This window comes from Anguilla rostrata, chromosome 6 (assembly GCF_018555375.3).
Source record: "Anguilla rostrata isolate EN2019 chromosome 6, ASM1855537v3, whole genome shotgun sequence".
Classification (NCBI taxonomy): domain Eukaryota; kingdom Metazoa; phylum Chordata; class Actinopteri; order Anguilliformes; family Anguillidae; genus Anguilla; species Anguilla rostrata.
The window spans coordinates 27,438,564-27,560,459 of record NC_057938.1 but is presented as its reverse complement, the minus strand read 5'-3'; the positions used below and the strand labels follow the sequence as shown (position 1 = coordinate 27,560,459).

The 121,896-nt window shown below is 39.3% G+C and overlaps 3 protein-coding genes across 5 annotated transcripts; 1 reads left to right on the top strand and 2 right to left on the bottom strand.

Annotated features, from left to right (window-relative positions):
* The first annotated feature begins 1,208 nt into the window (after positions 1-1,208).
* On the top strand, positions 1,209-25,911 carry efhc1 (EF-hand domain (C-terminal) containing 1). The gene is made up of 10 exons (XM_064341017.1): positions 1,209-1,456; positions 2,024-2,245; positions 7,099-7,386; positions 8,740-8,889; positions 9,436-9,628; positions 13,672-13,889; positions 14,911-15,051; positions 17,526-17,739; positions 20,208-20,351; positions 25,720-25,911. Exons 1-10 carry the CDS (start codon positions 1,394-1,396, stop codon positions 25,752-25,754), a joined length of 1,668 nt encoding a protein of 555 aa, XP_064197087.1. The 5' UTR covers positions 1,209-1,393; the 3' UTR covers positions 25,755-25,911.
* A 132-nt stretch (positions 25,912-26,043) lies between these two features.
* On the bottom strand, positions 26,044-73,169 carry tram2 (translocation associated membrane protein 2). Its single transcript, XM_064341018.1, has 11 exons — positions 72,923-73,169; positions 58,659-58,722; positions 45,892-46,001; positions 38,826-38,942; positions 38,151-38,209; positions 37,714-37,798; positions 37,311-37,381; positions 33,080-33,184; positions 28,613-28,756; positions 28,328-28,485; positions 26,044-28,241 (listed from the first exon to the last, which is right to left on the bottom strand). The coding sequence occupies exons 1-11, from the start codon at positions 73,040-73,042 to the stop codon at positions 28,168-28,170; spliced, it is 1,107 nt and encodes a 368-aa protein (XP_064197088.1). The 5' UTR covers positions 73,043-73,169; the 3' UTR covers positions 26,044-28,167.
* An 11,435-nt stretch (positions 73,170-84,604) lies between these two features.
* xkr5a (XK related 5a) lies at positions 84,605-100,402 on the bottom strand. 3 transcript variants are annotated; one of them, XM_064339281.1, is made up of 7 exons: positions 100,322-100,402; positions 97,682-97,865; positions 96,799-96,983; positions 95,442-95,654; positions 93,801-93,970; positions 90,465-90,576; positions 84,605-86,919 (listed from the first exon to the last, which is right to left on the bottom strand). In XM_064339281.1, the coding sequence occupies exons 2-7, from the start codon at positions 97,825-97,827 to the stop codon at positions 85,967-85,969; spliced, it is 1,779 nt and encodes a 592-aa protein (XP_064195351.1). In that variant the 5' UTR covers positions 97,828-97,865; positions 100,322-100,402; the 3' UTR covers positions 84,605-85,966. The 3 variants fall into 3 exon arrangements, with proteins under 3 accessions (XP_064195351.1, XP_064195350.1, XP_064195349.1); XM_064339280.1 differs by lacking the exon at positions 100,322-100,402 and adding an exon at positions 98,986-99,850 and having other exon boundaries at positions 97,682-97,781; XM_064339279.1 differs by lacking the exon at positions 100,322-100,402 and adding an exon at positions 98,986-99,842.
* Positions 100,403-121,896: the final 21,494 nt, after the last annotated feature.

The window sequence follows — 121,896 nt, the reverse complement described above, 5'->3', positions numbered from 1 at the left end:
GGTTTACGGGGCGTGGAAAGGGGAGTGGTTACTGTGTTCGTGAGGCACCAAGTTGAGAACTTTCTCAACCGGTTGAAAATAGGACGATAAATTGAAAACGCGTATTTCTCCAAAAATACAGAACGGACATATTTAAGACTTTACTCATTGTGTTTCTTCAATGCCTCTTGTGCAAATAGCACATAAAACCGAGAAAGTGTGAGAATCACCATGGTACTCCTTTAAAGAAAGGTGTTCCTAGCTGGGCTTGAACCCACGACCCTGTGTTCCCAAGACTGTAACCTTGCCCACTAGGCCACAGGTGGACTAGCTGTTTAAACTGGAAATGTTTCAGAGTAAAAAGGTTTGGGTATTTTGCGTGTGTATGCGCGTTTTTGATTGGGTCGTGTAGGTGAAGATTTGGCTGGTGTCAGTGAAATGTCCAATGGGGAGACATGTTGTTAGTGGGATAGGCGGCAGGAGAAATAAGAATGAGAAGAAGAAGAAGAAGAAGAAAGAGAAGAAGAAGAAGAAGAAGAAGGAGAAAACGCAAAATTCCCTTAGTTTAGGGCTTTATTGTGTGGGCATGTGAAGTTGTTTATGAATTCTGTCTGTTGAAATGGGGTCAGAATGTACAGAATTTAATGTTTTTAAGGGCTGAGTGTCTGTGGCTGTTGTGGTTACTTCTGTGGGGAACCCTGAAAAGTGCCAAACTCTCGGTGCTGTATAGGTATGGGGCATGCCCCCGCCAAGGCGTAACTTGGCGGGATGGCATACCTGCCATCCCAATCTCGATGCAGCAACACCATCTAGCTTTGAAAAGGATCATTAAGATTTAAAAAAAAAAAAAATATCTATCCCGATTTACGACTCCCGCATGATCGATCCTTCGCATCATACCGGATTGTAGCTCATGCTATAGCCTATGGAGCCACAAGTTATAATGGAAGTGAGGGAGGAAACCTGCATGCAGCCCCAAAACCACTCAAATATATCCTACTCCTAGAGCTCACCTTCACCAAACAGAATTCCTCGTAATTGTGTCGTTATCCTATGTATGAAGTGTAGATTTTTCTACTTGTATTGTGTGTATTTTTACGGGACTTACATTTTAATATTACATTTTTACGTTCAGCCCTGTGCAATATTAAATAATTCTGTTGGCGTTTGAGGTGGTCGACAGGCCCCCCTCCCAACTCGGTCCGGTCGTCTTGTGCATGTTTATATTATCCATGACAACGACGTTCATTCCGTGGTTGCTAGGATACCTAATATACAATGTAGCAAGGACGGTAAAATGACTGCAGATGCTACGAACAAAGTCTAACCACGATTCAGTGGTTTTAATTCCCGAGCCTGCACTATCACTAGAAATATATTAACTGGTAAACTTAGTAACTAAGTGTTCTGTGCCATGGCTGACTACACAGGACACGGACTGCCCTTTTTACCGGGGAACACTTTCAGAGATATCACGGTAAGACTAGTTAACGTTAAAATGCAGTGAGCTAGTTGTATCAGTGATGCAGAGTTTGCCTTTCCAGCTTAGTTATCTGAAACCTTTCTGTCATCAACACGGGAGTTAACGCTAAATCGGCGTTTGACACCGTATTTCTCAAGAAAGTTTTTAAAAAATCAGTTCGTCGTTGTGCTCCAAGATTGGGTTTAGCCTACTAACTGAACGCGAAAGGTGTTGCAGAAAATATGCTACGTTCGATTGAACTGAGTCGTTATAATGACGGAGTTATCGAGTGGTTTGTATGAGGCATGGGGTGTCTTCATATGATAACAGAACATCCCAAAAGCACGAAACAACTCGAAATATTTTATAAGAACATTACAAAAGAATATTCTGTTAACCTGAATAGCTTACATTACATTATTAATTATTAAATACGAAATAATTATTTAATCTTCATTAGCTACTATACAGTATAATTCCATGCACTGCACTGCTTTAGATTGTTATAAACACACGGGAATGTACACTGCAACGAACTAACTTCTTTATCCTTTCTGGTTTTGTTCTTTTTCACTCCATTAGAAGTCGGCTCAACATAGACCCCAGACTTTGACTTACAAGAATGGCTATGTATTAGCAAAACGCCCCATTGTAGGCATTGGGCAGGCAGCCTTCCTTTCAGACCATCTGAACCAAAGTGAGGTTAACCAGTTGGCTATCCAGAATCTTGCACAGACCCATGAACAATCTCCAGCTGGCCCTTCTACGGAATTCATTCCTGCTCATGTCTTCTTTGACAAGAAGGTATGTTTTACTTCTGTATTTCTCAGTAGGCTAAGGATGTTGTTCATTTGTGATTCATTGCTTAAAACTGAATGACATCACATTATGGAACTGATTAGGCAAATGCCATTGTATGTATAACAATTAATACATTGATCTACAGTGCCCTCTGAAAGTATGTTAATAGTAGAGTGAAATTTATTATTACTGCTATATACTTAAGTATTTGGATTTGAGATCAAAAGATCAATATGAGACAAAGGTACAGACAATCTGCTTTTATTTCATATGGTATGCATATACAGTCCCCTCCAAAAGTATTGGAACAGCAAGGCCAATTCCTTTGTTTTTGCAATACACTGAATACATTTGGGGTTGAGATAAAAAGATGAACATGAGACAAGAGTTCAGAATTTCAGCTTTTATTTCCTGGTATTTACACCTAGATGTGTTAAACTACTTAGAACATAGCACCTTTGGTATCAGACCACCCAATTTTTAGGTGAGCAAAAGTATTGGAACAGAGAGTATTTAAGTAAATGAAAGCAAATAACACTTAATGTTTGGTAGCATATCTCTTGCTTGCAATAACTGCATCAAGCCTGCGACCCATTGACATCACCAAACTGTTGCATTCTTCTTTTGTGATGCTTTTCCGGGGGGGGGGGGGGGGGTTCCCTTCAATCTCCTGTTCAGGAGGTGAAATGCATGCTCAATTGGGTTAAGGTCTGGTGATTGACTTGGCCAGTCTAAAACCTTCCACTTTTCTCCCTAATGAAATCCTTTGTTGTGTTGGCAGTGTGTTTTGGGTCATTGTCTTGCTGCATGATGAAGATCCTCCAAATTAGTTTGGACGCATTTCTCCGTGAGTTGGCAGACAGAATGTTTTTGTAGACTTCTGAATTCATCCTGCTGCTACCATCATGAGTTACATCATCAATAAAGATTAGTGAGCCCACTCCAGAAGCAGCCATGCAAGCCCAAGCCATGACACTTCCTCCACTGTGCTTCACAGATGAGCTTATATGTTTTGGATCATGAGCAGATCCCTTCTTTCTCCACACTTTGGCCTTTCCATCACTTTGGTAGAGGTTAATCTTGGACTCATCAGTCCATAAAACTTTGTTCCAGAACTTTTGTGGCTCATCTCTGTACTTCTTTGCAAATTGTAATCTCGTCTTCCGATTCTTACTACTGATGAGTGGTTTGCATCTTGTGGTATAGCCTCTATATTGCTGCTCTCTAAGTCTTCTTCGAACAGTTGATTGAGATACCTTCACCCCTGTCCTGTGGAGATTGTTTGTGATGTCACTGACTGATGTTTTGAGGTTTTTCTTCACAGCTTTCACAATGTTTCTGTCATCAACTGCTGTTGTTTTCCTTGGTCGACCTGTTTGATATCTGTTGCTCAGTACGTCAGCGGTTTCTTTCTTTTTCAGGACATTCCAGGTTGTCGTACAAGCTATCCCCAATGCTTGTGCAATGGCTCTGATCGATTTCCCCTCTTTTCTAAGCTTGCTTTTCTCCCAAAGACAGCTCTCTGGTCTTCATGTTAGTTTATCTTTTATAACACAAATGCAGTTTTCACAGGCAAAACCCAAGGCTAAAACCAAGAGTAGACATTCAGAACTATTTATTGTTTAACCAATCAATCTAACAGGACACATCTGGGCAACAAGAAACACCTGTCAGTCACATGTTCCAATACTTTTGCTCACCTAAAAATTGGGTTGTCTGATACAAAAGGTGATATGTTCTAAGTTGTTTAACAAATCTAGATAAAAATACCAGGAAATAAAAGCTGAAATTCGGATCTGTCATCCCATGTACATCTTTTGACCTCAAACTCAATTGTCTTCAGTGTATAGCAAAAACAAAGGAATTGACCTTGCTGTTCCAATACTTTTGGAGGGGACTGTATGTTGTACCATTTTACAGAAACGGTTGTCGTTGTGTTGAGTTTCAGCTGTCCAAAATGAAGTTAACGGATGAACTTAAAAGTATATCAAAGCAACAAAGTCTAATATTTGGTTGCATAGCCTTTAAATGAAATTACTATATGATGTCTACGACCTACTGACATCATGCTTTCACTGCAGCCGCTTTCAGTTGATACTTGTTTTAGGGGGTTTCTATCTCTAGTCTCCTCTTCAACAAGTGAAATGCATTCTCAATTGGATTTAAATTTGGCAACAGGCTTAGGCAGTCCAAAACTTTCTTTTCCCAAAGATGAATGCTTTCTAACTGCAGGATGAAGTGTTGGCCAATGAGGTTGGAGGAATACATAGCCAGACAAAATTTGTCTGTACACTTCCAAATTCATCCTACTGCCACCATCCTCTGTTGCCATGTCAATAAAGATGAGTGAACCTGTTCCAGAAGCAGCCATACATGCCTAAGCTGTAGCACTACCTCCTCCATATTTCATAGATACGGTGGTATGCTTGGGATCATGGGCTATTCCTTCCTTTCTTCACATTTGAGCTTTCCATCATTTTAGTAAAGGTTTATTTTGATCTCATGTGTCCATATAACTTAGTTCCAGTACTCTTTATTCTACCATTACCATACTTTTGGAGGGCACTGTATATCACAGGTGCGTAAGACAGGTACGGTACTTTTAATCAGGGCTGCCCAACCATGTTCGTGCAGATCTACTGTCCTGTAGGTTCTCTTTTCATTCCTAATTTTGTGCACTTGATTGTACTAATTAGCAGCTCGAACAAGATCTCTAGCTGTTGACTGAGGTGTGCTTTTTAGGGTTGGAGTCAAAACCCTACAGGACAGTAGATCTCCAAGAACAGAGTTGGGCAGTCCTGCTTTAAACCAACATAAGCAACTTTTTTTGGTCTCAGTTATTATTTTTAGAAATCAAACATTAACACAGCTTTGGGAAATTACTTTACAATTATGTTTTAATTTAAATCCAAGAAATGTTTTTATAAATAAGGCCCCTGGTGCGACCACACACAATAGCACAAGAAATTCCCTAAACCCTACAGCCTGATATTTCCGATTAATACAACTGAGGAAAATCTACACTGCAATAAAAGTTTACATAAATGTTATGAATAGCTGTGTTAGTATAGAATGTTGTGTTGGGGGTTCTGGGACCATCTGGGCAGTTTTAGAATGGGGGTATTCTGGAGAAACTGGTGGGTGAGGACCAAATGGATTCTGTTTTTCCTTGTGATCACAGGCAGGGTGCTACAATGCGTTGTTAAAAACAGCCACTTGTGTATGTAATCTTGGTGATTACACTGAGTAAATATGAAATGTATATTCTTCAAGTGGAATAATTTGTAATTTTCTTCAAGACACAAAAGAACAAAATAATATGAAAGACAGAGCTACTGTATGTAATGTCACAAAGAAAGTAATAAGGTCTGTCCAGTAGAGTCCAATAATGACAACAATGCAGGATGAAAACCTTCTAGCAATTGTAGAATTGTTATGTACTGTAGCTATAATTGTGACATTTGGAAGTCATAGAAAATGAATTAAATACTGAAATTTTAACAAAGATTTTAATAATTGCCACAGAGACGGGACTGTTTGAAAAACAGGATAAAAAAATGAAATTGGAAATGGGCATTTTAGAAGGATTCACCTGCTTTAAGTATTAAACAAAGGTGCCACGATCGTTCACAGAGCTTGTATACTGCTTCCTTTTCATGATGTTTTATGTAACATAGTTCCACTGGCCCTGAGTGCGGTCTTTTTGGATAAATAAACAGATTGTTAATAAATAAATCATAGGATAGTGTCTTTGCATATGAGGGGCAGAAGTCACAAAAATGATTAATTGAATGCTGAATCAATTAAAATGCAATTAAATTAAACTTTGAATAAGTGCAGTCAAATACAAAATTGCATCAAATAAAATACAATTTAATTAAATATTGCATCAAATAAAATCCAATTAAATTAAATAGTGTATTTGATCACCTTGACATTCATTTATTCACTAATAGTTTAATCATTTCACTGCGCTGCAATTCCAATTGCCAACACTTTTATCAATTCACTGCTGCTTTCACTACCATGTTTATCAATTCAATGCAGCTTTCGACACCACTTTTATCAATTCAATAGCAGTTTCACATTTTCACCCAGTGCCAATAACTTTATTCCACCCACCAACGTAGCCTATGTATGCACTCAATGATCAGCTGTTGTCGGACTCACCGGCCGTGGGATTTTGCACTCACCTTAGGAGGGGCCAGGCGGTGAAGCCATAGGACATGCATATTTAACTAGACAGGCAAGCATGCCTTCAGATAACCTAAGCTTGTGAAGTCCTAGAAGTAAGCCCGTCCTGTGCCTGCTGAGGGAAAACATTGGAGCTCCCATGAAATATAAATAAATACTTTCCCAAGACTTCTGAACCAAAACAACCATTGTTTCACAAACTGCTGTACACAATGAAATCTGTGATCACAAAAAATGGATTGATGAGGATTTCTTTGGTTGTTAAATCACCTTGGATTGCACACACTTTGTTAATCCAATTATACAATTAGACTTCTGAAATTTTATTTTCAAATGGTTTTCAAGCTGTTTAGGATCTGTTACAGACATTAGCAAGTAAAACTAAGAACAGTCTTTGCCACTGAAACAACAGGGGTAAGTTTGGGTCCTAAGAGAGCTACAATCCAGATTGTTTTGCACTGGTACTCCTTACCCAATCAGGAGATGCTGTATTTGTCAAGGGTAATCTGTCCATCGTGCTTGGTAAAATATTTACTTTACCCATTTTAGTAGTCTTTTAATCACTCTGTATTAAGGGTATGGGCGTGTATTCAGGGTGACTGTGTTGAACAAATTAATTATCCACCTCTCTTCTCCTTACACACCCTTTACTTGCCACACAGGTGCTACGTTTCTATGGATACTTTAAGCAGGTGATACTCCTGTCACCTTTGGAGCAGTACAGAGTGCGCCCTGTGATCATCAGCTACTTCCTGGAGGATGACAGCTTCTGTGTGATTGAGCCAGAAGTGGAGAACTCTGGGATGCCACAGGGAAAGCTGATCAAAAGACAGCGTCTGCCGAAAGACAAGCAGGGAGATTTTTACCACTGGAAGGACCTGAATGTGGGCATTGACATTTCTGTGTTTGGAGTCACCTATCACATAACTAGCTGTGATCAGTGCACAAAGGTAAAGATGAGTCATTATATCATTAGATCTGGCATCATAACCAACCCCAAAACACATTTAAACAGGCATACAGGTAAACCGGTTAAATTCAGTTTACCTGTAAACATTGAGCAGCCAATTGTCCAATTACGTTTGGTCACCCAATATGGGAGAATTATACATAAAAAGGGTTGCAATTCCGACATGGATCACTGGATATGGATGTAAATACCCTTGAGTTAAAGCTGACAGTCTTCACTTTATTCTCACATCCATTACTTCATGTAAAATCCATTGTGATGGCGTACAGGCCAAAACAACAAAAATTGTGTCACTGTCCAAATACTTATGGAATGCACTGTAAATCAAACGTTTTGGGACATATATAAACACTCACACAGCGAAGTCCAGAATTAATGGCATGCTTCATGAAAATGAGGGGAAAATCTGTATAATTTACAAAATAGAGAACATAGATAATTAGATATATTTTATACTCAAACATATGAGAAACTATGTTTCATTGAGTAATGACATTTGTTCCTCAAAAACAGGTGTCAAAATAATTGGTACCCCTTAACATTCTTTCAAATGAAATCAGAGTTAAATGAGAAATAAAATTGTACTTGTTTAAGTTAATCTCAATCTTAAAGAATTGTAATGTGGCCTTCAAGGCATAGGTAATATAAGAAATGTAAAAATGCATTGCGTCCATGATAGTCGGTGAAATCACATCGCAACGTGCCGGGAGCACGTCAACAGAGGGATGCATACAAGGAAAAGCATCTCCTATCTACTTGCACATATGATAGTGGATCATTGATGCCTTGGAGCTGTTTTGCTGCCAGTGGTCCATGGGCACTGGGTAAAGATCAATGGCATAATGAAGTCCATCCATTACAATGACCCCAAACCTCTGAATCAACACAGAAATGGTTCTGTGAAAACACAACCAATGTTTTGCAATGGCCATCTCTGGACTCTGGAAAAGTGGTTCAAGATCCCTCCAAACTAATCAAACCTTAGAAAAGGCTCAGTACTGTTATCCTTGCTGGGGAAGCCTGCACCACGTACTAATCCCAGGAGTGGAAATAATGTGAAACCTATATTTTTGGGGAAATAGAATTTTAAAAATGTTTTATTTTGGTTGGTTCCTTTGAATTATAAATTAAGGCTGCTTATTTATGTGTGGATTATGTCTGTGCTACCTGCAAAGCAGCCTACAGTACAAGCATTTATATAGTAGTTTCCTGATACATTTCTGGGAGGTGTTAACAAGATACTCTAGATAGAATTTTTGCTCATCCAGGAAAAAGGGGTTTATTGTTTGTAGTGCAGTTTTTACAGCTAATTCCATGTTTGGTTGTGATATAGGAGTTTTTGGAGAGTGAAGGGATATTACTGAACGAGCCTGAAAAGATTCCCCCTGACCCCTACACCCAGCGGCGGACACAGCCCCAGCAGGCCTACATCACCCCCTCCGATTTTGACAGCCTAAAGCAGTTCCTTTCCATGGACCGCAAGGTGACTGGAGCCTGAAATATATCACTCACATAGTGATTGAATTCTGTCATTCTCTTAGCAAATCTCCAATAGGTAAGGGGTAAATTATATAAAAGATGATGCATTGCACAATCCTCTTTCTTCATGTTGGGATCTTTGCGCAAACTGTCATCTCAAACACACTTTGATATACATGTTTGATGGGTTACATTTTATGGTTATGGATATTTTGTGGTTCACAAAACATGCTACAAATCTGTCTTGAAGTGATTCAGACCTATTTATCGTTGTCAGTCTAGGTTATTTTCAAAAATCATTATTCTTGCAGCATGAACACTGCCATTCAAATTAATCAGTGATTTTCTGTTTTTTAGTGTCATAGACTGAATTTGGCAAGGTTATTTTGCTCTCGGTTTTCCAAGGTACCAGACCCTCTGAATGACTGGAAGTGAGGTCAATTCCATGATACATGCAGTACCTGGGGCATACAGAAATGCAAGTCAATCCTCAGGCAAATGTTTTTCTCTGCAAAGTGAGAGGAGAACTGACTCTTGATCTTCCGCCCAGGTGCTGCGTTTCTTTGCCCTGTGGGAACACTCAGACTCTGTCCACCGGGAGACCCGGCCTGTCATCATTCACTATTACCTGGGGGACAACTCTGTAGAGATCCGGGAGACACATGAGCACAACAGTGGGCGGGACCCCTACCCCGTCCTGCTGAGGAGGCAGAAGGTGCCAAAGGATGTAAAGCCCAAAACAGGTGAGCAGACCTCCATTACCCTTATCCAGACACATGCCTCTGTCCCACTCACCTAAAAGGAGAGCTGCCCAAAAATCACCCATTGACTCTCCATGGGCTTAGTGAAAAGCATTTTGAAGCCTGGTAAGTGTAGTTTGTGGCTCCATATTGCACAAATTGGAGCCAGAGACTACAGTAGGGACATGAAGCCTGGTTGTCCACTAAGCACATGAGATACAGTGACCAGGTAGTGACGCAAACTGTCCCTGATTTGTCCACAAAATGTTACCGTCTTGTCCAAATAGCACAATAACTTTAGACGAAGAGAGCTATAAGAATTGTAAATTGATCGGATTATTACGAATCAACCAACGCACTATTTATTAACTAACATGCTTTAAAATTTTGTGATCTAGTTGATCTTAAAACTGCACATGTAATGTGCAAAGCACAAAATAATTTGCTTCCTAAGTGTATTCAGGGCTTGTCTGAAATTAGAGAGAGCCAGTATGAATTTAGGGGAATAGGTATGTTTAAAAAAGCAAGGGTAAGGACAAATATGAAAAATAGATGTATATCTGTAAAAGGGGTTAACTTGTGGAATAGTTGTGACAAGGAATTAAGAATGTGTAGTTCACTTTGCAAATTTTAAAAAATGTTCAAAAATAATGTGGTAAACAAACTGAAGTATGATCATTATTGTGTATGAAAGTTTGGAACTTTTGTTTTTTTTCTGTTTTGTTTTGTTTTTGTATAGCCTAAACCTAGTAGTGAATGGGTTGCCTATTAGAATGTGTTATGTAAAAAGGGTAGGTATAATAAGTTAAAGCTTCAGCCTACACCTTTTCGGTCAATATTTTTTGTTTTCCTTGTAATTTAATGCCTTATTGTTATTTATTTATTTCTATGTGCATTCTTTTTGGAAAATTGTTAATCAGGACCGAAATAAATTACTACTACTACTACTACTACAAAGAAAAAACACCTATTGCGACTACATTTTCTTGTGGAAAAAAATGATTGACTTCATATTTTGACTGAATACTTACCATTGACTTACATTAAAACGAGTGGCTGAAACACCTATACTAGAGCCAACCGCGCTGGTACTAGTGAGCAACATTTCTCAACAATATAAGGAAGTGAGGTTCAAAAATGCAGTCCGGTTTTGGCCCTGTGGTTGGGACCGGTTCAGACTGTAGGACATCATCAGCTGCAGGGGCCAGAATTCAGCTGCTAGAGGGCTAAAAGGCATTATGACATCACAAGGGTCAACATTCTGCCATTCATTTTCAATGGGATATTTTTTTCCCCCAAAAATTGGAGTATCTCAAAGATCCAGGAAACTGAAATCTGTTGTGTTGTTTTAATACTTTTTTTGTATTCACAAATGGCCATGGGATATTTTAAAATGATTCTTGAAAAAAAATATGTATAAAAGCCTGTGCCAAAATGAGCTTGCTTTTCCCCTTGGTCAAACACCAGGTTTTCAATGAGAGGGGTTACACCTTTGTGTTAGTTACGTAACAAAGGTAACCTTTTCTACATGTAATATATAAATGAGGCGCTTGCCACTTTTGTGTGGCTAAGGCAAGATAGTTTGAAAATTCCTAAGCATTGCTCCTTCTCTGGATGAGGAGAAAACAATAATGCCTTTTTCTTTTCACAAAAATGAAGAGACCTACAAAAAATGGTTTTATTTCTGGAGCCCATGGGCACTGCAGTATTACAATAACCTGTACAGTTAGTATTTACAAGGCCCATTTTCACCTGGAACTTGTCACAGAACACGGTGGATCGGTTAGTAGGCATGCTGTTAGCTAGCGACAATTAAATAGCTTTCAAGCGTATACATGTGGAATCAAAGAGTTTCTTTATTTGGGTGTAATGTCTGGAGTTTGAGACTGCTATTGAGTCTAATGTTAGCGTACAGTATGTCAGTGTTACCACGTTATTACACATTGAATGATCTTCAGGTTTAATTGTACGATGGTACAGTTTATATTGCTTTCTTTTGTTTTTTCTGGTTGTATAAGGCTACTAACTGGCTCTAACTGACTCTAACCTAGCTAGCGATGAGGAATGGTTTACGTATGACGTGTCTTATGGATATGAATGTTAATGAGCGCAGGATACACGCCCACCCTGTCCTTGTCTACTGAACAGGTCACAATAATCTAATGGTGTTTATTACAATTTAATGGTTATAAGCTTTTCTGCAGCAATGGAAGTGAATTAAGCCTTGAAAGTTGATGCAAAAAATTCCTACAGGTGTCCCATCTTTTGTTGATAACTTACAAACCCTCTGGCTGTATAAAATCAGTGTTCGAACTGATTGTATTACTATACCCTCCGAAGCATTATTTAGAAAATATTGCACTGCAGAAAGTAGTATATTGCTATCAACTACAATTAACAAACGAAGACAGACAGATCATTATAACCCTTAAAAGTGTAGGTCTTTCCTTTAGAGAAATTGCAAAGCAAGCCAAGGTGTCAGTGAGTAAAGTTTCCTACACCATCGAAAGGCACTTGGAAACTGGAGGAAACTCTGACAGGAAGAGGTCTGGCAGACCCAAAGCCACAACAGAATCAGAAGACAAGTTTCTGAGAGTCAACAGCTTGCGTGTTGCACAGGACAACAGCTTCAAGCACAGCTTAACAGTGGTCGAAGTAAAAAAAGTCTCAGTTTCAACTGTGAAGAGAAGACTTCCAGCTGCAGGTTTGACAGGTCGAGTCAAATGCCATTGCTAAAATGGAAAAATAAGAAAAAGAGGCTTGCTTGGACCATGAAGCACTGGCAGTGGACTACTGAAGACTGGAAGAAGGTCTTATGGACCGATGAATCAAAATTTTAAATCTTCGGTTCATCACGCAGGGTTTTCGTACGCCATCGAGTAGGTGAAAGGATAGTTCCTTAGTGTGTGACACAAACTGTCAAACATGGAGGAGGAAGCGTGAATGTCTGGGGCTCTTTTGCTAGATCCAGAGGTGGCAACTTGCACAGACTGACTGGCACCCTGAACCAAAAGCATCAGAACCAACAGCATTTTGCAGCGCCATGCAATACCCTCTAGTCAACGCCTAGTTGGTCTGGGGTTCATCCTACAGCAAAATAACGACCCAGAACATACTCCAGGCTATGTCAAAACTATCTTAGAAAAAAAGAACAAGATGGTAGGCTTCAAATAATGGAATAGCCAGCACAGTCTCTGGACTTAAGCCTCATCGAGCTGGTTTGGGTTGAACTGGACAGAAAGGTGAAAGCAGAGCAACCTACAAGTGAAACACATTTGTGGGAACTTCTGCAACAGTGTTGGGAAGATCTTTCTGAACAATATTTGATTTCCATTGCAGAACGAATGCCACGAGTGTGTTCAGCTGTTATATCTGCAAAAGGTGGCTACTTTGATGAGTCAAAAATTAGAATAAATTGTGTTAAACAGAACGATTCCATGATTTCTTTTTTAAAATCTCCAATTGTTTATTTGTTCTATGCTTTAATTTCAGAGTACATTGAGACAAGCGTGTGAATTTCAATAAAAACTGGAAAAATGGAGGTGTTCTAAAACTTTTTACCAGTAGTGCATGATATGTATAAGTAGTGTGAAACCTTTAGGAGTGTAGGAGGAGATAGGTGTACAAAAACTGTCAATAATAATAATAATAATCATAAGCCAGAGGAATAACAATAGTGTGCTTTTGCATAAGTGCAAGTACACTAATAATAATAATAATAATAATAAGCCCAAGGAACAAAAATAGTGTGCTTTTGCATGAATGTAAGCACACTAATTGTAATAATAATAAGCCCAAGGAATAACAATAGTCTGTTTTTTCATGACTACAAGCACACTAATAAGCCCGAGGAATAACAATTGTGTGCTTTTGCATGAATGCTTATTAGTATGGACAATAACAATTTTGCTTCGCTAAAGCAAGCAAACTCATAATAAGTATAAGTATGCAAGAGAACAGGCAGTGGGTTGTTGAAACAAACACACTAAGGTTTCCTGCACCTCACTGCAATGTATGGTAAACTGTCCGGCTGACCTGTTTTTCAGAGCCATTCCCCAGCTGTGTCCTGGAGGTATCACCCCAGGAAGTGCAGGAGTATTACTCCCCAAAAGATTTCTCTGTGGGGGAACCTGTTAGCATCATGGGAAGACAATTCCTGCTGTACGACTGTGATGAGTTCACCCGAAACTACTACAAGGAGAACTTTAGCGACACCCTGAAGCCCCTCCCGGTCATATCCAAGCCAATCCCAGACATTAAGAGGGTATGTACTGCTGACTTTGACCATTTTGCCATATTCATCCCTACAAAGTGTCAAGGAGACCAGACATTGCCATAAATGTCCTTTTTTAACTTAGTTGCTTATAAATATCAAGCAGAAAGCATGGCTTTCCGGTAGCTTAGCCTGTAAAGGTGTTACAGTTGCAGAGGAATTCTGTAGTATTTCATAATGTAGATATTTCTAAAACAAGCCTGGCGACGAAATAATTACAGTACATTGTTTGACCTGGGGGTGTGCTGTGGTAGGACTCAACTGGCCTCATCTTGCCAGAGTAACGTCAACCAGGGTGCCTTCCATAAGTAATAGACAGCTATTTAGAGTGATTATGGGGTGACATTAAACCTCTTGATTGCTGGTGGTCATTTTTTTTGGATACAAACTGACACAAAAATATGATTTATACTGCTATGTATATGCCTGATCTCATTTGATGAGGCAATGGAATAGCATGTCAGAGGCTTGCACTGTGGCTAGTTGTGCATACACATGGGCTGTGTCCCAATACAAAGTCAACTGCTTTCGTATTGAGAGACAGCCATGGTCTAAAGTTTGTGTGGAGTTATGCAGTTTTCCTTGTCAAGTTAAAATACAATTTGTTTGTGTGTAAATAAGTGAATGCACAATTGATATAAGGCCCCAGGTGTCTGTATGTTGTCATGGAAAGAATAGTACAATTTGCCATTCTAAATGGGAGAAAAGGGGCAAGCTGATATCCTGAGTATACCTAGAGTACTATGCTGGACCAGAGTGCACTACTTGGAAATTAAGCATCTGTCCTTGCAATATGGTGTATATCCTGTTTTATCATGTAATTGATTAAACATATTTTGAAATAAAACTCTAAAGACTTAAAAGAAGTTGCAGAAACTAAACTGTTTCCTTCAGAGCCAACTTAGTGGCCACTCTGGGAGTATGACAAGAGAATGCCTTATCCCCACTAATGCCAAGCCCAGGCCTTCGGCTAATTAATAAGTCAGACTGATTCCCAGATTGATATCTACAGGGGATCCCCCCATACAATGGCTTTGGTTCTCTGGAAGATTCCCTTCAAAACTGCAAGTCTCTTATCCCTGAGCCACCCAAGAAGGATCTCTTGAAGATGCTGGAGAAGGACGGCAAAGTGCTCAGATACACAGCCAGACTGGTGAGCTGCTTGTTCTTGGCTGAGTCCCCAAATTTTTTTTTGCCTTTTTAGGGTACATGTACATTTTAGCTGCGACTGTGGCCTCACGGCTTAAAAGAGAATCACTTGAGGACCCTGCCCCCTGGTGGTACCAAGTATGCATTTGAGTCACTTTTCCCTCAAATTATGTGTTCTGAAGCTGGGATTTGAAACTAATTCCATATGATCTTGAGCAGAGTCACAGGTTAAAATGTAGTTTACATTATATTTTACTTAGAGATGGGCTGTAGTTCAAATAACTAATTTGAAGTATGTATTTCAATAACATTTATACATTTGTATTTGAATTAATCAAACAATACCATATATTTTGTGTCAGGATACTTTTATATGTTTATGTTTATAAATACTCCTAATACATACTGGTAATTAACTTTTGTGCTTGTCCTTGGAATCTGCCATTTCACATGAAATTAAAGTAACCCACAACCTTTTATTTTAGAGCTGATTAGGAATTACAACCTGCACTTAATTTTTTTAGGTTTGTTAAAATTATTTCATTTAAGACAATGCAAATCATATAAAAAATGAGGACACAAGAAATTTGATTTCCCAGCTAGTGATATATAGTAATGCAGTCCTAAATTTAAGAGCATTTCATCAGTACCGGTCACATCCCCATGTCTTCCCCTTCTACAAAGTGAAGTATGCAAACTAGGGATGTAAACAACACACATTTCTGATCATATATTAAGCATTAATATATTTTTTCCCTAATGACTATATGCTATTTCACTCACTGCGCAGGTTAATACATGACCCACTCTTCAATTAAGTAGCATGTTTTGGTCACAAAAGACTCAGTAGTTAGTGTTGTCCACACATAGATGGTTATCACAACATTGTTGGATGTGGATAGGATGGTACTGAGACAGGTGACTGTTTTACTACATTCAAGTCGAGTGGCGATGGTTATTCGCACAACAGTACATCGAGCAGGAGTATAATCGGTTTTAACAAATGCCAGTAGGTCCCAAAACCCTTCGCCCTCTACCATACTTACGGGGAGCATGTCTTTCGTTACCATTTTACCATTTAAATCTGTTGTGGTTTCTGCTGGACAGCCGTCACACTGATGAGGTCTTACTATGAAGTTGGGTGCTTGTTCTCTGTGATCCCTTGGTCTCGGATATATGGTTCTTAGGTGGGTTAACATCATAGACGTCAACATGTGGAATGCAAATTTGGCAGCACATATTTTGCACTGAACAGTGTTTTCGTTGAGCTTTTCAAAATCATTCCGCATGGCACTCTTTTACAAGCTGGCCATCTTTTCAACTGACGGCAAGTAAAGCGAATGACAACAAACCCTGCTCGCACCCTCTATTAACCATTTAAAGCAGTAGCCTAGGTAACATTTTTGTGATCTTTTATTTGAACATTTTGAGAAAAAAAACTATTTTTGATTAATCTGACATGCAGGCCATGACTGACACGACGAATCAACAAACTTCACATCCCTAATGCAAATCTTTCAATCGATCAATTCGATCAATCAACAAAAAGTACTTAGTTCCACATTTGCTTATATAGCCAGCAAGTAAATGTGTCTACAAATGATTAACAGTATGAAGTTGTATTTAATGTACTTAAGGAACTACAGTTTATGAAAAATCAAGCCTGAATTTCCAACAATGGTGAATTGCAAAAAAAATGCTTCTACCACCCTGCTATTAATCGAAGGGCATCTGCTCTTCATTTTGGGTCTGTTGTCATCATTAGATGTCTACTTGCCTGCAGATTATGGATTCAAACAAGTAGACAATTGTCAGTTTCTTAATTTTTCTGGTTCGACAGTAATTTGTTGACAGCTTCCAAACCTTTTGTTCTTCTCCGTGCAAGCAAGAATGTTCACACAAAATTATTTATTTAATACACAAGAACCTTGGTTCTTCAAAGATAAAAAAAAAGACACTTTCTACCTTGTACTTATTTCTTGCATTTCACCCTTCAAGCTTATGGGAGAGCCATTCATTACTGTCCCATGTTCTTGTTGAAGGTCGCAGTTATGACTCCACTCTGGGTTGGAAACGCCTTGCACTTTAGGTGAAGTTAAGAGTGTGGTGTTATTTGAGAAAATATTCATCCTTTCACAGGGAAACACAGTAGGTGGCAGAGTTGCACAGGGCAGGTTCTGTTCCAACAGTTGGTGTGATGGTGTGTACTTCAATAACTTCATTCACATTTATTTTTTTTGTGATGGGGACGGGGGGTTATTGTTTATGTGTTGAATTCTTTCTGACCTGCTCCGGAATAAAATTAATGGTGATGGCAGGGGTGGCCAACCCCTGGTCATGGAGAGCCATGTCTTTTTTTTGCAGGTTTTGGTTTTCACCATATGCATAAGCAACAATGGACCCACATGAGGACTCCCAAGATCAGAATATACCATCACTGGGTTATAGCGGGTATCGCATTGTTTGTTTCTTTCACAGGACTCCCTAAATCCTGATGACAGTGGCCGCCGCTTCATCCTGTCCTACTTCTTGTCCAATGACACAATAAGCATCTTTGAGACAAACATGCGAAATTCTGGGATCATAGGAGGGAAGTTTCTGGAGAGGACCCAAGTCCACAAACCAGGCAGCACTCCAGAAAACCCCCAGTACTACGGCCCTGCAGACTTCGCCATTGGGGCCACTTTGGAGGGTACATTCCAGTTTGATCTTCACTTGCGATCAAGAGACCAAAGCAGCACTCTAATATATTTCCTCAGTTTATAACATTGATTCCTAGTCTGAAAAACCTTGCTCAAAACTACATTATAAATAGAGACTTTAAAAGAACAAAACCTTAAATTAAGAAATTAAGTAGGTTTCATTTGCGCAGCAGTTTTCATTCCTGCCTTTGGAATGCTGCCAGAAATTTTATTGTTTTCACCTTAAAATCCGAAAGCAATTCAGATCCCAAAAACTATTTGAGATGAGGTAACGGTGTAGTCATCTGCCTTAATTGATCTTTTCTGTGCTGAAAAACAACAGATTGAACATCAATAGATGATCAAACATCAATAGATTAACATAAAGCCATCTGACAATACATTATTTCCACAGTGCCTATTGGAATTCTTGTCTAATTTGGTTATTAGATTCTCATTTCTAATAACCTGTAACTATTTTATGCACACACCCTTCGGAAAGTATTCAGACCCCTTCATTTTTTCCACATTTTATGTTACAGCCATATTCTACAATTGATTAAATTAATTTTTATTCTTTTAATATTTTATTCAATCATATAAAAACAATACCCCATAATGACAAAGTGATAACAGGTTTTTAGAATTTTTTGCAAATTTATTAAAAATAAAAAAAAAACGAAATATCACATTAACGAAAGTATTCAGACCCTTTACTCGGTACTTTGTTGAGGCACCTTTGGCAGCAATAGAGCCTCCTTGGGTATGACGCTACAAGCTTGGCACACCTGTATTTGGGATATTTATTCCATTCTTCTCTGCAGGTCCTCTCAAGCTCTGTCAGGTTGGATGGGGAGCTCTGGTTAGGACACTCAAGGACATTCAGACTTGTCCCAAAGCCACTCCTGCATTGTCTTGGCTGTGTGCTTAGGGTCGTTGTCCTGTTGGAAGGTGAACCTTCAGCCCAGTCTGAGGTCCTGAGCGCTGTGGCGCAGGTTTTCATCAAGGGTTTACCTGTACTTTGTCCCGTTCATCTTTCCCTCGATCCTGACTATTCTCACAGTTCCTGCCGCTGAAAAACATCCCCACAGCATGATGCTGCCACCACCATTCCTTTACCATAGGGATGGTAATGGCCAGGTGATGAGTGGTGCCTCGTTTCCTCCAGACGTGACGCTTGGCATTGTGGCCAAAGTGTTCAATCTTGGTTTCATTAGACCAGTGAATCTTGTTTCTCATGGTATGAGAGTCGTTTAGGTGCCTTTTGGCGAACTCCAGGCGGGCAGTCTTGTGCCTTTTACTGAGGAGTGGCTTCCGTCTGGCCACTCTACCATAAAGGCCTGATTGGTGGAGTCCCGCAGAGATGGTTGTCCTTCTGGAAGGTTCTCTCAGAGTGGCCATTGGGTTCCCCACAGCATGATGCTGCCACCACTAGCTCTGTTTGGCTGGGCAGCCAGCTCTAGGAAGAGTTTTGGTGGTTCCAAACTTCTTCCATTTATAAATGATGGGAGCCTTCAATGCTGCAGAAATTTTTTTGTACCCTTCCCCAGATCTGTACCTCGACACAATCTTGTCTCTGAGGACTACAAACTATTCTTTCGATTTCATGGCTTGGTTTTTCCTCTGACATGCACTGTCAACTGTGGAACCTTATATAGACAGGTGTGTGCCTTTATAAATCGTGTCCAATCAATTTAATTTACCACAGGTGGACTCCAATCAAGTTGTAGAAACGGGTCTGAAAAGGGTCTGAATACTTATGTAAGTGTGATATTTCAGTTTATTTTTCATAAACTTGCAAAAATGTCATTATGGGGTATTGTGTGTAGATTGATGAGAATAAAAATGAATTTAATCAATTTTAGAATAAGGTTGTAACGTCACAAAATGTGGAAAAAGTGAAGGGGTTTGAATACTTTCTGAAGGCACTGTATATACATACACATGCTATATATATATATATATATATATATATATAGTGCAGTCTTAAGTATTTGCACAGTGACACACTGCAGCAAAGGGCTGTAATTCCTATACAGTTCAACCGATCTGGATGTAAATACCCTCAAGCTTCAAATTGTGTCACTGTCCAAATACTTAAGGACTGGTACATCAGGTAATTGGACAAATTAACATATTAGTCATACTTGGTTCTTTGTCGCAAATCCTTTGCATTCAATGACTGTCTTAAGTCTGCGACACATAGACATATGCTGGGTATCTTCCCTGGTGATGCCCTGCCAGGCCTGTACTGCATCCATCTCTACCTTTAAATCAGGGGATTTAAAGGTAGAGATGGGGATAAATTTAAGTATTTATCCCCAAGAATCCAGGTGAGTTAACTATGCAGTCTTCTTCAAATGATGGATTAAGTATTCAGTAACAATAAAATGAACAGATTCTGTTTCCAGGACTAAGTTTTGCCACCCTGGTAAACCATTTCCATGTAAAACCCTGTATGTCACTGTCCCCCAATCAGTGTTTGGACGCCGTTTTGTCCTGTTGGATGCTGATCTCTACGTCCTGAATTACCTGGAGACCATTGCTGATCAGATCCCATCTGAAACCCTTGACTCCCTGTACCAGCGCCTGCGTCCAGAGCCCAATAAGACCCAAGCAACAGGTAAGCCCAGCTCCATCTCAGGCTTGAACTACAGGTAAACCCAGCTCCATCTCAGGCTTGAACTACAGGTAAGCCCAGCTCCATCTCAGGCTTGAACTACAGGTAAGCCCAGCTCCATCTCAGGCTTGAACTACAGGTTAGCCCAGCTCCATCTAAGGCTTGAACTACAGGTAAGCCCAGCTCCATCTCAGGCTTGAACTACAGGTTAGCCCAGCTCCATCTCAGGCTTGAACTACAGGTTAGCCCAACTTTATCACAAACCCTGTTCCATTGCTGGCCTTAACCACAGGTAAACCCTGCTCCAGCTTTCCTAGACTGTGTAAGGAATAGAGAAATCTTCAAAGCAAGAGTCAACAGCTTTAGTCCTGGAGAGCCAGGGGAGCTACATGTGCAGTCAAATACTTCAATTGGGGAATTAAGTGATAAGTAACAAAAAAAAACTTAAACCTTGAGGCCCTCCAGAAATAGGTTTGTGGATGCTTGCTCTATTTGAATATCTGTCTGAACTGTTGTACTGAAATGCACGATGACATATGCAAGACAGCATTCACTCAGCATGCCAGTTCATTTGAAGAAGTTCAAACAGAAATGAAAAGAATCCATATTACTGCAATAAGTGACCCACAGGACCTTGAGTAAACTATTTTTCTGGGACTTGTGGTTAGAACGACCAGTGGGGTCCTCAGAGACCAAATCTAACACAGAGTAAGGTTGTACACCACCTTACTTGGTTGTACATTCATTCTCACCAGTAAGGTTGTAAACGAGGATGGCTGTTCAGTAAACTTCAAAATTTTCAATAGAAATTTTCCAAGGGAATTTTGTCTTTGTGAATTTATCTTTTCAGTTTTCCTGAACACAGGAGCACACTGATGTCACAGTTTGAATAAAAATTTAAAATGGATAGATGATTAGTAATCTTTAAACAATTTCCTAATCTCTCTGTTTTTATGTATAATTAAAATTGTTTTTAAAGGCATACTATGCAGGATTTTTTATTTGAAAATATAAAATAACTATGCGAAGGCATATTTATGATGCACTGGCAATCTCAGTCTTTACACACTTTAGCCAAATGTATGCACCTTTTACCTGTTTGTTATTCTAAAATGTGTTTGGGCTGTTTCTATGTGTGGTGCTCTTTTCTGTGTGGGGAGGGGTGGGTGTGGCTACAGAGGCTGTGGCTTGGGATCAGATTCCAATGAAGTGTTTATTTCTAGTTTGCTGCAATGGCAGATGCTATATATACAGCAAAGCAAAAATAAAAAAAAAACAGACAGGGCTCGTTCAAAAACCAGAGTCAACCTTGGAATTACTTTGGTGCCATCAGCTGAAGTTTGCCAAGAGGATGAAAACGCTGAGTTGGCCTGTATGTAACGTACATTGCTTTTAGCTATTTGCCTTACACAGCTAGATGCCCAAGGTTGGGTAGCTTTTGCATCAAATTCTGTTTTATCAAGATGTCTTCACTCCCTATGGAAACTGCTGTTACTGTTTATAGTAGCAACCTGGCTATTTGGTAATTCACCTGCACTTATTTCAATCAGGGGAAATTAATTTAATACAGCTTGCATGCCATCTATCTAATGTTGCATGTAGCTAACTTCACTAACAAAGCAAACAAAGTCGCTAACTAACTTTGAAAAGGCTACGAATAACATCATCAAAAAAGTCATTTACTTTACAAATATATTAGCTAGCATTGATAGACCCATGGCCTACTAATATTACTTATTCCACACGCGTTTCCATGTTTACATGCCAATTCTAGCCAAATGTCCAGGGGGGTATTTCAGAAAGCAGGATTACCGAGTTAGCTGGATAGCTACGCAAAGTAAAACCCAGAACAGCTCTTTTTTCAGTTCATATTACAGATGTGGGGGGGTTCCGAGTTTTATTCAGTGCAGTTATCCAGCTAATTCTGTAATCTTGCTTTGTGAAACAAGGCCTAGAATAGCTACAGTTGAGGCCAAAAGTTTACATATCTAGGCTAAAGATATTCAAACTCAGTTTTTCACAACTTTGCACATTTCATGTGACCATACATTTCTTTTGGCAAGTCAGTTGCCAAAGGGCATCTACTTTGTTCACATCAGAAGTAATTTTAAAACAATCGATTAGAGATAGATTTATTTCAGCTTTAATTCACTATATCAGAATTCCAGTCGGTCAAAAGTTTACATACCCCAAGTTGAGTGTCTTTAAACAGTCTGGAAGAATCCAGAAATTGATGTAATGACTTTAGAAGCTTCTGATTGGCCAATTGTCATAATTAGGAGTTAATTGTGGCTGTATTTAAGGGCCTACCTTTAGAGCCACTGCCTTATTGCCCTTGATACCATGGGAAAATCCAAGCAACTTAGCCAAGACCTCAGGAAAAACTAGAAATACCGCCTCGTGGTTGTATGCCTCTGCCAACCAGTAGCCAGTTTCGATATAAAATGTCATCACTTCATCAAGGCTTCATGCATGTGATAATTCACTCCTTCCCTGGTTCCTTTTCCTGGCTAGATTGACCATTTGGATATAAAATGTCATCACTTCATTTTATCCTATTAGACATTTGTGTAAAACTGTGTCATAATTAGAGTATGAATTCTTGAGTTATGGCCAAAAACGTGTTTTGTGAGGTCACAGTGACCTTGACCTTTGACCACCAAAATCTAATCAGTTCATCCTTGAGTCCAAGTGGACGTGTGTGCCAAATGTGAGGGAATTCCCTAAAGGCAAAAACGTGTTTTGTGAGGTCACAGTGACCTTGACCTTTGACCACCAAAATCGAATCAGTTCATCCTTGAGTCCAAGTGGACGTTTGTGCTAAATTTGAAGAAATTCCCTCAAGGCGTTCCTGAGATATCGCATTCACGAGAATTGGGACAGATGGACGGAAGGGCGGACAGATGGATGGATGGATGGACAACCCGAAAACATAATGCCTCCGGCCACGGCTGTGCTGTCGCAGAGACATAAAAATGGTGGCGCTCCACAAGTCTGGTTCCTCCATAGGAGCAATTTTCAAACAACTGAAGGTACCAGGAGCATCTGTACAAACAATTGTATACAAATATAAAAATCTTGGGACCACATAGACACTGCATTTTTCAGGAAGGAGGTACAAATGAACTCCCAGGGCTGAATGAACTTTGGTCCAAAAGGTTCAAATGAACCCCAAGACAACAACAAAGGAACTGATGAAGGAGTTGGAGGCATCAGGTACCAAAGTATCTACCATCCACCATTAAGAGAATCCTACATCGCCATGGCCTGAAAGGTTGGAAGAAGCCCCTACTCCAAGACCGGCATTAAAGAAGCCAGAATGAAGTTTACAGGTGATCACCAGGACAAAGACCTAGCCTTTTGGAGGAGTGTTCTCTGGTCAGATGAAACAAAAACTGAACTGTTATAATGATATATATGCGCTATATATGGAGGGAAAAGGGTGAGGCTTTTCTGAAGAACACTACCCCAACTGTGAAGCATGGGGCAGCAGCATCATATTGTGAGGGTGTTTTGCTGGAATAGGGACTGGTGCACTTCAGAAAATAGATGGCATCATGAGGAAGGAGGATTATCTAGAAATAATGAAGCAACACCTCAAACCATCAGCTAGAAAGTTAAAACTTGGTCGCAACTGGCTTTTCCAGCAGGACAACGAACCTAAGCAATAAGCATACCTCCACAGTTATAACAAAATAGCTTGAAGACAACAAAGTGAAAGCATTGGAGTGGCCATTACAAAGCCCTGACCTGAATCCCATAGAAAATGTGTGGACTTAACTAAAAAAGCATGTCTGAGCAAGGAGGCCCACTGAGTTACACCAGTTCTGTCAGGAGGAACGGGCAAAGATTCCAGCAAAGTACTGAGAGAAGCTTGTGGAAAGCAACCCCAAGCGTTTGATTCAAGTTACGCAATTAAAAGGCAATGCCACCAAATACTAACAAAGTGTATGTAAACTTTTGACCCTCTGAAAATGATATGATACATAACAGCTGAAATAAATCTGTCTCTTAGCTATTATTTTGAAATGACCTCTTATGGAAATAAAGTAGATACCCTGAAATATTGAGTTTGAATGTCTTTAGCCTAGGTGTATGTAAACTTTCAGCCTGAACTGTAAATACCAAATTAGGAAAAATACAAAATAGCTGCACCGGCACTATGGAGTAGCTACCATATGATGTTCCCACGCACTAAGGGGTACACTCAGTGTAAAGATAGTTAGAACACTGCATAATTACTGTTACCATCTATATGGAATCATTAATTTAGCTAAAAATGCTATTTGCAATATCTCTGACCACCTCACATCTTCGCTTGACATTTTGTTTGTAGCGATCGAGGGTGTGTCATCATTGGAGGTGTAGGTGGAGTTGAGGACTAAAGTGGTGTGAGTGGCATTTACAGACACAGTCTACAAAAAGGCTGCAAAATCCTACATATCATACCTTTAAAGTGCCATGAACAAAGATGTCCTGTGATCTGACATTTTGGTTGAGCAATTAGGAACCCTATAACAGTGACAGACAATCAATGCACAGATCACACTTTAATCACAGGCACACTGGGAAAGCAAAAGCTTTCAGTCATCTTTCAACAGCTATTCAACTTGGCAAATTGAGGGCACGTGGTAATAACATGCAAAACAATCTAAAAATACTATTGATGTCTCAAGTCTACAGAGTTAAGCTATATAATGCCTAATCAGTATATGGCTAGATGTTCACATTTGCTAATCAGTGCTAATCAATGCAAGTTCACACATATTCATGTATGAATAAACCGCAGATGCCAAAACGTGCTCTTTATTTCAGTTTTGACCTTGTTAACCTTCTTTCATTTTCATTTTGTTGTACAATTCACATACCATTCTAACAAATATATATACAATAACAAAGGCAAGAGGCAAAGGATACATAAAGTGAATCAAAATCAAATAAATAAATTTTACTTAATTCAGCTCACACCTCTAACTTCAAAAAAAAAAAAAAAAGCATTTTTGGCTGGACCGCAACAGCGGGGCCAGCCCTACAAACCCAAATGTCTGTGACTGAGTCACTGAGTGATGAAGTTACACCATTGGTCGGCTGGTCCAGCCATATACTAGGTTTTGACCTGGTCTTGTTTGTAGTACATTTATACTGAGGGCGTAGAGAATGAAATATTTATGAATTCCCAAAAATTCCTATTTCCTTGGAAAATTTCCCATATTGAAAATTCCCAGAATTTTGCAACCATACTCACCAGATCATAGTTTATAGACCAACAACTAGCGAAAGAAAAAATGGACTGAATAGCCGGTTACAATTTCATTTTATTTGCACTCGGCTCCTTACACCTCCAAATGTTTTTTTTTTTATTCTCCAACAGATGAAACTGTGGAAACCATTGAAAACACTTTGTGATGAGTTGCACCTGGCAGCAAACTCCCTCCCTACTCTCATTCATGACCACACGTTGCTTGCCACTTCTCTGATACAGCTGCACAGAAGCCACAACGACTACGGGAATTAAACAGTCATGTTTGACGGAGCAAATAAATGCTATGTTGAGGCGAAAAAAGTTCAGCTTTCTGTTGCTCTTGTACTTCACTGCTGCACGATACAGATGATCATAGGGATGTTTGGATATGTATGAATTGATGAGTAGAATCTCACACCTGAACACCACTTTGAAATGAAAAAATGACAAGTCTTAGAATATTTCACTGGCCTGAACTCACAGTTTATTAAAAAGATAAGACATTGTAACTTTAACTCCAAAGTGCACTGTAGTTTGAAGATTGAATCTGTAGTCTAGTTTATAAAAAATATTTCATACATTGGTCGAACCAGAGCATAATTAAGTCAAATAAATAATCCCCCAATTATATATCATCTCTGAAAACTTCTTCCCAGGCAGGCAGGCATATTGATTAATTTGTGTTATACATGTTATTACGTAGACATTGGGCCGGAAAATTCCAAGAGCAGATGTGGTGCTCATACCTGTCTTCTGTGCATACCTGCAAGTGACACTAACTGGTCCTACAGTGGGCAGGTACACATTTGGGCTGCAGCTGCAGCTGAAGCCCTGCACTTTCAAGAGTCGCACGGTCACCCATTTGTACCAATCCCTGTCATTTCCAACCTTGCTCAATACTCCATCCGGAACATGTCAACATACACCCAATTCAGTATGTTTTAATTTATTCCTAGGTGGCTCATTTCTTATCTTGATGTTAAGTAGAAATGGATTCACTTATGAAAGGGCAATTCCATCTCAAATACAGAGTTGCATCAGATTCACAGTTGTACAAATATCAACATTTAGTCTGGTCCCTGTTCTGTGCAGGCTTCTGCGGCTCTGTCTGTCAAATCGACAGAAATTTGATGAGCATTTATTTCCTGATATGCTGACCATGGAAAGCAACAGAGAGCCCCACAAGACACTAGAAACATGGTGTAAGCTGTATGTGATTACTCTACCAACTTTCTGGGATGTAAACATTATGTGAACACAGAAATTTAAACCGGAAAACAAAAAAACTTCCATGAACTATCCAATCTAACAATATTACCAAAATCTAACCTGGCATATAACTATCATATCCCTGTAACTATCATTATTTGAAATAAAATATATTTTATATAGTGAAGTAACTGAACTGTGTGGGGAAAAAAATATAGCCTACAAAGTATGAAACCAGCTTCTGAAAATGAACACAATTATGAAACTGAGGAAAAAATGTCCACACAAAATTTCTTTCCATTTTTTTTTACTTAAAACTTCCGACTGATGACCCCATCTCATTAAGGTAAAGAAAAAAAAATCAGCTGTTTTTATATTTTTCACAGTCAACTTACTGTTTTCAATCACTTTGTGTCAATAGCTTGGCACTGAACTGCTACAGGTAAATACTTAATAAATGATATTAAGCTCTGACATGTTTGATTCCATTGTGATTTTTACACAATTCATGAGTTTAAAAGTAGAAGCAATCCACATATCATGTTTTTCTTGGACTAAAGACTCCAAAAAGGGGATTATTTTCTGATGCAATGAATTCTAAATCAAGCACGTCAACTCTTAAACATTTCCAAAGCAACTTTTATGTGTCTCCAAGTGAGACTGAACTCTGTGATACTGTCCCATATCCTGGCTGAAATGGTGTGTAGCCTGAGCCCAGTTCATAACTGGAAGAACATGGTCTTATATGCATGAAGGAGGTGCGTTGGAATGGTAAAGAAGTCTGCAGGAGTGTGGGGTGATTGTGCAATCCACTCTGTTGTGACAAGTTCTGCTCCATTTCTGAGCTGACACCTGCTTTTCTGTATGCCATCCCTTAAGAGGTTGCAGCGGTCTGTGAACTGACGGGGCATCGTTTCAGGGGCCACTGACAATCCCAGCAGCAGCTGCACTCACAGTTCACCTTCCCCAGTAATACTGAGCCAAGAAAGCAAAGCCACTTCAATACGTCAGAGCCAATGTTGAGATATGAAGCAGGGGGAATTTGGGGGTCGGGGAGAGACATGCGTGTATGCAGAATAACACAGTAACACAGGAGCAAGGCCCCCAGTATATTAGAGGAACAGCTCAGCCATCCTGAAAGCACTGAGGGAGATTTAGGTGAGAGACAGTTAGTGTGAGTTTCAGAAAAAAATAAAAATAAAAATACTGATATATATCCGTCAAGGACATTGGCCGTCGCTCCCAACGTGATGCCCTGGTTCCCATGACCTGGGCACCGATGGCATCGCCTCGGGGCGCCAGCTTCAGAAGGCACAACCAATAACCTGCTGATTTCCCATTTCATACCGGTCAGATCAGAGGGCAGGGTTAAGGAGCTTTGATCTTCTTGGGTCGTGGCGAGGCACCATTCTCCGCTTTGATTGTGCCGTTCTCGTGCCCACCTGGCAAATGAAAGTACAGTGTTGGAGGTTGATTTCTTGTGGCTGGTAGGTCTGGGTCTTTGGGATATTTGAGGCGTGGAACTCACCGCTGTCTCTCTTGGTGGTGCGGGGTGGCTGCTTAGCTGCCACTCTCTTGCGGGCGGCCTGCTCCTGCCTGAACTGGCGCCAGCGTCTCAGCTGGAAGCGAATCAGCTTCCAGAGCAGCCAGGCCTGCGTCAGGCACCCCATCAGCAGCACGACCATCCTGCAGGGGGTGACAGAGAGCAGACTGTGTCAGCTTGTGTGCACGTGTGTGTGTGTGTGTGTGTACGTACGTGTATGTGTGTGTGTACGTACGTGTATGTGTACATCAGGGGTACTTTAGGCATCACCTGATGAGAAGTGTGTTAAAGTTTCCAGCCTCCCAATCCAGACCTTGGCTCTCCACTCGAGCCAATCCAAATCCCACTGCCAGGAACAGCAGTGTGAGGCTCACCATGCGTGTGAATACAAAGCCCACCGCCCACACATCGAACCTGCGAACACAAGTGCAGTTAAGACACCGTTAGAGCTGCCTAGAGCAGACTGCTCCACCGTGCCTTCACCATACATGCATCAGAGATGTGAGTTATCCTGAATAATCACGAGATACTGATTTTAAGACCCTAAATGTCCCAACCAGAGTCATTAGGTACATACACTACATTTCCAAAAATATGCGGACACCCCTTCTTATTAGTGCTTTTGGCTATTTCAGCCACACCCATTGCTAACAGGTGTATAAAAATCAAGCATACAGCCAAGCAGACTCCATTTTCAAACATTAGCAGTAGAATGGGTCATACTAAAGAGCTCAGTGGCACTGCCATAGGATGCCACCTTTCCAACAAGTCAGTTCAAATAAGTGCTGTTATTGTGAAGTGGAAATGTATAGGAGCAACAGCAGCTCAGTCGCGAAGCGGTCAGCCACACAAGCTCGCAGAACTGGACCGCAGAGTGCTGAAGCATACAGCACGTAAAAATCATCTATACTTGGTTGCAGCACTCACTACGGAGTTACAAACTACCTCTGGAAACAACATCAGCACAAGAACTGTTTCTAACTGTTCAAGTTTCCAAGGCCTAACTATTTTTATTATTATTATTTTTTAATGACGTGCCGCATTTTGGACTGCTTATAGCAGGAACTCAGCAGTAAATGCAAACATTTTGTAAACAAACAATAAATGTAAACAAGTAATGCACAATTAAAACTGTGGGGCAGAGGGCAACCAAAAAGAAGTAAATGCTTCATCCTAAAAGGTACAACATAATAAAGGCATCAGATGGCAATCTAAAAGCAAAGACAGTCTTATAATAGGTCTAAGCAACTATCATACAAACAGACTTAAATTATATTACATAAATGTCCACTTCTCACATTCAAAGTGCTTTTCATTTTGTTTATTTTGAATAATTAAAAGTATTACTTATATATATATATTTTTATTATTACTACGATTTATTCCTTGAATCTACCAATATGAATGTGTATAGGCCTATGTTACATTGTTATTGCCTGAGGAAAAGGCAACAATTTAGTCCAGCTGATGGGTAGTTATAAGCTATTTAATGATTCACATGACAGATTGTTCAATAGATATTTTACTTAAAATATTACAAAACTATTTAGCACTTGACTATCTTATTCACTGGTTCATTGACCTGCTTGTCATATCTCTATCGACCTATAGTTAGGCAGTGCCATCTTAAGGCCTTTGGATCAGCTGAATTATGCGATTTCGGATCAGTCGCTAAGTCACATCGTCATTGGCAGCAGGCTTCCTTTGTTATCCCACTTCAGCATCTTATAACACTGGCGCTTCCATCAGAAGAGGTACTCTTTTTAACATATATGTTGTCATATATGTTGTCATATATGTTGTGCAGAACAGCCGTGGCGCTAACAACAGTGCGGAACCTTTCAGACTCAATTCCCATCTCTCTGTGCAAACAGTGAAACCTTGAAAAATTAGAAACTGAATTTAGTATGTGGTATGGCACTGATTGTGCAAGAGGTCTGTAGTTCTTGCACTTTTATTTGCAACTCACAAGCGATGAATTTTAGTGAACAAAGGTATTATGATCTGCCAGGGAAAATCCTCGCAAATCACTTTCGTGAAACAAGCTCTAAATAGAATTGATCACTTAAAATCCCCGCTTGAGGACTCCTATGCAGCACTCAATGCTGCATCGTGTTCTTGTGTGCACGTTATTGTAATGTTACTCCTGGTCTGTCCTAGGTAATATACACCACCGGTCAAAAGTTTTAGAACACCTCCATTTTTCAAGTTTTATTGAAATTTAAGCATTTCAAGTCCAGTGAATGACCTGAGATGGTAAGTGGTAAACTGCCAGAGGTATTAAAAAAAAGTTTAGGCTACCAAAAACGGAAAAATAATGTAAATATAATATATATATATATATATATATATTATAATATATATTATAAAAAAAGGCCTTTTTCAGGGAACAAGTAACGGGTTAACAACTTACAGCTTTTCTGAGCAATGGAAGTAAATTAAACCTTGAAAGCTGATGCAAACAATTCCTACACGTGTCCCAACTTTTGTCGATTACTTACAAACCCTATGGCTGTATAAAATCAGTGTTCGAACTGACTGTATTACTATACCCTCCGAAGCATTATTTGGACAATATTGCACTGCAGGAAGTAGTATATTGCTATCATAATGGCGAGAAAAAGGCAATTAACAAAGAAAGTCTTAAAGGTGTAGGTCTTTCCTTTTGAGAAATTGCAAAGCAAGCCACAGTGTCAGCGAGTACATTTTCCTACACCATCGAAAGGAACTTGGAAAGTGGAGGAAACTCTGACAGGAAGAGGTCCGGCAGACCCAAAGCCACAACAGAATCAGAAGACAAGTTTCTGAGAGTCAACAGCTTGTGTGAAAGGCGGCTGACAGGACAACAGCTTCAAGCACAGCTTAACAGTGGTCGAAGTAAGCAAGACTCGGTTTCAACTGTGAAGAGAAGACTTCAAGCTGCAGGGTTGACAGGTCGAGTGGCAGTACAAAAGCCATTGGTAAAATGGCTAAATAAGAAAAAGGCTTGTCTGGGCCATGAAGCACCGGCAGTGGACTAGTGAAGACTGGAAGAAGGTCTTATGGACCGATTAATCAAAATTTGAAATCTTTGTTTCATCACACAGGGTTTGTATGCCGTCGAGTAGGTCAAAGGATGGTTCCTCAGTGTGTGACACAAACTGTCAAACATGGAGGAGGAAGCATGATGGTCTGGGGCTCTTTTGCTAGATCCAGAGGTGGCAACTTGCACAGAGTGACTGGCACCCTGAACCAAATGGGCTACCACAGCATTTTGCAGCGCCATGCAATACCCTCTAGTCAACGCCTAGTTGGTCTGGGGTCCTACAGTAAGATAATGACCCAGGACATACCTCCAGTCTATGTCAGAACTACCTTAGAAGAAAAGAACAAGACGGTAGGCTTCAAATTATGGAATAGCCAGCATAGTCTCCGGACTTAAACCCCATCAAGCTGCTATGTAGTTATCGCCGTTACTATTAGTTATCACTGTCCAGTCTGAATAAAACTCATTTTTGCAGTAACCTAGCTCTGAAAAATGTTAATAAGCTGCCTAGCTAGGCTGTCTAATGTCTAGCTAGTGAGTGACAACCAACAACAAAAAAAAAAAAAAAATTCTTCCTAATGTAGTTGTTAGTTGTTCGTTTCTAACAGCCACCTAGCTAGCTAACCAGATATAACTTCAAAGACATTAGCTGGCTAATTAGCCAGACAATGTTTTTGTTGTTGGTTGTTACTCACTAGTTAGACATTAGACAGCCTAACTAGGCAGCTGACTAATATCTTTCAGATCTAGGTTACTGCAAAAACCTTTATTCAGACAGGACAATGAATATGAAACACAACATTTAATCCGGTCAACATTTAACGAACACAACTGTCTGTCAAAAATAGGGGAGACGCCCACAAACAGCCGATTGTGGGGACGTGACGCGGTGCCAGGCGGCCGTCGCCACGTATAGTGTGGCTTCACCGTAAGTCATGGGCAGATCCATACCACTGTGCCACCATGTCAATTATCTCCAGACAACCTGCATGTTTAATGAATGGACACCTTTTCTATTCATATACAGAGATTCATCATTCATAGAAAAATGCCAGGTATCCCAGATGCTCTCCGAAAAGTCTCCTTAGTGCGTGCAACTGCTTGCTGGGTAGGAAAATGGACGTGGTGTGGCAAGCAAGCCTTCAATACCAAGCCTCAATGGATTGCCATGCAATCAGATGATTTGTTGGATCATATCCCCTAAAGTATTCTGAAAAGCACCACTTGCATAAAATCTTATACTGTGCTGGTAGCAACTGCAATGCCGAAGACAGTGCACCATTAGATATGTGCTCCAAGTGAGGTGAGAGGTCATCAATGAATTAAAACAGCTCAACCTTGCTGAAACGAAAGTGTTCAATTAACTCACTATAGGCATGCATGTCGAGAGGATTTGTCTGATGTCTTAATATTCTCTTGTGTCTGAAAGTGCGCTGGTTGTGCAGTCTATAAATGTGTCATTCAGAGGTTGTCTTTAATTTTGCAAAAAAGGTACCCAGGCAAATAGTCCAAAAGTTTCACGTATGCCTACCTCGTAGTAGGCACAGAATTTGCACCCATATGTAGCGCTATGCCCAGTTGGTGCGAGTTGTATTTTTTGCATCTGACCTTACACACATTCCAAGTTGGACGTAACCATAAGACCAGGTGTACGTCCAGTTGGTACAACCAGCCCCAGGACTTAAAACAATTCAACGGCCTCAGTTACTCACAGCTTGTGGTGGCTCTCATCAGTGAAGTAGAAGAGCCGAGAAACATGGAATCCCAGCTCAGACATGTACTGCAGGAAGAGCAGCACCAGCCCAACTCGAGTCAAACTGTGAGGCAGAGCAAAAGGATAAATGTGAGTGAGGGAACTCAAATGATGACAGAAAGGGAGAGCAACACAGAAGGGTGTGAAAAACAAGGAGGAAGAATGTATAAGAATGTCAAAGTGGTACCGAAAGTCACCGCAATGTAACAAGCTTTATAACAACCAAGGAAATGTATGTATTCATGACATCCTATATACTCAGACGATAAAATGCTAATAAAATCCCATAATTCCCATTTAATGAACTCCAAGAAGAAATATTGCTGACATAAGCATAGCTCGAAAATGCCAGCTATTCTGAAATGTTTCAATATTCACACCAGTTAACAGTTGACAATCCAAAGAAGGTTCAATTATCCTCTCAGGCTTGCATAACTTTAGATGGAATTATATTTTCAAAATCAGTCTCAATCATATATCAGCCCTGTACCTAAAGCTATGCATGCATTAGACATTGAAGATTAGACCACCTGTTTGATTTCTTTTTTTTCCATAGGAGATTGAGAACACTGATCATTGGCTATGAATTAGGATTTTGATCTGCAAGACAACTTTATTAATATTTCCCATTTTCCATTATTTTTAAGATGAAACATAAAAAATAAAAAAAAACATTTTTAATAGAAGGAAGCTCCACAAAACCAAGCAACCTTGAAGATGAAAACTGGAGGAAACTGTATGTTCATCTCATTTCAGTCAAAATAGCTGGTGCCAGTGCCCACACATACATCCTGCTGCTTCTGACAGCAAAAGTGTCACCAGTGACTGGACAACAGCATTAAAAGCAAGGCAGAAAAGCAGTTTAGCAGTAACATGAGAATGTAGATGTTGATAGACTTGCTCATAAGTTATACAACTTGCTGGTCAGTGAAAAAAAACTGATGCATTTCACAGTAAAAACTAAATTTTTAAATAATTAACCCCTTCGTTCAAGCCCCCTAGTGGCACTGGCATGCCTAGATTGCAAGATTGCTCAATTCGAACATTCACTGCTCCTGCAAGTAAACTATGAGTAGAAACAACAAACTGTGTTTTAGCTTTATTAGTACATGTTACACTACAACAATGGTAAATACAGAGTTTCTAAGTACAACCATTGTACCCACCCCCAGATAGGGTATGGCTCAACTCATACCGGTCTGACAGGCAGCAATACGAATCTATGAAGAATCACAGATCTGATTTTGCTTCTGTCACTAAGGATGTTCCACAGAGTTCGGTGCTGGGTCCTCTCCTCTTCATTATTTATCTGCAACCACTGGGTCAGATCATGCGTTGTCATGGTGTTAGTTTTCACTGCTATGCTGATGACACACAGCTTTGCATAAGTTCCAAACCCTCCCCCATCTCTCATCAACTGTTTGCAGGACATTAGAATTTATTTGGATGACCCATAATTTCTTCAAACTTAACGGTGACAAATCTGAAGTCATGCTTATAGGGTCTAAATCCACACAATCCAAAACCCCAAACTTTTCCATTACTATTGACGGTTTCCCCATCCCACTTTCCACTCATGTGAAGAGCCTTGGGGCCATTCTTGACTCCACTCTCATTTGAACCTCATGTAAAACACATCACCAGATCTGCCTTTTTCCATCTCTGAAACATATCAAAACTCAGGCCCACCCTGTCCTACTCCACTGAAACTCTAATCCATGCTTTTGTAACATCTCAGTTGGATTATTGTAACACTATTCTCACTGGCATCCCAATAAGATCAATACGCAAACTTCAATTAGTTCAAAATGCTGCAGCACGAATACTGACCCACACAAAAACACCCTGTACAAACTTCATTTGCTGCCAGTAAAATTGTGAATACAATTAAAAACCCTCCTGCTAACCTACAGTGCACTTCATGGTTTAGCTCTGGCCTCTCTCACTGATCTTCTCCTGGACCACACACCCACTCGCTTGCTTTGCTTCCTCTGCAAGACTAACTGTCCCCACTCCACTCTTGGTGATCAGACTTTCTTCTGTGCAGCACCCAAACTCTGGAACACACTCCCTCCCCACATACGTAATGCTGAGACTCTCCACTTTAAAGAAACGTTTAAAAACTCACCTCTTCACACTAGCTTTTGACTGAACAGGACATAGCTATCCACATCCTCATGGCACTTTTATTTATTTATTACTATTATTTATTGTACTTTGTTTTTTAAATACCATGTCCTGGAAGTGCAGTGTCTGTCTTTTCTAACCGTTTTTAATACCATGTACGTATCTGTAGTGTCCTGTCATTCTTCTATCCATTTTAATACCATGTAAGGTGACCTTGAGTGTTCAGAAAGATGCCTGATAAATAAAATGTAATATTATTATTATTATAGTGTCTATCTAGGAGTTCATAAAGCGACTAGAGCGAAAATATAAAGCCAACAATAGCCCGAAAGTATGCCAATACAGTGGTGAAAAACTGTATTGGTGGAAAAGTGATGGAATAGCGAAATAAACAAGGGATTTTTGTGGAATTATACCACATTATTCTACTATCAATATTTTCAACTAAATATAATGTATAATACACAATTATACATTGGTTTTACATGTAAAGATGTCCCTTTCAAGATTCAGTGGTCATTTGTCCTGAACAATCCATCTGAGAAATAAATATGCAAATAGAAAGCAGGAGCAGGTATTTACAACAACCACAAGAAAAACCCACTTGCATTTTTTATGCAGGTGTAAATCCTTTTAGATGTCTATCCTCTAGAGGACAGTACAAGCTTTCCAACCGTATATGGCATGTTTCATTTGAATTTTTATTACAAAGAATGAGAGCCCCACGTATCTGCATGAGTGGTTGCTTCAGCACAGCATTGTGCATAACATAACATTACGCAGTAATATACAAGCACCAGTTAAAACGCACTTGTTTTTTCCTTCAGTTTCTGGAAAAATTGACTATTTCTGCCAACTCATCAGCATAGCTAATGCAAATTCTCTGGGAGTGGGTCAGAAGAAAAAGAAGCATGAAGTATAGCTAGGATATACACAAACATGTACATGTTACTGCTTGTAACATTTCAATTAATTTTAATTAATCAAGTAATATTTTTGATATTGCTCTATTCACATTGGTCACAAGACACAACTGTTAGCCTTTGCCAATAATGCTCAGCACATTTGTACTGGGGGCTTACCAACAGCCCTAGCTGTTAGTATGGAATGGAAATGGCATGGAAAATACTCATTAAAATTTATTGTGCTGATTTGTGCTAGATGAATGTGAAATCTCTCTTGGAGTGATCATAATAGTAACATGTCATCCCATCCCCATGAAACAAAAGATTACATACTGTAGAGAACAGAAAACCATACAAATTATTACATATTTAGGTATGTGTACCACAGTGTGTTTTGCATTGTCTTAAACCATCATAAAGGGGCAAATGGATGTTCTGTATAATGCACAAAAAGGATTTCATTCATTTTTGGAGACATTTTGGATATGTTTTTGGACCCTTATATATCTAAGACCCATATACTGATGAAAAGACTTGAGAAATATGCAAAAGTGAGTTTCATCAGTCAAAACAGTTGATTTATACCATTACATCATGTTATGATTCACAACAATGCAAAATGTAGATATTTTGGATAGATTTGGAGACTCCAGGGTACACCCCTTACTTTTTTCTTCATAGACCTTTAGTAGTTCTGTATATCACCATCATTTTTTGCATACTCGTGGTCAAGGAGTTTATGATCCAGCACAAGGTGTAGTTTTACCAGCTGTGTGTGTGTGTGTATATATATATATATATATATATATATATATAATATCTCAGTATTTCATTTCAACCCAAAGGAGAATAACTTCATTTTTGCGAAGATAATTATTCTGGTGGCACTTTTTACCTAAATTATGAATATAATCTAAGTTAGTACTGTAAATGTACTGTACAACTGTCTACAACAGCTTAAGTCAAAGAGTCTTTGAAGCTAAAATTTGGAGGTATAAAGCCTTAAATAGATCACTCCCTAAATTGGTGAGGATTGTCCAGATTTGGCATCTGCGCAGAGGGGTTAAAATACATGTTATATTTCCCACGATTTTTGAAGAACAGCGGGATATTTCACTTTAATAACTGTGGATTAGTAGCTCTGCTCAATGTGCTTACTTTAATAGATAGGCCACTGCAATGTGTAGCAGGTATAGACTGATGTACTTCAGCTGACGAGGGATCTCTTCCTGAAATGGACAAATCAAATAAATACAACTTTTTCAAATGCAACAAATCAAAAACAACTGTTTACAACAATGTTCACAAAACACAATGGCTGTGTGTGCATGCAAAAACCCCCACCCCACCCAGAATGTTTTCAAAACTGCATTTTCTACTGTGATTTCTAATAAACATCCCACAAACAAAAACACAACACACCAGAAATCACGAAAGCAACAAAATAAAAAAAAAATGTCAAAATAACAAAAGTGTCTTTCACATTAGAAACTGTTTTGCACATTTCAGGTTGTCAAGTCAGTATATGTTACTGTGCGACATTCTGGCTCTCCTCACTCACCTTCCTCACTTTCTGGAAGTAAAGTTCAGGCAGGGAGTGAAGCCAATAAGCCAGCTGGAAGAGGTAGAAAAACTTCACCTGGAATCTGGGACAACAAAAACTTTGTTCAACTGGTTAAACAGGATGAAATGTCCAACTTAACAGGTGGATGAAATCCCATCCACTATAGCACTACCACAGCAAGGGCCCTTTTAGTTTATACTAGACTCTACTAGATCCATCCTCAACATAACTACAAAAGCTGATTTAGACTTGCAAACATGCATGCAGAGCAAAATACACTTTGTCCTCAACTCTGAGAAACAAGTTTACATGCTCTTCCGCAAGTCTTACATAAATTTATTTTGCTGACTTCAGTCTTAACTAATTTTGTATGACAAACAAATACTGTATATGGTTATTATTCCGAATGGCTGAAGAGATCCATGTAACCGCACCTAAGATGAACGTGAGGGTAATTCTCCCATAGGCTGCTGAGATTTAGAAGATATCCTTCCTGGATGTAAAGGGTGGTGGGGAACAAGAAAGAGAATTAGAAGACTGCCATAAACAATAAAGGGTGGTCCTGCTAGCCAGTTCAAATAATCAATCCATGTATGCTTCTATCCATATATATATATATATATATATATATATATATATATATATATATATATATATATATATATTATATATATATATATATATATATATATATATATATATATATATATATATATACACACACACACAGTTAAAAAAAAGTTTGCAGCTGTGTACTTGAGCACATTTGATTTGAAATGAAACAATGAATATGAGGATAAACTACAGATTCTCAGCTTTATCAATTAAACAATTTTATCAAGTGATCCATGTAGGAATTACTACCCTCTTTATACATAGGCCCTGATTTTAGGGGAGGAAAAAGTAATTTGGACAATTGGCTCCATCTTGCATAATTAATGCACAAGAAAGCTAGAAATTATACGTTTTTCTGAAATTAGCTGGACTGAAGATACTCTATTTACCATAAACATTAAATCATTTATGCTTCATCAAGGACACTTCAATGCAAGCTGTATGAAATATGACTTGATGGGTTTGTTTTCCCAAGATGGGTCCAGCCATCTCACCGAGAGAAGAAGGTAAAAACTCCACACAGAGGACACCAGGTAGAATACACACAGTTGTCCAGACTCGTTGAACTTGGTGTTCTTGCTCTTTGAAAGATGGAGTCTCCTGTTTATTTTCTGAACAGAAAAATCAAAGAGGGTGTGATGCATCTGCAACTTGAACATACACAAATAATAGCACTTGCACAAGATGGCTAGGCAACCACAAGGACATTTTCTGACTGTGTCTTGGTATTACAGCATTCTGAATACATCGACAGCACTAGACTACAAAAAATACATTGGGGTCTGATGCATTTTTATAATTGGTCTCACAGGCAGCAATTTGTAAATGTACTATTGTGGCTCAGGGACATTTAAAATGGTGATTTTAATTTTCACTTAAATCTCCATAAATACAAATAAAGGTCTTGTATTGAATAATTGACTGTGGTTTGCAGTCCTGCAGGGCACATAACTGGACGTAACACTGTCCGTGTAGAGAGGGATTCAGTCCGTCCACAAGTCTCACTGCTCAGCAGTGATCACCGTTGGTCATTCTGGCACCTACAAGTCTGCCTGCATGACTTGCACATGAAGTGCCGTCATCCAACTGAAGGAGTGGCCTGACTTCACATGTCTGTGGAGGACAACTTATAGCTTTCTGTCCTCTCCTGATCTTCAGACAGTCAAGAGTAAAGTAATGAACATGGCTGGAGAATGATTATGCATTTCACATTAGGAGAAAAGGGGAAACAAGCATCAGGAACATGCATGCAATTGGAACAGGTATGTTGTCTAATGTACATTTACCACAATTGCATTCTAGTTTATTTCAGTGGCACACATGAAAGCACATGTAATTTACACAAGCATAGTTCACTCTGGCTTAAAGTGTCTGAGAATAACTACAATTTAGTCAAACATGAATCAGTTATTTTAAATATGATAAAAGCTGCTCATCAAATTAATCTAGCGCCATAATAGGCATAGGTCCAGAGCATCACATCCACAGAATAACCCTCTGAAATCAGCACCTCCGCCTTTGCCAAAGCAGCTAGTTACACAGCTCATTCATAGTCCTGTAGGAAACGACATTGATTTACTATAAAATTTGTGAATATTGAAAACCAAAGTTAACAAATACATTCTGGTCATTACATTACAGTCACTTAGCAGATGCATTAATCCAGAGTGAGGAACAGAACTGGAAAACCGCATACCTCTCAGGAATACAAAAATGCAATACCACCACTAAGGCACAGTTTTAGAATGATAAAATATGCTTCAAGGGGAAATCCAAAGAAAGACTGAGGAAAAAGTAAGGTTGTCTAGAAGGGGTTAGGGGAGCTTTGGAGCAATCTAAAGAAGTGATTCTTCAGTCTGCTTCAGAACATGAACAGGGTTTGTACCGTACACTGAGACGTGACCTGGACATGCAGGTACACCTGAATTTTATGCCAGATGACAAGAGATAGCAGAACACAAGGGTCTGTGAAACAGGTAGTTGAATAGGGTCCAAATCTTTTGAAGACATACAACTATTCGTTAGCGCAAATAGTCTGCTCCTCCAAACAGCGAATCATGTGCCTGCAGCTTAATATATATAGCATGCAGAAAAGCTCAAGAGGTTTAGTTGTTGTTTGATCAAACATTAGAAATGAACAAAACACTTAATGCAAGTGACTTTGACCATGGTATGTCTGTGTTGGTGCCAGAAGTGGTGGTTCCAGAATCTCAGAAACAGCTGCCCACAGGGATTTTCATGCACTACCGTCTCAGGAGTTTACAGAGAATGCTGCAGTAAACAAAAAATATCCAGTGAGTGGCTGTTCTGTGGAGAAGCAAGGTCAGAAGGGAATGGGCAGACTCGTTCAAGCTAACAAAGGCCACAAATTCTCAAATAACAGCTGTTTACAACACTGGTGTGCGGAAGGGCATTTAACATTGAATTGGATGGGCTACAGCTGCAGAACATCACACCAGGTCAATCCTGTCAGCTAAGATCAGACTATGGTGAGCACCAGTAGGGTCGGAATTGGGCGTAAACAGTAATGTAATGGTGTGGGAAATGATTTCTTGCCATACATTAGGGCCCTTAAAAGTGCAGCATGTACATTAAGAACACTTTTGTTCATATTTGGTTTAAATTTCCTTGACATCGACAGATATCAATACATTATAAACTTTAAGAAAAAAAACGGACTCTGATTGCCCCAGGTTCTGAAATCAGCTATTTCCAAATTTCACCGCACCTGAATCAACTAATCAGAAAAGCTCTCTGCAAGGAGGCCAATCAGACTTTGTAGAAAAGATTATGACCAAAAAGAAATAGAAACAAGTGAGAGACAAGACAAGAGCAAACATAGGTTTAGCTTTTCAGCAAGACCTCAGGAATAGAAGGGCTCCAAAAGTGACATTGAGCTTGCAGTATTTCTGCTGGACAGGTAAATTTCTTGCTTGTTTCATTTTTGTCGGAATTTATCATCACCCCAAACTGTGTAGTCAGAAAGCTAGAAAATGTTGGCTAGTTTGCTGATGTATTTAGCTCACTGTTATAGCTATGCTGTATATAACGTATCATATTGTAGCTTATCTGTAGCTAGCTAGCTATGTTTATAGTTGCCTATGCTGTTCAGGTGAGGAGGAAGAAAAATATATAATTGCACACTCCAGTTCGAGATGCGTTTGGTTATGTTAATTTGACCAATGTTTCGCTCATAACTTTGTCTGGGTCTCATACAAGTAAAAACACCAGTGTCTGCATTTATTAACTGTCATTAGCCCATAGCTGTAAATAAATACTATAGCTATGTTAATGGTTTATGTTAAGTATGACATTATGCATTTTATTTTCTACCTGTGAATGAGCATAGGCGGTTTTACCATTGGTCATAGGTAGGCAACTGCTTGGGGCCTCGTCTGCGAAAAAGGCCTCGTGAATTTGTTTCCTTTTTTTTTTTAATGTATAAAACATTTTTCCTTTCTTGTCACTCCAAACGAATGATAATGTGTAATAGATAAAAATAAATCTATCTACATGTAAATGTGGGCCTATCCAATTAAATATCTATATTTGCCAATATTTATTATCACCCACATTTCACATTGAATGGACTATTCCACCTTGACCTCCCTGCATTTGCGCCTAATCAATGACGTTGAAATTCGAGTGGCTCAGAGGCAGAGAGTCACTATGTTACCATGAAGCGTTTTCAAAGTGGATTTGAGAAGAGAAAGAGGAAGAAGGAAGATGCCCAGTTAAAGGAAAGTTTGCCTAAACTGACAAAATTCTTTAATAAAACAGCCAGAGACTCCACGACAGAGGAGCAACAAGTAGAGTGAGAGCACCTATTATCAACCACCCTAACCGCTAGTGTATTTACTTCTTATAGAACTGGACATTGTTTTGTTACCTATTTAAATGTAGGCCTAAGTCCTGTAAAAATACACATAATAAATAGTCTAAATGTAAAAAAAAAACCAATTTCATACATACACATTTAGTAACATTAATACAGCCTTATTTACTATATCAACTTTAAGACAAGCAACACGCTTGGAATTCTCATCGCGACCCATTAAATCCAATGGCGCAGACGTTGCTTCATAATTTCAAACTGCTTTCCTAAGGGATATTTTGCATCCTGCGACTTGAGTTACAACAGTGAATATGTACGGATTCCTAGACATGCTGATAGCGACCACCCTCTCTCATATTAACCTCAAATACGCAAGACAGGACACTTATTCCATTCGTTTATATGGGGTGGTCGATGCACATCCCCTTAGCAACCAAAAGCTAGCGCTGGACCACCTCTGAGTTAGGCTAGCTATTTGCCGGCACATAAAAAAATTGCGATAGTACTTTAAAAAATAACCACTGGAGGATAACGAGGACATTTTTCCTACATACCTAGGTACAAGTTGTTACCGATATTTCGCCTATTTTTTCATATATAGTTGCAAATCAGTTTACGTTTTACTGTCCGTCGAACGAAGTTGGTTGATAATAGGTGCTCGCACTCTAGCTGACGTTACAACAGGTGTAATGTTAGTTGAAGAAGCTGAGCTAGCTAACGTTAGCAGCCTTACTGCTGCCTCAGCCTGTTGTGCACCCACCGCACCTACTACAACTTCTAGCGCTGTGTCTGCTGGTTGCGGTGAACCAGCTACAGTGTAGGAGGAAAGTGTCAGAGGCGACACAGACAGACAGCAGCAGCCCACCACAAACCAGTCACCCGCTCGGACCGGGAATTTTACCCCTAGAGAATAGTGGATGTTCAAATGCTTTATCAAAAAGCATGTACTATACTTTTGTCTAGGAAGAATTAAAGATTATATACTTATCTTTTTGTTGCCATATTGTCTTCTTCTAACTAACTGAAGATCATTTGAAGTTCTTCAGTTAGAATTCTCATTTGGTCTGTCCTTTAGTTCTGTGGCTTTGTTAACAGAAAAGAGCTGTCTCCAAATAGTTTTCGTTCACTAGCTATGGTTGCATTAAGCAAAATGGAGAAGGGGCTCACATTGGTCTTTGCCTGAGGCCTCCAAATCACTAAAACCGCCCCTGTGAATGAGGCATGATGAGCTTCACTCTTCCTACTTTACAAAGCTCTTGTCCTCTCTACAGTACTCAGATGACAGTCAGCATGCATGCGTTTGGAGGGAGAACGTTTTTTCCAAACCCTAGGTCTCTCCCTCGTTTCTGCAAACCGACATACTGCACCTTTAATACCAACAGAGCATCACTTGAAGACCACAACATAGCTACGCATTGCTGCTGACTACGTGCATTCCACAATCTACCTTTTTTCAAATGGATACTTCCAGCAAAATAATGTGCAATGTCACAAAGAATGCATCATCTTAAGCTGGTTCCACAAACATGACAGTAACTTCAGTCAGCTACAATATCCTACATAGTCCACTCTCCAGATCCAAATCCAATACAGCACATTTGGGATGAAGTGGAATGGGATGTACACAGCATGAATGTGTGGTCCAAAAATCTACAGAAACTATGTGATGCAATTGAGTCAGCATGGACTAAAATCCCTAAAGAAACACCTTGTTAAATTCATGCCTCATAGACTTCAGGCTGTTCTGGAGGCAAATGGCAGTCCTACCCTAGTAGACAGGTGTACCTAGAGTTGCCAATGTGTGCCTGTGGTGGTACATGAAAAGGGGAGTGACATGGCAGAGTCTGGGGAGGTTGTAGATCAAATCAGCACAAGCAGTAGCATTTTGAATGAGCTGTAGGGGACTGATGAAAGAGGCAGGTAGACCAGCAAGGAGGGAGTAGTAGTAGTCAAGGGGGGAGATGATCAGTGCCTGGCCTAACAGCTGGTTTGAGAAGGTGATGAAGAAGTGGAATATTCAATCTACAAGGCAAAGCAACTGCCATGATGTTTGCAGAGAGGAACAGTTTGTCATTGATTTCAGTCAAGTGGGGCTTCAAACTGATAATCTGACATCCAACTTGAAATGTCTTGTAGGCAGGCTAAGATGTATGCCAAGACCAGTGTATTGGATGTGCAAAAGGAGAGAGAGTGCCACATTGGCAGCATATGAATGATAAGATAGGGCATGGGAGAAGATGACACCAGGTAGGAGTTCCTGAAGCTGTGAAATTGCACCCCTTCATGCAACCTGGAAGGAGTGACAGTCAAGGTAAGAAGCAAACCAGTTGAGAGCTGTGCTGCACATCACCAAGGTAGACAGGGAAGACAACAGGAGTTGGTAGTGAACAGTGTTATATGCTGCAGGGATGTCAAGGAGAGCAAAACAGGAGAGAGAAGCTGCCTTTCTGTTGTGGATCTCCTTGCTGACTGCAAGGAGGGCACAGAATGGTGAGGGTCTAGAAAGCTGTTCTGTTATAGAAATGGACAGAGTTGGTTGAAAACAGCATGCTGAAGAGTTTTAGGAGACAGGGAAGGAGAGAGTCAGGCCGTAGTTCTCAATGAGAGAGGGGACGAGGGTGGGTTTTTGAGCAGGGGGTAATACAAGCCTGTTTGAAGACTGCAGGGTCACATTCAGTGGACAGAGAGGAGTTCACCAGAGAGCAGATGAATGGGAGGATGTCAGAAGGGACAGACTGGAGGGGTGCAGGGATAGGATCTAGGGAGTAGGTAGTAGGATGGTGAGATAGCAGGAGTTGAGCAGAGAGAAGGCAGAGAGGGAGGGTGGGGGTATTGAGTAGGGAGAGTGGGGTGGTTTGCCTGGAAAGAAGGTTGACTTATGTCGGAACACTCCAATTTAAAAGAATGACAGGACGGTTACCGACATCTGCAAAAGAAGGTTAGAAAGGTCATCAGCATCAAGGGTTGAAGGAGTTGGATTTAGTAAGAAGAAAGTAGAGGCCAGTTTGCATGGGTTATGAGATGAGTTTTCAATTTTTGTTTGATAGAAGTTTGTCTTGCTCCCCTGTCAGCTGTGACAGAGGATGAAAATGCAGAGAGAAGCAAGTAGTAAATGGATCAGCAGGGTCTCTGGTTGTGCATCATTTTTCTTCTGCAGGTAAGGTTATCCCAATAGCATGGATGGTATCAGTAAGCCAGGGGCTAGGAGAGGATAGACTTGCAGGTCTGCTGACAAGTGGACAGAGAGAATCAAATGCTGACAAGTTAAAGTAGAAGAATGTGGCTGCAGCAGTATCGGTGGAGATTTTGGAAAAAGATTCCAGAGAGGAAAGGGATGTAGTAACAGCAGAGGAGAAGGTAGAGGGAGAGCGGCTATGGAGGTTGCTAGTAAGCACAGTGACAGGATCAGGTAGAGGAGAGAGGGGCTCAGACAAGTGTCAAGGAGAAGATGAGACAATGGCAATTGGAGCTCTGCAGGGGGTGACTGCCTGGTTGGGTGCAGAGCAGTTTCTCAGTGTGACCAGGTCCTGATTTCATGTTTTGTTAGTAGAGGTAGAGTGCAACTATCATGATATTCTGTCATGTTTTTCACCATCATGCAATGAGATGAAAAGAAATACAATCAGTTAATGCAAACTGACAAGCAATATTCACAATTACAACTAAGCACTACTACATGTGCCAATACCAGCACTACCCATACTGCTAAAGGATCACATACTCACATCTAGCACATACTCCTGTACCACAGCATGGATGATGATGGCAATGAGGAAGTAGAAGAGGATGGTGACACAGTCCCTCCATCCATAGTGATATAAGGACATTTCCCCCTCTACAGACAGCAAGCAAAAGGAAAGGGTAACAGGTCAGCAACAACTCGAGCAGAGGAAGCTGGGCACTTTATTCAGTCCCCCTTCTTTTCCTGGCCATGTTCTGAAGAAATCTTCTGGGCTTTCAAAACAAATTTCTGGCAAGACATTAAGGGCAGCTCTCAAGGACTCAACTATCTAGATACATTACATCAGCAAATATATATTGGATGACAGACAAACAAACCCTCAGGACGCTCTAGTTAATATGCATTAATAATCTATCACTGTTCAAAGAGTAAACACTGGCCACGACAAGCCATAGTCCAGACTATGCAGTTCTAAACTTGAACACCTACTCTTAAGCATCTTGAAAGTGAAGGTAATTTTTCTGATTGGTTTCATGCAATCAGACAGGTTCACAACAGTTTTAGCCAGCATTAGTGTTATGGGTCAATGGCTTGACTCCCCTAAATTTCTCTAGTTGGGAGTCCCACCTACACATTATGCCCGAGATTGAAACAAAAGCAATTAGGCTGCTTAAACACATAAGCAATTCATACCAACCACATTTCAGTTGTTTTGTATTCAATCCAAAATAACCTTAAAGCTCTTTAAGACTGAAAAATCCAAGAAACAGGAAGAAATATGGCCTGAAAATTATTGTGTTTGGGCTGGAGGGCTTTTTTAAAGAGCAAGTGAATTCAATCTTACCAAATAATCTGTTTGCCTGTCTCCATCTTCGAATTCTCAATGTTTTAATAGAATTAATAAAATATAACTAAAGAAAGAAGTTAAAATAATTTCATAAGTAGGGGAATACCATACTTGATTAATGTAACACTTTCAGAAAGATAGCCATTAAATAATGTATTTCCCAGTGTAAACTTCTATATTTTGGGCATATGGTATGCATTGCCAGCACCCATACCACCACGCACTCTGCTCCTGCCGACTGGCTGAAGCTAAGTAGGTGTGGGCTTGTTTAGTACTTGGATGGGAGACCACCAGGGAATACTGAGTTGCTGCTGGAAGTGGTGTTGGTGGCCCAGCAGGGGGCAATATTCTCTCAGGTCAAATAAACCCCAATGCCCCAGTGCAGTGACAGGGACAATGTGCTGTAGGAGATGGCGTCTTTCGGATGCGACGTTAAACCGAGGTCCTGACTCACTGCGGTCATTAAAGATCCCATGACAGTATTCGCAAAGAATAGGGGGTTCCCCGGTGTCCTGGCTAAAATCCCAGACCTGGCTCTCGCAAAAACTTGCCACCTAATCATCTTGATTTAATTAGCTAAAAAATGTTCTCTCCCTCCAGTGGAGCTGCTCAGTGGCCAACAATAGAGGATTGTGGTTGTACTGGGCAGCTCCCAGGTGTGAATGTGTGAGTGAGAAGCAGGGCGTTCCTGCAAAATAGCATCCGTGCTCAGTGAACCTACCCTGGGTAAATAAAGGTTAAATAAAAATAAATAAAAAATCACTTCTATGCAATAATGAAGTGAAACAAACATTGAGAAGTCAGTTCTCTTTCAGAGAAAAACAATTTCAATGACAGCATTCCATGAAATAAATTGACCAAGTTCAACTTTTTAGTAGACATAAACGGTATATGCGCCAAGTTAAAACTGCTGGCCACTAACAATACCCCTTCTCCTTGTACACCAGATCCCTTGGCCCTGTAATATCTGCCCATGGCTTGTCCTATCACTCCTATGCCGACGACACGCAACTCTAGGGGACACCTTAGTGACATCATCACCGTGTGCCAAGAATCTCGGAGTGGTGATGGACAACAGGCTGTCCCTCTCCAAGAACATCGCAGCAGTAAGCCGGGCATGCAGATTTTTCCTGTATAACATCCGCAGAATTCGCCCCTTTCTCACCACCTACTCAACCCAGCTCCTGGTCCAAGCAATGGTTCTATCCCGCCTGGCCTACTGCAACTCTCTTCTGGCTGGACTACCGGCATCTGCCACCAGACCCCTGCAACTCATTCAGAATGCTGCGGCTCGTCTGGTCTTCAACCTCCCCAGACACTCCCACGTCACTCCCCTGCTCACTACCCTCCACTGGCTGCCTGTTATAGCTTGCATCAAATTTAAAACATTGGTCCTAGCATACCAGGCAGTCAAGGGATCAGCCCCAGCATACCTCCACAAGATATTCAAACCCTACATGCCAGCCAGATCCCTCCGTTCTGCTACCTCAGGACGCCTAGCACCTCCCCCTCTTCGCACCTGCACTTCCAGAACACGTCTCTTGTCTGTTCTGGCCCCACGATGGTGGAATGACCTCCCTGTGGAGGTCAGAACAGCTGAGACACTGACCCATTTCGAACGACGACTGAAGACTCACCTCTTCAGGCTGCACCTCTCCCCATCCCTCCCTTCCCGCCTGTAAATGACTAAGCTTAGGGTTGTAACTAGGCAGCTGTTTCGTAGGTGACTTAGGTGCATTAACTGTCTTAACTACTGCTTGTATTTTTTCCATAGACTGCGTTGTTGCCGTTCTCGTTGTTTAGTGTTAATCAGTTTAACCTTCAGGGTCCAAGTTGAACCATGCGGTTGTTCCCTGCACTTGGACCGGTACTTCTCTCTAGGGGTTTCATCACACTTGTTCCTGGTTATGGTTATACACTTTGTTGTACGTCGCTCTGGATAAGAGCGTCTGCCAAATGCCTGTAATGTAATGTAAAAGACCACACCAGTCAAAATGTACACTGGTTTCTCACTTCAATTCTATACAGCAATTAATTAGTCCCGCCAGGATTTCAGAGTTCTTCTGTGATTGTTGCGATCAAAAATGCTTGATTTTGCAGCGGCTTTTCTCAAAAGTTGCAAAGCAATTTGCGAAGCTTTATGTGATTTTTTTGCAGAAAAATTGCGGGAATTGGCAAAAATTGCAAGTCGAGGAAAAAATTAATTTTTGGTAGCCTAATTCTCATAAGACCACATTTCCCAAAAACCCTGTCATTTCCTGTTTTGCCATTTGTTTTGATAATGAGAGGACAGGTTGAAGAGCCTTGCTAACTGTAAATGAGGAGTCATTTTAATACAAAGTTTCCGAACTGACTTTTTGAGTAAACCAAGTTGTATGCAGTGATGAACGGTCTTTCCTAGCGGAGCAACAAGTAACGTTACACAGGTCGAGCTACGCTATGCTTGCTAATTATGCTAGATAGCAGTGCTGATAACGGAGATTGTCCGAAGGAGCCGTCTGCCAACAAAGATATCAGAGAACAAATTTATTCACAAAATGGATCACCATTCAACGTTACTGAAGACTCCTGTGACAGATAGGTACTTATTACTTTCCCTAACCATTTTGTCATGCATTTCTTTACGACCGCAGTCCCTATAGACACATTTTGCTACATATTTTTTTGTATGCATTAACGCATATATACGGCTCTTTATACGGCTCTGAATTTGGACATTTAATGCGAAGAAATCGTGGGAATTTTGCTAAATTGCAAGCCCCCACAAATATTGCGGGGTTTGGTTGAATTTGCATTCATTTTTGTGATCGCAAGATCGCAATTTCCTGGAGGGACTAATTAACGCAAAGAAAGTTACAACTTCAATATTAGTTTCTCTACTGTACTGCAATGATATAACACCGTGAGTATGCAATTTGTTCTGTAAAGTTAACTTTGTTGGAACAAAACGGTGACCTCAGCATACAGGTTCATCTATATAAAGACTAAAGATTGTTTAACCCCCTAATGGTCGGCACGCCAGCGTGCCTAGACAGTTCAACTCAGACATTCATGGCTCCTGCAGCCAAAATATGAGTTGAAAACAGAAACGCTTTGTTTTAGTTTCATTAGTAGACAATACACGACAACTATGCCGAATATGGAGTTCAGCAGCACCACCACTGTCGCTCTGATCATTCATTTAACAAGCACCCCCTCCCTACAGTCTCACCTGCAACTACACCCCCGGCCCATGACATAATGGACAATACTGCCTATCTGGGCATTCATAAAAACATTCTTTCACCACTCAAAAATCGTATTCCGTCATAGCAACAAGATAAACCCAACAATAGCCCTAAGATATGCCAATACAGCAGTGAAAACGCTACTCACTGAATAATGAAATAAACAAGACAAAGTTTTCAAAAATTATACCATGTCATTCAGTCAATATCTGGGACTAAATATTGAATAAATATACAACCTTACCATTGGTTTTACACATAGAGATGTCCCTTTTGAGACCGAGTAGGCATATATTGTCTTGGACAATCCGTTTGTGAAATATACGCGCATTTGTGATGCCCGACTACCTTCCAAAAATAGCTGTGCGTAATACCACACATGTTGTTTACGGCGTTGTCACCTTTTTAGTACAGTCTGGCTTGACTGACAATTAATTTATTCAGTAGGTGACCAAGAAGCTTTCTAACGATGTAGGCTATAACATGTCTAATTTTGTTTTGGGAATAGCATTTCATAGCTCAGCGTAACGGAAAGTTCTCATCATCGTATTTGCTTACGCATTTACTCTGTAGTAGCAATGAAAGACACTGAACCTGACAATACGTTACCAATGATTTTCATAATTTCTTGGAAAATATCATTATTGAGGACTTCTGAGCATAGCTAAGACATTTGTTTGCTGATAGACCTAGCTGACATTGTTTTCTGGAGGAAGACAGAAAAGGAGAGATCTACAGCATTGATTTACTGTCTCTGTCTACTGAATACAGATAACATTTCATCATCGCTATGTAAATATTACTGCTCAAAATATTCCGGTTATACAAGTTATTTTTGAAATTGAGTGTCTTTAAATAGGTTAGTTGTATTTTATAATTATGATATTTCACACTAATCTAAGTGTTCGTTAGTAGATTAGTAGTTTTTGTGTTTCATACACCAGATATGACGTGAAAGTTGGAACATTGCCAAAATGTGGTGGACATGTCGTCCCATCCCCATACAAGAAAACCTTACTGTCCAGTACAGAAATACATAGTTATATGTGAATATGATTTACAGCAATGCATAATTTAGACATTTTGGATCGATTTGGAGACGTTGGGTACACTGCTTAGTTTTTGCTTCATAGATCTTTAGTAGTTCTACATATCCACCCTTAGATTTTATGAACTTGTGGTCAAGAAGTTTTTGAACCAGAACATGTTTAGTTTAACCTGCTGTATATATGGGATCTTTCAGTATTTCATTGTAGTTCATTTTTGCTTTTTTGCCTGAACAATTGCCTTTGTGGCACTTTATTTCTTCCTAAATTATGAATATAAACTAATCTAAGTTAGTATTGTAAATGGTACAAATGTCTTGCTTCATTTAAGCCATTTTTTAAGTATCTGTGATGCTCACATCTGGAGCTATAAAGTTTTAAATAGGGTACCCCCCAAATGGGCAAGAATTGGCCAGATTTGGCATGTGCGCAAAGGGGTTAAGAAAAAAATGGCAGTCACTGCAACAAGAAAAATGCATGTAACCAAATGATCTATATGGTGTTTTGGATTGTTTTCATAATACATAATGTCATCTGAAGAAAAAAATGGTTATCAACGTACAAAAATGCAAGGTTACTCACACATACAAAGCACTACAAATCATTAATTCAAACTTGCTAAACCTAGGCCTGCCATTAAAAGTACTGATATAAAAACAAGGCCAAGTTACAAGAAGCAATATTGGCAATATTATCACACACAAATTAAACAAGCAGTATTCCAAAGAAGTGCTACCCGATGTTTCCTATTTTAGTAACTTGGTCCTCTGTTATTTTATTTTTTATTTTTGATATCAGTACTTTTAATTCAGATATCATTTCTTTTTGTACTGTGTTTGTTATGAGTAAGTGATAGGCTAATACTAATGCGTAGGCGATAAGAGAGACATGCATAGACAAATACATGCTAACACACATACATTCTAGCTGAAAGAAACACATAGGCATGGATTCAGACATTTTTCATTTACCATGAATGACAAAAAAATTAAAGCATGTGTTATTTTTAAATGGAAGTGTTTTTAATGGGGTATTTTGTACACGACAGACCTACTAATTGTTTTTATATGTTGGTACAGGATCTATAGCACTAGCAAACATTAATTTCAAAGTGTGACATTTGCAGGGTAGCTACAGTAGCCGTAGTAAAAAGCAGTTAACAGCAAAAATGGCACAGCTGCTAATTTGACTGTTCTCACTAAGAAAATCGATCTACCTGCTGTGAAGACATCCATAGCCTACGGCTTCCCCTTTGTGACTTATTGTCAAAATGCGAACAATACCCATTCCTAGTCATGAAACAATATTATGTGGAGTTTGCATGTGAAATGATGGAGAATGGATTCCACAAATATCAATGAGTTTCCCTCACAGATTATATAGTTGCAAAAGCGACAGTTTTAATTCTGCAGGAATTTATTAGTAAGCAAGCAGGCCAGTGTCTTAGGGGGGATTTGAACCCATTCTTCCAAAGATCCCACAGGCAAACGCGTTACAAGTGAGCCGCTTTACTGGCTGATTGAGCTGAATGTCCAACAGGGAGACATATTCTTTGTGGGCCTGGAACATTTAAGATGATGTAATTGGCGGGAAAAAGAAGGAAGAAGAAAGAAGTATAAAAAAGAATAAAAAAGGGGAAAATTTTTTTATTGTGGACATGAGCTCTTTGTGTTGACATGAGCTCAGAAAGTACAGAAATGAATGTTTTTAAGGGCTGAGTGTTGGATCATTTGTGGTTATTTCTGTAGGAAACCCGGACATGTGCCAAACTCTGTGCTGTATGAGTATGGGGCATGCCGCCCCACCAAGGCGTAACAACATCTTCAAATCAACATCCTCACTTGGGTCCATGTACAGGTCTGCTATTAACAAAAGAGCTAGATGGAAGTAGGCCTAAATTATACCATTTATAAAGCTGCACAAGCAATGTAAACCAAATACAAAGATTTGTGTCTTTAAACCAAGATAGTTACAAATATAACCAAACATTTTAATCTAACTTAATCAGCGCTGGGCTTGTCCCGGTGATTTTTCTTTTTTATTTAATCAAATGAAACAAAAAATACACTCCTTGTTTCTGAATGCTGAACTGGTACTTAGTCATCTTGAAGTTGCAACTGTCCATTTCCATGGTTTGATATCATTCTGTGCTACTGAGACCACCAAACTAAATTTAGCATGCTTGAACATGTTTGATGCAAACAAAAGTTTTAGGCAGGTTTTTTAAGGTATAACGTTTCTCACTTCTCGTCACGTTGTCTCAATATGCCAAGCAAAGTACTGTTTATGGTGATAAGACCACTGATTAAATCAGAGCGTTTGAGTGAACTACAAATGCCCTTAAAGTAATAATCTCTAAGATTTTCATTAAAATAAATGTCTGTTAAGTCACTATCTATCGCCGAATTAGGTAACACTACGGTGATTGAGCCTATTATATTAATTTATATTATTATTAATATAATAATTTATGATTAACCTCTTAAGGCACAAGCCAAATTTTGCCAATCCTTGCCCATTTAGGGGGTACCCTATTTAAAGCTTTATAACTCCAGACGTGAACACCACAGAGACTTGGAAAATGGCTTAAATGAAGCAAGACATTTGTACAATTTACAATACTAACACAGATTAGTTTATATTCATAATTTTGGAAGAAATAAAGTGCCACAAATGCAATTGTTTTGACAAAAAATCCAAAATAAATTTGCACTTTTTAAGTTCGCAATGAAATACTGCGAGATTGAATATATGCAGGAGGTTAAACTATACATGTGCTAGGTCAAAAACTTCTTGACCACAAGTTCATAAAATCTAAGGGTGGATATGTAGAACTACTATAGATGTATGAAGCAAAAACTAAGCAGTGTACCCAGCATCTCCAAATCTATCCAAAATGTCTAAATTATGCATTGCTGTAAATCATAACATATCCATGTATTTCACTACAAATCAACTGTTTTGACTCAAGAAAATCACTGTTGCATAATTTTCAAATGGGAATTACAAGCTTTCAGTCAGTACAGTGGTCTAAAATAGCTAGGTGTCCAGAAACATATCCAAAATCTCTCCAAAATTGAATAAAATGTTTTTTGTCCATTATAAAGCATATAAATGAGCCCCTTATGAGGGTTTAAGATGAAACATTGCTATCAGATTAAAAAAATAATGCAAAAACATTGTCACACAATGCGGTACAGTACCTAAATGTGTAATAATTAACTTGTGTGTATTTCTATACTCTGTACTCTCGTATGTTTTATTGTATGGGGATGAGACAACATAAAAACAATTTTCACCCGTCCACCACGTTTTGGCAATGTTCCAGCTCTGACGTCATCACTGTTGCATGCTTCACAAAAACTTACACTTCCGTCTAACGCTTACATTACAGTGTGAAATATTTACATTATATAACACCACTAACCTATTTAAAAATACTCAATTTCAAAAAGAACGTATATAACCGAAATATTTTGAACGATAATACTTACATAGCAATGGTGAAATCTCCTCTATGTTCAGTAGATAGAGACAGAGAGACAGTATCAATTATATTGTTCTATTCGCTTCTGTTTTGCTCCAGAAAACGATGTCAGCTAGGTCTATCAGCAAACATATGGCTTAGCTATGTTCAGAAGTCCTCAATAATAATAGTATTTTCCAAGAAATTACGAAATATCCTTGAACATATTTCGTTAGGTGCATCGTATTTCTCTGCTAACAGAGTGTGATTGCGTAAGTGAATGCTATGCTAAGAATATTTTCTGTTACGCTGACCTATAAAACGCTATTCCGAAAGCAGAATTAGACATGTTATACATCGTTAGAAAGCTTATACTCTCGCCTACCGAATAAATGAATTGTAAATCTAGTCAGACTGTACTAGAAAGGGCGACGACGCCGTAAACAACAGGTGTGGTGTTACGCACAGCTATTTTGGAAGATACCCAGGCGTCACAGATGCGCCTATATTTCCCAAACGGATTGTCCAAGACAATATATGACCACGCAGTCTCAAAATGGACATCTCTACACGTAAAACCAACAGTAAGGTTTTATATTTATTCAATATTTAGTCCCAGATATTGACTGTAGAATGACATGGTATCATTTTTAAAAACTTTTTCTCGTTTATTTCGTTATTCAGTGAGCAGCGTTTTCACTGCTGTATAGGCATATCTTAGGGCTATTGTCGGGTTTATCTTGTTGCTATGACGGAATACGATTTTTTAGTGGTGAAAGAATATTTTTATGAATGCCAAGATAGACAATATTGTCCATTATGTCAAGGGTGGGGGGTGTTTTTTAGATGAGACTGCAGGGAGGGGGTGTGTGTTAAATGAACGACGGGAGCGACAATGGTGGGGCTGCGAAACTCCGTTTTCGGCATAGTTGTCATGTAGCGTCTACTAATGAAACGGAAACAACGCGTTTCTGTTTTCATCTCACACTTTGGTTGCAGTAGCACCGAATGTTTGAGTTTAGTAATTTAGGCACGCGGGCGTGCCCACCACTAGGGGCTGTGCGCTAAGAGGTTAAACAACTGAGTGTCTGGCGACATTCCTGGGAAAAAATCACAAGCGGCGCATAGTTAGTGATGTGTTTTCCATCACCCATCAGTGGTTGGTCCGCCAGAAAGGGCAGACGGAGCTAACGCAACAGGCTTGCTCTTCAACTCACTTGTGTGTGAGCGGTGTACTGGTTTTTCCGGTGTATGCTAGCGTTACAATAACAGAGAAAGGGGTAGGTGTTTTTGTGTAACATGGTCATATTTGTTGATGTAGATTTCGTATTACATTTGATGACAATGTAACGTTACTAAATTACATAGCCTAGCTATTTGCACAGCTAACGCTAGCTACCGGACCATGGCAAGAAAGGCAACATTAGTTTAGACAACGTTGCGCACAGTATCCATCTCTCATATCAGGTAACGTTGCGTTAGCTAGCTAATGTAATTAACACAATTTAATGTCAGCTAACAATTAGAAAAAACGTTAGCTAATGCTACCGACTGGTACCGACCTCGCAAAACGTCTCTTGAATGCAATGCTACCTTGTTGCAACGTTGCAATGTAGCTAACAAAAGCCCAATTCAGATCAATGATTCGCTACGAGACTGGATGCAACTTCCAAGACGTCTGATTGTAAACGTTCTAACTGCACTTGGCGATTTGACAAGGTGGGTCTTTTGAGACCCCATGCAACGGCTTCAGACACTCTGCAACTAACCAGTTCACACCGCTGCAATTTTCTCTGCAACATTCTAAAACCATTTTGTCTCGTTGCGAATTATTGATCTGAATTGGCCTTAGCGTTACCGTTATTTACATTGCCATCAAGTTCATCAATATATTATAATGATCGGAATAAAGCCGTCTTTACACAGAGCATTAACCAGGGGTATAGGTGGAGCAGAGCCACGTCTGATTTCAGTGTAAAGATGTCAAACCGGAGAAAACTAAATAAAAGAATACAGCAGTATGGATTAGCATTATTATTTTATTACGCTTCCTCATATGGTCCTTCAGCCTTGCCCTTTTTTGATGAAATCTCCTTTGTTTTTGCTTTATTATTCTTGTTCTGATTGCTAATTTAACACCCAGCTCCGCTTTATTCTCGAACAGTTTGCTAGCAAAACCAGAAACACCAGCGGTAACATTTGCAAGGCAGTTTCAAAAATATCATACAACAATCATTCACGAGAAAGACTGTTTAGTGTGCACGAGATACATAATTGTACGAGCCACAGCGAATCCCGCAAATTCTTCTCTGCAGTGTAAAGATGTTCACACCGTGGATAAAGAACGTCTGTGGAAATTGATCATCACTAATTCTACCCCAGGTCTGCTACAGCATTTTAACCCAGCTCGGCAGTGTAAAGGCAGCTTAAGTTAGCCTAATGTTAGACAATGAATGAGTGTGTACATAACGTTACTTTTATAACAACCATTTTTTATTCAATAAATAGTAAGTGTTATAGTTGGCGTGGCCCAGGTGCCAACTGACTGACGTCACACAGGCGACACTGGTTGGGTCCGGTTGGATCTCTGGGAAGGGAGGTCCAAAAACACACCTGCAATTACTGCTTTTCGCCATTGGTACCGCCAAATAGAACGAAACAGAAATCTTCGAGATTGTAACTTTAAAGGAGTAACATGGTGGTTTTCACACTTTCTCGGTTTTATGTGCTATTTGCACAAGAGGCATTGAAGAAACAGGATGAGTAAAGTATTAAATATGTCCGCTCTTCATTTTTGGAGAAATATGCGTTTTAAATTTATCGTCCTATTTTCAACCGGTTGAGAATGTTATCGACTTAGTGCGTCACAAGTACAGTAACCACTCCCCTTTCCACGCCCCGTAAAGAAATCTGACTGGACACACCGCCCTGATACAAGTGTGCTGTGAAGTTTAGGTAGCAAACAACAAGGCTGAATCCTTCTGATGTAATTTACATAGAAACTATACGCTCAGATCGCCTAGTTTCACTCACTGTGGCCAAGCGGAATCAATATCGTTTCAGAAAATATATAACTTTAATAGGTTTAATTCAATCTTCTACTGGGACTTTTTCCGTTTATTAAGGGTGTGAAAGAAAATTTCGGTGCCACTGACTATAATCGAATGCTTTTCAGATTTACCGTTCGATTGAGCAAATACCATTCAAAGTACAATTTTATGCGTTAGTGCTGTCCGATTGTGCTAGCTACTTCACGTTAACCTTGTACGGCGATCAGTAAAGGCTACCAGCACAGTACCACTTAATTCTTGTCACTTCTATCACCACTGTAATGAACTAAAAAAAAGGCGACAAACTACCTTTTCTGTGAGAAATGTATTGTCGAGCTCACGCGCATACACTGCTGGTGACATTCTAAAGCTCTGTTTTGCCCTCCCTACTGTCAGTCAGATTGCTGTGATAGCTCATACTAAATCATATTTAGGGACCCATGGATAACTCATGACCCATAGTTTGTGCCGCTGGCTTACAGGCAAGACAATGCAAATATTTGACTAACGTTAGGTTCACTTATTAGAGTCCTTTTAAGGACTATTAGACTATCTGTGGTTATATTAATTTATAGCTAGCTAGCTAACATTAGCTAGCTATGTAGTTTGCTTTCATAATATAATGTTATCGATAACGTTAGCTAGTTTGCTTTCATAAGGACGTTATAGTGGTGGTTTTATCTTAACTTGGCTAGCTAGCTAGCAAAAATTATTATTGGATATAAGTCAACGTCCTTAGTTATCGATACTTGATATACTAAGTTAGCTAGCTTGTGAAAATTCAGTCTCCCAAGATGAGCATGTATCATGGAGGAAGCTATGGTAATGGTTACCATGCCCAGACAGTTTTAAAGTGAACTTTTAAAGTGGGAAATTTATGCTTAGAAAAATATGTTTTAAAATACATTTAAATGACTGAATAATAAAAAAATTATGCACATTTGTTTTGTTGTTGCCTAAAGACAACTGGCAAATGTCACATTCAACCACCATGTCACTCCTTTAAACATTAAGTGTGTTTGAATCCAGCATGATGATTAATCACAAGCAGTAAATAAACATCATATTTGGAAAGAACAACCACAGAACTTGACTGGACTCATCTCACATCATCACCAACCTGGTCCAGCACATAGGTTATGTGCCAGACAAGCAAGGCATGTGCATTACTTACCAGGTGGTAATGTGCTGGTGTTGTATTGTGGAAGGATAAAGAGGAATGCAGTTTTTGCAGTTGCCTGAAAGAATAAAACAGAAACATAGAAACTGATGTTTCAATCCTGATTGCTATTATACAACAAAGGCTACAAAAGAAAGGCACAGAAAAAAAACATTTTTCATGAGCATTTAAAAACATTTAAGCTGACAGCTGACAGGCTTCACACTTTTAATTACTACCATTTTCAAAAGAGAGGAGAGTGCACGGCTATATTTACACCACCTACAGGAGACACAAATTCATACTATGCCTCAACTGAAATCGTATTTTAACGACTGGTATGACATGAACTATAGAAAACTGCTACGATGCTTGAGCGGAGTAGATAAAGTAATGATAATTCATAGGAGGTATTTTTGTAGCAAAACAATAGAATGGATTGTAGAATGGATTCACAAATCTGTAGAATGGACTCACAAATCTTTATTCAAAGTTGAAATACTGAAGATTGGAAAAATGTTGCCTGGCCTAATGAATATCAATTTCTGTTGTGACATGCAGGCGGTAGGGGCAGAATTTGGCGTAAAACAGCATAAATCCATGGATCCATCCGACCTGGTGTCAATGGTGCAGGCTGGTGGTGTGGAAAATGTTTTCTTGGCATACACTAAAGGCGCGTTTCCACCCAAAGTACCCGAAACTTTTAGCCCCAGGAACTACTTTTCAAGGAACTAAAAGGTTCCTTCAGCCCACTGTTGTCTGCGTTTCCACCGCGGTCTAAAGACCCGCGAAGATTAGGCAAATTAGTCCGCTGACATGAAAAAGCGACGTCGTCGTGGGTCCATCTGTCATATGATTTCTTCTGTAACTCCATACTACAACCGTAGTAGTACATTATTTTCCAATAACGGGACGACCCGGAGGGGTTTTACCGTTGTCAAGGAAAACTCTGGTAGTTCGACTTGGACCGTTGTTATGCAACAAACAGGATATAACAGGCCAATATACAAATCGTAACTGTTTTATATATCCTCTCAAACACATTCATAATGTTTTTATGCGAACATTCACTTTCATGTCTTGACATCCAAGGCGACAGAATGCATTCACATTCCACAAATAACTGGTAACAACATTCATAGCAGAAAACATGCACACATCGTAAAAAATTTGCTGTTGAATTGATTCATTCGACTCTCGTCGTCATTTCCATATAATCGCAAAATTACAAGAATAAATAAAATGAAAACTCGGACTTGCGTGAAAATTTAAATTAATATTGCAGTGGTACAGGCACCGTTTGCTTTCATCTTTTAGATTCCTTCAAAGTTACTGCTAGTGAAGCAGTTAAATACTTGAAGTCTGCCCTCCAGATGCGAACCATGCACCATAAGTCCATGTCTAGTCTTCCTGGTCTTTTTGTGGAAGTGAAGAATCACAGAATAAAATTATGGCAGTTTGAAAAAGCAAAAGGGACGATTACTACAATTATCCTGTTATTTCACCCTGACAAAAAGTGTGGAAGGCACTTTTTTCCAGTTTGTTTTTACTGTAGGCTATCCCCAATGTAAATTACGCAGAACTACCGCATACCTCAACTGTGTCAAACTTTTTGAGTCAATTATAACGAGCTAACATATATGATGAAAATATTCAGCAACCGAATTAAACCATGTAAATGTTTTGGTACGTAATATGCTGTCCCAGCACAAATGCTTAATATTTTATAAAACAGACTTAATGCTAAAGCAAGAAAAGAACAGAAGAGCACACGTTATAATCCTCAATCTTAATGTCTCATCTGTTCCAAGACGTTGGCAGGCTATAATCAAAAGTAGGCTACTGCGCCGCATAACATGTTTGAAATAAAGTTATTATGAAAATAATAAATCAGTTTGTGGCTGCAGATTTTAAAAAATGGCAGTTGAAATAAAATGCTGCGAGTACTCGACCAATCAGAAATTTTCAGCGCTTGCGCCCCACCCCCACAGTTCCTGTACTTTTGGAAAGTACTACCCCCCGTGCAGGGACTTTTTGGGGGGTAAAATAATGTCCTCGGAACTTAATTTAGACCCTGGTCCCTGCGGTGGAAATGCACCGAGTTCCTCAAAAGGTTACTAGTTTCTGGGGAAAGTTCCTGCAGTGGAAAAGCGGCTTAAGTTCCTTGATACAACTGAGCATCACTTGAAGAGCACAGCATAGCTATCCATTGCTGCTGACCATGTGCATCTCTTTATGGCCACAATCCTCCTTTTTTCAAATGGATACTTCCAGCATAATAATGTGCCATGACAAAGTATGCATCATCTCAAGCTGTTCTGGAGGCAAATGGCGGTCCTACCCTAGTATATAGATGTATCTAATAAAGTTGATGACTGTAGGTAGCCTGTGGAGGTACATGAAGAGGGGAGTGACATGGCTGAGTCTGGGGAGGTTGTAGATTGGATCAGCAGGAAATTTGCAGTGCTTGGAATAACAGCTGGGTTACGTAGGTGGTGAAGAAGGGGCACATTCTTCAGATATTACACAGGAAGAATCTGCACACCAGACAAACTGCCATGATGTTCTCAGAAAGGGACAGTTTGTCATTAAGTACCTCCAGGAGATTCCTGGAAGATGCAGAGGGTGACACTACGGAGTAATCTAGGGAAGTAGAGAATCAGTAGGGCCAAGTGGAGCTCCAGCTGATAATTTGACATCCAACATGAAATGTCTTTTAAGCAGGCTAAGATGTATGCCAAGACCAGTGTACTGGATGTGGGACAGGAGAGAAACAATTGCATATCAGCAGCATAGTAATGAAAGGACAGGCTATGGGAGGAGATGACAGGGCCAATAGACTCGGTACAGAGAGAAAAGAGGAGAGGGCCAAGGACTCTGCCCAGTGTGACACCAGGTAGGAGTTCCTGAAGCTGTGAAACTGCACCCCTTCATGCAACCTGGAAGGAGTGACAGTCAAGGTAAGAAGCAAACCAGTTGAGAGCTGTGCTGTACATCACCTAGGTAGACAGGGAAGACAACAGGAGTTGGTAGTGAACAGTATTATATGCTGTAGAGAGGTCAAGGAGAGTAGAAACAGGAGAGAGAAACTGCCTTTCCGTTGTGGATGTCCTTGGTGGCTGCAAGCAGGGCAGTCTCAGTTGAGTGGTGAGCCTTTAAGTCAGACTGGTGAGGGTTATTTTGTTACAGAAATGGACAGACTTGAAAAGAGTTGAAACAGCATCCTGAAGAGTTTTAGGAGAAAGGGAAGGACAGAGACAGGCCGTAGTTCTCGATGACAGAGGGGGCGAGGGTGGGTTTTTGAGTAGTGGGTAAAACAAGCCTGTTTGAAGACTGCAGGGACATATTCAGTGGACAGAGAGGAGTTCACCAGAGAGCAGATGAATGAGAGGATGTCAGGAGAGACTAACTAGAGGAGTGCAGGGATGGGATCTACGGAGCAGGCAGTAGCATAGAGAGAGAGCAGGAACAGAGAAAAGAGAAAGCAGAGAGAGAAGGGTGGGGGTAGATGTCAGTAACCAGGGGAATGTCAACGTGGTGGCCAGGGGTGGCACCCGCCCCCACTGAAATCTGATTGGCCACCACGGGTGCTCCCCCCTACTGGATCTGGCACTTGATAGGTTTTTAGGTTGTCAATCATGTCTTTTTAAAACTCTCGACTTCCAGCATGTTAGCCTACTGCAGCCATGTGTGACAGTCTCGTTCAGGCAATGTGCCAGTGAGTGAATCGGAGAAAGCCGCCAAAATCGTGAACCAAGCTGTTCTGACTGGACTGGATCACCAGCACCACATCTGATGGTCTATGGACGGGTCACTTGAACAGCCTGGTAACGTTACCTTTGTTAAATCGTCATGTTTGTTTAGTTTGATGAAATAAAACTAGTTAAGTAACAAAAAGAAAGATGATAGCTGAAGTTGATATATCGTTAACATTAGTACCAGACACCTAGACTAGTTAGCTACTGCTAGCTGAAATGGGCTAGCGGTTAACATTAGGTTAGCTGGACAGAAAAACGTTCTAGCACTCAGTTGTGTTTTATTCTGTAACGTTAACGTTAAATTAAGCAGCTTGAATGTAATGTCCTTTTAATTAAAATCAGTTAACCTCTTAGCGCAAAGCCCCTAGTGGTCGGCATGCCGGCGTGCCGAGATCACTGAACTCAAACATTCAGTTTTACTGCAACCAAAGTATGGGTTAAAACAGAAACGCATTGTTTTAGTTTCATTAGTAGACGATACACAACAACTATGCTGAATACGGAGATTCGCACTGCCACCATTGTCGCTCTGGTCGTTCATTTAACATGCGCCCCGTCCCCGCAGTCTCATGTACAACTACACCCCCCACCCATGACATAATGGACAACATTGTCTATCTTGGCATTCATAAAAATATTCTTTCACCACTAAAAAATCGTATTCCGTCATAGCAACATAGATAAACCCGACAATAGCCCTAAGATATGCCAATACAGCAGTGAAAACGCTGCTCACAGAATAACGAAATAAACAAGAAAAAGTTTTAAAAAATGATACCATGTCATTCTACAGTCAATATCTGGGACTAAATATTGAATAAATATACAACCTTCCCGTTGGTTTTACGAGTAGAGATGTCTCCTTTGAGACTGAGTGGTCATATATTGTCTTGGACAATCTGTTTGAAATATACGCACATTTGTGATGCCTGGGTACCTTCCAAAATACCTGTGCGTAATACCACACGTGTTGTTTACGGCGTTGTCGCCCTTTTTACTACAGTCTGGCTTGATTGACAATTCATTTATTTAGTAGGTGAGAGTATAAGCTTTCCAATGGTGTATAGCATGTCTAATTTTGCTTTTGGAATAGCGTTTTTAGGTCAGCATAACCAAAATTGTTCTTATCATCGCATTCACTTACGCATTCACTCTGTGGTAGCAGAAAAATACGCTGCACCTAACAAAACGTGGTCAACGATTTTTAGTAATTTCTTTGAAAATACTATTATTATTAAGGACTTCTGGGCATAGCTAAGCCATATGTTTGCTGATACACCTAGCTGACATCGTTTTCTGGAGCAAAACAGAAGAGAATAGAACAGTATCATTGATTTACTGTCTCTGTCTCCATCTATTGAACATGGATAAGATTTCATCATTGCTATGTAATTATTACTGCTCAAAATACTTTGGTTATATAGGCCTACATTATTTTTGAAATTGAGTGTTGTTAAATAGGTTTGTGGTATTATATAGTGTGGATATATTACACTGCAATGTAAGCGTTAGTAGTGTAATAGTTTTTGTGAAGCATGCAACAGCGATGATGTGAAAGCTGGAACATTGCCAAAACGTGGTGGACGGCTGAAAATTGTTTTCATATCATCCCATCCCCATAGAAGAAAACATAAGAGAGTACAGAGTATAGAAATGCATACAAGAGTTAATTATTACACATTTAGGTACTGTACCGCATTGTGTGACAATGTTTGCATTATTTTTTAATCGATAGCAATGTTTCATCTTAAAATTACAATCTCGAAGATTTCCATTTCGTTCTCTTTGGCGGTACCAATGGTGAGAAGCGGTAATTGCAGGTGTGTTTTTGGACCTCACTTCCCAGAGATCCAACCAGTGTCGCCTGTGTGACGTCAGTCAGTTGGCACCTGGGCCACGCCAACTATAACACTTACTATTTACTGAATAAAAAATGGTTGTTATAAAAGTAATGTTATATACATACTCATTCATTGTCTAACATTAGGCTGTCTTTACACTGCTGAGCCGAGTTAAAATGCGGTAGCAGACCTGGGGTAGAATTAGTGATGATCAATTTCTACAAACGTTCTTTATCCACCTTTTGCCCACACTGCAGAGAAGAATTCGCGTGATTCGCTGTGGCTCGTGCAATTATGCATCTCGTGCACAATAAACAGTCTTTTTCGTGAATGATTGCTGTGTGATATTTTTCAAACTGCCTTGAAAAATGTGTGATATTTTTCAAACTGCCTTGAAAAATGTTACGCCTGGTTTTTCTGGTTTTGCTAGCTAAACTATTCGAGGATAAAGCTGAGCTGTGTGTTAAATTAGCAATCAGAACAAGAAGAATAAAACAAAAACAAAGGAGATTTCATCAAAAAAGGGCATCAAGGTTGAAGGAACATATGAGGAAGTGTAATAAAATAATAACAACGCTAATCCATACTGCCGTATTCTTTTATTTAGTTTTCTCCGGCTTGACATCTTTACACAGAAATCAGACGGCTCTGCTCCACCTATACCCCGGCTTTATTCCGATCATTATAATATATTGATGAACTTGATGGCAATGTAAATAACGGTAACGTTAAGGCCAGTTCAGATCAATGATTCGCAACGAGACAAAACAGTTTTAGAATGTTGCAGCGGTGCGAACAGGTTAGTTGCAGAGCATCTGAAGCCGTTGCCTGGGGTCTCAAAAGACCCACCTTGTCAAAAAGTTTTAGAACGTTTACAATCAGACGTCTTGGAAATTTGCAAGTTGCATCCAGTCTCTTTGCGAATCATTGATCTGAACTGGACTTTAGTTAGCTACGTTGCAACGTTGCAACAAGGTAGCATTGCATTCGAGAGACGGTTTGTGAGGTCGGTATCGGTCGATAGTGTTAGCTAGCGTTTTTTATAATTGTTAGCTGACATTAGATTGTGTTAATTACATTAGCTAGCTAGCTAACGCAACGTTACCTGATATGAGAGATGGATACTGTGCGCAACGGTGTCTAAACTAATGTTTGCCTTTCTTGACATGGTCTGGTAGCGACGTTACCTGTGCAAATGGTTATGCAATTTAGTAACGTTACATTGTCATCAAATGTAATACAAAATGTAGGCTACATCAACAAATAATGACCTCATGTTACACAAAAACTTTTTAGGGTTCCATAATACACCTCCCCCCCTTCTCTGTTATTGTAACGCTAGAAGACACTGGAAAAAACAGCACGCCGCTCACACACAAGTGAGTTGAAGAGTGAGCCTGTTGCGTTAGCTCCGTCTGCCCTTTCTGGCGGACCAACCACTGATGGGTGATGGAAAACGCGTCACTAACTATGCGCCAATTGTGATTTGTTTCCGGGAATGTCGCCACAGACACCTAGTTCTTTAATCCTAAATTATTATAATAATAATAATATAAATTAATATAATAGTCTCAATCACCATTCTGTTACCTAATTCGACGATAGATAGTGACTTAACAGACATTAAATCTTCGAGATTATTACTTTAAACCTTCATAAGGGGCTCATTTATATGCTTTATAATGGACAAAAAGCATTTTATTCATTTTTGGAGAGATTTTGGATGTTATAGATATTTTAGACCACTGTACTGATGGAAAGCTTGTAATTCCCACTTGAAAATGATGCAACAGTGAGTTTCTTGAGTCAAAACAGTTGATTTGTAGTGAAATATGTGAATATGTTGTGATTTACAGCAATGCACAATTTAGACATTTTGGATAGATTTGGAGATGCTGAGTACACTGCTTATGTTTTGCTTCATAAATCTATAGTAGTTCTACATATCCTCCCTTAGATTTTATGAATTTGTGGTCAAGAAGTTTTTGACCCAGCACATGTATAGTTTAACCTGCTGTATATATGCAATCTCTCAGTATTTCATTGCAAACTAAAAAAGTCCAAATTCATTTTTGATTTTTTTGTCTAGACAATTGCATTTGTGGCACTTTATTTCTTCCAAAATTATGAATATTAACTAATCTGCATTAGTATTGTAAATTGTACAAATGTCTTGCTTCATTTAAGCCATTTTTCAAGACTGTGGTGTTCACATCTGGAGTTATAAAGCATTAAATAGGGTACCCCCTAAATGGGCAAGGATTGGCAAGATCTGGTATGTGCGCTAAGGGGTTAACTGTTTTGCATGTGTGAATGCATAACGTTAACGTTACAGAAAATATGACTGATTCTGTAGCAAAATGACGAAAGCTAACGTAGCTAGTCAAATTTATTATTGTTTTCATGTCCACCTCTGTTTGGTTCTGTGCCCCACTTGTGCCCCCACTACTAAATTTGTCTGGACACGCCACTGTCAGTAACCTTCCTGTCAAAGAATGTGGAAAAGTTGTCTGCAGTAACCTTCCTGTCAAAGAATGTGGAAAAGTTGTCTGCAGTCAGGGTTGAAGGGGTTGGGTAATGGAGTAACGAGAAAGTAGAGAACACTTCACATGGGTTATGGGATGAGTTTTAGTTTTAGTTTGATAAATGTTGGTCTTAGCAGCTGTGACAGAGGACGAAAATGCAGTAGTAAATGGATAGGTCAGCAGGGTCTCTGTTCGTGCATCATCTTTCTGTTGCACATAAGGTTTTCCCAATAGCACAGATGCTATCAGTCAGCCAGGGACTAGGAGAGGATAGCCTTGCAGGTCTGCTGACAAGGGGACAGAGAGAATCAAGTGCTAACAAGAGAAAGGAGAAGAGCGTGGCTGCAGCAGTATCGGTGGAGAGTTCGGAAAAAGATTCCAGAGAGTGAAGGATTGTAGTAACACCAGAGAAGAAGGTGGAGGGAGAGTAGTTGTGGAGGTTGCAATGCACAGAGACCGGTAAGTAATGTGAATTCTATGGAGGTATTTTTGTAGATCACCAATCTGTTGAATGGATTCACAAATGTGTAATTGGTTTCACAAATCTGTAAAATTAGGGTCTTGTTACCCAGTGCAATCTCCAGGCAACGTTTGTTGGATGCAACTGAATTGCCCTAGGATTGCTTTGTGAAACATCACTGCAATTTACTTGCAACTGGGAGGCAATTTACTTGCAATCGGTTTCGAGCAGGTCAACTTCATGCAACCGATTTCATGCAATAACCAATCATATAGGCCTACATGAGTCATGAGTACAGATACAGGTTGCATGCGCACTGAAGCACCTAGGTTTTAGTCTATAACATTAATTTAACTAATATGGTGTTTCGGGGATTCGTCCTCGTTTTCAAGGAGATCAAAAATTTGGAATGCACATAAAGTTTTGGATTTCCTTGTTGAAAGCAGAGCCAGTGACATAGGACAAAACACAGAGACTAAATTCCCTACAAATAAACCAAAATAAACACCATTAGAATGTATCGGCACAATATTGAACAAGATTACGTAACACATTTTATTCTGATTGGGGATTGACTACAATTTATATTTCTTGCGAATTGCCTCGTGTGATGTTATTGCTTGAAATAACAGAGACAACACATTTCAAGCAACAAAAGTGGCGTGGAAATTGCATTGACAAGAGCCTAATGTGAGAATACATTTAAAAAAAACAGCTGCAAACTTGCACAACCACAGCAAAGACAAGTAATTACAACCTCTCAAATCTGCCATTGCAACCTCCCAAATGCTACCCTGCATATCATTTGGTGTAAATGTGATTTGTACGCTTGTGTCTCCAACTTTCTTCAATCAGAGCCTAGCGGGAGGAACGACCAACATTTCCCTGAACTACATTGTTCTCCTTGCTTCGATCATAAGTTAATAATAATAATAATAATCATAATATTACCTTATTCATACATTTTAGTTATATAGCACCTTTCTCAGACCCTAGGTCACTTCACAAAACATAAAACAGGTCAAACGATATACAGAGAAAAAACATAAAAGTAAGAATAAAATAAATAAAATACATGCACTGTCAATAAAATGACATGGAATCATAAAGCACCAAAGACTAAAGAGATAAGAGGCAGAAGTGGGAGTAAATTTGAGAGGATTGTTAAGAGGGGGAATGAGTACAGTATTGCTGGCGTGATAGGTATGCAAGTTTAGTTTTGAAGGAGGAGAGACTACTGCATTTACATGTATGGTGGTAAGGTATTCCAAGGTCTGGGGGCAGTGGCACAAAATTATCTAGCTCCCATATTGTCACCATCAATACTGAATTTGGTTAATGTCTGCTCAAATTTGGAAAGCTAGCCCACTGGCTAACCAATGTTACATCCATCAACATGGAATGTTAGCGAGCCAGTGAGTTCGGATAATGTAAATAAAAAATGTAGGTTTTGCTAGCTAGCTAATGTCATTACTTGCTAATTCTGTCATGAATGTTAAAGTCGGACTAAAATTGCTTTGCTTATATTTTGTACTACCCTTGGTGGTAAAATAGGCAGTGTCAGCTGTATTATGAAATCATTTACAATTTATATTTTTTTGTTTTGAATTATAGAAACTGGTGTTTTAAAAATAACTGCGCTACCTACTGTGCTTTTCTCCACATTTTTTAAATTGCTGCTTCTTGACGTCAGGAAGCGGTCTCATTTGCATGCAGCCTATCACAGCGTGTATTTGCTTATGATTGACATTGAGGGCTAGGCTGCATTTTCCACTGTCAAGTCTGGCAAACACGGCACCTTGCAACACTGCTATGTTGAAGGATACACTGACTGAAGGATACGGACTCACTACACGCAATCCCGAAGGACACAAATGTAAAAAACAAGTGGGTAGAATTTTATCAGGTTCATTAGTGTCAAACAACACAAGTCTGCATTTTAAACCAGACGACTTTTTGAATTGGGCGCAAAAACAGAGTGGATTTTGCAAAGAACTGCGACTGAACCCTGGAGCAGTCCCCACAATTCGATCAAACACAGTACGGAGCAGTACGGAGGATAACCACAATAATATATTATAAAATTTTGGATGTATAATTACTGAGTGTATGAATTACCTTCGCCTGGTTTACAAGGAGGATAGCTAACAGCTACATTCACTAACGTTAGCTGGCATAACTGAAAAGCAATCTTAGCATCAACATAATTATCACACAAAATATAAAGCAACAATTCAGGAAAGCTGAATATTATTTATCTAGCTAGCTACGGAGATTTGTTGACTTTGTGCAATATGACAACTCATTTAGCTTTACCTATCTACTGAAATGTAGCCTGTCACCCTATTGTTTTATCTTGATGGCTGTCACAGTCAACATTTTCCCACCATCTGCACTTTTATTTTTTTTCCTGCCATCGTAATTTGAGTTCGCCCGAGTTCATTGTACTAGCCTACTGGGAGGGAATGCTGACTTCAGCTGTCTACTTTTCTGTCATTTTAAAATGTATTTTTTAAATAGCTTTGCAGTTCATTGGTAAACAAAGTGATGTCGCTTGCCAGACCGAGAAACGCACCTGTGACGTGGGTTGTCAAACGGAACCAAGACGGGGTTTCAGAACAGTGGGCACTCAGCTCGCAGAACACACACGGTTAAACAGGGAAAGCAAGGGTATGCCTAGCTTTTTTATTACCAACAGCGTACTGTAAGGTAGGGCATTACTGACGTTACTTACAACTGCTTCATTCCTCAGAGAATCAGCAGCATCAACTTGCTAAGTAACAACAAGGTTTAGCCTACATCCTGCCGGTCACTCTAGCTGTAGTCTCAGCCTCAGACGGTCCGCCCACTAGCTGTCACTCAAAACGCAAGGAGTACGCCTTCGACCCTGCCCACACAATATCCGACCTCCATAGTAACATGATAGTAACATTTTTATGATGTCCAAAAGTATTAATTTTTATCATTTAAAAAAAATAATAATTTCAAAACCATTTAAAAACAATTTTGCAATGATATAGAATATAAATAATGATGCAGTATTTCACATTTCAGTCCGGCTTTAAAAGGTCCAGGAAACTGAAATTCTTTCCTGATCATGTGTTGTCTTAATACTTTTTTTTATTCACAAAGGCCAAGAAATATTTTTTAAATGATTCTTGCAAAAAAAAAAAAAAAAAAAAAAAAAAAACTTGCTTGCTTTCCCCCTTAGACAAACACCAGGTTTTCAGTGGGCGGTGTTATCTGGGTGCTAGTTACAAAACAAAAACCTTAAGTCCAGTGAAATCTTTTACACATGTAATATGCAAATGACGGTCTTACCACTTTTGTGCGGGTAAGGCAAGCTAAGTGGAAAATGCCTAAGCATTGCCCCTCCTCTGGATGTGGAGAAAGCAACACCCTTTTTTCTTTTAACAAAAATGGAGAGACCTACAAGAAATGGGTTTTAATTCTGGAGCCCACAGGCACAGCAATATCACAATAACCTGTAATATTTCATTTAGTCTGGTAGTGTAAGGTTACTGCTCTAACTGACTCTAACCTAACTAGCGATGAGGAATGGTTTACATACGTGTCTTACAAATATGAATGTTAATGAGCGCAGGATACACAGCCACCCTGTCCTAGTCCACTGACCAGGTCACAATAATCCAATATTTTAATTGAATGGTTATAACTGGGTTAAAATCATGAAAGAAATATTAAGTCTATCAATTGTTACCATGTCTGGGGAATATAACCACAATTTGAATGAAGTCGCCTGGACCTTTAACAAGCTTGATTGCTAAATCAAAGCAGATTTAGATGGAATACCCTGTCCTAAATTCTGAATTATTGATCCAGCTAACGCTACAAACTCTTGGTAAATTATTTCGATGCAACATAAATTAAATCATTAAATATTAGCTAGCCATTACAAGTGTTGCACACATTGATGTTGGTACCCATTACACTGACCTCCCTGTACAAATATGACAGAACATGATGGTTCTCCTTGCATTTTTTTAAGTTTTTATTTAAGGAATTGGTTATAGATGACAGGTTCATTAATAGGTTCATATTATTATTATTATTATAAATACATAAATAAATATTGTGTATTTTTAACAGATCAAATTAAATACTGAAGTGAACCAATAGGCTTCAAACTGGTCAGTGTAGACACCTGGCCACTAAATCTAACCATCTGGAAGATAATGAAGAATTCAAAGACAAACCAAATGATAACGAGCCAAACCCGGATTGTGTTAACAACCGCTTTTATTTTATTGTTTGTAATATATCACAATAAACTCATGGGGATATTATTCTTCATTGCACGCATAGGTATTTCTTAGATAATGTGTTTTAAGGGGCTAAATAATCCCTCTAAATATGAAAAACACCCAATTAAGAAAAATTAACTTACTCCAGGACCGAAATTTGGAATCACTACCGTACTCAATATGACCAAGTTTCCATGCAGATCCGATTAGTGAACTGTTAGAAAATAGCTTGAAGGTTAGCTTATATTTTTGCAATATTATTTCCCAAATTAAAATAATGTCCCAAATATCCGGAGGTAACTCAGAAAAAATGGCAAGCCGGCTACTAGCTAGCAGGTCGTCTAAATACCTTTACGTAACGTTAGCAAAGTCAGCGAGTGCAGGTACTCTTTGTAGATAAGCAAGTTAGAATACGTTACAATACGAGTGAGACTTAGTCAGATAGCTATGTTACCGCCCCGTTTGAAGTTTTTCACAGAATCTCCATTGTCAATGTAAGTGCCGTGATGGCTTGGCTAAATTACAGCTAGCACTTCTGAACGAACACCTGGCATTAGGGAAATAGTCGGATAGCTAGCCAGCTTTAGATCTGATAAAACACAAGTACAACGAGCGATCACAGTTCGTGACCGTGCTGAGTCGAACCGCTCTACTCTTCATTTCCATTCCAGAAAAAGGGGACCCCAGTCCAGTTAGAGAGACGTGGCACTATCTGAGTACCAGTTCAGTGGAGTTCAAAACTTCGGGCGAGGCGCTCGCTGGTTAACAGCGTATTGTTCGCACATTTAACTGGGTGCACCTTGACTAAAGCCGAAATACTAGCCTTAATCATACACTTAAATAATTCAAAAAAACATCCAATGCAAATAATGTAACGTTAGACTAGCAATCTACGTGGAAGCTATGTCTCCCTGCCTGTCTCTATCGTGGAAAATCGATAGTAAGGCTAATTATCCAACGTTGGCTTAAGAAGATTATGTATAGCGATTCCCAACGGCTCAGTACGGCACAAAAACGTTAATATGTTAAACTGGATAAGAAAACTCTGGGTCCGGAATTTCTTGATGTAATGTTAGCTGGCCACCTTAGCAAGTAAACGAATAGCTAACTACGTTTCAAGCTAACTTACTGTAAGTCACATACAAAACGCAGTGATTTAATTGAGCAATCAGGTTAAATTGCTAATAGCGTTATTTTGCTAGAAATGGAATCCGTTTTAGTCTCAAACTACAATAGTTATCTTATATTGTAAATGTATTGAAGCGGTTTCGTAAGGTAAACTTTGACTGTTTCCACCACTAGTCTTCGGTCTGTAGACCGGTCTAAGACGAACATAGCTGGCTAACTACGTTAGCGCTAAGACCACATAGCTAACCTCCCTGAAAGAACATACATATTTAGAGAAAAAAGCAGCAATCAAAAACACTCACCTCAAACATGAGTCCAACCAAAATGAATACCACCAAGCAAAATACGATGTCTGCATGATTGTGAATAAAAAATTCCTGGCTGAAAAATGGGTAACTTTTGTTCCTTCTGCGGAAAGCCATTTTTGCGTCTGCTGGCCAGCTGTTGTATTTTGCCGTACCCGAAAGCTTTCTAAGTAGTTTGGTGGTTGCTAGCTACGAAGTTTAGGACTCTAGAAAGTTTTGCATCGTTTCGCGCACGCGCAATGTCGCATTCTCTTAAAGGGAAAATGTTTTACGGGAGAAAATAAATTGGATCTTAAAGGGACATTTTCCTTTCTGTTTTAAGTTAGGCTACGTTTAGGATTTTAGCCTTACTCAAAAGAAGCTTCGATGATGTTCATGCTTCCATTCTGTTTTTGAAAAATAATGGGGCAATAGCACATACCTGCAACCTCTACAAATGATACATTTGCGACAAACAAGGAATCATTTTGATTTCTTGATCATGCACGGAGAACACACAGGAACCATTTATATTTTACATTTGCTTTCGTTATGTTTGTCCACTCAGTTTTCCCTTTAGTTTGTCACCTGATTGTCTGTCTGTATGTGTGTGTGTGTGTATATATATATATAGACAGGTGACAAATTAAAGGAAAAACTTGAATAAATGAGTGGAGAAACACAATGAATGCAGATGCTTCCATACAGGTGCACTGCATTATACAATTAAGCAATTAACATCCTATCATGGTCTGCGGCGTGTATAAAACTGCTCAGCAGGCCCAGTTGACCTCAATTTTGGATCAATCATGACAAGAGGAACAGATCTAAGTGACTTTGAAAGGGGGTTCATTATTGGGGCACGGATGGAAGGAGCTTCAGTCACAAAGACTGCTGAACTGGCTAGTGTTTTAATAGGAACAATGACTAAAGTGACACCTGCCTTTAGATCTATGAGAAAGGCATCAGTAAATGGGGCCAGAAATTGTGGCCAAAAGCACACATTCAATGACGGTAATGCTTGTGCATTAGTGTGATGTGTAAGGAAAAACAGAAGAGCAACTCTTCCCAGGTGACTGAGAATGTCAATGCAGGACCAGATCAGTCTGTCAGCCAGAACAGTTTGTCAACAATGACATAGAGAAAGATATTATAGTAGGGTTTCAGTGCGTAAACCCCTCATTACAAAGGCAAATGCAGATTTGAGAATTCAGTGGTGAAAAAACCATAGGCACTGGCCTACAGAGATGTGGAAAAAGGTGATGTAATCAGATGAGTCATTCTTCACTGAATTCTCGACAAGTTGGCGAGTGCATGTGTGGCTTACACCAAGAGACAGGTACAGGCCTGAATGCTTGACCCCAACAGTGAGGGGGGTTTGTTGGCTCTGTAATGCTGTGGGAGGCATTTTCCGGGTCCACTTGTCCCTTTAGAGGGAAGTAACTGCAAATCAATATGAAGTTTTTCTGAGTGCTGAGTGATCACCTTTATTCTATGATGAAACATTTTTATCCTGAAGGGAGTGGTCTCTTCCAGAATGTCAATGCCCCCATCCACAGGGCATGAGGGGTCACTGAATGGTTTGAGTATGAAAATGATGTGAACCATATGCTATGGCCTTCACAGTCACCAGATCTCAACCCAGTTGAACACCTATGGGAGATTTTGAACCGATGTGTTAGACAGCGCTCTCCACCACCATCATAAAAACACCAAATGAGGGAATATCTTTTGGAAGAATTGTCCATCCCTCCAGTAAGGTTCCTGAGACTTTTTGAATCAATGCCAAGGCACATTGAAGCTGTTTTGGAGGCTCATGGTGGCCCAACACTTTATGTAGGTTTTTCCTTTATTTTGTCACTCATCTTCATCCATTATCTATACCCCCTTATTCTAGGCATGGTCGCAGGGGGTGCTGGGGCCTATCCCAGCATGCTTTGGGTGAGAGGTAAGAATACATCCTGGACAGGCCCCCAATCTTTCTCAGGGCACACACATTCACTCACCATTCATTCATACACTCATACCTATGGGCAATTTAGAGTCTCCAATTAGCCTACCTGCATGTCTTTGGACAGTGGGAGGAAACCGGAGTACCTGGAGGAAACCCATGTGGACACGGGGAGAACATGCAAACTCCACACAGAAAGGCCCAGGCCGGATTCAAATCAATATGAGTAATATTTGCTAATGTCATCTGAAAGTCTCTGTGATGGGGGTCTGAAGAAGTGCTTGAGAAAATGTGTGGAATACTTGTATACTTTACTAACTCCACACAGAAAGGCCCAAGATGGATTTGAATCCAATACCTTCTTATATATATATATATATATATATATATATATATATATACACACAGACAGGTGACAAATAAAAAGCCATTATTTATTTTAGGGAGAAATGTTCAATTTAGGTTTCAAAGTTTTTTTGTTCTTTCTGTAGTTTGAAATAAAGCCAACATAGTTTTGAACTTGAAACCTAAGTGTAACTTATGTAAAGTCTCTGTCTCTTGTATAGTGTGCTGCCATGTGGATCTCTTTCTTTGTTCTCCCCATAAAATGTTCCCTAGATCTACCAGATTATTACTTTCCCCCTCCTTTCATACAAGGGTGCTCATGAGAAGAGATTAGGGTTTCCTGCTAGGTTGATGTAGTGTTTGTAAGACAGTAGTTGATATTACTAAGCTCCATAGCCATGATTTTTCTTATCAGCGTCATAGAAGTTACTACACGGCTGACTGTGTATGTGGATCAGAGCTTTCCAGCAAACATTTATCATTCAGAATTTCACAACGTTTTTATCAGCTTAACTGTATAACTTTCCAAATATCAGTAGCAATGATAAGATCTAACGAATAGTCTTCAACCTATACGCCGTAATTAGGAATGCTTTTGAATCTCAGAAGATGGTGATATGTGGTGATATCAACCACAAGCCTTCAAACTTGTACATAAATGGTGACCTCTGGGTCAGTGTACTGTAGTTAGATACCAGCACTACATACAAAAAGATTTAAGTGTTATACTTGGTGGTTGAAAAGGGGGCCCTTTTGTCAGATTTCTATGAAACCTGGGAGGGGCCATGCAGGTATTTCAATATTTTACCCACAAATAGGTATACTGGCTAATGCATCAATAATCTAACAAATGGCACAATTCAATAAAATGACAAATCAATAACCTTTCATGTGCATACACTACAATTCAAATCTAAATGAAAAACCAAAATATATATATATTTAACAGAATTCTTAAATATCCACAGTGGTGCAGTGGGTAGCACTGATGCCTCCCAGCAGGAAGGTTGTGGGTTCAAATTCTGTCTTGGGCCTTTCTAGGGAGGGGGGTTGTAAAGTACATATGTTCTCCCTGCGTTCGCGTGGGTTTCCTCCCACAGTGAATGTTGTGTGTGCCCTGTGATAGATTGGCAGCCTGTCCAGGATGTAATCCTGCCTCTTGCTCAATTCATGCTTGGATAGGCTCCAGTGACCCTGACTAGGATAAGTGGGTGTAGATAATGGATGGATGTAAATATCCAATCAAAAAAGGTGAAATGTATTTATTTCACTATTAAAAAATTGGCTTATGACCAATTTATGTCTTAGTGGGGCATACTCCAAACCTATACAGAACTTTTTCAACATAATTAACTACAATTACCACAGTTTTTGGTAAAAAGTTTTTTTTCCAGTGAGTAGTACATGTATTGACACTAAAACCTTTAATAATTATTAATATTAATATTTACAACAGCAGTGCTATTAACAAACATAGTATTCATCCAGCATTAATATACAGAGCAATTGTTATATGGATAATTCACTTGCTTTCTGCCTTCATGTAATACAAACGTGTGTGTGTTTTACAGTGAGAAAACGGCAATGATTTTTGTGAGTCTAAACAAACAGCGTATAACTTGAGAAAAAATTCCACATTTTCACAAGCACTTCTTCAGACCCCCATCACAGAGATTCTCAGATGACATTAGCAAAGATTACATATATTCATAACACATGGATATAAAGATCACATTCTCTTGAAATGGCAACACGGGTAGTATTGCTTTAGAATATGGTTTGTTTTGCAATATGGTAATTTTGGTTGAATAAATTTCAATTTAATTGTAAACTGGCACCATTTTATATAATAATAATTTGGTATGCAGATGGATTAGTAGGAATTGTGTATTTTTACTGATGTATAGAGTATAGGCTAAGAGTCATCCCACGAAAAATGGACCGGACTGTCAAGCCTGTACCTCAGAATCCCTTCATTTTTAATATACATATTTCTTACCTATCAGTAAACTAAAACTGAGGCTAGAGCTCCAGATACAAAATAGTTATTGAAAAAGAAATCAGATCATCCAAAATGGCTTCCTTTTACTGAGGCATCATTTTCAGATGTCTGTAGCTCTGGGAAAAGTAGGGATAAAAATTGCATTCTTTTTGATAAGAATACATGGCTAACCAAAATAAGTTTATTCATACCTTAAAAACAAGTAAGCTATGCAAAATGATGGATATAAACGTATACTGGTGATACATCTTGAACAGAAGAAAATCACCTGTGTGCATATTTTTTCAGCCTCATTCTTTCATCCTCTCATGGAGATATTACATTAACATTAAATTACATTTATTTGGCAGATACTTTTATCCAAAACGACATACAATAAGTAAATACTGAAGGTCATTGGAACAAGTAGAAAACACGGGTCCAATAAGGTACAATTCTGATTATGTAACAGTTATTCACAGCCATGAACAGATTAAGTCCTGTTCACACAGTAAGCATAGGCTAGGTCAGAAAGTTATGGTAAGGCAAACTATGAGGCATGACAACAAGCTACGACATCAAGATAATGATACAAGTGCAATATAAGTACAAGTGTTACATGAAAGAGCTACAGGAACAAATCAGAAGGATAAAAATGATAAGAGTGATTCTAGATTGGGAGTGCCCTCCAGAGTAGTGATAGTTAGTCCAAGTATAGTCTGAAGAGATGCGTCTTCAGACCACGGCAGAAGGTTGGCAATGACTGAGTGGTTCCTAAAGGAACAGGGAGTTAATTCCATGACTGGGGAGCTAGGGTGGAGAAGCTTGGTGGTAGGGATGGGCGAGAACCATTCACTCGGATGGCAGGGAGTGCAAGCCGCTCTGCTGCAGCAGAGCAAAGTGGTCAAGCTGGTGTGTAGAATTGAATCATGTCATGGCAAGCAGGGCCTGTCCTGCTTGTATATTGTATATGTCCATTTAGCATCTGTGTCTGATATTTATATTGGTTGATGTATCTAAATGTCCAATGAGGAGATATATTCTTTGAGGGAAAGAAGAATAATAATAAGAAGAAAAAATGCAAAATCCCCTAAGTATGGGGCTTTATTGTGTGTGTGCTTTATTTATTCAATACACAAAGGCTGCCTTAAGGAAGTATGAAAAAATGTAAACATAAGGCCAAAAATGACCTAAATCCTGGTAGAATTTTGATGGAGAGACCCCTGTGCCTATGTAATTTTTATTTATTTTTTTCTCTCCAATTTAGTCGTTATACCAATTCCCCATGTGTATCACGGTCCTGGTTGATGCGCTATCCTCTGTTGGTCTGGGGAGGGTGTAGACTACCACATGCCTTTTCCGATACATGTAGAGTCGCCAGCCGCTTCTTTTCCCCTAACAGCGAAGAGATTCATTGGGAGAGAGTAAAGTGTGCGGAGGTTCATGCTCCCCCAGATCCCCTCCCTGCTGAACAGGCACCCTGACCAACCAGTAGGAGTCGCTAATGCGACGATCAGGACTCATATTTGTAATCAATTGAAGACATTTATTGAAGGGTATTTTTATATATTTTATTTTCAGCATGTAGAAATAATAGCACTTCTTTTACATAACATTAATATGCCCCAAACATTATGGTGGCCCCCCCATTTCAGGGCACCATAATGTTTGGGAAATATTAATACCATGTAAAGTAGTCAAGTTTAGTACTTTTTTGCATAGCCTTTGCATGTAATGACTGCTTGAAGTCTGTGAACCGTAGACATCACCAGGTGCTGAGTATCCTCTCTGGTGATGCTCTGCTATGCCTGTATTGCAGCTATCATTAGTTCCTGCTTGTTTCAGGGCCTAGTTGCCTTATGTTTTTTCTACAGCAAATGAAACACATGTTCAGTTGGATTCAGAACAAATGAATTACTTGGCCAGTCAAGAATTTTCCAGTTTTTGGCTTTGAAAAACTCCTTTGTTGCTTTAGCAGTATGATTGTGATTGTTGTCTTGCTGTCGGATGGAGCGCCGCCCAATGAGTTTGGAGGCATTTGCTTGAACTTGAGCTGAGAAAATCCTTCTGTATCCTTTAGCATTCATTCTACTGCTGCTATCAGCAGTTATACCATCAATGAGGACAAGTGAGCCAGTACCTGCGGCAGCTATACATGCCCCAACCGAAACCCCCCTACGTTTCACAGATGAGGACCGGGGGATTTAGATCCTGGGCAGTCCCTTTTCACCTCACATTTTGCTCTTGCCATCACTCAGACAAACCGGTGAAACTTGGTCTCCACAAGACCTTTTTCTCTCAAATCATTTTACAGAGTAGCAGAAAAAGGGCAAAAACAGAGCAAGAAGAGCAAAAACAGGCCTGAAACCAGGGCCGGATCTAGAAGTGGGCAGGGGTGGACAATGCCCACCCAATTGGTCAACTTCATTCTGCACTCTCTTGACTGTTTTTTTAAGTGTCCTGAACTGATGTTGCCCTTACATTACTTTTGTAGCAGTAAGATTACATAAATTCTAGGGTGAGTTTTTCCCTATATCCTTGTGCTAAAATTGACTGTAAATCCACATTTTAAAGCATGCTGCCGGACCCCCCTAGGGGGTTCGCATCTTTGTCACCTTTTTCACCCTTGATCAGTTTGCATCCCTGTACACCTTCCCTGCCCATTTCGCACCAACACAGTGCAGTCAGCAGTGTAGTTCATGCTGCTGAAAATCATCTAAGTGATCCAAATAATAGTGCACCATCCCAACCAATACTAAATGTATTTCCTAACTAATGTTTAGTCAGATGTCTCGTTCATTTAATCCGAGCTGGTACCGAAAACACTAGGAAAACAGCTCAGCACTGTAGTATAGCCCACTGTGTGAAAAGGTGCCCACCCCAAATTTCTAATTGCCCCCCAATCTGAGCAGTCTAGATCCGGGCCTGCCTGAAACCCCATATATTAAGCACAAGAGATTAAAAAAACATTCCCAGTGGAGAGAAAAACCCTCAAACGATGGTGAGAAAAAACTCCTTGATGGGAAATTTTTTTTGTGTGGGCTATAGAGGGGGACCCCATTCACCATTGGCCAGCCTGATGTAAAGCAGTGGTGGAACAGAATGTAACAAAAATGTAATAAGGGATCTGTCACAGTAAATAAAATGGGCTGAGCAGGTTTCAGCTGAGGTAATAATCTAACTGGAATAGTAGAAGACCAAATTGTATAGTTCAGTATATTGCAGTTTAGTGGGGCCCGGGTGATACATCTGGAGCTCCAGACTGCATCAAGGCATGGGCAGGGGAGGAACCCAGCTGCAGTGGTCCAAGTCCATGGAGCGAGGGACAGGGTTGGAGCGATCCCATGAACTCAGGGCAAGGAAACAAGGCTGGAGCAGTCTATGAACTCAGGGCAAGAGAAAGGCAGGAGCCCCAGAGGAAAAATAAACAGAGCAGATAATATAAAGACACTATAAAGATTGTCAACCGACAAAGTAAGTGTAGTCTCTGTGCCAAAAAACTAGAATAAACACTTGGACACAACCTTCATCCAGAAACTACACAATCCTCAGCCACCGAAATACAACCTATGATGGCTAAGGCATCCACTACTGAGAGCACTCTGACTGGAGGCCCAACCCTATTTCAATTTATATAACAAAACTACTGTAGATCTTTCTTGGAAATACCAGACCCTTTGCGATTACTGAGCTCACCAGTGCTCTTTCTTCTTAATGATGTTCTAAAGAATTGATTTTGACAAGCCTAAGGTTCGACCTGTCTCTGACTTTTTTTTTTCTTATTTCGCAGCCTTATAATGCTTCCTTGACTTTCATTGGCACAACTCAGATCCTCATGTTGACAAATGCCAAGAACAGACTCAAAGGCAATCAAAAGCCTAGAACCAAGACCAGATACTAAAAGCTCTCTTACACCTGTACTAAGGAAGCAAATGAACACACCTGACCAAGCAGAAACACCTGTGAAGCCATTTGTCACAAACCTTATGGTACCCTGAAATGGGGGGGGATATGTATAAAAAGTGCTGTAATTTCTACATGGTGAAACAAAAATGTACAAACCGCTGAGAATCTGCACTTCAAACACATGTGAATTGTTAGATTACAAATCTAAAACTGTGGAGTACAGAGCCAAATTAAGAAAAAACGTCTTTGTTCCAAACATTATGGGGCTCACTGTAGGTATGTTTTATAATGTTTCCCTACACTTCCATAAGACACCCAGTCTAGTGATCTCTTTGTAAAACTGGAGTATTCACTGTATGTGTAATGTTAGCTTAAGGTTGACCCTCATTAGGCGAACTGCCACTTCGGTGGTGCTAATAGAACTTGGCTGCACCTCATTCCTGACTGCATCACTGCTATGCCACTCGTGCATTAACATTTTGGCAACCAGTATGCAAAGGTAGCCGCACCTGCAGCTGACCTAAACATGTTGATTTTCACAGTGAGTGTGTGTGTGCATGCATTTGTGAATCCTCTGTCATGAAGCAGCTTTTCTACCAGCCTGTCAGCCCCAGCCTCAAGAATTACATAAAAAAGATCTAAAGTAAATGTAATGGTGATTATTTTATAATTCAATGCAAGTGTAATGGAGGAAAAAATCATATCGAAACCAAAAATAGTTAATATTTTTAAAAAATCAAATCAAACATCAAACAAATCAAACATAAAATTAAAAATGAAATTAATAAAATTTAAAAACACTAATCGCTCAGCACCGCAAGCCATATACCTGTTATATAGATGGTTAATTTAAAGACCAGAAGTTGTAAACAATTTATACAATTTATCAAGTTTGCAGTAATATATACTGAAACAGGGTCAGATTTCTGCTGCTGACTTCTGGAGTACAGTAGTAATAAAATGACTGACCAAGAAACACAAGATTAAAAAATTGCTTCCCATAAATATTTGGTCGTTTTCATTTCATCAAGAAATATTTTCTCATTAAATCAGTTTAAATCATTAATCATCGGTTAAATAATAGAGACGGGCTTGCATGTTTTGTAGTTCATCAAGGAAGCTTCAAAAGTGAATACTGAATCACTTTGCGTATAGTTTAAACAATAAAAAAAAATGAATCAGCACCATATCATACCATAACCAAGTACCAACACTTTATGTACATTTAACATAAAATATTAAAATGTTCACAGCATCTTCTGTAGCCAAATGTACACAGATTTAGTTTAGACTGGGATTAACCATTTACCAATACAAAAATAGCACTTGCATATTAAGAGTTCTGATCATTCATACACTGTCTTGAATAAATACAGCAGTAATCTTAAAAAGAACAATTTGCAAAGCTGACATTAGTCTTTCAATTGTGATATTCCTTGCAATACGTATGAGTTTGTCTTTCAGATAATTGCAGAGCCCAGAACCTTTTATTAAATAAGATTTTATTAAATTAGAGCCATTGCTAAATTAAATAATGTCTATAAATGATCATTCCTAGTACCACAATGGCTATTACTGTCATGCACATGAAATAAGCCCCCCTGTGAAGCATAAGAAGTGGTAGGCAGTGATGGAAGAGGTTTCATGAATGCAGTAACAGAGGAAAGCTACAATGAGTTGTCACTCTGAATTTTCTGATCCAATCAATCATAATTTGCACCCTGCAGCAAAACCATTATTTGACCAATGATTGCTGAGTATGTCATATGTCATGAAATCTAACTCTCATCACTGGTATAGCGGAAATCAGGGAAGTGGTGCTCAACCTGGACCCTGAAATGCACACATTTTTGCTGGTTTTTGTTCAAACCTTAATTGCATTACCTGACATATCATGAGCTGTTCATTTTTAAGTAGACATTAATGCCTAACAAGGTATGATTAGCCCTCTTAATTATACCTTCATCTATGTCAGAAACAGATATTCATGATAGAACAAAAATGAAGATTTCACATTAATTTTAGGACTTTCAATCAGTGAGATCAATTCTCAGTCAACTAATGCTTTCATTTTATGACTATGATGTGGAAAATGATTCCTGTTAAAAATTTGGACACCTGATTATTGAAACTTAAACACAGGATTCAAAATTAACATTTGTCCTTAACTTTGATTAACAATTAAAAGTAGTGATCATAGTTTGGCAAGTTCAGCAATCACTAACTTGCCAAACTGAGTTTGTGAAGGAAAAGTGTAATGCTTGAGTTTTCTTGAGTCAAATGTTAAGGACAAATATTGATTGAACACTGGCCCTCAAGTGGAAAATTAAGATATGAGATCAATGACAAAGCAAATGTTGATGAGCCAAACCAACACTGTTAAAAAAAGTTTAAGCTCAAAAATATGGAACACATATTTTCACTAACCTTAATTCATTACAGGGATGGGCACAAGTACTCAAAGACCTGACTGCTCAAAGGACAAGGATTGCACAAGCACTCTACTCATAGAAAAAATACTTGAAAATAAATTCACGTGAATTCACGTATTTAGCTTCATCTTTCGTTTTCACATGGCAGCTTTAGCAGATTGTTGCTTTATGGGTAATGATGCTAGTTTCAGGAATCCTTGCACTGCAGCATCTAGCTAATTCAGCAGCGGTTGTGACCTTGAAGTGGTGTTTTTTTTACATTGCTGGCCTCATGATAATTACATCAAAATGTGAGCTTTAAAGTCAAGTCAAAATTGTATACCACATTGAAACTCCATGTTTGGATTTTTTAGTCGACAATACATTTAAGTTTTTTTTTTATAGCTTACTGTAATTTCCCATGTACAATAAAACATCTCTTAGCACCGCCCCCATAGTGCGATATATACCAAAGAAGGAAATAAAAAACGCAAAATCCCTGAAGTTTCGGGCTTATTGTGTGGACGTATGAAGATGTTTGTGAATTCCGTTTATGTCAAGTCAGAAGGTACATAACTTTATGTTCTTAAGGGCTGAGAGGTCTGTGGTCATTGTGGTTATTTCTGTAGGAAACCCTGAAATTGCCAAACTCTCAGTGCTGTATAGGTATGGGGCGTGCCACCCCGCTAAGGCATAACATACCTTGCCTATAATTAAGGCGGGGTGTCTGTCACGGAAAATATTGGCTAAAGCCACAGTGGTCACAGCAAAGTTATTGAAAATCACGAAGAACTGAAAAAACGGCAGTGTTTTCTAAAAAAACATAACTTACTAAATTCATCGATCTTGTGCAAAACAAAATAACATGAACAAAAAACAAAATCAAATGCGCAACTGCAGCAACAGTAACAAGTGTGTGTAATTTCATTAAAAATCATTGCCAAATTTCCGCCATATGAACAGATACCAGTAAAATGCATTGATTGACCAGTGCAGATTTAATCACTTTGGTCCATTACGGAAACAAAGCATGCTTTTTTTTTACTTTACCAAAACATTAAACACATGCTCAAATTGTATTAGGCCTATAAAATAATAAAACTGGGTTGGGCTACCATGTGTCTGCTTTTATTTCTTTAAAGTTTGTTTTGGTACAACAAGCTGTACATTGTGAGGTTTGAGACTTTGATGAAGCATACTGCCACTGACACAGGGGGAAGGAGAGCTCAGCAAAAACTGTTGACGGGGGCCGTCAAACATTTCATTACAACAAGGAACGGCATCTGGATCCCAGCTCATTTTTATATCTGCATTGTCACACTTTGTTTCCCCCAGCATTTGGCAATATGGTAAAAGTGCTATGGTAACAAATCCCACTGTATGCTATGTTAAGGTTGGCAGGTCCCATCAAAAACTGCCAAAAAGTTACGGAATACAATAAAAAAAGAAGGAAATTGGGAAGATGGGAAATTAAACAACAGGCGAAAGTCATGGAAGTCCAACCCGGCCAACCAGCCCCAGGCCCCCCACCCCACCAGTGAAGGAGCACTCGAGCACTATCAAAATTCCCCCTGGGTTCTCGAGCACTGAAAATCATTCAAATGCCCATCCCTAATTCATTATGTGATTTCTTTGAACAAAAATCAGCACACAGGAGTTTGCAAGGACCAGGAAAAACACTACCATAGACAACAAGATTACTTATTATCATATGTGGCACTGCATAAATTAGTGTCCAGCTGAGTAGTTCAACACATAAGTATCCTCAACAATGAATTGGTAGGATGTTCACATAATAGGCTTTTTATTGCTTGAAAAGCTAAGACTGATCTCCAGCTGAATATGCAGAAAGTTTGCACTGACTTCAGCTAAAGATACAGTTTTAACAATGTTAATTATTTGAGATCTTTATTTTCTACAATTTAATCTGATGGTGAGCTTATTATTACTATTATTAGAATCAAGTGAAAATAATGAATGTATACTTGTTTCAAAATGAGCTAAAATATGAATAACAAATTACAAACAGAATAATAAACCTACAAAAAGTAGAGTTTCAGAGCAGATTATTATTTTTCCCTTCAGGACTGTTTGAGACACTGGGGATTCACAAAACAAGCAAGTACTTGCAAAAACAACTACTTGGAAAAAGAAATTTACATGAATATATAGTTTAAATATTTGAAATATTGGTACCTTAATTAAAGTAAACAACTGTAACAATCATTGAATAGCAAGAAACTCTCTTTTAAAAGGCGAGAATACACATCAGTTAAAAAGAGAGGCATAAGAAAGAATCGCACAAAAAGGTTAACTTGCCATGTTTAAGCAATGGTTCAAAACATAGGTCACATTTTTGGAGTCTGCACCGGACAAAATGCTTTGTGAAACCAAAGACTGTCCGATTTCCTATAGAAAGAGAACTCCCATACATGTGGGACATTTGTGCTTTTGAAACCTCCCGTTATTTATTCGTCCTTTGAATTCCCTTTCTGCTCAGGTTTCTTAAAAATACTTCCATCTTCTTCTTTTCTTAGCGGCACCAGCTGCCTCCTGGGGCCCCCAAGATGGTGAGCTGGTTGTTCCTGAGCCCCTGGGTCCAGTCTTGGGGTGGATGTGTACCGGGGTTCAACTCTGCCCAAGAAGCCCCTGAAATCCCCATGCAAGCCTTTGTCACCTGTTATGGGGCTGAGTTCTGGCAGGTTCTCCAGGCCTGGGTTACTGGTGCTGCTAGGGGACTGGGGGTCAGCGCTGAAGTACAGAGTGGAGCTAGACTCGGTGGGGCAGAAGTTAAGTTCGGGGCTGTCCCCCAACACAGATTTGCCCTCAGGGGAGCCCCTCTTGAAGTCAGAGGCAGGGGACCCCAAGGGGCTCTCCATCTCCAGGCTGTCATCCTCTTCCTCCTCTTCTTCCCGCTGGCCCCCTGGGGAGGTGGTGGCTTCGCTGATGCTCTGGAATTCCTCCTTGCAGTCTGAGAGGGGCGCCGTGGCCTCTTTTACCTCCGATTGGGGCGAAGGGGGTGAGGGGACACCTCTGTCTTTGATCTCAGGGTTGCACTCCTCCACATCCAGTATGGCAGCCACTCCTCCAGCACCGTAGGCCAGGTTGATCTTAGCCAGATCACCCGTCTTGAGCGCCAGTCGGATCAGCAGCCAGTGGTGGTGCCTGCACTCCCTCCCATTGGGTTTGGCGCCACAGGGCCCAGAATGTTCTGCCAGGGAACCTGCTAGGCCAGGGAGGACAAAGCTGCTGTTGTTGTGGGTGTGGTCAGCACGAACAGGCAAGCTTTTGTCGCCCAGTGAGAAAGAGGACTCCCCCCTCTCCAGACATGCGCTGCTGATGTGACCGTGGCGCAGGCTCTGGGAAATCTCGGTGGATTTGGGGTGCAGGAAGCGGTAATACAGTACCAGTGAGGTAGTGCCTGCAGCAAAGACCCAGAGGATCACAATGAGGAAAGGAAATTCAAGGGGACAAAGACATGTATTACCATTTCCAAGATTTTGTATCAACCTAGTTTTGTGGCTCATATTGTTCTCCTTTATAAAATATACCTAATGCAGTTGTAAATTAAAACAAAACAATATAATAAGAGATTCTAATACTGGGTTACATTATGCTGTCTGGGAGAACCATTTGAATTTTGAAATTCTGCGAAATGTAATTTTTGGGGAAACAAAATGTGTATTTTTTATGCTTTCTGCCATATCATATACAGCCACATTCATACTGCCTATGTGGGAGAGTGTAGACCAGCATGTACTCTCCTCTGAAGCATGTGATGTTGTCGACTGCTTCTTTTCATGCTGCAGCCAACAAGCCAAGCCTGCACAGACATGGTTCAAAGGGAAGACACTGCAAGTGCAGTGTTAGAAAGCGGACTGTATGAGCCTGATCAACCAGCGGGGCTTGTTAGAGAGCGAGCGAACCCACACTAACCCGGAGCGACTCTACTGCCAATTATACATGCCCCTAGGAGCCTATGGGCCACACTTAGCACTGACACAGTTGGGATTCTTTCACAGACCGCAGGGTCCACTCACATGCACTAGAATAGTGAATGTCATCATTAAAAGGTTAATTATTTTAATGTCATTATTAACAGGATAAGCCACCCAGAGCACCTTGTAGTTTAAAATATCTTTTATAAATGGCATTGGGCTTCATAAAAACACAGTTTGTCACAGCACAAAAGACACATCGTGACCCAGAGCAGAGATGGGTATGCTATGATCTGAATGAGTTAAGCCAAGCTCCAGACCCCCAGTGGTTTAAAATGTTGCAGAACTGTCTGAAGAACAGAAATATTAAATCCTGATCTCTGGTTAAATGTAAGGCCCGAATCAGAGTGATTTCTACACAACTGGGGATAGAATGGTCAGGTTTAAAGAAAGCTGCTAGGGAGAAGATTATATCACAAGTGCATGTTTCTTTTTTTTGCAAAGATGATTGTTTCATAATCTGTTTCACACTTAGTTAAAGTTGTAGCAATAGTCAATCAACACATATAAATAGATGTTGTACCTTAATGGCACAGTGGCCAGAATTAGGGTTTGTGATTCTGGACGAAAATGGCTGAAATGCATCACCCAGGGGAATGCTGAATCTTAAGCATGATTAAATTTACATAAGCAGCTCTGTAAAAATATACTGAGAGCCAATGTACCAATGCAAGGAATCACTGACATCATTACTGTAACAAAGCTAGTATTGTTTGGTTGGGTTAGGCTAGATTGTGTTGTTTTACTTTTCATATGAAAATTAGGCATGTGTATTTATTTGAAAAGGTTAAACTGGATGTAAGTCTCCGCTGAGTCAGATCATGAATGAAGTCTCACTTTTTATGCAAGGCGGCTATATTTAGTGCGACTACACTCAGTCTGACTAATTTAAAACATTAACAACAACAATAACAACTACTCTATAATCAAGGCCAATGCACACCAGACCAAGAAAGCAAATTCATTAGGAGCAAACGGGTAATAACTGTGACACAAAGTGCGGCTGTTTCATCTCCTTGAGCACTCACAGCTGCACATCATAGCCCTGGCTCTTCTCTAGCCTTATCCACTGATGGTGGAATCACCTTCCCCAATCAGTGATGAATGCAGATTAATTGACTGTCACAAAAGTCTAAAAACATACCTTATTTGACTATACCACAATGTTTCAATTAAAAAAGAAACAAAAACTCCTTCCCATTACTTTGCAGGCTTAATGCACGCATCTTGACAATGCTACTTACCGTATTATAGCTCTGTCTTTGTGGCATCTACTTACCATGTGAAACATAATTTAATACAGTGGTCTCAAACATTGCCATGGAGGGCCGTGTGTATGCAGGTTTTCATTCCTACCAATTAATGCTGCCTTAATTGAGTCCAATTACTCATTCAGCCATATACATTTAACTGCATTGAAGCACAGAATATAAGCAAGTTTTTATTTAGACAATGCGGGTCACCATAGATGTCGGGTCACCATTATGTGCAAACCTGCATCCCTAATTCAGCAAATAATTGAACTAATTAATAATCAAGATCTGAGGCTGGAATAAAAACCAGCATACACACGGCCCTCCATGGCACTGAGTTTGAGACCACTGCTTTAATAGGTCACTTAGGCTAAAAGCATTTTCCAGTTATCAAAAAATTATTCCTGAAGGTTTACCTTCAGGTAATTTCCAGCTATGCCCACTTTTTCTGTTGATAGAACTGATAACTGATATGATTTTCTTAATCCCCTTCATGAATTTATAAACCTCAAATCCTTTACTGTCGCTTTGGTATTTATAAAGCAGTGTCTTAATGGCCCATACAGGTTTATTTATTTATTAATTTTCTGAATCCAGTAGTTTTAACCACTAACACCCTTGTTTAATGTCCGGCACTCCGAATACCGAACCAAGGACAGTTAGAACATCTCACTTTTCCAACATGCTAAATAAATTTATTTGATTTAATTTGGTAATTATTATCAAAGATATTAATTCTCATTAAATCGCTGAATTCATTGATAGGCAGAGAAAACTTGGATCAACCTTTACCAAAATGTACAACTCAAAACCAGATTCAATTTACAAAATGTATTAAGTTACAACAAATATTCACATCTAATCTAAAGAAGAGGTTCAACTACCTTAATAAAAATAATGAAGGTTACAGACATGGTCAAGTTACAGTCACACAAGAAAAGAATGAAAGAATGAAACTGCAGTGTATTTTTCCCAAAGTAATCCAAGGATAAGCCAAGACTGAAATTTAAAAACCAAAAGACAGCAGCATATTTCAAAAGACCGGAGATGAATTGTAGGTTGCCAGACCTAGATGCAGGACTCAGATGCCCACTTCCAAGTAACAGTTAAAAACTGACTTGCCAAATTGCTAAAACTAAAAGGAGGGTGCACATTTTTACCTACTGAAGGGTGGGGGGCGGGGGGTACACCCAGTCAGGGAGGATGCAATGAGAACTGCTTTCTTCCCTGTTATATGTATTATTACTGTTTCAGGTCAATTTATCATATAACACACCTTATTAAGATTATAGGGAGATTGACCCTCTCCTAGTAAGCATTAGGGTCACATTAAATGTCAATATCTTTTAGGGAGGGATGGTTTTGGTTATTATGGGAATGTTGGTGAGTTACTATGCGACACTAGATCAGACAACAATTAAACCAAGTTACAAATTCAGTAGTGATACTACTCCCACTCTATTATGGTATGACCTGACCAGAAACACAGTGCCAGTAGATATATTAACCAATTTAAATACAGAATCGTATGAATATGAAGAAGGCCAGGACAGCTCTGTTGACACACACAGACACATACATTCACACGTCAAATAGCTACCCCCGGTCCCTGATCTGGGTCTTATCTCCAGGCCACGATGGCTGAGAGTTTTGAAGCTTCCCAGGACTAGAGCAAGTCAAATGGGGAATCAGATGTCTGACAAAGTATTTCTTACCCAGGAGGAAACTGCAAAGCACAGCTGTAGGGAAGCTCATGCTTTCCCATGTTGCCTCACTCAGGAAGTCTGAGGCTGAGAGGAGAAGTGTGGCATTCTCCAGCAGCATAACCTGCAAGGAAAAATTGGTGGGTTTTTGAGCATTAACTGCACACTGCTCCTGCCACTGCATCTCTATTGGGTTCAATCAGGACTTTGATTGGCCACTCCAAAACTTTAATTTTGTTTCTTTACAGACAATCACATGTGGACTAGCTTATATGTTGTGGATCACTGTCCTGCTTCATAACCCAAGTACTCTTCAGCTTCAGCTCACGGACAGATGACTGGACATGCTCCTTAAGAATTTTCTGGCACAGAGCAGAATTCATAGTTCCTCCAATAATGGCAAGTCATCCAGGTCCCAAGGCAGCTAAGCATCCCCACAACATCACACTACCACCAAAATGTTTGACTGTTGGTATGATGTTCTTACTTTATGTTCTTGTTGGATTTGCTTTACACCAGACATAATGGGACCTGTGTTGTTCAAAATCTTCTACTTTTGACTCATATGTCTGCAGAACTTTATCCCAAAATGCTTGGGGATCAGCCAGCTGCTTTTTTGCAAATGTGAGATAAGCATTGGTGTTTTTGTTGGTTAGAGGTGGTTTCGGTCTTGCTACTCTCCCATGAATCCCATTTTTCCCCCAGTCTCTTTATTATTGTGGAGCCATGAACACTGACCTTAGCTGAGGCTAGAGGATGTTCTTCTAAAGCCGCGTTTCCACCAAAATTACCCGGAACTTTCAGTCCCAGGAACTACTTTACCAGGAACTAAAAGGTTCCTTCAGCCAATGGTTGTCTGCGTTTCCACCGGGGTCTAAAGTACCGCGAAGATTAGGCAAATTAGCCCACTGACGTTGTCGTCGGTCCATCTGTCATATGATTTCTTCTATAACCCCATACTACCACCGAAGTAGCCTACATTATTTTCTAATAACCGGGACAGCCCGGAGGGGTTTATTCCACTTATATACAACGGGTTACCAACAATGACTATATATGGTTACTTTTGTATTTATTGATTTTCATATATCCTCTCAAACACATTCATTAACAGCAGAAAACATGCACACGTTGTAAACAATTTGCTGTTTTATTACTTTCTCGTCGTCAATTCCATATAGGCTAATCGCAAAATGACAAGAATAGAACGAAAACTCGGACTTGGGTGAAAATGTAAATTAGTAGTGGTACAGCCACCGTTTGCTTTCCTTCGAAGTTACTGCTAGCCGAGCAGCGAAGTGTGCCCTCCAGATGCGAACCATGCACCATAAATGAGTCCATAGTCTTCCTGGTCTTTTCGTGGAATTGAAAAATGGCAGTAAAATTGAGTAAAATTACGGCAGTCTGAAAAAGCTAAAGGGAAGATTACTAGAATTAACCTGTTATTTTACCCGGATAAAAAGTGCGGAAGGTGATTTCCAGTTTGCTTGTACTGTATCACCAATGTTAATTATGCAGAACTACCGCATACCTCACATAACTGTATCAAACGTTTTGAGTCAATTACAACGGGCTAACAAAGAAAATCCGGAAGAAAATATTCAGCAACCGAATTAATCCGTTTGAATGTTTTGGTAGCCTACGTAATATGCTGTCCCAGCATGAATGCTTAGCATTTTATAAAACGAATACTAAAGCAAGAAAAGAACAGAAGAGCACACGTTATAATTCCAAGACGTTAACAGGCTATAACCAAAAGTAGGCTACTGCGCCGCATAACATACAAGTTTGATTTGAAGTTATTATGAAAATAAATTGGTTTGCCGCTGCATATTTTCAAACATAGCGGGTAATGGCGGAAAATAAATACAACACAAATGCTACGAGTACTCGACCAATCAGAAATGTTCAGCGCTGCAAGCTCCACCCAAAAGGTTCCTGTACTTTCGGAAAGTACTACCCCCCGAGCAGGAACGTTTTGGGGGGTAAAACAAAGCCCCCAGAACTAAATTTAGACCCTAGTTCCTGCGGTGGAAACGCACTGAGTTCCTCAAAAGGTTCCTAGTTCCGGGGTATAGTTCCTGCGGTGGAAACGCGGCTTAACTTTTCACACTTTAGATCGCATAGCGCATAGGTGGAAGCTTAGCGCAGGCTTTATTAGAGCTTTTTGTTTGTTTATCAGCAAATGCTTTGCATAAAATACACTGCAGTAGTGATAAAGGGCACTATATTATTAAATTGTTTATGATTCAATTTTAAAAGCTTTCACTCATGCACTATGCGAAAATGCAAAGTGAAAGTAAGTCAGTACACAGTAGAATAGCTAAGCCGTAGTTTCAGCTAGAAGGAAGCCGTAAGCTATGTTCGAAAACTATGAAGCTTTAAGAACTTGACACTGTAAGATTACTGTAATGTATACAGGGTTTCCAAGCAGGGGCAAAAGTCACGATGGGTAAATCTTAGAGGGTAGTAGTGGCTTGTTTTTAGGCCATTAATTCATTCATTAATGCATTCATTCATCAACTTGCTACTGGAATGTCTAATTGAGAATTGTTTCCCTGTTTGTAAAGTAAGAAGTCACACTTCGCGTTTGACATTCTAATTACCGGCATAGAAATTCTTGTTTCAAATTCTCATGAAAATGCTTTCAGTTCAATGGAAATAACGCATAATGCATAATGACTTTTGCTAGCCTGAAAACAAAGAGCAGAGTGATTGCTTAGGGATCAGAGGGGATTTCAGCAATATCAATAGTATTAGCAGTTGTTTGACTTGCTGCAGACAGTTATTGGAATATAAAATACTATAATCATCAATTGGGGGTGTCAGTTTCAGCCCTCCTTTCAAGATGGGGTTTTTTGCATCAAAGTGCAAAAAGTCTACGCTTTACAATGGTGTAGCGTCATTGCAGTGCACACTGAATCAGCAATAATTTCAGAGAATGCTACTTTTAGATGCCTACGTCTAATTGGGGGTTTAAGAAACTAAAACAGGGAGGGATTCCTACAAAAAGCCCTGGATTTTAAGTGGGGCTCAAGGGGTTAATATCAGCAGATCTTTACACTTCGCTAATACCATCCAAGACTACTCTAAATCTAGTAGTAATCTGTGTAATTAACTACTTTAATCAATTAAGTGATGAGTAACAACAAAAATCCACCAAGCCTGCAGCTCTGCAAGTCCAGGGTTGGCAACCAAGGTAAGGGTTCAGCACAATCATAGATCATTTTATCAAGAACCGAAGCACTCATAGCAAATTTTCAGGGGCAATGAAAACGCCTCTACATCATAATGTGTGTGCTCATTGCCAGTGCGAGGACAGGACAGCGAGGTGGGAATGAAGCCTACCACGTAAAAGCCAGCCATGCGAAACCGTGAGGAGCCATCTTTAACGTTGAGGAAGAAGAAGACATGCACAGCTCCCAGGATGCAGTTGAACAGACGCCAGCGCCAGGGGCTGATACAGATGTCTGTTTGCTGGGACACCATCCAGAAGGAAGCAGTCAGCCAGTGGAAACCTTCCGGTCGATGAAAACAAAAAGCAGATGCTTTGTATCAGAGATAGCACAGTTAGTGTCACTGAGCAGCTGAGGTGGCACTTGAAACCACCATAGATGCTGTGCCGACACCACGCTAAAAACATGATGTTACAGCTTTTGTTTCAATGAGCGGTAAACCATAGATAAAAAATTCTCTGCTGGAAGGAATATGAGGAAGCCAGAGCCAACAGAATAAACCATTCATTTTGCACAGACTGAATCACAACATATTGAATATTCCATCAATGGAAACAAAAATAGGAGAAAAGGTATGCTATTAATTACAGAATATTCGTAAGTTGGTACAGCAACTTCACATAAACAAATTAATAAATTTAATTTACATAAATTAACTGTCATATGTAAATCCTGAAAATATATAGGCATAGGTATTATGACTCATAAAATGCACCATTTTCCACAATTCTGAACAAAACAGCTTTGTACAGAGAAATGGCACTTATTTAGCTCACTATATAAACATTTTAGAGTACTTCATGTACAAAAAAAATATCACCTGGCGTATCAACTGATAGACTGTAAATTCAGTAACTCAAGAATGTTCAAGAACTCCGAGATAAGACTACATACAGTGCCATGAAAAAGTATTTGCCCCCTTCTTGATTTCCTTTATTATTGCATATTTGAAATTGTCACACTGAATGGTCTCAGATCTTCAGACAAAATTTAATAAAAGACAAAGGGAAAATGAGGAAACACAAAACACATTTTTAAAATTATTATTTAATTTATTTAAAGCGTGTATAGGTGTTTGATAAAGTTTTCATTAGATAAATTAAATAATAATTTTTAAAAAAGTGTTTTGTGTTTATTCAGGTCCCCTTTGTCCAATATTACATTTTGTCCAACAAAGAAATGATAGAGGAAATCAGGAAGGGGGAATATACTTTTTCATGACTCTAGTTGTATTCACTAAACAGAGCACTATTTTCACTTTCCACCATTTTATTTGAGTGTCTGAATTACACACTATGTAATGCTCTCAAAGAACATGCAGTGTACAAAGCATGTACACCATTTATGTAAAAAAAAAAAACGGCACAGTGCAATGCTTTATCTCTGATCTGGCACTCCGGCAAATTTAAATGTGACAACACACAACCGATAAAGATTAATAGTTCAAATGCAACTTTGATTCAAGAAGAGAAAGACAACAAAAATGACAAAACGTTCACTATTGTTTATTTAGGTAAATTTGAGGACAGACTTGTGCTGTAAATTATGATATTTATGATAGGCCACAATGATTACGCAAAACAATTATTCATAAGTGACATAAATCTCAATTTACAACACCCTACACCCTATAGTGTCCTACTGAGTGTTTCCCATGTAGAGAATAGTGAATGAGGGAGCGATTTCAGACACAGCATATGATATCGTTCAATACAAAAATTTGAAGATCCAGGCCTCCAGGCCTCTGCCTCACCTATAACTCCGTAGACCCACCAGCGGAAGATTCTGGCAAAGAACATGAGGCTGCAAATCCTGGCACCCAGCATGCCCACCCTCCACAACAGCTGGCAGAGCAGGGCAGCAGGGGGCATAGCCAGGTGACCTGGTCGGATCAGGCAGCATGCCCGACTGTACAGGACCAGGGCCCAGGACAAGGACAGCAAGCAGAGCCCACAACAGAAAGACACTGAGAAAGAGCACACATAAACACACAAGCCACCGATCAGCAATGTGCACTGTCTGCACAGCTGTTACCATCACACGGACTCGCCAATATTAGCAACCAAGTGTAACAGAGTACCTGACCACATTTTTGACAAAATGTCTTGCTTTTATTTTGACACCTTTTAGAATTAACTGATTAACCAGTTAGTTGAATGTCATAACTGAAAAACTGAGAAATCAGTCAAAAATGTTTTTTGTTGTAAAGCAAATAATTTTCTGATGGTTTTTACTGCTTAACCAGTTAAACAGTGAAATGCAACTATGGCTATCTTTCAATCAACCATAATCAACTCACAATGAACATCAAACAGAAGTTTGAAAAAACAAGACCGGGTCAAAACCTAGTATATGGCTGGACCAGCTGACCAATGATGTAACTTCATCACTCAGTCACTCAGTCACAGACATTCGCGTTTGTAGGGCTGGCCCCGTTGTTGCGGTCCAGCCAAAAATCAGTAAATGTGAAGAATTAACAAAACATTTGCAGGTGGTAAAATGCATGCACGTCCAATATTTACTTATAGTATGTGCCTCTCTTGAATTTTGCTTTGGTAAAATGTGATAAAAGAGGGGATCACTGAATTTGCAGTGATCTTAGTACATTTTCCCTAGTGTTAATTGGTTGCAATAACACAAATAATTGACTCTGACTAGGCTGTCATATAAACATCCAACCAAAAGTTCTCCCAGGATTTCAACATCCCAGGCACACCTATGTGCCTTTTAAAACACACTGTTACATTTCCTTTTTAATGGATGTCAGGCGCACCAAAAAAAACTGGGTTGATATTAAACATTGATTTTAGGCATAAGAAGAACAGAGGGATAACAAGAAACATAATATTTCTGTAGACTTAAGGCAGAGTGGGAAAATTAGTTGCATGGAAAACATAAAACACAAGAAACAAACCTGCACTGGTATACAATGCAGTCCGTAGGTATTTGCACAGTGACATAATTTCAAATTCAATGTACTGAAGTACACAGCCAAAACAACAAAAATTGCGTCACTGTCCAAATACTTAGAAACTGCACTGTAGCTTGTTTTTAAGAAGCCTGAAGCCATTACAGTACCCTGCTTCTGAGAGCTGAGATAGGATGCCTACCTGGTGACAGCAGGCCCACATCAGTGGTGACAAGAACGTATGTCTGCAGCAGGCTCTGAGGAAGGGTGAGCAACAGTGCCTCCAGCAGGCGGAGGGCAGACACATCTGCTTGCTGCATGACTGCAGCACCAAGCTCGCCTGTAGATCCATGCATGTGCCACACAGATAGCATGCAGTCACCAAACCTGCAAACAGTGGACAAAAATGAGGAAAAATACCAGGCCTACATTTCTTCTAATTAAACTAATTTAAGCTTACGGCAGCCATAACAGTCATCTAAAATGTAATGATTCATCATTAAATTACATTTCATTTGTTAATCGGGCAGATGTTTTTGTCCAAAGTGACTTACAAGGCTAATTTGGCAAACAAAACCAAGAACAAATATCTACAAGTACTAGAACAGAGCAGACAATACACAGTAAAATGGGACATTTAAACGTAAAGCTGATAGGACTTTGCCATTAGAGAAGTGAACTGAATTAAATACTAAATGCATGAAAATGTGACAAATTGTCCAGAGTACAAATCAGAATTACATTAATATCAGAAGGCACTTAAAGCAAATGAATACACAAAATATAAACAGTTGTCCAAACAGAGTTGCAACTGTAACCGTAATTGTATGGGCAGAAAGTATTGCCATCTGAAATTAAAATAGCATAACTTGAAGTTGTATTTCACCATTTGAAATTTAATGTTATGCTTTGAAACTGAATTTGAGCTTCATTGCATTCAGTTTTCACATTTAAGTTCAAGTTAAAATTTCCCTGAGTATCAAGTCTACATGAATAGGAGTGGGATGCACTTATTTAACAGAATACATTATTGCACACGTCTAAGTGCCTAGATATAATGCCAAAAACAGTGGTGCTTTGCATACCTTTTGAAGATGCCCAGGTGCAGAAGGTGAATGAAGAAGAGGAAACATTTGCGCTGGTCTCCATCGGCGTGGTACCACAAGAAACTCAAGACCTGGGCAGCTAATCCCGGCAGGATGAGGCCAAGAGTCAGCCCCGCCCACAGCATATGGCCAAACCATAGGTAGTACACAAAGCAATATATCACTAATGAAAGGCAAAAAGATGAAGTTGAAAATGACTCATCAAAAAAATATGCAAAATCTGAGAAATCTTAGAATTGTTAAACAAGCACAGGGCATTCCCAACTACATTTTCTAAACTGTTTATTGTGACAAATAATTCAACTTGCTGCTAAATATTTTGGTATGAAAATTTTGAACATTCATAAAACTGAGGAAGCACAGTACTCAAACAAATAGATGTTCTTTTAAACAACATCAGCTAACGAATTAAAAGCATTGTTTTTAATCGGTGATGGATTTTACTAATTCGTTACTAATCATTTTACTGATAAGTAGGTATCAGTGATAATGAGGTTTTCAAATAATAGATAAATAGGCTACTTTCCATTTTTTAATACGATACACTTAAATCGGCCTGCTCACTGCATGCATATTTATGTACACTATATGTGTAGGCTAAAGTGATTATCTGAGGAGGTAAAATCGATGATTAATTGATCACACATCTAAAGTCATTCTCTGTCATCTATAAATTCTCTGACCTCGTGGAATGGTTTTTCATATATCCTACAATACTGCTGTTATCTGGAAATATATTAAATATGACACTCGAGCTTCGCTCGAACTTCTGCAGCCGATTTCAGCTTGAGCAAAAAGGCAGTGTTTTAGACGCGCCCTGGTTCTCATTCTGGAGAGCCTTTCTACTTTTTGCTCAAGAGAAAGACATTTCTGCATAGACAACAGGGAACGCCCCTTTACCCCAACCAGCTCATAAATGAAATTTCAAAAAGGCGCTCGCAAAGGCTCAACCGCAATGCACTCTGAGTAGCATGCTGGCAACTAAAATGTACAGAATAGTCCGCCTTTGTCATTAGCCTAACCCAAAATATTGTGCGTGCTTTTTTCAGTCTACTAGGCCACACTAGAAATCAAAATTAACCAGGCATATTAGTAAAATGGCAACATAATAGCGTAGCCTACATAATTTAAAACATAGCCTTACGTCGAACGTGATGTAGCGCAGATTGGAGCTAGAAAGACCCCGCATAACATAAAAACTCAATTCAAGCTAACTCTACCTTTTTTAAATTATAAAGAACGGCTATTATGATTTTCATTTTGTGCAAGCTTGCGACACTTACATGCAGTTCTCTCGGCCAGAATAACGATTGCGGACACACCGAAAAGGAAAACTTGGCACCATGCGGTCCAACGTCCCCTTCGACCAACCGATGGCATCTTTCGAGCGACTGTGTCTTGGTCAGTTAACGTTTTTATCTTAAACAAACATTGTCGGTAGAATTAACCCTGGACATCTTGTTTCCATTCATCAACGGAGGATCCGCTTCTTTCTCCTTTCGTCGATAGTATCTGACGTCATCAGATAGGAATTAAAGTGGCAGGCTGGCAGCATATTGGCAAAATTATTCTGTCCTCCCACATTATAATGACTCCTGTGCTGTTTTATGTATAAATACAATAAATTACTAAATGTAATCGCACAAGCAAATATTTCATCAATAAACACCATATTAGAAAGAAATATATGAAACGATTTATTAAAATACGCCACAATTCGGTGAATTTGTTTAGATTAGCCCATTACCACTGATAGTAACGATGGAAAAACGAAGGTCCAATAACGTAGACCTAATCCAGTTTCACATTAGAGAAATGCTGTCACCTCAAAACCTGTCGTTGTATTTAGATAGCACTATTTCTGGCATAGGCCCCCTATATTATATTATATATTAGCCAATAGTATTTCCTTGTTCATTATTTTTGCTTCGACGGAAATTCTATGGGCCTAACCTAAAATAAGGGATCTTAGTTGCTCAGCCCTACATTACTCGCTCATAGTAGCGCAATTTACTTTCCCCCCAAAAATCTACTGCAGTGCTATCAGTCACTTTCATATTCAGATGTGGCTTCTGTTAGGCCTATCCGAAACCCTGAGCATACTTCGGATAAAACAAATGCTAGGTTGTGCGTTATACTCATTGCACATTTAACTAGACAGGAAAGCGCTTGTGAAGCCCCGGAAGTAAGCCTGTTGTATGTTGAGGGGAAAACATGGGAGTTCCCGTTTAAATGAATGGGACTCAAGATTTTTGAAGGCAAAATAGAACTTCTCCGATGGTATTTTGATACTCGATTAACGATCGTTACGTTTCATATGAAAAGCAGATAGTGAAAACATGTAATAAAATAAGTAGGCCTAGCTACATTTAAATAAATATTTCCCCAAAACCTCTGGACCAAAACGACCATTAGCCTATTTCACAAAACTGCTAGGCTAGTAAGTAAATTTTATTTGTAAAAATTTGGCTATAACGAAACTTATCAAAAAAATTGACCGATGAGGTTTTCTTTGGTTGTTAAATCACTTTGGTTTTGTACATTGAATTCAATGAGCTGCAAGCTCTTTAGCCCTCAAATGCGCAGTGGAGGATGTTTCCCGCAACGTCCGAGTCTCACCGCCTGGCCTCTCCAAAGCTCTCCAGTTCCTATGTACACTGTATGGTTATACTCTTTAATACTAGGAAGGGGCCGCTGTTACTCCATTTGTTTTACTGATTACCTCCTCAAGGTGAACGACATTTCACAAGTTCAGTAGCCTGTTTGCGAAGTAATTGCATGCAAAAGAACGAATATGCTACTAAAACAGTATCCGAAAGAAAAGTTAATTACGTTCATTTATTTTATATTTACCTATTTAGTTAATTGAGTTGGTTTATTAATTGTTGTTCATCTGCGCCATAGCCTTTTTTCGAAAGAAAGCCTTCCGGATGACACCAAAACATAGCCTATCTATCTAAGGCGATTTAGTGAATAGGATCTTCATTTGAAAGAAAGAAAACATTAAATTAATATAAGCTATAGCCTACCTTAGTATAAGATGAAATGATACAGCAGCTAAAAATACATTTCCTGCAGGCCTTTATCATTTACCAGACGTTTTTTACTCGGTGCGACTTTCACGGATTATATTTTCGCATACAATTCGCCTAGGTATTTGCTGAAACACTTGGTTGGCTCATTGCTCAAGGGTACAACAGGAAAGGCACATGCTGAATTGAGAAGTGGTTGATGTGAGGATTTTCGACTGATGATTATCTCATTTTTTTCTCTTTAAAGAAGAAAAAAAACGCAAACCAGTTCTTGTAAAGAGTCCTTATGGATCCTAGTGGATTTTTACATAAATTCAACTGCAAATGCTGAGAATTTCTATCAATACTATTTCTATATTTTGACAATATAAAATTGCAAGGCAATATTTTCTTGAGAAAAAGAAAGTAAAGAAACAGATATTAGAGGTTAATCTAAAAGTAGGGTACATGAGATGTAACATGTGGGAACCTTGAACCGGAGCCTTTGAAAGGTGCAGAAAAGGGTCTGATACAGGTTTTAACCAGTTCGTCTCCACTATATATCTTGGCAGTTATTTTGACAGCATTATCACTGAAGGAGATAAGCTGTCTGAGGAATCGCCATGGCGCCGGCATGTCCCCCCCAGTCAGACAGGCATCCTCGACTAGAGGAGCTTTGTGGGGAGCAGGGGTTTGTGTTGGCAGGACCCCAGTGCTCTGGTAACTATCGTACTTTCTCCTCCAAAGGCACCGGGCCTGTTCACACCTTCTTTCTGTACCCACCCTTGTCCCTCTCCGTCAGTCCCTATCCTTGGGTGTCGCCCTGATTATCCATTAGTATGGTTTAAACTTGGGGGAAAGATCCAATGAGAAGCTAATGCATTCTACGTACAGATACATGACAGTCATCATTTGTGTTGAACTGTGGAATAGGTAATCATTGCATGGTATGTTCAATGTTATTGGAAGGTAATAGGTGCACTACAGGTGTGGCTTCCAGCAGTGGCGGCGGCACGCTGTAGCACTGTGGACCTAGGCCCCCCCACTTTTCATTGGCCCACAATATTTTTTAGAACTGAAGCACTTTTTTTTTAAAGCAGTTGAAAATGTCTATTCATAATAACCAATTAAACACTACGATCCCTGTTGTCATGCCTATGATATAAACACAACACACTTGTTGACCTATCAAAAACTGTAGCATCCACAGACTGAGACAATCACATCTGAACACAGCAGATCAGAAGACGTTGATGTTAGCAGGACTGTACAGTTGTAGGCCTACAGTCCGCCGGTAACGTTACAGTATAAATATCTTTGTTCCAGTCGCAAACCTGCAAGATGTAAATAAATATCGAACCTGCTAGTAACCTATGAGTAACGAAAATCAAAATGTCAAAACAGTCCTCCCTTTTTCAGTTTGTGAAAAGAATTAGGAGAGAGCCATCGTCACCACCGGCACCCCAGCTGCCAGATGAAGAAGCAGAACTACTTTTACCAACGTATTGTCCTTAACTAAATTAATGTGACACTATCTCAATCTTAAATAATTTGGCCCACTCACAAATTATCGTGGCCCACCCACGATTTGAATCCTGCCACCGCTACTGGCTTCCAGATGCATCCTAAGAAATATTAAACATATTAACTATTCAAAGTCCATCTTAGAAGGTGTGTCTCCAAATATTGCTTAAGTCAAGAGTACAGAGTACAGCTAGCTATATCTCTAAGATGACCACAACAGCCTGGTATGCTTGTGCAAACAAGATTGCATTATTATTCATAACTGACATTATTAATTCATTAATAATCTATAAAGGTATACGTTTGTTAATATAACACTTGGGAAATATCCCAGAGATTGGAAAGTAGTACAAAGTGTTATTATTATTATTGTTGTTGTTGTTGTTGTTGTTATTTGGGCAACTGCTGAGAGAAAGCTTATTTGTGAAATTATAAGATAGTCACACAGTGTGCATGTTTTTAGATGTGTGCCTATTGTCAGCATCTTACACTGTAAATGATCGTTACATGAATCATAATGTTAAATTTCAAGGCCTGCTTGGATGCAGATTAACACAATAAAAAACTGTCTCATTAACCTTGAATAGATGTAGCAATAATTCCTCTCTGACGTGCTAGTTGCGAGCTTAGACTACTGATGCTGATAATGTCAAGTACACAGTGCCGCTATGAAGCCAAAAAATGTAAAACAGGCAAGAATGTGAAAGATGTCTGCATTTTATTGTTATTGGTTTCAATACTGACATGTACAGTATACAAATTGACAGCCTATTTATGTAATTTGACCTGTGAATTTCATTAGTTGAACAAGCAGTCAGTCAGTCAGTCTGAACTTTGTGGGCTGTTTTGAGTTTTTAGACTTGATAAAAGGGCTGTAATACATTTGTAAGATCAGTGAGAAGTTACTGTGCGCAGAGAAAAAGATTTGGAGGGTGCTTGTCTCTCCTGTGGTCCGAATCCTGTGTCTGATGTGCACTTTAAGCGATAAAGTGGTCAGAAATAGGTCAGTGACCAGCCCCTCAAGGGGCTCTTCTGCAAGCAGGCCACACACAGAGACAAGAAAAGTGTAGATGACCATCCTGTTTATAACAATCCCAATTTTGCATAATTAAGCATGCTCACAACACTCATTTATCTGCTACTGTGATTCTCTTGTAAGGTGCTTTTCAGTTGCATGAGCAAACAACTAAACTTTGTGAAATGGTAGGGGTGTGAAGGGAAGGGAAGCAGGGGACACTGACACATTTGTTTTTTGATGTAGTGACTACACCAATTCTACAGCCTTTGACTGCCAGCCTTGTGGTATACCTTTCTGGGAAAACTGACCTTCATATACAGATTCATGGCATGCAGAAGAAAAGTTTAATGAATGGAACTGCATTGTGCAGTGTGATGTGTTCGCCTCTTGGGTAACTCCTCCAGGTTCAGCTAAGCGTCAAGGTCCAGCTAGTTGAGAGTGCAAGAGGACATGGTTGCTGAATGCTTGTCTTCCCATCAAATCTGTACCACCTTCACTGCCCCCCAGAAAAATTTAAATAAACACATGAAAATCTTGGCCAGTATTAAGGTCAGGATCGTCTCAACCAGTGATCTTGGTCACATGTCAGCATGGGAGCAAACAGTGCTTGCTTTTTATTCACCTAATCTTCAATGTTGTAAAAAGTCAGGGGACCTGCTTTGACCACTGAATTCAAAGGCAAACATAACCACAGGAGTGGTTGCGCTCATGGGATATAAATCAACATTTTGGAATTGACAGAACCTGATTGCAGTTTCGCATCTTGTTAACATATATGAGTTTAAAAAGCAAGAAAACTTAGCTCAAGGATGCAGTAGACAAGTGTGTGTGTGTGTATTTAAAAAATACAAAAATACAAAAAAAGATATATAATTTATATATATATATATATACATTTCCAAAAGTATGTGGACACTCCTTCTAATTGGTGGTTTTGGCTATATCAGCCACCCCCATTGCTAACGGGTGCGTAAAATCAAGCATACAGCCATGCAGTCTCCATTGACAAACATTGGCAATAGAATGGGTCATACTGAAGAGCTCAGATGCCACCTTTCCAATAAGTGTGTGAAATGTCTACCCTGCTAGAGCTGCCCCAGGCAGTTGTAAGTGCTTGTGAAATGGAAATGTATAGGAACAACAACAGCACAGCTGCAAAGTGAAAGGTCACACAAACTCACAGAATGGGACAATTTTAGACTTATAAAAAATAAATAAATACTGAAAAAATTCACATATTGTTAAAGTGCATATTCTCAGCTTTTGTTACAGGGTAATTTTCACCATGTTTAAACAAAAGTTCACACCTACATACATTTGGATTCCTTACAAACATCGCCAAAAAACACTTCCAGTAAAAAATGCAGGCCCCTTAACTTTTTCTTGAACTCTCCTCTCATGCCATTTCTGCCTGCCTGAAATACGACGTTCAAGCTCAATTAATATGGTATATATTAACATATTAATAAAATGGTATTGTTAAAACTTTTAACCAAGTACAAAATTAAAACCATTATGTATACATCCTCCACAGCTAAATATCAATCTTTGGTAATGGTAGATGGCACTCTGGTTTGGATGCTACAGAGTTGTTATCTCTATCAGCTATTAAAAACATAAGAGAAAAGACATTTAACAATGAAAAAGAAAGTACACATTAACTGTTGGTGCGAAGCATTTAGCTACTGGTATCTTAAGCAAACAGGATTCAAGCATCATTTTCTCGAATCCACATAACCACTGCTACGTTAATATTTCCAAATTAGGATTGTAATGAGATAAAGTACCCAGATTACAGTGCCTATACACAAATATAATGCACTATTGTGAATCAATCAGAATTTAGTATTTTTCTAAGCCATGGTATAATTAAGCTGTAAGGCAGGAAAAGCTGTCAGGCTAATAAATCTAGCAACTGTCAACTGCCAATATCTTGTTAAAGGTGCACAGTGGCAATACACATAGTAAGGTGAACAGGTGAATAACACATAACACAGCTGGAATGCTGTACTGACCAATCAGCATCCAGGACCTGACCTTATGATATATATATATATATATATATATATATATATAATATAATACATAGTGGGCAGTTACAGCAGATACATGTCCTTGTCAAATTTGAGTTATTGTTGTGGTTTTGAATTACAGTTCCAATTAGGCTATTTAAGACAGTCTGGCCATTAAAGGAAGCAGAAATGTTCAAAGATGAGAGTGTATATGTAGACAGTGGGAGTAAATATGTTTAAGGACTGGCATTCCTCTTGCAGAGCCTTGCCACCACAGCATCACTTTATCATCAGAGATATGCATTAGAGTAGATAGCAGGAGCTATAACACAAGACGTTTTGTCCAGCATGTCATGTTTACTTACAATGATAAGGTATGATGGATACCTGTAAGCAAAAGATCCCCCAGTGCACAATAGCGGGCACTTAAGAATTAGCAAAGATAAGTGCAAATCACCTCATAGCTCACATGGCAAATTCTCATTAATGAGGTTAAAGTGGAAAGCATGCACTGAGCCCAGTTCCTTCATATTGAAGTGGCAGTTTGAATGTTAGGAGTTCATTCCTGGCAGTTTGAGGAGTTCAGGTCCTGTGTTGCCGATGGTGCATGCTGGCCATACTTTCATTTCCCCAAAATTGCATTCTCTGCTTGTAATTATTTTGATTTCCCCACAGTTCTGCATTGTCTCATTTATATAAAAATGGTCAATGATTTTTACAACTTAATTTAAATTCATAATCAAGACCAAGTCCAAAACTATGGAACTGATTGCAGCTTTGAATTAAAAAAAAAGAACTTACTCAAGTTAGATACCTTGCTAATAGGTATAATATCAGTATACCCCATTTCAACAGGCAACCTTGTGGCTACAAGCACAAGAATTCTCTGTGGTCCAATTCTTCACCTTGCCTCATGCTTTGATCTTCAATTTGTAGAAGTGAACGCCTCCTTGTCTGCACGCTGTATGTACCATGTTAGTTTACTCTTTACTCTTTTCTGGCTTTCAGCCAGTTCCTTGCCATGGCAAGCTGAAGAGCACCGCTTCCAGTTTTCCAAACCAATTAAAAAGATGGATGAGGATGTCTTTTTTTCTCCCCAGCACAGTTGACTTGGACACAGCTCTAAATAGTAAATTGTAGGAAGCATTTCACAAAAAAAGTGGCAGTTGGTGTGTGGAGGAGTAAAGTTATAATAAGGCTACATTCTCTTTTGGCCCTTAAACCCTGCTGTTTTTTGGTGGTTTTGCATACCTTGTAAATTTCATTGGATTGATTTTTGGCCTGACACAGCGAATTGCATGGGGACTTTTATTTTTTTGGACATTTAAAAATGTAACGGTTGACCATGCTGCATTGTAATTTTAAGTATAACATCTCATATACATTTTTTGTCAAGAAAGGAGGTTGGCATGAGAAATGTAAATTAGAGCTCTCATTAGGGCTGTCAAACGATGGTTCGATATTCAAATGCTTTTCAATTAAAAAAAAAGACATTCAAGCGTGAAAAATAACATTTGAATTTGAAAAAAAAAACCAATTATTTATTGCAACTTGGGTTGTATTAAACCAAAAATAAGTCTCGCATTTTAGCACTCTGTTGAAAACTGTTCTCTGTTGAGTCCTTACAGAGTTATATGGGTCCTTGCTATGCCATTACGTAATGGACACAACACTTTAATTTCACCCCTGGTTCCTTGGTACGATTGGAACGTGTCTTTTCCTCTGCTGGGAATATACTAGTGAATAAAAGAGATTAGCACTGGCCTCTTTTCAAGTGGATTACTGCTTTTTGGCAAATAACCTGCAGGCCTGACATTGGCATAAAATGTTTAAACATTTAAATTAGTTTTACGTTTTTCTTTTTTCCACGCTAGTATTTTCGGAGTTCTAGCACTTCGGTAGAATAATGTTAAAACTATGCTGATCTTCTCTCAAGAAGGTCCAAGAAATTATCTTTTAGTTTTTAATAGCACTTTATTGTAAATTATCCATCTGGATCATAATTCGTGTTAGTCAGATTTCTCTATATTGTGTTTTTATTTAAACAAACACATTATAAACAGGGGTTGACAAACTGCGACCTAACTCTACAGGAAAACCCACCAGAAACCTGGTCTGAAGAAGAGTGAGCAACGAGCATAAGCCCATCACAAAGCTTGTAGCAGATTCTTGCCATAAACTGACATGCATATAAACTGACCGGCCATTTTCTTAGGTACACCTATCTATTACTGAGTAGAACCCACTTTTGTGTTCAGAACAGCCTGAATTCTTCACAGCATAGAGTCAACAAGATGCTGTAAACATTCCTAAGGGATTTTGGTCCGTAGTTATATAACTCAATAGCATCATGCAGTTCCTGTAAATTTTTGGGTCACGCTTGCATGCTGCGAACCTCAAATTCCACCTCATCCCAAAGGTCCTCCATTAGATTGAGATCTGGGGACTGTGCAAGCTATTGGAGTAAACTGAAGTCACTATCATATTCAGAGAACTAGCTTGAGATAATGTGTGCTTTGTGACATGGCACATTATTAAGGGGCCTAATGTGCAGGCCATAGGAGTAAACTGAAGTCACTGTCATGTTCAGGGAACCAGCTTGAGATACTGTGTGCTTTGTGACGTAGAACATTATTAAGAGGCCTAATGTATGCTAAAAAAACATACACCAATACACCAGCACTGCCAGCCTGCACCATTGATACTATGCAGGATGGATCCATGGATTCATGCTGTGTATGCCAAATTGACCGTTATATCTCCATAAGTCCCACCCTCCTTAGTGATTGTTGCTATGTATGACAAATGAAGCAGATGGAGTCAGCTGGCAGCATCTACTTGAATTACCATAAGAAACCACAGATGGGTTTTAAAAGTATAATCTATGTATCTTCACAAAGTAGTTTGCCTGATACAATCATAAATAACGTATAAATAGGAAATACGTCAAACCATGGGTGTAGGACCCATTATAACTATAAAATAAGTAACGTGTGTTTGGATGTATGTACATGCATTATGCTTTATTTTTGTATTTTTTAAAAATTGAGTTTTTTTTCTAGATGCCTAATTTTTATTTTTTTTTTGTAATTCAAAGGATTATTTGTGTGCCTCCCTGACATAAGCGCCTGTAAGATTTTATTAAGTTGTTTAGACAAAGTAATACCACTCATTATAATTTAGTAGCCATGTGATGCTAGCTCTTGTGCTACCTAATGCTAACTTAGCAAGCTAGCTCTTTATAGCTACCTGTATATTACCAATTTTTCTGAAAGTAAAGGTTGTGTTACTTAGCGGTACATATTACAGTTAAATCAATACACATTTTCTGTATCATTTACATAGTCATTTGAAGCTGCTATTTACAGTGTATGTGGTGAATCTGTCAGATATCCTACCCAGGGCACATTATGTAGAACGCCATTCATTTTTTGTTCAGCCAATGGAAAAATAGCACAGAAATACCAGTTCCGTTTCTAACTTCTGATTGGGTGGGCAGCCACGGGTTGAAACAGCTAGTTTCTCTGATGCAGTGTAGCCTACTGCCAATTGATTTAATTAGCGGTATTAAAGAGCATATTGCAGGTTGGAGACCTCAGTGAATCAATGTGTAGGAAAATGATGTAGGAACTAGATGTTCATAAAAATATACGTATATATACACACTAGTGACTTCTGGAGTCGTTTTTTTGTGAGAGAATTTTACTTCGGCATCTAAAAAATGCCAACCCGGAAGTGACGTAACAGAAGGGAGAGCGGTCAAGTTGAGCAATAAGAAGAATGGATCTCAACGCTAGTTTTGACCAGAGACTGTAAAAAATATGGACAAAGCTACTGTGACGTCACCCATTGACTCTCCGTGGGTCTCTAAAACACGTTTTGAAGCTCAATGGCGGGCGCGGCCATGTTGTCGATTTGGAGCCAAAACCATAGAGTTAAGCGGTTCTGTGTTTTTACAATGTGATTGACAGTCCGGTACGGAAAAGCCCATCAACCTGAACGAACGATTGCAGAACGAACTTGAGGCTAGTTTACTTACTGTCTGCCGTTATGTTTTAAAATATATTATCAAATGTTTACGGAGTTTAATTTCCATCCGTGACTGTACTGTGTCACGTAATCACGTTGTATGACATTAATAATACAATTATGTTCAGTTAGCTTCAATTTATGTTTCTCAGCAAAACAAATATGCTTAGCTAGCATATCAGCTTGCCAGTGAGCTAGGTAGGCTATCCGTGGTTAGCTCACGCATTAGCAATATGAATCACAGGCCAGGGAAGAACATCGACTACACTGATGGTCAATCAATCAGAGATGTGTAGGCTACTGGTGATTTGACTAGGCTAATTTTCATATAACTGTCTGGTAGACCTGCTGTTAACCGAGCAAGTTATCGTCGTAGGTTTTCGCCACAGTCAGTTAATGAGCCAGTAACTGCTACTAGCCTACTCCATCGCCGTTTGTGGTGTTCACTTGCTGGGTGACGCTAGCTGACCGATCGTTCGCAAGTCACTTTTTACCTAATAAAAATTAACACTGTCAGCGGTGATTAACAAATCTACCAAGTATTTTACTAACTGATCTGCAGGCGTGTAAATATGACAACGCACTTTGTACAGCAAGTTTTCCACCTGGTGCATGAAGACAAAAATAATGTACATTGAATTTCTAATTATTATTAGGCTATTATCCTTTTTTTCTTGTAGATCATCAAAACCAATAGAGAAAAGCCTATATACGCAAGGAGCCCCCAGGACCGATTCTGAGAACCACTGTCTTAAATGCTCTTGTCGGTCTCTTAAATGCTAAAACATGTTCCTTTCTAAATGCCAGTCTTACAAAGATGGTTAATTTCGTTAAATTCTGTGTGTGTAATTTCATTGTGTCTTGTTATCCAGCAAATAAACCTTAAGACTCTTAATTCGCTTCGTGAAACTGAAAATTTTGCAGTGTTTATCCAAAAATCGGGATTATAGTAGCATTGTCTCTTGCGTGAAGCATGGCCCAGGTAGACATTTACGGAATGTACACGACTGACAAGCTGTCAAACACGTTTGACAGATTGAATATTTGCCAGTTAGGGTTATCTAGCTAGTCAAATGGCTTGGTAGCCGAAGTTGTGAATTGTTTTAGCATAGGCTACTGGACTACCAAATATAGCAAGCTGATTACGCTTTCTGCCAATTAATTATTTGGTTAAGTAGGCTAAAGGAAATAGTAAAAATGACTCGGCTACCGAAAAACTTCAGAGGAGGATTATTTTATGGTCGTCTAGTGCAGCTGTAAATCACACACGCCATAATGAAATCACTACGAAATGGGATGCCTGCATTTTCTGGCTTCGCATAGGTGGACCGTGGTCTGAGCCGCAATGTCAAGGCCAAGAGGCGCCACCTCTCACCCCAGTGACCATAGACTGTAGCCCCTAATGTAGCTTAGTCCTCTGCAGTAATCAGGAAGTGACGCGAACTGTACCTCATTGGTCCACAACAAATATTATAACAGTGCCCAAATGACACAATAAATCATGAAATCGACCCATGGACAGTCATAAGACAAATAAAATACACATATTGTGACTATTTGTACTCATGAGAAAAAATTATTTACTTTGTATTTTGACCGCATTTGTACCGTAGACTTACATGGAAACCGGATATGAAAACACCTATACTGGAGCCAACCGTAGTGGCGCTAGTGAGCAACCAGGAACAACGAGACCAGGAAATGAGCTTCAAAAACGAAGTCTGGTTTCGGCCGCTTGGTGAGAATGCACCCAGGACGCATTGAGGACGCATTGAGATCCGATCACTCAGACCACATTCGGAGGTGGTATGGGACGCATATGGCCACATTCTTTCAGAAGTGTGTACACGAATGCGTCCTGGGCCACATTGAAGGACCGCCTCTCAACTGACGTCTAGTGTTGTGTCGTTCGCGAACGATTCGTTCAAAAGAACGAATCTTTTGGGTGAACATTATACGGTCTATGGGGTGAACGAACTTAACTGAATCACTTCCTGAAGCGATTTGTTTGCAAACGTGAACTGGTCATTCACTGACTGCCTATTGTTCGCAGACTATCAGTTCAGTGATTCGTTCACATACGCCCGAATCGTTCGCGAACAACACAACACTAGCCCGATTCGTTCGCGAATGACACAACACTCGCCCGAATCGTTCGCGAATGACACAACACTCGCCCGAATCGTTCGCGAACGACATAACACTAGTTTGTTCCTCTTGGATAATAATAATGGATAATAAATGGATAATAATCGAACATCACTGTCAAGTGTGCTGTTTATTTTCAATTAAATAACAGATATACTTTGGCTAAGATCTATCTACTTAGCCAAAGTATATCTGCACTTTCTCTTTCAAGCAGCCGTTAGAACAAGTCACAGTATAGAAATCAGCATCTAGGGCTAAAATAACCCATTTAGGACAGGACAGATAGGGAAGGAGCTCGCTGGAAATGGATTTTGTGAAATATACAGGCATTTGTGATGCCTGGGTACCTTCCAAAATAGCTGTGCTTAATACAACACGTGTTGTTTACGGCGTTGTTGCCATTTTTATTACAGTCTGGCTTGATTGACAATTCATTTATTCAGTAGGTGAGAGTAGGCTATAAGTTTCTAACGATGTATAACATGTCTAATTTTGCTTTTGGAATAGCGTTTTATAGGTCAGCGTAACCGAAAATATTCTTATCATGGCATTCACTCTGTAGTAGCAGCAGTAAAAGACGCTGCACCCAAAGAAACGTTGTCAGCGATTTTTCGTAATTTCTTGGAAAATACTATTAAGTATTATTATTGAGGATTTCTGGGCATAGCTAAGCCATATGTTTGCTGATAGATTTATCTGACATCGTTTTCTGGAGCAAAACAGAAACGAATATAACTGTATCATTTTGGTTGGTTCTCAAATTGTGTAAGCTGGCTTTGTCCACGACGTTTGAAAATTTTGAAAAGCGCATTGACGTATTAGTGCGTCAAACATCTTGAGCGATTTGGTTTGCCTGGAACACGCCAAGGAATAGACCCAGTCTGTTTTTGTTTTGATTTTGCCCCAGTGCCAAGGTCTTTGCAAACTACTTCTTCTTCTAATTTCCGGCAGACTAGGCACAGGTGGTGCATTGCTGCCATAGACTGTATAAAAATATACCGGTTAAAAACATATATATAGGCTACCAGTAACAACGCATTTGGTCTTTGCAAACGAAAATTATGTATGTGTTTATTTGCATATTGAGCGGGGAAGTGAGATCCGATCACAAGTGGTCACTCGAGATGCATGTGGAGACGCATTCTGATGCCAGGTGTGAACTGGCATCCGTTGACTGAATCTAGACACAATCTGGATATATCTGGATACAAAGTACAGGTCTGAACAGGGCCAAAAAATGTATCCACAACAGACAATTTACCAAGTTTGTTTCTGGCTTGGGGAATGGAATAAAAATAAACCCAACAGCAGCCATCTACAGAAGCTTCGTAACTTGTAGCTAGCTAAAGTTTTTTTCCACTATCATCTAGACTATACTGTTGCAGACAGTCGGAGCTACATGTCGGAGGAAGGAGCTGTTTCTGAGCAGCGATTGGTGGACTGCAGTGTCAGTCATTCATTTGCTCAAGGTCAATTCTGACCCTACCATCTGCATGCTGCAGAGAAATCAATATTCGTCAGAGCAGGTGACGCTTTTTTCAGTCTTCAGCTGTCCATTTTTGGTGATCATGTGACCCTTGTAGCCTCATCTTGTGGCTGTTTGTAGCTGACAGGAGTGGAACCTGGCATAGTCTTCTGCTGCTGTAGCCCATCTGTTTCAAGGTTTATTACAGATGTCCTTGAAAAAAGCTGTTATTTGAGCATTTGTGGCCTTTCTATTCGCTTGAACAAGTCAACCCATTCTCCTCTGATACCTCTCATTAAGGTGTTTTTGGCCACAGCACTGGCTCTCACTGGATGTTTATTGCACTATTCTCTGTAATCTCTAGAGACTGTAGTGCATGAAAATCCCAGGAGGGCAGCTATTTCTGAGATGTTAGAACCACCACATCTAGCACCAACAATCATACCGTAGTCAGAATGACTTAGATTCCACATCTTGACCATTCTGATTTTTGGTTGAACAAAAAATTAAACCTCTTCATCATGCCTGCATGTTTATGTATGGAGTTGCAGCCTCATGTGTTGTTTGGAGGAGCAGGCTATTTGCATTAATAAGTAGGTGTACCTAATAAAGTGGCCAGTTTGCTTGTTTCCATCATTATTTCTCAGTGTCTTGGTGTAACCAACAAAATTTCCTGTGGGGGTGTGTCCGAATCCAAATGCGGCATTCGTAAATGCACAGATATATATTGTATGTATGTGTATTGTAATGCATTGTATTTTACCACTTCCCAAAGTTGACCAATGATAAAACAAGGACTTTTTTATTTCAAATATTTCCTTTCAAAAAACAGGAATTTTAAAAATTCAACCAACCTGATGTAACCATTTTCAGGAATCAAATGTATTTTTTTCATTGGGTGAACATAAAATATTATTAACCCAAATTGAACGGCAACAACATCTTTGTCTGCACACACATTCCACAACAACATCATGACCCCAAAGAAGTAAAACTTCACTGAAAAAAAAGAAAAGATATTTTCATGTACATTAAAAACTGAAATTAAATTCAAAGAGGAGGCTTGAACAAAAATAAACATGCTCATCTGACATAAAGGCATGCATCAATCTCATCAATATAGGAATCACATCACTTTAAAATGTTTGGCCAACATCTGTATGATTTAGGCAGTCATGTTTGAATGTCTTGTGGTACATGCTGGGAAAAGTCAGTTAAAATAGATATTGGGCCCTGAAGAGTAAAATAAATAATGCTTCTCCTTCAGCAAAGCTATAGTATAGTATAAAATACGATGGCTGTTCTGACACTGGCCTCAGTTGCTAGATTAGCTGGCTTTGTGAAAGTTCACAGCTCATTTGTTTCTTTCTAAGCTGTTGTTGCTTACTTTGTTCATATATAGCAAGCTACCAGACTAGGAGAGTTAGTTAGCTCCACAAATGAAAAAATAAAAAAATTAAAAATCACAAGACAATACATTTACACGCATTTTAAAAAATGACAACAGAACTGAAGTGGGGAGAGGTGCACTACGGGATACAATTGTGCAGCTTGCTGTGTGACTAGCTGATAAAAATGTGCTATTTCCTGTTGTCAGAAGTGGAGCAGAGAGAGAGAGACATCTGCTAGGCTACTACTAATATCCATAATAATATCCAAATATGACAGATCCTGTTATATGTGGATATAAAGAAGCTGTGCTCCAGTTGCAAATGTGTAAATACATTATCGTGTCATAAATATGTATTTTGGTGGTTATTTTTCATTATAACAAGACACAAGGCATTTTTTCAATGAATAAACCCAAAGGACCTTGAATGAGTTGATAATCATTGTTACCCTCAATGAGGGATTATTTAAGATAATGATTATTTGAAACCACAGATGACTTTTCAATATTAACAGACACATCAGCGTAAGATGCTACCAAAAACGCTTCACAAAACCCTAAACATTTGGCCAAATGGATTCAGAAGGAGGTGGTAATGAACCTGTCTGAAACTGGCATTGCAACTGATGCTAAAGCGCTCTTCTGCATTTTAGCTGTCAATTGAAGACAAACTTTGGACAAAAATCAACCCCAAAATGATTAGCTTCTTTTTCTGCCAGTTCTTTATAAGCTGAATTTTTCCTTTATTTAGTAATTTTTGTTGCACCCAAGGCCACAGCAGCCAGAAGAGAGATTTAGGGAGTGAGGAAAAGAGTGAGAGAGAAAGCCAGGGGAAAGAAAGCAAGCACCTCAAAGACACAACTCCCCTCTCACAGCCTGTATTTCAAGGCCAGAATTCTCACCCTCCTCCTGAGCTGTGAAAGGTCAGCACTGATATACATGCAACTGTTGCAAATCTTTCCTTATCAAAGTGCTGTGGAGAAAAACAAAGATAACAGCGGCTCCATCCCCTCATTCCTGTTTTTCGATGGATCTGTGCTTAAACCGTACATGCAGATTCACATTTTAGAACAGGAATGATTTGGACTATCGGTCAAATAGAGCGGAAAGTAAATTGGAAGTTAGATCATGCAACATGCACTTTTCTTGATGCGCAGTATGGTAATCTGTTTTCCAATCCGTTTACTAATTGGTTACACCAGTGGAAATTTTCTGTTACAATAGCAATGATATGAGATGAGATTATGTGACTTGATTGCTCCTCTCTGTACTCATTACATCCTGGATTTTTCTTGTTTCACTGTGCATCTGATTCCTAGTTAGTAATTCCTGATTTGACAATAAGCACTACCTGTTCAGGGACTGAGTATCTCTTATCCCAGTGTCTGGCCATTTATATTAGTGCAGAATTTATGACTTTTCAAGTGAACCCTGTAGCACTAAAATGTGTAACAATGATTTAAGAGCAGTCTTTAAAATCTTTAATGTGTGTTCTTCAGTGAGTTTTAGTGGGACAGTTTCAGTTTAGTAGTATTAAATTGACAGTAATTTAATTTTGTATAATTTGTATAACAAAAATGTATACCCTGCTGCCTGTACCACCAAAACAAGTTATTATTAATTGCACATTTCAACAAAAAGGAGATCAATGATTGAATAAACTTTCGTATTAATGAAAGTATTTCCCTTTTTGAAATACATGACATGGAATCCTCTGATGGGAGATGGGGTAAATATCTCATGATGGTTCTCAAAAAATTACACAGATCCTGCTGTGTTGAGCAGACAAAGTCAAGGCTTAAAGACCAGGGATTTAATTAACGGAGGGGATGTCCTAAACCGTTCAATCTCACACTCACGGTCAACGCATTTCCTGGGGTTTGAGAGGCCACAAACAAATTGTGGCAGACAATGTTAATTTTATCTAACAAAAAGTACCAAAATACCCTTTGTTTTTAAATAATATACAATAGTAATAATATTATATACAATTATTTTATAAGATTTTGACCAAAAAATTATTCAAAATCTAAAAACATTCTTTCAGACAGCCAATTAATACATTTTTAAGGCCATTTTTGCATTATCATATACATGCTTTTTCATTTGTATCTCATTATTGTTTTTGATCATTTTTATCCCATTATGAAATTAAAAGTCCATTAAGCTGTATGTTCATCATAACTTTCATTGACAAAATTAAGACAGACGAAGGTGTCTTTTTGTTGCAGCCATAATGGCGGACTGGCAGTGGGCTTCCACCTCACACCTCGGAGCCCTGAGCAGACCGGCGCCCAGCTTGCGGAGGTGGCTGTTCCCACAGCAGGGGCCTCCCTATCAGGGCCTGTCTCCGGCATTCTGCCCCACGGCTCTGACGTAAGCCTGTCCTGATAAGGGGGTCCGCCCGAGGGGCGGGGGGGTTACACTAACAGAGACAGCCCTGGATAAGGCCAGAGACAGATAAGAAGCTTGACTGTGGAGTCCTATTGTTCCCAAAATCTTTGCAATTCCCCTTTCTGGTGTCATGCACTCATCCTTAAAAATACCCAAAAATATTAGTCTCCTAATCATATCTTTGACAACCAAAATGGATTGGCCAAAACTTCAGCAAAACTTTTCTGCTTTATTCCATATCCTTTTTATTACTTTTAATGGAGGTTTTTGGTGGGACAGAAGTGGGATTGAGAAGTCACAGTTTGGGATGAGCCATTAGAAAATTTAGTAAAAACTTGTGATGGCTCAGGATTTCAGATACCTCTTTATCCTATCAGTTCCATAACAAACCTTAACTTTTGTACTCAAAACTAAATCTGTAAAGCAGTACTCCAGTGGGCTTGCTGCTGACCAATCCTGACAAAGGTACATTAGACAATGAAACTTAGACAAATACATTCAAAGATAAATATGAATCTCCGGCGTTCAAAATTCATGGTTAATTGACCAAATATATTACATTTCAGAAACTTCTTTTGACTAGCCGGTGTTTTTCAACATGACGGAAGTGTGCAGGGCAGGGTAACTTGTGGATGTAAACTGGGAACATATTTAATGACAAGCACTTCATTAAAATGGAAAACAAGTTGCTCAGCCCAGTGAAACCCAAAATGTCCAAATCGTCCGGATGATAACAGAAGTTCCATATTTTCAAGTTATTCATAGGACCCCGATAAACATCCTGGTTGTGGCAGGGGAAGGTTGCCCCGGTAATGATCCTCTTTTCCAGGGGTGTTTGGCTTTTTCGGAAACTGAACCACGGGTGAACTTTCTGTCAGGCTGCAACATGGCCTTCGCCGGCCTGACTGCGGCGCTAGGGAGCCCTGCCTTATCACTGTCTCTGGCCCTCAGAGCACTCTGTTTGCTCTCATTGCTCAGGCCCACGGACTTTGGCCAGGCCTTATCTCAGGGAGAGAGGTCCTGGGATCCCTGTCTCTTAGCCAGAGTGCTCCAACCCACTAAAAATACACCCTCCGATAAATCAATCAAGGGCCAAGCATGGGGATGAGGGAAATATAACCCTTTCAGAACCCTCCCCTCCTCCCCAATTATGATCCCCTTGAGACAGAGTCAAAATGACTTGCTGGGGTGCCACGGTTAGACGAGTGATGATGCCGTTCCTCTAACCTGAGGTGTAGCAGTTGCTCTGCTATGAGAGTCTTTGGGCTGCCACTAAACAGTAGGGCCGTGCCCACAACAGCGGATGATGACTCTCCCAGTGCATGCCCTCGATTGGCAGTAATCCTGTTGTTCTAAGTCAGGTGGTTTGCATGTGTGAAAACCACACTGCTAAGAGTGATGCAAATAGTCTTCTGTAATTCTGTTTGGCCAAGCTTAAACCTAAGGAACATATTGAAGGTACACATTACCTGACCCCAGACTAAGAAATGTATAACATTTTTTCCCTATAATTGTCTGACATGGTACATCTCTTGTCAGACAATAATCATTACCGTTGACTGAAATTTTCAGCTCTGCTAGTGCAAAATTACATTTCTTTGTGTGTTTGATATGGCAAAGCATTGAAATGAACAGTGCTTTTAGACCAGTCATTTGATACAATGCACTTGTAAATGCACAATTATTTCATTTTGAAAAGTAAACCAGATGGGTTAAAATAGGTTCATACGAATGTTTAATTTAAACAGAGAAAGAAAAACCTATGGATATCAGCACAGCTACTCAAAGAAAGGGAAAATGAAGGTGCTCAAAACATCCAGGAGTCTGATCAGTAGAATGTCACTTCCCAACAACTTTTCAAAAGGGTGTGACAAGCTGGAGTAAAAACTGGAGTGCTCCAAATGTAGTTACATGTATAAAATGTAATCAAATTCTTCTGTTAAATTAAATATGTAACTACATTATGAGTGCTTCAATTTTTTTTACTCAGTGTTAAACTTTGGGAAATCCTAAATTATTTCATTTTTTATTGTATTGAAAATTATTGTTTTGGTTTTTAAAAACTCATAATAGTGAATGATGTTTCATACATTATAAATGATGTAGATATTATGTTGTTGAATCGGATGTCGCTATTTTCTGTACACAAGATTAGAGTGTATAGTGGAGTAAAATAGTCAATTTCAGCATTTGAATTGTCTGTCACATGCAGTCAGTTAGCCCAAGTTAATTATTCTATAAAAGACAAACTAATGTTTAAATGACCTGAAGACAGTGTTTAATGGTCTGCAGTAAAACCATCACCTGTGTGGTGTAGGTCCAGGTGTTCTGAGCACTTTGATTATCCCTTATATACCCCATCCCCCCCCCCCCCTTGGACAAACATGACTGCGCTTTGTCCACAAACATTGCAGAACTTTAAAAAAATATATCAACAATTTACCTTCTTACAAAATAAAATAAAACGTACCATTTGAGAGCTCAGATGAATTATTCTGTTCTCCAGCTCATACACAGACTTTCAGCGATTCATATTTTTGTTTTTCATGATTGATATTCATTTGAGGGGTCAAATAATCAATCGTTTGTATTTTTCTGAAGCCAATACAGTGTGATATTCCCATGTGATAACATTAATTTACAATGCCCATTAAACATTAAGCTACTGAATGCAGATACCAATACACCTGGATGGCTTCCTAATTACTGATTAAATAAAATGGTATGAAGTTAAGATGAGACTAAATAATGACTAGCAACTGACAAAGCAAGTGTGAAAAGAATTTTCCCTCTATAATATTAAATTAGCATGTATTGATTACTTACTGCTTGCTAACTACTATTCTTGCGTCAATGGTATTTGCACACCTTGATAGGTCTTATCAAAAAAAATATTCAGCACAAGAGTTGCCTTGTAACCTCAATGCATTTGCAATTACACAGAACATGAACAATGGAGAAATAAGGACAAGGACAACATTTTTTCTTATTCTGTTTTTTGATTATATAATTAATAGACTCTGGACAAAAACAGCTGAAAAAGCAGGGAATTTAAAGTTAGGTTGCCATGGCACGTACTCAACATTTGTCATGAGAGTGTATTCTGGTTTTCAGAATGATACTGTACCACATGTAGCTTTATTTCTGACAAAATGGGCTCAGCTGGTTTCCCTTGCAGTAGATTCACATTAATTTGGCCTAAGCCCTTTTGAATTTATTTATCTTTTGTCTGTCTTTCAGTGCTGTCTCGTTTAAGTGTTGTTCCTGGTGTCACCACAGCCTGTCTGAGGTCTGATCGGAGGAAGAGGGGTGAAGAAGGCTGCTGACCCCACAGAGCCTGCCTGTCTGATCCAGGCCATAAGGAGTCAGGCTATCTTGAGCAGCCAATCCTGGGCAACCCTGAGCAGCAGATACTGTGCCCCTCATTCTCGACACATGTTCATTCCATCACTGCAAATCAATTCCCTTATTTCCCTCCTTGAAAAAGTTTTTTTTTTTTTACAAATGAGAATACAATATTTTAACGGAATTCCATCATACAACAAATCTTTTACTTTCTTTTTCTAAAAAAAGACAGATAAAATCATATTTTAGGAGGGAAAATATTACCATTGGAAATATTTTATTTCATAAAATATCTTATTTCATAAAAATTGGTGCATGTGTATGTTGTTATAAGAGATGATTTACCATATGAATCATATTCAGTCTTATTTTAACTTAAACTCATGGCAAGGAATATTTTCCTGTAACATTTCTCTTTTCAGTAATTCCAGCTCTGTCTGCTCCCACAGCTCAACCATCACCTCATTAATATGCTTACTGACAGTTGTCAGGGCATGGTGGATTAGTCAGGTTTGGAGATGAAACCATTCAGACAATCCAGTTCTGGTTCAAAACAAAGGAGACCATAAGCTCTGGCCTCCATCAGAGCCTGTAACTGTGAGACTGTCAGTCCAAAAATAACACTGCTGCTTGCACAGTGATCAGCTGACATAGTAACTGCCTGAACATGACCTGATAAACATTGCAGAGCATTTTTTTTTCAGATTCTGCTAGTACAAATCAACTGAAACCCATGCTCTACACCCAAGGGCCCACTCAGTCAGAACCCTAACACAGAACCATTTGCCAGCCTCCTCACTCAAAACCCTAATGCATTCTGTTAGGGACAATGCAGATGTACAGATATGAGAAAAACTGGTAAAATACGTGACAGATTAATGAGGGAACTCACAAAGGAGAGACGGGAGTCAACGGCCCTTGTGGAGATGACAGCTGCACTGCATCACTTCATTTTCTTCAGCTGCACTTCATGAACTGACTGCATAATATGACAGTAAGTCAGGACTATGGAAAACATTCTAATGAGCTCTATTCACCTCCTTTAGAGCTGGGTCTTTTCCGGCTCTTTATTTGTCCTGGGTTCAATGGAAATTTACCCTTAAATATGTCTCACAATTCAATTCAAGTTTTCATCACAAACACAATTTGATAAGATCATAATTCACCAAAATGAACTCAAACTGTGGGAAGAAAAAAGGAACACATCCATTTCAAATTAAGGACAAATTTAGATTAAATCCAGGCTTTTAACTTTGGTGAACCTAAGCAAGTGTTTCATTTTTATGTTTTAATATTTATGTCTGGAAACATTTGAAATTAATATGATATTATGTAAGAATCTTTAAATGTTTGTTTAAAGTCATTACTCAAACTGAAGGACAGAGAGTGCTAACAGTTAATCTGAAGCCAGCTTAGTAGCCTCAAGGATCAGTGGTAGTCAGCATGTTCTTATGGCATGCTTGGTAAACGCTCATCACTGGGGTCCCTGAATTATCAGCACAAAGTTACACATTAATATTTCTGCATTTCCAATGGAGTAATATTGTGCTATTTACCTTGACACCTTGGAGGGTCAAAGACAGAAAATCAATACTGTAAAAGCTGCTTAAAACAAGAGTCATGCTTGATTAGTGAAACATCAACTCAGTGGGAGAATCTCTGTAAACCTTGCAAACAAGTGATTTCCCAAAACATATCAAAAAAATGAAATGCGAAAGTGTGTTAAAATATAATGAACCTAAGTTAATATTGGCAGTGATACTATGTCATAGTAGCCTATTGTATAGTAGCCCCCCCACCTTTCATAGTGGCAATACCATGTGTACAAAACTACATGCCTGGTAGGTTTGTACATACA

Excerpts from the sequence above, each read along its gene's own strand:
- efhc1 (XM_064341017.1), top strand. The coding sequence starts at position 1,394 with ATGGCTGACTACACAGGACACGGACTGCCCTTTTTACCGGGGAACACT. Across the intron at positions 1,457-2,023 it reads ACACTTTCAGAGATATCACG|AAGTCGGCTCAACATAGACC; the intron begins GTAAGACTAGTT and ends TCACTCCATTAG. Across the intron at positions 13,890-14,910 it reads CAATCCCAGACATTAAGAGG|GGGATCCCCCCATACAATGG; the intron begins GTATGTACTGCT and ends TGATATCTACAG.
- tram2 (XM_064341018.1), bottom strand. The coding sequence starts at position 73,042 with ATGGCTTTCCGCAGAAGGAACAAAAGTTACCCATTTTTCAGCCAGGAA. Across the intron at positions 37,382-37,713 it reads ACTTCCAGAAAGTGAGGAAG|GAAGAGATCCCTCGTCAGCT; the intron begins GTGAGTGAGGAG and ends TGTCCATTTCAG. Across the intron at positions 28,486-28,612 it reads TTTAACACACTTCTCATCAG|GATGGTCGTGCTGCTGATGG; the intron begins GTGATGCCTAAA and ends CACCCCCTGCAG.
- xkr5a (XM_064339279.1), bottom strand. The coding sequence starts at position 99,082 with ATGCCATCGGTTGGTCGAAGGGGACGTTGGACCGCATGGTGCCAAGTT. Across the intron at positions 95,655-96,798 it reads TGTGGGCCTGCTGTCACCAG|TGTCTTTCTGTTGTGGGCTC; the intron begins GTAGGCATCCTA and ends GCTCTTTCTCAG. Across the intron at positions 86,920-90,464 it reads GCTTTGCAGTTTCCTCCTGG|GCACTACCTCACTGGTACTG; the intron begins GTAAGAAATACT and ends TCTTTGCTGCAG.